Source organism: Mobula hypostoma, chromosome 10 (genome assembly GCF_963921235.1).
Source record: "Mobula hypostoma chromosome 10, sMobHyp1.1, whole genome shotgun sequence".
Classification (NCBI taxonomy): Eukaryota; Metazoa; Chordata; class Chondrichthyes; order Myliobatiformes; family Myliobatidae; genus Mobula; species Mobula hypostoma.
The window spans coordinates 59,835,007-59,979,185 of NC_086106.1; the positions used below are offsets into that span (position 1 = coordinate 59,835,007).

At 42.7% G+C, this 144,179-nt stretch overlaps 1 protein-coding gene and 1 non-coding gene across 4 annotated transcripts; one reads left to right on the top strand and one right to left on the bottom strand.

Annotated features, from left to right (window-relative positions):
• Positions 1–12,482: 12,482 nt before the first annotated feature.
• On the top strand, positions 12,483–88,198 carry LOC134352935 (cysteinyl leukotriene receptor 1-like). 3 transcript variants are annotated; one of them, XM_063060583.1, is made up of 4 exons: positions 12,483–12,645; positions 46,575–46,680; positions 72,370–72,430; positions 84,322–88,198. In XM_063060583.1, exon 4 carries the CDS (start codon positions 84,349–84,351, stop codon positions 85,429–85,431), a length of 1,083 nt encoding a protein of 360 aa, XP_062916653.1. In that variant the 5' UTR covers positions 12,483–12,645; positions 46,575–46,680; positions 72,370–72,430; positions 84,322–84,348; the 3' UTR covers positions 85,432–88,198. The 3 variants fall into 3 exon arrangements, with proteins under 3 accessions (XP_062916653.1, XP_062916652.1, XP_062916651.1); XM_063060582.1 differs by lacking the exon at positions 72,370–72,430; XM_063060581.1 differs by lacking the exons at positions 46,575–46,680; positions 72,370–72,430.
• Positions 74,449–74,554, bottom strand: LOC134353440 (U6 spliceosomal RNA). Its single transcript, XR_010019630.1, has one exon. It is a non-coding gene; the product is annotated as a U6 spliceosomal RNA (small nuclear RNA).
• Positions 88,199–144,179: the final 55,981 nt, after the last annotated feature.

The window sequence follows — 144,179 nt, forward strand, 5'->3', positions numbered from 1 at the left end:
AGAGGGATTGGCCAAAATTGATCGGAAAAGAACGCTGGTGGGAATGATGGCAGAGCAGCAATAGCTGGAATTTCCAGAAGCAATTCGGAAGGTACAGGATATATACATCACAAAGAGGAAGAAGTTTTCTGAAGGCAAACTGTGGCTAACAGGAAAAGTCAAAGCCAACATAAAAGCCAAAGAGAGAGCATATAATAGAGCAGAAATTAGTAAGAAGTTAGAGGATTGGGAAAATTTCAATTACCAATGGAAGGCAGCTAAAAAAGTCATTAAGAAGGTACAGATGGAATACAAAAGTAAGCTAGCCAATAATATTAAAGAGAATACCAAAAGTTTTTTCAGAGACATAAAGTGTAAAAGAAAAGTGAGAGAGGATATCAGACTGCTAGAAAATGATGCTAGAGAGGTAGTAGTGGGGGACAAGGAACAGTAGATGAACTGAATAATTATTTTGCTTCAGTCTTCACTGTGGAAGACACTAGCAGTATGGTGGAAGTTCCAAGTATCAGAGGTGTGCTTGAGGTTGCCATTATAGGGAGACTGTTCTTGGGAAACTGAAAGATCCAAAGGAAGATAGGTTACCCAGATGAGTTAGTGTGCACCCCAGGGTTCTGAAAGAGTTGGCTGAAGTGTTTGCGGAAGCGTTAGTCATGATCTTCCAAGAATCACTAGATTCTGGAATGATTCAGGAAGACTGGAAAATTTCAAATGTCACTCTACTCTTCAAGAATGGAAAGAGGCAGAAGAAAGGAAATTATAGGACAGTTAGTCTGAGCTCAGTGGTTGGAAAAATGTTGGAGTCAATTGTTAAGAAAGTGGTTTCGAGTTACTTGGAGGCACATGATAAAATAGGTCATGGTTAGTATGGTTTCCTCAAGGAAAAATCTCACCTGACAAATCTGTTGGAATACTTTGAAGAAATAACAAGCAGGATAGACAAATGAGAATTGGTTGATATTGTGTATTTAGATTTTCAAAAGGCCTTTTGACAAGGTGCCACACATGAGGCTGCTTAACAAGCTATGAGCCCATGGAATGACAAGAAAGATTCTAACATGGATAAAGCAGTGACTGTTTGGCAGGAGACAAAGAGTGGGAATAATAGGAGCATTTTCTGGTCAGTTGTCAGTGACTACCAGTATTCCACAGGGACAGGTGTTGGGACCGAGTTTTTTACATTATATGTTAATGAAGGAATTGATGCATGGCTTTGTTGCAAAGTTTACATACGATATGAAGATAATTGGAAGGGCAGGTAGCTTTGAGGAAGTAGAGAGGCTGAAGAAGGACCCAGACAAATTAAGAGAATGGGCAAAGAAGTGGCAGTTGGAATACAGTGTTGGGAAGTGTATGGTCATGCACTTTGGTTGAAGAAATGAAAGGGTTGACTATTTCTTAAATGGAGAGAAAATACAAAAACAATGAGATGCAAAGGAATTTAGGAGTGCTTCTGTAGGATTCCCTAAATTTTAATTTGCAAGTTGAGGCTATGGTGAGGAAGGCAAATGCAATAGTAGCATTCATTTCAAGAGTACCAGAATATAAAAGCAAGGATGTGATGTTGAGACTGTACAAAGAATGAGTAAGGCCTCACTTGGAGTATTGCGAGCAGTTTTGGGCTGCTTGTCTTAGGATGGATGTGCTGAAACTGGAGGGAGTTCAAAGGAATTTCCTGAAAATGATTCCAGGTTTGAACAGCTTATCATATGGAGAGCATTTGATGGCTCAGGGCCTGTATTCACTGGAATTAGAATGAGGCGTGATAGAGTGGATGTGGAGAGGATGTTTCCTCTGGTGAAAGAGTTTAGGAACAGAGGATACAGCCTCAGAACAGAGGGGCATCCATTTATAATTAAGAGGAATTTCTTCAGCCAGAGAGTAGAGAATCTGTGAAATTTGTTGCACAGGCAGCTGTGGAGGCCAAGTCATTGGGTATATTTAAGACAGTGGATGACAGATTCTTGATTGTTCAGGGCATGAAAGGATATGGGGAGAAGGCAGGAGATTGGGGCTGAGAGGAAAAATGGATCAGCCATTATGAAATGGTGGAGCAAACTCAATGGGCCAAATGGTCTAATTCTGCTTCTGTGGCCCATGGTATTAAAAGTGTGAAGTGATACAATTTTGACAGTTGGCAGGATTTCTTAGCAGTGTGGAGGAACAGAGGGATCTTGGGATCCATGTCTACGGACCCCTCAAGGTTGCCAAATGGATGGCATGTTGGCCTTGACTTCAAGAGCTGCAAGATAGTTTTGTAGCTCAATAAAACTCTGGTCAGGACATTCTTGGAGTATTCTGCTGATTTTTGTTCACCTCAATATTGGAAGGATGTGGAAGCTTTAGAGAGGATGCAGAGCGAGGATTTATCAGGAAGCTGCCTATTGGCGACTTGAACACACGGCTCAGTTTTTATTGTTTTTTAGTGATTTTTTGGGGTTTGTGTGGATAGTTTTGGGAGTCAGAGGTGAGCTTAGGGTTTAGGGATTTGGGGGAGTTAGAGGAGTTAGATTCTGGAGTTTTAATTCTGCACTGTACTTTCAAAGGGCAGTGACATGGACGTGAGAGATCCATGGACCAGGCCGAATGTTCAGCTGATAAGGCTGGTGGCTCCCCCAGGGTCATAGTGTTGTTGGAGGATTCTGGAGCTGGACTTTTGTGCAGGCATGAGGAATGAGGTCTGATGCCCCCTTGGGTTCACGAATTGTTGAGACCGTAGTTCAGGGCCTAGTTTTCAGCGTCACATCATCGGCGAGTACGGAATTTGACGCCTGGTGTTCAGTGATCGGTCAGTCCTGTAGTCAGTGCCAAAGATCGAGGCCTGAGGGCTGAATTGAAAGTCCAGAAGCTGAGGCTCGCTGACCCAAGCACTGAGTGTACAAATTTCTGGGAGGTAGTCCAAAACTCGAAGTCTGCGTGACTGCATCCGAATGTGAGTCATGATCCGGCTCCACTGGAGGCTGAAGAATATGAACTGTCTTGAGTTCAGGGGACCATATATGCGCGTGGGTGTTTTGCTGTTGTGTTGCTATTTGTTGTGCTGTGTGTTGTGCTTTGTGTTTTTCAGATGAGCGTTGTGGGCAGGCTATGTTGGCACTGGAAAGCATGTGCAACTTTGTGGGCTGCCCCCAGCACAACCTCCAGTGTGTTGGTTGTTAATGCAAACAAGACACTTCACTGTCTGCTTTGATATACGCATGATAAATAAACTTGAATTTTGAATCTTGGAGAGCTTGTCTTAGGAAGAAAGGGTGAGTGAGCTGGAACTTTTCACTTTGAAATGAAGGATGAGAGGTTACTTGATAGAGCTGTATAAGATCATAAGAGGCATTGATGGAGTGGATATCTTGCGTCTTTATCCCCGAGTGGCAACGGCTAATATAAGTGGACATAATTTAAAGATGATTGGAGGGAAGTATAGGGGAAAAGGTCAGAGGTAGTATTTCTCACAGAGTGAAGGGAACGCACTGCCTTGGGGGCAAATACATCGGGGACACTTAAGAGACTCCATGGATGAATGAAACATGGTGAACTATAGGTAAAGGGAGTGGTAGGTTGGCATTGGAGTAGGTTAAAACGTCACAACATGAGCTGAGGGACCTTTACCTTCTGTATTTGTCACAACTGCTGTGGAGCCTGGGAGCTCTCGCGGCGGGCAGCTGAAGGATTGGCAATCACACACATGAGAGTGCACACGTTCCAGCCAATTCGGGTTTCTTTGTAAAGGTGTTTAACTCTCTTCCTTTTGCTTCAGCATTGTCAAGTCTTGATTGGAACATAGTGATGACAACACTCCCTGCTTACCTTAGTCCACACTCCAGGACAGATTAGTGATTTAGATAGATGCTTTTAAAGAGGAGTATTAATTTAGTTCTAGGCTACTGCTTTCAAGCCATGGTGGTGGTGTTACTTTTTTGTTAAGTTGACAGCTTTAAGTTGGCAGTCCATTTGGTCTGGCCTTTACTATTTTCCTTTCTTCTGAACAGTTCTTATTAAATCTCAGTGAACTGATCATTCTGTGTCTGTGTCTCTCCCTCTGCACTCAGGCCATCACTGAACTACTGTCAGTACTATACAATGTTCTGTAGTCTACTTGAACTTGTGTATCCAGGGTGTTGAGTCAGCAGAAGACAAAAACTTGGAGAGAGAGTAAACTGGGAGGAGATAGTAACAAAGCTCCAGGTGATATGGTTTGGCTTCAGGAACAGGCAGATGGATGACAGAGGAAAATGAATGGTGTAGAGTGTTACATTTTGGTAGAAGATTTAAAATTTTATATGCTAAAGAAGGGGTCATTCCCATTGGTCCAATTATTCTCAAGTCTACAAAGAACTATTTACCCACCTCATTCTCTCTGAAGTGCAAATTAATTGGAGTGTAACTGTTTTTTCATAGTTGGAGTAAACACCTGCAGCAACCACACCAGCCATACATACAGCTCATTCTGGTGATGTGAAAATTGCTGACATTCTAAACAACTTTGCATTGGAGTCATGGCCGGTCAGCTAAATTCACAGCTTTGATTCATCATCACATTAAGAAGGATCACTGATTCTTCTACTCAAAATAGACGGTACGCATCACAAAAGGTCAAGGTTAGATTGCATTTGGGTGAAATACTAAACAACCCCTGAGATTCTAGGTTCTATAAAAACTGCAAAGAGGAACATCCCAGATTAATTGAGATTTCTCATAGTCAATATTATATTGTCAAGATCTTGGATGACTCACTTAGCCTGTCTAAGGAAGTCACATGTCTGAGTGTAAATGAGAAAATGTAGAACAGGAGTGGTTGCCTCAGTACATCCTGGGCTTCTCACATTCTTTCATCTGAGAAACTAAGTTCTGAAGCCTTGGGTAATGAAATAGACCCATCAGTACAGAAAAAACAGGACGTTACATAATTTAGTTTCTAAGAATATTTTTTTTCAGAGTGTGCGCTCTGTGTGTGTGTGTATGTGTGTGTGTGTGTGTGTGGGGGGGTGTATGAGTGTGTGTGGGGGGGTGTGTGAGTGTGTGTGGGGGTGTGAATGTGTGTACGTCTGTGTGCGCTGTGTCTGTGAGTCTGTGAGTGAGTGTATGTGCTGTGTGTGTGTGTGTGTGTGTGTGTGTTTAAGCTGAAGTGGCGAGTAGATGGATATGCATTGAAAAGGGTGCAGTGGAGATTCACCAGAATGTTACCCGGGACACAATATTTCAGTCATGAGAAGAGATTGGAGAGTCTGCGTTAGTTTTGCATAGAGGCTGACAAGAGTATGCCTTTGAGATCATGCCTAGTCTTTCCAAACCAGAAGGCCTGGATCAGTTAGGAAATTTGCAGTTTGCTGAGGGCTAGATCTGTGGCATTCAAGACCTGTAGTCCAGAACCCCACAAGAAGTCCATATATGGTCTACAGGAGCCCATTGTGAGAGTGAAAAAGCAATTTTGTATGGAGTTCGAGATACAATCAGATTCAGGGTTTGCTTGCCACTCTGTCCTATAGACAAAGCCATACATCAGCCGATGATTCACACACTGAAGAACTCAATTCCTTTTTTGCACACTTTGAAAGGAAAAAAATACTATGCCTTTGCAAAACTCCACAGCAACCGGCAACCTTGCAATCTTCATCTCAGAGACCAACGTTAGAAAATCCCTCAAAAGGGTAAGCCATTGCAGGGCACCAGGCTCAAACATTGTACCAGACAAGGTACTAAAAAACTGTGTTAACCAACTAGCTGCAGTGTTGCAGTACATCTTCAAACTTTTATTGCTGCAATCAGAGGTTCCTACCTGCTATAAAAGGGCATCAATCAGACATGTGCCCATGAGTAGCAGTGAGAAATGCCTCAATGACTATCATCTGTTAGCAGCCACATCTACTGCGATCAAATGCTTTGACTGGTTGGTCATACCTACCATTAACTTTTGCCCGAGCAAGACCTGGATATGCTGCAAGTTGTCTGCCACAACAACAGGTCTACAAATAGGTGCATTCTCACTGGCTGTCCAATCTTCCCTGGAGCACCTAGAAAACAGGAACAGAACATATGCCAGCCTGCTGTTTATCAATCACAACATAGCGTTCAACACTATTATCCACTCAGTAGTAATTTGGGCTTCTGTACCTTTTTCGGCTACCGGATCCTCATTTTCATTATTGGGAAACCACGGAGGGTGTGAATCAGTATAATATCTCCCTCTCTGACAATCAACACGAGAACCTCAAGGATGTGTGCTTAGCCCACTGCTTTACTCCCATGCACTCACAGCTGTGTAGCTAGGCGCAACTCAAACACCATCTGATGACACCACTGTTATCGCCAGAATCTCAGATTCTGAGAGGAGGAGGCGCAAAGGAGTGAGGTCGATCAGCTGGTTAAGTGATGTCACAACAGCTACCTCGTGCTCAGTGTCGGCAGGACTAAGCAATTGATTGTGGACTTCAGGAAGGTGAAGTCAGGGGCACAGCACCAGTCCTCATTGAGGGGTCAGTGGTGGAAAGGGTGAACAGTTTCACGTTGCTGGGTGTCAACATCTTGGTGGATCTATGTTGCGTCCATTGCTTTGGTGTGACCATGGAGAAGGCACACACCCACAGTTCTGCTTCTTTAGAAGTTAGTGGAGGATTCTTATGTCAACAAAGAGTCTTTCAAATTCCTACAGCTGTCAGTGGCTGGATCACAGCCAGATGGTATAATGTTCAGGATCAACATTATAGAATCATAAACTTGTTCCCGCACAGGAGACTATCAGTGTATCATGTCCACACCAGTTCTCTGCCAGAGCAACTCTCTACTTCCACCTATCAGCTTGTTCAATTCAATTCCAGTTTAATTGTCATTCAACCATACATGAATACAACTAACGAGACAGCGTTACTACGGCATCGAGGTGCTAAAGCGCATCACCAACAGTCTCACACACAGAACACATTCACAGAATAAAAAGGTCCTGAGCGACCCCTCCCCACCCCCGTGGCACCGCAGCTCGATGCCCAGTCCTCGCACAGAAACTCAACAAACCCATATAGAATAATAGTATTGAACTGAATTGAGTTGACTTTATTCCTTAAATCCTTCACATACGCGAGGAGTAAAAATCTTTATGTTATGTCTCTATTTGAATGTGCAATGTGCAAGTAATAGTAATTTGTAAAAAATAGTATGTACAGTAAGATGTACAACAGAACAGTCAATATAGCTTAGAAATACAATTGTATCAGCATGAATTAATCAGTCTGATAGCCTGGTGGAAGAAGCTGTCCTGGAGCCTGTTGGTCCTGGCTTTAATGCTGTGTTACCGTTTCCCAGATGGCAGTAGCTGGAATAGATTTTGGTTGGGATGGCTTGGGTTACCAATGATTAGTCAGAGTGTTAAAGTTTATGGGGAGTAAGGAGAAAATGTGGTTGACAGGGACAATAAATCGGCCATGATAGAATGGTGGATCAGACTTGATGGACTGAATGACCTATTTCTGCTCCTATGACTTATGGTGTTATGGTTATAGACTAACCAGCTTCATCTCAGTGGTGAAGAGTCAATAAACAGTTGGACAAGTATGGATTGACTTGAGAAAGCCAGACAGATTTGTTCAAGATTAATTGTATTTTACTAAATTTTTGTATGATGTAACAGACAGGGTCAGTGAGGGAAATATGTTTTGTGCTGTACCTATGGATTTCTGATTCACTTCGTGAAGAAGCTTGTCATTAACATTGTAATGTCATGGATAGTAAATCAACAAGTTACAGGAAACAGATTAGAAGTGAAAAGAGGTAATGTGCAGTGGATTTTCCCCAAGTGGACAATAGAACCTCCTTCTCCTTCAGCAGTGCATTAGGACTAAAGAGGAGTTAAAATTGAAATTGGAGTTGCATTTGGTTTTTTTGTTGACAAATGTACTGAGATACAATGAAAAGTTTGTCTTGCATACTGTTCATACAGATAATGTCATTACATAGGCGTTGAGATAGTGCAAAGTAATACAATAATGATTGAGGATAAGGTTAACGGCCACAAAGAAAGTGCAGTGAAGGTAAAGAATCATAATGAGAATTTGTTCCAGAGCTAATCACATCTCTAACAAGCTGTTTCGGTACCATTAGAACACTGACTACAGTTCGAACTTTAATATGTTCAAAATTGCACAGGTAAGTCCTGATCATGAAAACCTTTGACTGCGTTAATGAATTGTCACCAAAATTTAAATTTTAAAATTAGCTAAACCCTATGTAACATATTTTGGATTTTAAGTCCTGCAATTTTGCCTTTATAATTTTTTGGAATCACATCACCACTAGCAGACTTAGGGAGCTCTTTTAAAATACAGTGGATTCCAGTTAATTGCTCCATCAGTTAATTGAGGCAGCTGCTTATTTGGAGCAACTCTTAAGGAACAGATACTATGAGAGAAAATAACCAGGAATCCTGTTGCTTATTTGAGACATTATGCCACTTAATTGGGACAGGAGACTGTTTCTAACCAGCATCAGTAACGTGAACTTGTATAGCAGATAGACACTCTACCGTGCGTAGAGTGACCAGTTTTTAAATAGCATTATTTGCAAGTGTTTGTGTTCAAAGAGCAGTGAATTTTGTCACTGATAGTTGGTGAGAAATAAGCATTAAGATAATTTAGAATTGTTTTGTTCACTGTGGTTTCAAGCATTTAGGCTTGGAGATGACAGAAACCACCATGAGTGAAAATGAAACTATTTCACTACTTCAGCAAGTTAGGTACAATGAAGAATTTGATGATATCAACAATAATCTTGAATGTTACAATGAAAATGAAGATTTAGAGGACGCAATTGCCGAAAGCATTGTATGAAGGCAGTCCATTGGGCGTCTGCACTAGTTTTGTGGATTTACAGTCAATCAAAAATGCACGTTAGCACGTTGCTTGTTCATTGTATTCGATAATGATGGTGAAACCTGTGTGGGAGAGTTTTTAAAGTGGAAAAGCCATTGCACTGGGAAATTCCACTCTCACAACCTCAGAAGTCTGGGTCTGTTAAATCAGTCAAAACAGAGCCTAGCACATGGTAACCCTTGTCCATGTCTCTGATGGACCGAATTAATGTTGTCAAAATGAACATCCTTCCTAAATTCTTATACCTTTTTCAATCCACACCAACTTTCATTCCTAAAGGCTTCTTTGACTCGTTAGACTTAGTCATATCATCCTACTTATGGAAGGGCAAGCGTCCCCGCCTGAATAACGTCCATCTTCAAAAATCTAAAAGTGTTGGGGGCATGGCTTCGCCCAATTTCCGCTTATATTACTGGGCAGCTAATATATGCTGTCTCATCTTTTGGTATCATTGTTACAACTAATCTGACTGCCCAATATGGGTGGCAATGGAGCTAAACTCTATTAAGAATTTCTGCATCTCCGCACTTATTGGATCCGCACTCCCTTTTCTTACTCCTAAACCAACTGTTAATCCTGTTATCAGGCGCACCCTGAGAGTATGGGCTCAGTTCAGAAAGCATAGTGGTCTCCATGGTGTCTCTCTTTCAAGTCCTATTCTATATAATCATCTCTTCCTGCCTTCTATACATGATTCAACATTTCGAAACTGGTATAGAAAGGACATCAGACACTTTAAAGATCTTTTTATAGACAACTGCTTTGCATTATTTGAACAACTGTTTGCAAAGTTTAACCTATCCAACACACATTTCTTCAGATATTTGCAAATTAGACATTTTATCAGCCCTTTGATATACAACTTCCCTGAGACAACCCGACACAAATGTCATTGATATGTTTCTCTGCATGAATCCATTGCGCAAAGGTCTAATATCTACTATTTGCAACAAGCTGGCGGTCCTGAGGCGAGCCCTCCTTGACAAAATTAAAACTGCATGGGAGCAAGATTTAAATTTCTCACATCAGACAATGTATGGGATTCAGTTCTTAAGTTAGTTAACTCAACCTCTTTACGTGCCCGCCGCTGTTTATTACAGTTCAAGGTCGTAACCAGGGCCCATATGTCTAAAACTAAATTACCTCGCATTTACCCAGATGTTAATCCCTGTTTTAACAAATGCAAAAGGGGCGAGGCTTCCCTTATTCACATGTACTGGACATGCCCTAGCTTAGAAAAATACTGGAAAGATGTTTTCCAAATTCTATCTCAAATATTTAATTACAATTTGGAACCTAACCCTTTGATTGCTCTTTTCGGCACCTCCGGAGAGGGGGACACGCACCTAAGTCTGACCAAACGTTGCCACTGTCTTTTGCCTCTCTTTTGACCAGACGCGCAGTCTTGTTCAGGTGGAGGGATGCTGCCCCGCCCACCCACGCTCAGTGGCTCAGGGACATCATGTCCAGTCTAAACCTTGAGAAGGTCCATTATTCTGTTCTCAACTCAGACATAAAGTTCCAAAAGGTGTGGGGACCCTTTCTTGAATATTTTCAGAATTCCCAGCCAAACTAAAGGTCCATCCTTTCTTCCTTTCCTCAGTATATAAATCCCTGACTTCCAGCATTTCCCGGTAAAATTCTACGGACCCAGACTTGTAAACATACAACAGTCTATGTATTAGTAAAATACATCTTCTCTATACCAATGCAGTTCTGGGGGAACAAAGGCTCTGCTTAACCCTTTTTACTGATGCAAAGATGGCTTGGAGATGGGGATTGGGAGGAGTGGGTTGGGGCAAGGAGGTAACTAAAGCACAATTGTACTATGGGTGCATCTCTTTCATAGATATAAATTGTACATTTGATACAATTGTTATGAACTGCACAAGTCTTCTTTATACTATGTTCTCTTTATTTAAAAAAAACAATAAAAATATTGCAAAAAAAAAGAAGTCTGGGTGCAGTGGTAGAAGCAGTCATCACAAACTCGGGTCTTCTTGATTGCTATGACTTCCCCTTTGCCTTCCTTTGCCCTTTGCTCTCCATGAGGTGTTGCAGAACCGCCTTCTTGGCCATTGGTTCTCATAGTTATTCTCATCCACTAAGCTCGCCAACGTCACCAGGTAGGACAGGCTTGTCTCTATTTTGCCAGGGTATGAGGCCCACTGGTTACCCTCACCTGGTTTAGCCTGCCTATTGAAGTGGAGTGCCAGGGTGCGGCCGCTGTCACATGCAAACAGCTACTGTACCTCAAGCCACAGCTGAAAGCTGAGAGTCCAGTGGGTACAAATGTGAGTGAACTGCCCCAGACTGCACACAACAAGCCCATTCACCAGAGGTGCGGCCCCTGTCTGGACATCCTGTACACAGCAACGTGCACGGTCGATAAATATTATACACAGTTTCATAAACAAAAATTGAAAAAGATGTTTCAACGCCTGTGAACAATCAGTCAGACTAGAAAGGCTATCAGTCACAATGTGTCCTTTGTGGAATTCAGCAATAATTTTATGATTTACAAACTTTTTTGGATCAATTTCTGATTTTAGGGCAAGTAGTCAGCTGTAGATCATTGTTTGCGGAATCTAGATTGGAAGTTGAGATACAACAGCAGTAGATAAAGCTGAGGTATGGCTAGGATAAGTCATTCCATTTTGAATGGAAACAAGTGGGCTGAATACCTCTCTGAGTACGTGCTTTGGCTAAAAGACTCAGATCTGGACAACTACACTCTCATACTCAATTTAAATATGAAGGCTAAATAAATCAGTTTTACTAATACCCAGCTGCTTCCATAGCACAAAGCACTTCTACTTTAGCACCATATCTCTGAGAGCGGCCACAGGAAGTGGTATAAGGAACAATGTCACAACGTGTTTCTTGGTATGTAATTCAGGCTGAGGAAACTTCACCCTGAGGGAATATCTGACACTGATCATAATAACCAGCCAGAGGAATAGAGAGTAGGAGAGCTGGAATAGGCAAGAGAAGCATTGAGAGAGGGAGAGACAGAGTGGTGGATTGGAGAACTAAAAGAAAGACTGCTGGATTGGGAGGCACATACTCAAAGAAGGGGGTCAAAAGACCTCAGTGTGCATCAGTAAATAATGATATTGTCCTTTAACCTCATCTTGACCTGTCCTCTTCTACACTGTGAGACTGATATTTCAGTCAATATGTGAACATATTTTTGCTTTTCATATATTAACCTAAACACCCTAATCTAGATTCCTACAAAAACGGCCCCGAAAGTTCCGAGACTTTGACAATATTTCTGCGAATTTCATTTCCTAAATGCCGAAGTACGTTTGCTAAAGTGAAAGAAAGGAGTCGGAACTGTGTTTCTGTTCCGACTGGCTTAGAATGCTTGCAAGCCTTTAACAGATAGGCGGACACACGGAGAAAACTCGCCACAAATACTCCGAAACCCAGGTCCCGTTCCAGATCCGCACCCTTCCGTCAGGTTCCTATGATTGAAGGTTATGCGGGCCAATTAATTTCCGTAAGATGTCTGTTTGTCTTCCCTTCTGGTGCATCTGGAATCCCTGGCGTCGCGTCCTGAGGTTTTGCGTCCGTTTCTGGCATTTCACCAGTCTTATCTGTTATTGCATAAACCGGGGGGCGGCTCTCTGACACGGTGTAATGTCTCTTAAAATGCAGGAGGATTTCCTGCTCATTGTCCAGCTGTCGTTTCTTCACAAGCAGAAAGAGGAGCGATCGCGGATGAATGTATTTTGGCCAATTATAAATTGTGCGAAGAAAGTTGACGAACTGAGAAGTGGCTCGTAAGGTGAGGTTGGAAAATTGTGTTCATTCTGTATTTATACAGAAAGACATAGGTTCCGAGAATTCACCGCTGATAAGTCTAGTGAGTTAGCAGAGACTAATCGTTCTTGTGTGTAAACTTCAGGCGAATATCTTATCTTTTAAAGCAGGCGGTATTACACCGAGGATGTGTTTGAATTTGGGCTGATGTGCCCGCATCAGTAAATATTGTAACTAATGCAATCAAACAGCAATTGTAAAGAAATTAAATGCCGTCTTTTTAGAAGACTGAACGCATAAACTATAATCTATTCATGGTGAATCTAAAACTTTGGAATATAATTAGAAAATGCTGGAAATCCTTCTGGGAAGTCAGGCAGCATCTGTAAAAGGGGAAAAACGGAGTAAAGATTTCAGGTCGGCTTTTCATCCGGCTTCCCCGTTTCAGCGGTTTTTGCCTTTTAACCAAAGCGTTCATCAACGGTGTATAGAAATCAGCGCTGTTGCACTGATAATTATCTCGGGGTCTAAGAGAAGTATCAAGGGGAAAAAAAATTCTTAGAATGGAAATTTCTCCTCGAGCTAGAAGGGAAATCGGTGCCCTATGCTGCACTCACTAATCTTTCTAACGCACATCATTTGTTGAGAGTGTTCCGAAGGGAATTCTCCCGTTGGCAAGAGCAGCGCAGAAAGGGACGGTTCAGGACCTCGGCGGTGTGTAAGAACTACCCTCCGCCAGCGATAGCTCAGCGTTCGCCCCAACACCTGCTCTCTCATGTAACCAGTTCATCGCTAAACCTGCGCCAGTCCGTCAGTGCTGCCGATATAAAGTCAAGAAGTCCAGTTTATTGCCATAGACACATGTGGATATATATATATATATATATATATATATATACACACACACGCCCTGGTGCAATGAAAAAACTTGTTTGGAGCATCGCCACAGGCATACGGTACATAACGTGGCAATGGAAGCTTTTAGAATTAGTTCTCGTTCACAGGAATGCCGATTGAACAGTAACAGGTTGATCCAAGTCACAGGTAGTTTCACCGGACGGTGCCGGAGAGGCCAGACGGTAGAATAAGCTGGCACTTGAAGGGAAAGGATCTTAATGAGGGGAAGATGAATTTGAGGTCGATTTGCTATAATTGTCACTGTCTTTTTATCCACTTTACATTTTCATAGTTCATTCTTTCCCCCTTGGAATTTGTTTCTACATGTTTGCCTTCCTTTGGATTTAACGCTTACCAGATCTCCTACAGTCAGTTGGTACCGGAGTCTCCATATCCGAGTGAACCCTGGACCAACCAAACTTCCCGCTTTCACTACAATTCCCACCAGCTATTGAGACCAGGGATGCCAGTTATAGTAGGTCGCGTCCTCTGTTTTATACCGGTTGGGATTGGTGTAAACGTATATTCAGTCTTCTCTGATCAGGCACTTGGATATTTCCTGTTCCAGAAAGCTATTAACTTTTAATTTCAGGCTTAAACTTTAAAAAAAAATTATCTGATTCCACCTTGTCTTACTGATGTACAGTAGAACTCCAAAAAAACTGGTATTCTCCGACATTAGTGGTGCTAGACTGGCATATTTTCTGGTCTAATGAATTTACTTCCTGTTACTGCAACAGACTTTTAATTCATCTGTTTTGGTGTTACACAATACATTTTCCAGTAAACCAGGTGAGGTTAAACTGAATGAAGAAACAGGTCGCCCTGAGTTTAGAAGGAGCAAGAAACAAAGCCAGGTGCTGCAGAACTATTGCATTTTCTGCAGAAAAAAAAATCAGATTGAAGACTATGCAAATGTTTTGGTTTTTTTAAACTTTTTCGTATATATATATATATATATATATATATATATAAAATCTTTCTGTAGTCTCAACATTCTGTCTCTCACCTGCTCTTCAATCCACATTTGACCTCTTGGTCATCAGTCATTTTAATCCTTGCTCTTTAGCTGCAGGGACTGCAGCCTCTGGAATTTCCCCCCTAAATCCATTTGCTTTCGTGCCTCTCCAGCTCTATTTGAGGTGCAGTTTAGAATCCATGCTTCCTTTCTCGACATCTCCTGTAACTTTCTATAAGTTACACGTACATACCTGTTATATGTTGCTAGTTTTGTTTTACGGTGTTCTTGTCATGGACTATAAGCAACTGCTTTAGTTTCTCTCTGAGTTCATGTATTTCCGATAGCAATAACTATTTCATGTATTTACTTTCAGATATAGTTACCATTCTATTTAAGAATCAGAATAAGAATCAAATTTGTTATTACTGACAAATGTCATGAAATTTGTTTTCCATTAGCAGCACAGTGTAAGAAATAAAAATTACTATAAGTTGAATAAGTAAATAAATCAAAGAAGAATAACAAGGTAGGTTTTGTGGATTCATTGACCAATCAGAAATTTGATGGTGGAGTAAAAGAAGCTGTTGTAATTGTGGGTCTTCAGGCTCTGAAGGTAGTAATGAAACGAGGGTGTATCCCGAATGGTGAGAGTATTTAATGATAAATGCTGCCTTCTTGAGGCACTGACTGGTGGAGAAGGTTGTGCCTGTGATGGCGCTGGCTACAGCCACCTGCAGCCTCCTATGATCCAGGTCATTGGAGTTTCCATACCAGCTGTAATGCAGCCAGTCAGACTGCTGCTGTATGTCTGTAGAAATTCAAGAGTCTTTGTTGACATGCCAAATCTCCCTCAAACTCCTAATGAAGTAGAGCCACTAGCATGCCTTCTTCATGGTTGTGTCAATGTGTTGGACCAAGGATAGGCCCTCTGAGATTAAAGCTGCTCAATTTTTCTACCACAGACTCCTTACTGAGGACTGGTGGCTGTACAACTAACTTCCTTTCCTGAAGTCCACAATTAATTCCTTAGTCTTTCTGATGTAGCATGTGTGGTTGTTGTTGCAACCTCACTCAACTAGCTGATCTATCTCAGTCCCGTACCCCTCCCCACCATCTGAGATTCTGCCAGTAACAGTGGTGTCACCAGTGAATTGATAGTTGGCATTTAAGCTGTGCCTAGCCCCATAGCCTTGCATGTAGAAAGAATAGAACTGCTTTCCTTTTTGTTCTTTCACTGAATGTGGATGTTGTTTTTACTGCAATTTTATTGCATTTACTTCTGAATTTTCTGCTATCAAAATTTTGGATGTTAAGTTCTCTTACCATTCATCTTGAGTTCCTTTGCTTACTGGCAGAGCCATCTTTCTATAATTTATTGCCCTCATAATGTATAGATTTTCACAAGGCCACCAATCTGTGTTACCTTTATACTAAGGATTGATATTTAACAAGATTTTATTTTTAGCTATGTCTGACTTCTCCATTATTATCATTTGCCAAAATTGCATATTTTTGGATTTTATGAAACAATATGGTAAATACTCTTTGGTATCAGGCCAACAGAAATTTAGTGTTCAAAATCTGTTAATTACTGTCTATGTTTTTGCTGATAGTGTTCACTCCACCCTCACTGAGAATCCCAGGTCATATCATTGACTTATATATTCTATGACATATCCACAGACTAATGGTAGCAGTCTAAAAGTTGCTACTTTACAGTAAAATGCCTAATATATTGTAAATGTAATATTAAAAGATTTTTCATTGGACTTTTGTTTTTTTTTGTTAAAGCCTTTTGCATCTACAGTATAACATTTGCACATTTGTCAGCGTACAAATTTCAGAAGCTGCTAAATTAGAAATAGTTCAGGAAAAAGCCGCCAAATGATCATTCTGCATGTCTAGATTTTTGTAATTGAGTTACCCTAAATAACAGGTCCATTGGCTTGGCTCAAAGAAGAAAATACAATTACAAAGTGCCAGTCTCAATGAATGCTAATCTGTTAATACTTACATATAAGATGCAGAACACAGAAGCTAAATAACCCAGCATGTGACTTTGCATGTTTTACTTCCTTTAATTTAAAAATATTTAGACATATTTTGAATGCTAGCTGTTTTATTCTTTATTTCAATAAACAAGGGCAGAAATAAATGCATGGGAGAATCATATTCTCAGAATGTGCCAACATATTTTGTGGCCTGTGTATTATATTATTACTGTAAAGATAAACAAATTACCATTTGTCTCACAAGTGATTTAGCTATTAGTTGAATTGTTAGACTGAAGATGTTAGCCCATATATTTTTCTGCAGCTTAAAAGTTATCATGTGATTCTCTCTCTCTCTCTCTCTCTTCCCCGCCCACCCCCCTCCTTCATGAACTGAACCAGATAGAATCACAGACAATTTTGGCAGAGGGGAAAGCAGTGGACCCACTGTGTGCTTATTGGACCAAAGAGAATTGCACAGCATGAACATAAGTACAAGAGATTCTGCGGATGCTGGCAATCTTGAGCAGCACCACAAAATGATAAGATCTAATGAAGGGTCTCAGCCTGATTTGCTGAGTTCCTCTAGCATTTTGTATGTGCCATCCAGTATTCTGATAAATTGTAGTTCTCAGTCCACATGTTATGCTCATCTAAGTACTTTTGAAACATCTTGAGGTTTCATGCTATCCACGTTCTACCCCTACTTAGAACAGTGAGCTCCAGAACCTTGGCTCAATTTTGTGGTAATTCAATCAATTAAATTAAACCTAGGATTCCAGTTGGTAATCCATTGTGTGCAGTTCAGGTTTCCCAGCTGAATGAAAGGTGTCATTGAACTGCAAAGAATGTGAAAAAGGTTTGCAAAGATGGTATCAGGCTGGACAGCTTGAGTCATAGTGTCATATCTCACAGAAACAAGTTTTTCAGCCCGAATGGTTAACACCAACCAAGATTACCATGTAAGGTAGCCCAATCTGTTCATGTTTGGCTTATCCCTCTAAACCTTTCCTTCTCATGTACCTGTCCAAGTAACTTTGAAATGCTGTTATTGTACCTGCCTCAACATTTCCTCTGGCAGATTATTCCATAACCTGTCCTCCCTCTGGGTGAAAAAGTTACCCTTTCAGGTTCCAATTAATTCTCTTCTATCTCATCTTAAAAATTTCTGCTGTCCAGTTCTTGATTCCCCAACTCAGTGCAGGGTGGGAGAACTGTGTATACTGACCATACTTCTGCTCCTCCTGATTTTACACACCTCCATAACATCACCCTTTCTTCTCCCACAGAAGAAAAAACATCCTAACCAGCTCAATCTCTCTCCGTAACTCCATTACTCTCCAGGAATCTTCTGCACTTTTCCCAGCTTGATTACATATTTCCTGTTACAGAGTGATTAACACTAGAGCAATATTTCAGAAGTAGCTTCATCAATGTGTCATACAACTGCGACGTAACATCCCACCCTGTGTACCTGCAAAGGCACTTTCACTCAAACCTTTTTCTTATACTCCGAGGTCCCTCTGTTCTACCACATTTCCCAGGGCCCTGCAATACATTGAGAAAGTTCTACACTGATATATCATGCAAAACATTGCACCTATCCAAATTTAACTTCATTCGCTATTTCTTGGCTCATTTGCCCAGCTGATAACGATCCGTCTGTAAGCCTTGTAATCAGCTTCACTGTTCTTTGACACCTATTTTGGCCCCATATGCAAATTAACGAAACATGACCTTGTAGAGGAATATAAAATCAGTTGGGGCACAGACAAGATGAATGGTCAACCCCTTTTCCAAGGTATGTGGGTCCAAACCTAGAGTGCAAAGATTTGTGAGTGGGGAGAGATTTAAAGAGAACCTGAGGAGCAACTTTTTCAGATGGTGTGCATGTGAAATAAGCTTCTAGAGGAAGTGGAAGTGCTGGTACGTTCATCGTCATCATCATCAGGTGCCATGCCCAGACTGAGCTTTGACTGCCATGGCCCACACACTCCTGTTTCGGGTCAAGTGGATCAAATCATTGGTATTCATTCCCAGTTCTCTGGCTGCTGTCTCCATCATCATTTGTCTTTGTCTTCCTTTTGCTCTCTTCCATTCAATCTTTCCCATAATTACCGTGCATTCTAACTCTTCTTTCCTAATCACGTCATTTGAAGTTACGTTGCCTTTTCATGATCTCATACATTATTTCTCTTTTTGTGCTTGCTCTGTTCATGACATCCTCATTAGATATTTGTATTTGTCCATGATATTCTTTGCAAAAACCACATCTCAAAAACTTCAGAGATCTCAAAATCTCTGCTGCTTCAATTCGTTTCCTCATGTTACTAGATATTGTCCAACATTCTGATCCATATAACATAACTGGATAGACGTAACATTTCAGTACTCTGAGGCGGGTTGTCATGCCTAGTTTAGTATTGGTCAGTATACTTTTCATTCTCATAAAGGTGTCTTTCGCCATCCCAATTCTTCTTTTGATGTCCATGTCGCACCTGCCGTCTGATGTCACCCAGCTTCTTAAGTAGCAAAAGTTCTGTACTTGTTTTATGTCTTCCACGTTAATTTTCAGCCTGCGGATAGGATTCTCCTTCTTTTTGGACATCACCATACATTCTGTCTTTTGGCAATTGATGATACACCCATTTTTGCACTTTCTTCAACAACTATATCAATTAAGTTTTGTAGTTCTTCCTCCGTACTTGCAATTAACACAGTGTCATCCGCACATCTGAAATTATTGATGTCTTCACCACCAACTTTGATTCCCAGGATGCCTCTTATTTTTTGTAATATTGTTTCACTGTACAAATTAAACAAATCAGGAGCGAAAACACACCCTTGTCTAATGCCTCTCTTGATTTTCGTAAACTGACTCACTTCTCCATCTATTCTTACAGTGGCAGTTTGTTTCCAGTACAGATTTCTGATTATGCAAAGGTCTTTCAAATCTAGATCTAGAGTTTCCTGTAATATTTTAAATAACTTATTGTGCTTCAATTATTGCTGGTACATTACAATGCTTAAAATATATTTGGGCAGATGTGAATGTGGGAAAGATTTAGAGAGGTGTGGGACAAACAGAAGCAAATGGGATTAGCTCAGATAGACAACCAGGTCAGCACAGAATTGAACTAAAACGCTCGTTTCCATGCTGTGTAATTGTATGACTCTATAACATGCACTCCCAATAAAGCTAATTGCCCCATATTATCCACCTTAGCTTCTTATCATTTTATTTCCATAATAAGGATATATACATTTCTCTCTTTGGACAAGATAGCTAAAAGGTGATTTAATGCACAAAGCTTAATGGCTTTAGATTGACTAAATAGAGAGAAACTTTCCTTGTGTAGATGGGTCAAGAGTCAAAGGTCAATGTTCCAAAATGATTGGGGGACAGAAAAATGCCAGAAGGAAAATTGTTTACTGCAGTGAATGAAATAAAATAAGAACCTGTTGGAAACACCGAGATGGTTGGACAACATCTATGGAGAGAGAAATATTTAGTGTTTCAGGCCTGGAATCCCTCATTGGAGCCCGGAAAGAGAAAATACAAGTTGGTTTTAGGTAGCAAAGAAGATAGGTGACAGGGTTGCATGGAGAAAAGGAAATACTTATGGAAAAATGTGTTGTATATTGCAAGTAAGAGGGTAGATAATGAAAGAGTAGATCTCTTCCAGGACTATAGGTAATCCTTGTGTGGTTTCAAAAATATGAGCAAAATTCTGAATGAATACAGCTCAACTGTATTCACGAAGGAGAAGTTTTAGTGGCTAAATAGACAAGGGAGGTATATGCTTATATTCTGGAGTATATCTGTATTAGGAAGGAGAAGCATTAAAAATATTGGCATACATTCCAGTGGATAAGTTCCCAGCCTCTTACCTATCATGGAATGTCAAAGAAAGCTAACTAAGAAAATTGAGGGCAGAAAGATTGATGTGGTTTACATGGACTTGGATAAAGCTTTTGACAAAGTCCCACATGGTAGAGGTTGTTAGAGAAGGTTAAGGGACTTGGAATTTGACACATATTGGCATACTGGTTCCAAAATTGGTTTGGTGATAGGAGAAATTAGGTAGTGGTGAGTGTGTCTTTCTGATTGGAAATCTCTGTCAAGCAGTGAACCCAAGGGATTGACATTGGAAGCTTTGTTGCTCAAATGAAAATGTGAGTGGTCTCATTTGTAAGTTTGCAGATTGCTCAAAAAATGATGGAGTGGTAGATAGTGAAGAAGATTGTCTAAGGATACAGCAGGACTTAGATCAGATACGTAGAAAGTTAGCAGAGTAGGGGCAGATGGAATTTAATCCAGGAACACCTAACATAATGCACTTTGGGGAGTCAAATTCTGATGGGATATAGAACAAATGGCAATGACCTCAGGAGTGTTAATGTACAGAGGAAGCTTGGGGCACAAGCCACAAGCTCATGGAAAGTATTGACACATTTGATAAGGTGGTGAGGAAGGCATTTGGTATGCTTGTCTTTGTAAGCCAAGGTATTGGGTGTAAGTCCTGAGATGTAATGTTGCAATTGTCCAAAACATTGGTTAGATGATATTTAGAGCATTGTGCACAGTTCTTATTGCCACACTAAAGGAAGGATGTAGTGGCAATAGAGAGAGTGCAGAAGAATTTCTCAAGCATGTTGCGTGGAATGGACAGCTGTAGTTATAAGGAGAGACTAAATGGGATGGATTTATTCTCACTGATATGAAGGAAGCTAAGGGGTGACCTGACAGAAGTTTGTAATATTAAGCGGGACAGAGATAGAGTTTATTTTTCTTGGACAAGAGTGTCCAGAACTAGAAGGCACAGTCTTAAGATATGAGAGGAGAAATTTAAAAGAGATCTGGGGGTAAGATTTTCACACAGAGGGAGGTAGTTATCTGGAACGAGCTGCCAGAGGAAGCGTTGGAGGCAGGTACAATTAGAACATTTAAAAGGTATTTGGACAGGTATTTAGAAAGGAAAGACATGGAGGGATACGAGCCTAATGAGGACCTATGAGATTAGCATAGATAGGCATCACTGTTGGCGTGGCCAAGGTGGGGTGAAGAGTACTGTACAGGTCAAAGACTCTAAAATATGTTGCCAACAGGTAAAGCTGTGGAACATGCCCAACAAGTCAGACTACACAAAAAGATGATGAACCTTTTCAGACCTGAAACGTTAAATCCCTCTCTCCACAGCCGCTGCTGACCAGCTGAGTATTTACATTTTCTGTTTTTATTTCCAATTTCCAACATCGACAGTTTTTGATTTTTCATTTGCTGCAGTGAGTGGTTATGGTTATTCTCTTTAAAACTTCTCTCCAGCTTCCTTTTGTTCTGAAGAAAACAACCTCACTCTAACTAATCACTTCTCATAACCAGAATCGTCCCGTTATCGCAACGCGCTGGTTAACCTGTGTATTCACTCTGGAGGAATCATAAAAATTATGTAGGAGATTGTGCACATTTCAAGCCTTACTTGGAGTGAACTTCAAAGTTCAAAGTACATTTATCATCGAAGTATGTATACATTATACAGCCTTGAATCTCATAACAGGGCAGCCACAGAACAAGGAAAGCCAAAAGAACCCACAGAAAAAGAAGACAGCCAAACACCCAAATGTGCAGAAAAAAGAACAAATCATCCAACCATTAAGCACAATCAAATAGTGTTCTGACTCCACAGAGAGTCCGTCCACACACCCTTAGTTCAGCATGGAGCCGAGCGGCGAGCTGAACCAGTCCATCCCTCACGAAGAATTACTCTTCCCTGACTTATATTTAACAAATGTTCATACCTACATAATTACAGGAAATACAGGTTTTGTAATCTGGGGAAAATAAAGGCCCACAGTGGTATAGCTGATAAAACTGTGGCTTTACATTTCAGCTGGCCATTTCTATTCCGATCTCCAGTGTTGTCTTTATGGAGTTTTTATGTTCTCCCTCTTACCGTGTGTATTTCCTCTGGGTGCTCTAGTTTCCAAACACATCCTGAAGGGGCATGGGTTAGTAGTTTATTTGGCTATTGAAAATTATTTCTAGTGCGCAGTGGTAATTTGCCACTTGCACTTGTTTTACTTCAATATCTTTTGCCAGAGTTTGGGGAGTTTATGGGAATGTGAGGGAATAAACTAGAATTAATGGACACGATGGTCAGCATAGACTTGGTGGGCAGAATAGTCTGTTTCAAAGCTGACTGATTTTATGATGCTTGTCATATTCAGCTGGAATTGATGTATTAATGGCACATGTACTGAAAAACAGTGAAAAGATCATTCCGTACACAATTATTTTGAAGTAGTGAATAAGAACACAGAATGCAGAATGATATTAGATTAGATTATATTATGTGGACATGCAGTCCTCTTTTATTGTCATTTAATAATGCATGCATTAAGAAATGATACAATGTTTCTCCAGAATGATATCACAGAAACACATGACAAACTGACTGAAAAACTGACAAAAACCACATAATTATAACATATAGTTACAACAGTGCAAAGCAATACTGTAATTTGATAAAGAACAGACCATGGGCACGGTAAAAAGTCTCAAAGTCTCTCGAAAGTCCCATCATCTCACGCAGACGGTGAACCTCCAGCGCTGCAAACTTGCCGATGCAGCATCCTGGAAGCACCTGACCACAGTCCGACTCCGAATCCATCCGAAAACTCCAAGCCTCCGACCAGCTCTCCGACACCGAGCACCGAGCACCATCTCTGCTGAGTGCTTCGACCCCGGCCCCGGCAACAGGCAATAGGCAAAGCCAAGGATTTGGGGCCTTCCCCTCTGGAGATTCTCGATCGCACAGTAGCAGCAGCAGCGAAAAGGGCATTTCAGAAGTTTCTCCAGGTGTTCCTCCGTGCGTCTCACAGCTGTCTCCATCAAATCAGAATTGTGCACAGCCCCTAGTTAACACATACGATATCATTCAGAATGGCTGCGCACGCTGCATCGCGCCGCCATCTTCTCCTCCCTCCTCCTCCTCCAGATATGTGACTGTTACAGAGAAAAGACAGTGCAGGTAGACAAATAAGGTGTAAGGGCCTTCTGCCCTATGTTTGGGGAGGGAGAGAAAGAGGGCTCCTTGATTACTTTGTAAGCTTTCCTAAGGCAGCAGGAAGTGTAGACAGTCAATGGAGGGTTGGCTGGTTTTCTTGATAAATAGAGCTGCACTTAGAACTCTCTGCAATTTCTTGTGGCCTTCCACAGAGCAGTGGCCATACCATGCGGTGAAGGATTGGGATAGAAAGAATGCTTTCAATGTGCATGTTTAAAAAAAATTGGTGAGAGTCTTCAGGGATGTGGCACATTTTTTTGGCCTCTGAAGTAGCAGAGACTTTAGTGTGCGTACTTAGCTGTATTGTCCATGAGGCTAGATCAGGGCAAGTGGTTGGTGCTAATTAGACCCAGGTGCTTTAAGCTGCCAACCATTTCAACCTTGGTACCGTTGATACAAGCAGTGGCGTGTACTCTGCCCTACTTCCTGAAGTCAATGAGAAACTCTTTGGTTTTGCTGACATTGATCGAATGATTGTTATCATGAAGTGTACACATGAAGTGAAACACAAAACCTTTACTGAAGCATTTTTAACTTTTTTGTGGATTTTCAGCAACTTGGAAAATGTAACTTTTCAAGATCCAACTTTAAACTTTGATTTAATTTTTAGGCAAGTCTTACAACAGACATCACCCCATCCTACATTGAAGAAAATCCTCCAATTTAACTTGCCTTACGTCTTTGTCAAATTGAAATTTCTTTTGGCAGTATTTCCAGGCAATTGCATTTTGTTTGAGGTCATTTTTAGAAAGTGAAAATATCATCAATTGGCTATAATGGCATTGATTGTCAATGTTAAAATGACACAAACTTGGATGTCAAATATCAACAAAGAATGATTTGGTAACTAATCATAACATCCAGTTTACTTTAGACATATATATTCATTCTGTGCACTTTATTACTAGCTTGATATCATGTACTGTATATTTTCTATTTCCAACAATGAGATTCAATGCTTACTTCTGACAAAACTCATTAATATTAATCTTTGGTCATCTGACAAGGAAATGAACCCTTAAGCTCACAGAGTCTGTAATGACAAACAATACTCACTTTTACACCGATCCAACACTAATGTAATTTTTGTTCTGCACTCTCAGAGGTCAGAGTGGGACACGGGCAGGGTATTAAGTGAAAAGAAACCGGTGGCTCAGGGATAAATTGGCGATATTCTGCAAAGCGGGCAATCAATCTGTGCTTGGTATCTCCAATGCAAGAACCACAATGTGGGCACTAAATGTAGTAGACTTAAGTCAAAACAATGCAAGTGAATGTGGCTGTTTCAGTAGGAAGGACTTTGTCAACCCCTGGCTGGGTGGTGGAAAGTGAAGAGATAAAGGTTGACCGATCATGCTTTTATGGTCAGGGGGCCATGGAAGGAATGGTTCCCTCATAATGCTGTATGTGCAAAGAGTAAATATGTCTGGTGGTGGAATCCTCGTGGAGATGACAGAACAAAATTTCATTTAATAGACATCCCATTGAATGTTAGCTTGCTGGGATGGTGTTGAGAGAGCGAACGATACATACAAAAAAAATTTCAGGAAATGCCATTGAAGACCCTGATAATTATAGCAGAGAAAAGGCTATGTTTAAGCGGGAGAAAAACATCTTAATAGAGATCTCATTTTTCATCAGAGCAGATATGACTGAAATAGAGAAAGAGGGAGAGAGGAATGGCGTCCTTCCAGGAAGCAGGATGAGAGGAGGTATAGATGAGACAGCTGGAAGAATCACAGTATCGTCAGCATAGACCAGCCTCCGGACCACTGGGTCTACGCTGACCATCATGCCTGTCTATACTAGTCAGAATCAGGTTTAATATCACTGGCATATGTCATGAAATTCATTAGTCCCATTTTCCTGCATTGATTCCATTTCCTTCTGTGTCCTGATTATTTTAGTACCTGTCCATATACCTCTTAAGTATTGTTACTGTTCCTGTCTGCACCACCTCCTCTGGCAGCTCATTCCAGGTACCAACTACTTGGAAAAAAATTACCTATCATATCCCCTTGAAACTTCCTACCTCTATCCTTAAAGCTGCTCCTTCTAGTTTTAGACATGGAAAACAGTTTACAGTTATCTACACTATCTACACTTCTCATAATTGTATATACCTCTACCATGTCACCTCTCAGCCTCCTCGGCTCAAGGAAAAAACAGACCTAACCTATCCAATCTCTCTGATAACTCTAGTCCTCCAATCCAGGCAACATTATTGTGAATCTTTTCTGCACCCTCTTTGGCTTAACAATGCACTTCCTGAATTTTAGTGGCCAGAGCTGAGTATAATGTTCCAAATGCAACCTAACTGACGTATTGTACAACTGTAACAAGACGTGTGAATTCTTATACTTGATACCTTGGCTAATGAAGGCAAGCATGTCCCGTGCCTTCCTCACAAATGTGTCAGCCTGTGTTCCCACTTTTGGGTAACTGTCTTCTTGTACGGCCATGTCTCTTTATTCAACAACAAACCCAAGTCCTGCTATTCACTATGTCTATTCTGCTCTGGTTTGACTTCCCAAAATGCATCATCCCACGTTGCACTGTTGGAATTAAACTCCACCTGCCATTCCCTTGCCCACTCTCCCAATTGATCCCAGTCCCTGCTGAGCTGATATAATGAATATTTGTAGCTTATCCGGTCCTTTGAGATGGCAACTAAGATGTCAAGGAAAGGAAAAGACATATATTGTATACATGTGAAAGTGGGAGCAAGTTGGACATTGACAGTAAAGATAATAAAATTATCAATAAACATGAGAAACTCTGCAGATGCTGGAAATCCAAAGCAACACACAGAAAATGTTCCAGGGGATAAACAGCCCCAGCCTGTTCAGTCTCACCTTAGAAATGTAGCTCTCAGTGTGAATGGCAAATATGACAAGATGAGGGAATCTTTCTTCCCTCTCCCCCCACCCCCCCAGCATTGATAATTACTGAGAACTTGCTGCTTGCATTCAAATAGAACTTAACAATTTCATGCACCACACACAAAATTCTGGAGGAAATCAGCAGGCCAGGCAGCATCTATGGAAAAGGGTAGACAGTCAACATTTTGGGCTGAGACCCTTCATCGGGACTGGAGAGGAAGAGGAGAAGTCAGAATAAGAAGCTGGGGGGCATGTGGAAGAAGTACAAAGTGACAGATGATAGGTGAAGCCAGGAGAGGGTGGGGGGACTGCTGGGAAGTTGGTGAAAGAGATAAAGAGCTGGAGAAGGGAGCCTGAAGGGAGAGGACTCCCTTGTCCACTTGTCCTTCCCCACTGATCTCCTTCCTGACACAATCCTTGCAAGCGGAACAAGTGCCACACCTATCCCTACACCTCCTCCCTCACTACCATTCAGGGTCCCAAACAGTCCTTCCAGGTGAGATGACACTTGACTTTTAAGTCCATTGGGGTCATATACCGTATCTGGTGCTCCTGGTGTGGCCTGTATATAGGTGAGACCAGATGTAGATTGGCAGACTACTTTGTCAAGCATCTTCACTCCGTCCAGCACAAAAAGCGGGATTTCCAAATGGCCACCTGTTTCAATTCTACCTCTCTTTCTTATGGCCTCCTCTACTGCCTATATGAAACCACACTCAGGTTGGGGGAACACCACCTTATACTCTGTCTGGGTAGCCTCCAACCTGATGGTATGAACATTGATTTCTCAAACTTCTGGTAATTGCGCCCCCTTCTCCATTCCCCATTCCCATTTCCCTCTCATACTTTCTCTTCTTATCTGCCCATCACTTCCCTCTGGTGCTCCTCCCCCTTCCCTTTCTTCCATGGTCTCCTGTCCTCTCTTATTAGATTCCCCATTCGTCAGCCCTTTATCTCTTTCACCAATCAACTTCCCAACTCTTTACCTCACCCCTCCCCGCTCCTAGTTTCACCTTATCACCCATCACCTTGTACCTATTCCTCCCGCCACCCCACCTTCTTATCTTGACTTCTCCCCTTCCTTTCCAGTCCTGGTGAAGGGTCTTGGACTGAAACGTCAACTGCTTACTCCTTTCCATAGATGCTGCCTGACGTGCTGAGTTCCTCCAGCATTTTGTGTGCGTTGCATAAAATTATCAAGTTCTATTTGAATGCAAGAAGCAATAATTATCAATGAATGGAGTTGGGGGGGGGGCGGTTAGCAATGAGGTTTCCTAATCTTGTCATATTTGCCATTCACACTTAGAACTGGATTTCTAAGGATAGACTGAGTAGGCTGAGGCTTTTTCTTCCGAATAGGAGGCAGAAGGGGTGACCTTATAGAGATATATAAAATTATAAGGGGCAGAGATTAGATTTAGATTAGATTATGAGGACACACAGTCCTCTTTTATTGTCATTTAGTAATGCATGCATTAAGAAGTGATACAATGTTCCTCCAGTGTGATATCACAGAAACAGAAGACAGACCAAGACTGAAAAACTGACAAAAACCACATAATTATAACATATAGTTACAACAGTGCAACAATACCATAACTTGATGAAGAACAGTCCATGGCACAGTAAAAAAGTTCAAAGTCTCTCGAAAGTCCCACATCTCACGCAGACGGGAGAAGGAAGAAAACTCTCCCTGCCATGCCAGACCACGGTCCGACTCTGAGTCGTCCGAAAACTTCGAGCTCTGATCAGCCCTCCGACACCGAGTACCGAGCACCATCTGTATCCAAACGCTTCGACCTCAGCCTCGGTCGCCAGCAGCAGGCGAAGCCGGGGATTTTGGGGCCTACCTTCCGGAGATTCTCGATCGGACAGTAGCAGCGGCAGTGAACCGGCATTTCAGAAATTTCTCCAGATGTTCCTCTGTGCCTTCTCACATCTGTCTCCATCAAATCAGAATTGTCCACGGCCCTATTTAACAAATACGATATCATTTCACCGGAGAGCTGCGTTACGCCGCTATCTTCTCCTTCTACTTAGATAATGTGAGTGGTCAATACAGGGGAGTCTAAAAATTGGGGGCATAGGTGAGAAGAAAAAGACTTGAAAAGTCTAGTGGGGCAAAATATGGGGTACAGGTGAGAAGAAAAAGATTTGGAGGGGGCACATCTTACATAGAGAGTGTTGGGTATATGGAAAAAGATGGCAGAGGAAGTATATAGTTAGGTACAATTATAATGATTAAAGACAGATAGGTATATGGAAAGGAAAGATTGAGAGGGATATGGGCCAAATGCAGGCAAAGAGACTAGCTCAGGTTGACAACTTGGCTGGCATAGCCAGAGGGCCTGTCTCTATGCTGAACAGCTCTGTGACCTTCTGACTGCCTTATACAAAGCTTTCCTCTTCCTTCCTTATGGAATTCACTTCTCACTTGTAGAAAGGGAACCATTTCAACTGGTGGATTGTTCTTTACTGGTGTACAAATGTGTGACAGTAAAAAAGCAGAATGAGTATTCTGAAATGTTCAAAACACATGAAACCACACAATGCTGACATAGTCTGGACTGCCCAAATATCTAGCTCTCTAGCAAAAAAAAAGTGAAGTAGGACAAGTGGAAATGGAAAATTAGCACTTGTTTTTTGTTCATTGGTTCACCCTTTCAGGAAACATGTGAAGTGGAAAAATAAACAATCCTGGAAATAATGGAAATCTAAAATTACCAAAAGGGAAATGCTGTAAACACTCTGGAGATTGGTTAGAACCAGGATCAGGTGTAACTTCACCAGTATATGTCATGAAACTTCTTGTCTTTGTGGCAGCAGTACATTGCAAAGCATAATAATACAATATAAACTGTGAATTACAGTGGGAAGTTTTATATATACATAAAAGTTAAATTAAGCAAGTAGTGGAAAAAAATAGTGAGGTAGTGTTCATCGTTTCAATGTCCATGCAGAAATCTGATGGCAGAGAAGAAGAAGCTGTTCCTGAATCGACGAGTGTGTGTCTTCAGGCTTCTGTACCTCCTTTCTGATGGTAGCAATGAGAAAAGGGCATGTCCTGGGTTATGGGGGTCCTTAATGATGGATGCTGTCATTTTGAGGCTTTGCTCCTTGAAAATGTCCTGGATGCTGGGAAGACTAGTACTGTGATGGAGCTGACTGACTTCACAACTCTCTGTAGCTTATTTCGATCCTATGCAAAGTGCCCCTCCCCAATACCAGACACTGATGCAGCTAATTATAATGTTCTCCACAGTACATCTGTAGAAATTTGCGAGTGTCTTTGGTGACATATCAAATCTCCACAAACTTCAAATGAAATATAACACTGTCTTGCCTTTTCTGTAACTGCATTGATATGTTGGTCCCAGGATGTATCCTCAGAGATGTTGACATCTCTGTTAAATTTGGCGATATAGGGGACAGCAGAGCTTCACTTCCAGATGAGCTCAATGTCTTCTACGCTCACTTTGATCACCAGGACAGGGAGGAACATTTGCGCATCCACATGTCTACCTGATGATCCTTTGCTCTCAGTATCTGAAGATGACATCTGGACTGCCTTCAAGAGAGTGAATCCAAGGAAAACATCGGGTCCGTCTTGAGAACCTGTCAAAGTGATAAAGACCTGTGCTGATCAACTGGCTGGTGTTTTCACAGATATCTTCAACCTCTCACTCCAGCAGTGTGTGGTATCCACTGCTTCAAGCAGGCTTCAATTGTACCAGTTCCCAAGAAGAGCATGGTAATCTGTCTAAATATCAAATGCCCAGTGGCACTTACATCCACAGTGATGAAGTGCTTTGAGAGGCTGGTCTTGAAGCATGTCAGCTTCTGTCTGAATGGCAACTTGGATCCACTTCAATTCACCTACAGAAGCAACAGGTCTACAGTAGATGCCATCTCGTTGGCTCTTCATGCAATCCTGGAACATTTGGACAGCAAAGATGCACACATCAGGATGCTCTTTATCGATTGCAGCTCAGCATTTAATGCTACCGTCCCCTCAAAGCTAATCAGTAACCTCCAATACCTGGGCCTCAGTACCCACTTGTGCAATTGGATCCCGGATTTCCTCGCTTGTAGACCCCAATCAGTTTGGATGGACAAAAACATGTCCTCCACAATTTCCATCAGCACAGGAGCACCGCAGGGATGTGTACTTTAGCCCCCTGCTCTGCTTGCTTTACACTTATGACTGTGTGGCTCAGTAAAACACCAACACTATATACAAGTTTGCTGATGACATCAGTGTTGTGGGTTGTATCAAAGGTGATGATGAATCAGCATCCAGGAGGGAGATTGAAAATTTGGCTGAGTGGTGTAATAACAACAACCTCTCACTCAATATCAATAAGAGCAAGGAAATGATTGTAGACTTCAGGAGAGGGAAACCATGAGCCAGTCCTCATCGGAGGATCTGAAGTGGAGAGGGTCAGTAACTTTAAATTCCAGGGTGTCACTATCTTAGAGGACCAGTCCTGGACCCATCAGATAAATATAATTGTGAAGAAAGCAAACCGCATCTCTGCTTCCTCAGGATCCCGTGGAAAATCAGCATGCCATCAAAAACCTTGGCAAACTTCTTTTGATGTGTGGTGGAAAGTGTGCTGCTGGCTACATTATGGACTGGTATGGTAACACCAACACCTCTGAGTGGATTCAGCCCTGTACATCACAGGTAAAACCCTCCCAACTACTGAGCCCATCGACATGAAACGTTACTGTAGAAAAGCAGCATCCATCATCAAAGATCCTCACTCCCCAGACCATGCTCTTTTCTCATTGCTTCCAACTGGTAGAAGGTACAGATGCCTCAGGACTTGCACCACCAGGTTCAAGAACAGTTACTACCCCTTAACCATCAGGCTCTTGAACAAAATAGGATAACTACACTCATTCTATTTCTGGTGTTCCCACAACCGATGCTCTCACTTTAAGGACTCTTTAATCTTCTTATTTCATGCCCTTTATTTGTTGCTTTTTATTTATATCTGCATTTGCACAGCTTGATCCTGTTTACAGTTATTATTCTCTAGATTTGCTAAGTATGCCCGCAGAAAAAAGAATCTCAGGGTTGTATGTGGTGGCATGTATGTACTCAGGTAATAAATTTTACTTTGAACTTTGACATCCAGGAGCCTGAAATTGCTCACTCTTTATGCTCCTGATCCCTGTGAGGACTGGCGTGTCTGTGGTAAAGATTATGTCTTAACTGGGAATAAGAATGTTTAAATTGCAGCAGAGAGCTAGTGTGGTTTTTAACTGAACTTACTGACCTCTCAGACAATGTCTTTGTGGTGTGGTTTGTGTTTATTGAAACTCACAAAGCAACACACTGAGCGGGGCTACCAAGGCAGACATATGGACCTTTCCAGAAGCTGCCTATAATCAGTGTTCTAAACTGTGAAGTTGGAATGAAACTACATGGGCTAAGTCAGAGCCAGCAGCATTTACCAAGAAAAGAGTTATGGCCATGAAAGTTAATTCTGATAAATAGCTTTCCAAATCTAAGAACGGACTGAAACCAATGAAGGTGAGAAGGGCAGCTTTGGAGACCCAGTTGGAAAATGGTGGGGAGGATCCAGCAAGGCTTGTTTCAAGCTGTGATTCCTGGAAGAAGAGTGACATGGATGTTGGAAAGCTGCAAAAAATGAGAAAATGGTGGAGGTATAGGGCAGATTAGGAAGCTTAGAATGAAAACATGACATCTGGATTCAAGTCTGAGATCTGTGTAGGAGTTGCTGGGTGGGGGTTGTGATTAAGAGATCAGGGCAAGATGGATTCTTTAAGGATTTGTGTCTATTGGGAGAACTAAGAAGATCAATTGATTGGAGGAGGATAGTAAAAGGATGAAACAATTAACATGGAATCTGGGGAACACCCTGTGCTCTGCTGCAGTGTGGAGGTCCAATATTTCCAAGGCAGCTGCTTTCAGGAGAAGCTGATCTAATTTCTTTGGCAATGATCCATATTACACAGGAAGTTTTATAATTGGATGTGTGTGTGGAAGCATAACAAAATATGCTGTCGTAATTTCCAGTCATGCTGACTTTGTAGAAGATTTCTAAGATGTTTTTCACTTTTCATTCTTGTTTTGTGATCTGGGCACTGTTAGTAAGCCCACAGTTTTTGCCCTGAGGGGTAGAATGATTCACTACCTTGAACAGCAGCAATCCTTTTGGATTACCCATATTGCTGTTGGGTAGGGAATTCCAGGATTCAGATGCAATAATGGTGAAGGACCTGTGATATATTTACAAATCAGAATAGTGTGCAACTTGATTATGTGCCTGATGCTCTTATTTAGCAGTAGTGATTGGGGTTTGAAAAGGGTTCAGAGCCATTTGGGCCAAACACCGACAAATAGGACTAGATTGGTGGGCACCAGAGTTGGCATGAGGAAGATTGACTTAAGAACCTGTTTCTATTGCTGTTTTATTCAGAGTCTATGGCAGCTAAACCAGGTTCATCAATCTCTTCTGGCATAGCAAGTCCACCATCCCTGGAACTAGTCTAGTGATTTTTCTCTGCTGCACTCCCTCTATGGCAAGTATTTCTTTTCTTAAGTATGGAGATCAAATCATTACACTAAATCCCAAGTGAGTTACACCAAGATTTTATTAAGACTTCCTTACTCCTATTATCCAATCAGAATGAAGCTTAACATTCTGTTTGCTTTTGCAATCACTTGTTCCACCTGTGTGTTGGCTTTCAGTCCCTTTGAAGATTAGCAGTGCCGAATTTCTCATCATTGAACAAATACTATGCACTAAACCTCTACTGGGAACTCAGTAAAGAGCCACCCTGAGAGAAAGGAATGAGTTGGCTGACTTTGGAAGTACTTACAGCCTTATAACACTTCAAACAGAAACAAGCAATAAAAAATAGATAAAAAACAGAAGCTCACGAGTTTATTTGTCCAGTATTATTAGGAAGTATATTCAACTGAATAAGGCAGATGTCTATTGTGCCTCATATTTATTGCTGTATTTCACTGTTATGTAAAGGACTAAAGTTATTAAATCACACCATTAGTTTCTGTTTTAAGTTAGAGCTGAAGGATGTCTAACATTTACATGCTTAAGATTCTATTTACATGGCTTATACTGATGTGTGAAACAGAACATGCATGTGAAGATAAATAAAACTACTCACAAACCATCAGAAAAAATACTATATTATTTACTATTGTGAACAATTTTACGGCTAGGCCCAATGACTGATGAAACTTTGAACTTCGGTGAGGAAAGGTCATTATAATGAGCTATGGGGAGCTGGCTGGAAAAAAATAGAAATGTATGCATAAAAGGTATGCTTACCATAGTGTAACTTAATATGCAATAGATTTATACCTGAGTTTGCTCAATCTTTCATGTTGGATAATTGTGTAAAGCTTTGATTACTCGGATGTGGAATCTATTCTCCCATTTATTTTTGTTAGTATTGACTTAGGCACGTCAGTGGATTTTCCTGACTTCAACAAGAACTATACTTTTTTTTCTGTTCTCAGATACTGCAAGGCAGGTCCCATTTTCAACATTATTTACAGGGTGGTATTTTTCCCAGTTCGTACAGAAATGTCACTTTTGATATCTTATCATCAGTGATATGCTTAATTCCTGACTCAATACTTGCATATGTGAGCCCCGCCACACAATAATTATACAGTGATAATCTCTATACTCCAAAAACAATTTGTTGGCTATGAGGTGCTCTGTTATGCTCTAAGCATATGTAACCAGTTAATAAACTTTCATTATTTAGCTGAGTATTTACATGGGACTTTTGAAATAACCGTTGATTTGAGCAAATGATTGGCAATTTCTTTCTGCTTGTAGGACATACTTTTGCAGAAGATTATGCATCACTGGCACTAACTTCAGAAGTATTAGTCAGTATCTACAGTTCAAGGAGAAAAGTACTTGTGTTACATTTTAAATTTATGTACAACTGGTTAAGCTAATTCTTCAGAGATCATATGATAAATATGTTTCACCTCTTAGATCATTGAACTCTGACCTTTATTTTGAGAAATGTATTCTAAGCATTTCACTTAAAGTCAATTAATCGCTTTGAAGTAATAACATCATTCACTCATGTCTGTCTCATTTAGTTGTCAGTGAAAAATTATTTCGGCTTGTGTTCTCAAAAATTTCAAATTGACTTATCTACAAATATTACAGGCTACACATTTTAATCAATGAAATTCACTAGAAAACAGATAAAGATGTAAAAATATATTTCTCAGATTTAACCTTATGTACTGTAGGTATGGGCATATTGAAATTTGTGCGAGTTGGACAGCAGTACTCTCTATTCTCTTTTTGTGCATATGCCTGTGGGAAATTCTACCCCATTGTTAATTGTGTTGCAATTTTGTTTAAAATTTGAAAGGGCATTATCTTTATTTTAAATGAAATACCAAAAATACTAGACTTTGTTATTTGAAGACAAATAAATGAGTAATGTTCTTGATGATAATATCACACAATTTGCTCTTTTTATAGATATCAGAATTCTCTGTACAGAATTCATAAAAAATGAGTAAAACAGTTTGTTGTCCTAAAGTAGTTTTAAAATTATCTATCAACATTATTTTCTGTCAGTCTTAGTTAGATAAAATCCAGTGCGGGAAAATCTCCTGACAAAAACTGCACAAATATTCTGAGTCCCTTCTCCTGCATCCATCTTGAAATCTCATTCTGGTGTGATGCCCTCAAGCTCAAATTGACTTTCAATTGGCACTGCTACCATATTTACGTACTTAACCTCATCATCCTTACTGGAGCATAGGCCACCAACAGTTCTTCGTGAGAGTCCTGTCCTGGGCCAGTCTTTCACGTTGCCTCCAGGTATAGCCCAACCTCTTGGTGTATCCTTCCTCTTCCTGGGATGAGGTCTTTGGAGCTTCTGCTGGCGTTTCAGTAGGTCTGTGTTTTTACATGCCTAACCTTCCTCCTTTTGCTAACGGGCTTGGAACCATCCGTGGTGAAGTTTCACTGCTATCCACTAAAGATTTTCTCTTTGCCTTTTCATAGCCTTGACAGCTGTTGCAATGAAGTATTTTCTACAAACACTACAGCTAGCTTTCCCTTATCTGCCTTTTAGAATGAAAATTAAATATCATGTGTCAGCAAAAAGCAGCAATGGATGGGTCTGCAACTTCACTGATTCTAAAAACGGAAGCATGGCGGTTAGCACGACACTGTTAAGCTTGGGGCGTCTAAGTTCAGAGTTCAACTCCAACACCATCTGTAAGGAGTTTGTACGTCCCTACTCGTGACGGCGTGGGTTTACTCCCACGTTCCCCCAATGATGTACCGATTGGTAGGTTAATTGGTCATTGTAAATTGTCCAGTGATTCACCGACAGCGGCGGCAGCATCCATACATCTCGAGAGACGATGGTCTGACACTCTTTCTGATGGTTCTTGGGGTTGTAGATTTGGGGCTATTTGAACTTTCTGGAGTGGCTGTACAGCTCCAATCTTGAGTGACAGTCTCTTTCACTGCGGCTGCAGGTGAAGGAGGAAGGTGCTCCGGCTTTTCTTCTGGCTCTCTTGTTGATGAGCATGGTGGTCCCTGCTATCCCAGCACATTGTACAACGCTTTTGACTGCAGCCCTCCATGCTGTTTCCTCCCATTTGTGAGGTCGTTGCCTGCCGGCTTCATGTCCATGTTTGCAGACATCCCTGGAGCGGGGGCGTGGTCTTCCTCGTGGGCAGCAACCCTCACTCAGCATGTCCTTGGGAATGCATCCCTGGTCCATCCATTTGATGTGGGGGAACCATCTGTGGCTGAGTCTGTAGATGCTGGAGGTGTCAGCCCGCTGTAGAACCTCTGTGTCAGTGATTCTGTCCTGCCAGGAGATGGGCAATATGCGCCTGAAGCAGCATAGGTGGAACGAGTTTACCCTCTTCACTTGGCTGACGTCCTGTGATTAGGCTTGGGTTAAATAGGTGGGTCGCTGGGCAGCGCAGCTTTTGCGCTGGAACGGCCTATTCCACACTGTAATGCGAAGTACCTAAGTAAATAAGTAACCATCTCAAGTATGGAAAGGAACATCAAATCAGGAAATACGGCGCTTTTACTTTATACTTTATTGTCACCATACAATTGATACTAGAGCGTACAATCGTCACAGAGATATTTGATTCTGCTCTTCTTGCCTTTGAAGGCCTTGCTGAGAAGATAAATTAGAGGGTTCAGCGGATTTCCAAGCCAATTTCATGAAGTAATCTATTCCAGCTCAGGAAATTACTTGATTGTTTTACTGTAGATAAAATATGAGATTAAAGACCAACCAGATTTTGTAGTTTGAGCAGAGCACAGCAGTGAGGAGTAACAAGTTCATGCCTGTTCTTGGGGGCAGGGAATTTCTTAGTAATGTCTTTACAAATGGATTGAGACAAGACCTCTTTGTGTTTACATGCGCAATAATTTATTTCCAAAGTAGCCCACTTAATACACCAACTGGCTGACTAGGTGTGACATTGGTACATTCCTGGAAATTAGGTCTCGGCAACCAAGATCAAATATCTATGCTTAAAGATGCACATGAGGCGGTGTGAGATTTTGGATTTTGTGACTGGTTTGCAAATATCATATCTCAGATTTAATATGCTAGTGTTTGCTTTCCCCCAAAAATTGGAACACCACATTTAATTACCTGCATTTGCTTCTTTAGGAAGATCGTGGCATGCTCTGTACACATTGGTGCTCAGAGTCTGTAACAACGACATTCGCTCCCATGTGGCCCCGCCTATGTAATTTATACACAGTTTGGGCCATACACAAGAAAAATTTTCACCAGCAGAACTATTCTCTGTTACTTAATTCACTAATATAACAATGTTGGGAAATCAAGTGTATCTTAGCTGATCATTTCAAGTGCCTCGCTTTCACAAGTAGTTGAGGAATCCAGGGTACGTAGTGATTATTAGCTCTATATAGCACAACCAAGACACAAGAGGGTCTAAAAGGAACCTAGTAGTGCCAGAGGACCTACGAGAAGGAAGGAAAGGACTGTGACGAAGAAGGATGTTGGCCTTTTATTCATTCCTATAAATGCTGCCTGACCTGCTGAGTTCCTCCATCATTTTGAGTGTGTTGCTCCAATTAGCTGTACTCCCTCTTTGCCCACTGTTACCCTTTTATTACTGCAGCAGTTCCCTCTGAATTTCGTATGGAGAGAGAGCTACCTGTAATGGGCAGTAATTAGGCCAGGAGAGCAAGGTGCAGGTTTCCTCCAAATCAAAGCTGCATGGCAGCTCTGCTCTAGTGGATTTGGAGGAGGATGTTCCCTGTGCAACTGGATCCTCTATTTTATCCCTAGCAGACCCCAGTTAATATGGATTGGAATCAACATCTCCACACTTACATTGGCTTAGATGCACCACAGGGCTGTGTGCGTAGCCCCCTTCTCTACTCACTTTATAATTATAACTGCATGGGTAAGATGGCGGTGCGACGCAGCTGATGGCGGCCACTCCAGTGGTGATGTCTGTTATCTGTCAAGTAGGGTGCCATGCACATTCCTGATTTGATGGAGACAGACGTGAGAGCACGGAGGAACATCTGTGAAACTTCTGAAATGCCTGCTTCGCTGCTGCTGTTACTGAGTGATCCAGAATCTCTGGAGGGGAAGGCTTTGCTTGTTGCTTGGTGGCCGGGGTGGGGTCGAAGCGCTCGGCAGTGGATGGTGCTTGATGCTCGGTGTCGGAGGGCTAGTCGGAGGCTCGAAGTTTTCGGATGGACTCTGAGTCGGTTGCAGTCGGGTGCTTCCAATGTATAGGCAAGTTTGCGGCACTTGGAGGTTCATGGCAAGGAGAGTTTCTCCCTTCTACCATCTGCACGAGATGATGAGGCTATCGGAACTTTGAGACCTTTTTTTTACCGTGCCCATGCTCGTGCCCGCGCCCGTGCTCTTTATCAAATTATAGTATTGCCTTGCACTGTTGTAACAACATGTTATAATTGTGTGGTTTTGTCAGTTTTAGTCTTGGTTTGTCCTGTGTTTTTTGTGATATCATTCTGGAGGAACATTGTATCATGTTTTAATGCATGCATTTCTAAATGACAATAAAGGAGGACTGAGTGTCCTCATAATCTAAAAAAAAGTACAGCTCCAATGAAATATTTATATTTGCTGATGACACCACTGTTATTGGCCAACCAAAGGTGGTGACTAATTGGCTTATAGGAGGGAGGTTGAAAGTCTGGTTGAGTGGTGTCACAACAACAGCCTCACTCAACATCAGCAAAGCCACAGAGATGATTATACAGTACAGGAGGAACAATCTGGAGGTCCAAGAGCCTCATTATGGGTTTGGAGGTGAAGAGAATCAGTAGCTTTAAATTCCTTGCTGTTAACATACGCAGAGGTCTGTCCTGGGACCAGCATGTTCGTACCATCAAAAAGAAAGCACAGTAGCATCTATACTTTATGAAAAGCTTGTGTAGATTCTGCATGTCACCAAAATCTTTGACAAACTTCTATAGTTGCACAATGGAGAGTATCCTAACTGGTTGCATTAGAAGCTGATATGGAAACACCGATGCCCAGAAACAGAAAAGTCTACAGAAGGGGTAAATAATCCTATCCATCGCAGATGAAACACTCCCCACAAATGAATACATTTACATGGAGCACTGCCACAAGAAAGCAGTATCCATTGTCAAAGAACACCACCATCGAGGCAAGGCCCTATTCTCATTACTACCATCGGACAGGACGTAAAGGAGCCTTGTATCTTACACCAGCAGGTTCAGGAACAGTTATTACCTTACAACCATCAGGCTCCTGAACCGGTGTGAATAACTTCATTCACCACTACTCTGAATGGATCCTACAACATACAGACTCACTTTCCAGGACTCTTTACAACTCACGTTCTCACTATTATTTGTATTTGCACAGATTGTTTTCTTTTGCACATTGGTTCTTTGTCATTTTTGTCTGTTTATGTATAGATCTTTGTAAAATTCCATTGTATTTCTTTTTTCCCTGAAAATGCCTTCAAGGAAATGAAGATATATGTACTTTAATAATAAATTTCCTTTGAACTTTATACTATGATGAGGTAATCTATAGGAGGCTCTGCATATAGATGCGTCTGAAGGGCCTATCTGTCAGAGTACATGGCAAGTCACACTCCCACTATCAGTTTTCCTAGGATTGAAGCATCAGGAGATCTGTCACCTTTAACAGACAAAACTGCCATGTAGTAAGCAAAGTTTTCCAAACGATTGGAGCAGGATAGTCCAGTACTCCACTTCTCCACTTTTGGATTTTTGGCAGACCAGATAACATGCCAGTGTTCTCCAGATGCATCAGGAACAGACTTTCCTATTGATCATCCACAACAAAACTAGCATTGACCTTGACCTTGGTGGAAATTGGTACCCTTTGTTCCCCTGACCAAATGGCACGTGTCTCTCCTCCAAAGGGACCATCTGCCGGTCTGAATTTTTTTTAAAAAGCATAACAGCAAGTGGGGAGGGGAGAGGATACGAGTAATTGAGGTGCTCATGTGACTTGTTAATGAATAGGAGCAGAAGATACAGCAAGATTATACAATATGCTAAGGAAGTTTTGTACATACTGTGATTTGCAATAATGTTGGCCCCTAACCTAGCTTCACGGTACAAAGGCAATGATTAACAGCACTAGGTTCTCAAAAGAACTGTGTCACTGAGACTAAACGGTGGAACTTCCAGTTTACAATTGAGCAATCTTCTCTTGCAGAATGTGAAAGTGTGTTTATGTATGTAATATGTCAGCAATGGTATGGCAGCCTGAAAGGTGGTGTCAATGGTATATTCAGATGGGATTTATGGCAAACATATTTACCTAGAATAAATGAATGAAGTCTTTCACACTTGTATCAGGGCCACTGTGCCTCACACCTGACTTTTTTTGCCCCTAAAATTAGACTTTATTCTCGATAAGAAAGAAAGAGTGCTAGAAAAAGCTTTGTATTGTCAGTATATTGCATTGGGTATAACTTTAAAGAGAGGGAAAGAAAAACACTACCAAAACTTAACACCATTACCATCACTTAGTTCCCTGAGGTGGAACCCTTTCCATTGGTCGAGCAGCTCCTCGCAACTGATGTTGATTTATTTTTCCATGTTCTCCCATTAACACATCATCTCAGAGTGCAGGAAGGATTCTGAAGCCCTTGGCTTGCCAACTACAAGGTCAGGATGCAAGGTGCCTGGAACGATAGTAATGTTTGAATAAGTTGCCATGTGCACTTTGCAGTTGAACCCTGAACACCCCTGCTGAGTTTCACCTTCACTAATTCTGCTAAAATGGCACAGGGATATACCAGTGAGGAAAGCAATGCATTGTGGGTCTTCTGTCAGGCAGTGTGGCCGTGGTTGAAAATTGCACTTCAGTGCCAAAACTTTTCAGCAGCTGTTTTTAAGGGAAAGAGAAATTCATATCTTAGTTCCTTTCTAAAAATCTTATATACCATACATAGCCAATTACTGTTGCTAGGCTGCATCACATTTACTGGCAGATAGCATCTATAAAACTACTTAGTTGAAGCTGTAGGTAAAAACGCCTATGAGGACTGGTGTGTGTTCCCTCATCTTACCCTTTCTGAAGTCCACAATCAGTCCTTTGGTCTTATTAACGTTGAGTGCAAGGTTGCTGGTGCAACACCACTCAACTAGCTGATGTATCTCTTTCTCATCACCATCTGAAAGTCTGCCAACACTAGTTCTATCAGCAGCAAATTTATAGAAGGCACTTGAGCTGTGCCTAGCCACACAGTCATAGCTGTAGAGAGAGTAGAGCAGTGGGCTAGGAAGTCAAGGTTCCATTTGCAGAGGGAGATACAGAAGACCAGGTTCTAAAACCTTTCATTCAGAACTGTAGGAATGATTGTGTTAAACGTTGAGCTGCAGTCAATAAATACCATACTGACATAGGTATTTGTATTATCCAGATGATCCAAGGCTGTGTAAAAAGCCAATGAGATCACATCCACCTTGTGGCGATAGGCAAATTGCAGTGGGTCCAGGTCCTTGCTGAGAGAATAGTCAGTTCTAGCCATAAAGAACCTCTCGTGCAAATCATCTCTGTAGCTGTGAGTGCGATTGGACAATAGTCATTAAGGCAGCACACTCTGCTCTCTTGGGCACTGGTATAATTGTTGCCTTTTTGAAGCAGGTTGGAACTTCTGACTGTAGAAATGAGAGATTGAAAAGTCTGTTTGAACACCCCCACCAGTTGGTTGGCACAGGCTTTCAGAGCCTTACCAGGTTTTCTATCAGGGCCTGCTGCCTTCCGAGGGTTCACCCTCTTGAAAGACAGCTGATGTTGGCCTCCGAGACAAAGATCACAGGGTGCTGCCAGGGTTCTCATGAGCTGTAGTTTTATCCTCCCTTTGAAAGTGTGCTTAAAAGGCATTGCGCTCATCTGGGAGTGAAGCATCGCTGCCATTCACGACGTTATGTTTCACCTTGTAGCACCTGCAAACCCTGCCAGAGTTGACGCGCGTACGATTTTGCCTTCAACCCATTCGTAAGTGTTCCTTAGCTCTTGAGGTAGCCCTCTGCAAGTTGTACATGGTTTTTCTTGTACATTCCTGGATCGTCAGACTTGAATGTCAGAGATCTAGCCCTCAGCAGGCTACGAAGCTCCTGGTTCATTCATATGGTGTGTACAGTATGTTCTCGTAGGCACACACTCATCCACACAGGTTTGAATGAAGTCAGTGACAGCTGTGGCATACTCATTCAGACATGAAGATGAATCCCTGAATATAGTTTAGTCCACTGATTTGAAGTGGTCCTGCAAGCGCTCCAGAGCCTCCCATGTGTGCTGCAGTCTCCAGTCTCTGCCTACACTCAAGGAGTAGACGTACAGCCGGTGATCAGACTTTCCAAAGTGTGGGCGTGGGATGGCACAGTAATCACTCTTGATGGGGTCACAGTGGTCCAATGTATTGGTTCCTCTAGTACGACAAGTGATTTGTTGGTAATAATTATTTAGAGACTATTTCAAGTTGGCCTTGTTAAAACACCCCAAAATGATAGGGTTCATTAGGATGCACTGTTTCATACCTGTTTATTACATCACGCAGTTTGCCTAGAGCTTGTTTGACACTGGCCTGAGGTTGGATGTGCACCATGACCAAAGTGATCACTGAAATCCCCCGCAGCAGATAAAACAGATGACACGTGATCACGCGGTGTCCCAGGTCAGAAGAGTAGGACTGGGATAGCACTGCAACATTTGTACATGGAATGTACGCCATTTCCTCTGCCTTTGAAACACTGAGCAGTCCTGTCTCAGTGGTGTCTATTGAACCCATCAAGCTGTATTGCTGTGTCAGGAATGGAGGGGGCCAACCAAAATTCCATGAAACAAAAAGCACAACTGGTCCTAAAGTCCCTCTGGTACAGAAATCCAGCTCTGAGATCTTCAATTTTATTTACCAGAGACTGTATGTTTGCCAGCAAGATGGTCGGTATTGGGAGTTGAAAGCCACACTTCCTTAGAGGAACTTTTAAATTAGAACAGCAACCTCTCCTCCGCTGTCTTAAAGGGGACTGTGCCAGCCACCAGAGTCCATTCGAGTTCTGTCGACTTTAAGTAGTAAGAGGTTTTTTAGTCACCTTAAAACAATGTTACTAACTGTCCAGACAGTTAGTGATAATATCTCCTCGCTGATGAGCAACACTGGTGCACCTCAACGGTGTGTGCTTAGCCCACTGCTCTACTCCCTTTATACCCATGACTGTGTAGCTAGGTATAGCTCAAATACTATCTTTAAATTCATTGATGATACAACCATTGTTGGTAGAATCTCAGGTGGAGGTGATAGGGCATTCAGGAGTGAGATATACCTGCTAGCTGAGTGATTTCACTGCAACAATCTTGCACTCAATGTCAGAAAGACAAAAGAGCTGATTGTGGACTTCAGGAAGAGTAAGATGAGGGAACACAAACCAATCCTCAAAGAGGGATTAGAAGTGGAGAGAGTGAGCATCTTCAAATTCCAGAGTGTCAAGATCTCTGTGGATCTAACCTGGTCCCAACATATCGAAGCATTTATATAGAGGGTAAGACAGTAGCTATTTTTCATTAGGAGTGTGAAGAGATTTGCTTTGTCAACTAAAACATTCAAAAACTTCTATAGATGTACTGTGGAGAGCATTCAGACAGGCTGCATCACAGTCTGGTATGGGGGGAGGGGTTAATTCAAAGGACCAAAAGAAGCTGCAGGAAGTTGTAACATTAGTCACCTCCACCTTGAGTACTAGCCTCCATAGTACCCAAGACATCTTCAGGGAGCAGTGTCTCAGAAAGGCGGTGTCCGATATTAAGGACACCCATCACCCAGGACATGCCCTCTTCTCACTGTTACCATCAGGAAAGAGGTACAGAACCCTGAACGTACACGCTCAGCCATTCCCCACTACCATACAAATCCTAAATGGACATTGAACCCATGAGCACTACCTCACTTTTTAAAAAGACATATTATTTCTGTTTTTGCATTACTTTTAATGCATTTAATATACATGTATGCTTACTGCAATTGATTTACTTACTTATTTATTTTTCTGTCCATGTTTTCATGTGTTGCATTAAGTTCAGAAATTTCACAACACAAGCTGGTGATAATAAACCTGAATCTGACCTTAGACATAGTTGTGGTTCTCAGCCGCAGCAGGCTGAAGTGAGAATATTCTATGGCTTCCATCAGAGCTGCTCGCACGAGTTGCCTTCTTGATGGCACCCCAGCAGCCATCTGCAACAAGCAACTGTACAAGGTTATCAAAGTTTTAGATGCCATGCCAGACCTTCGCAAATTCCTGAGGAAGTAGAGGCACTGCCATGTTTTCTTTGTGATTTCCAGGGATAGGTCCTCTGAAATGTTAACACTGACCCTCTCCATCTCTGATCCTCCGATGAGGACTGGCTCTGGACTTCTGGTTTCCTCCTCCTGAAGTCAATAATCAGTTCCTTGGTCTTGCTGACATTGAGTAAGAGTTTGTTATTATGACACCATTTAGACAGATTTTCAGTCTTCCTTGTATATGCTGATTCATCACCACTTCAATTTGGCTTGCGGCGGCGACATCATCAGCAAACTTAAATGTGCCATTGGACCTGTGCTTAGCCAAAGAGTGATAGTTGTAAAGTGAGTAGAGCAGGGGCCTAGTTTAGTATTGATCAGTATACTCTTCATTCTCGTAAAGGTGTCTTTTGCCATCCTTATTCTTCTTTTGATGTCAATGTCGCACCTGCCATCTGATGTCACCCAGCTTCCTAAGTAGCAAAAGTTCTGTACTTGTTTTATGTCTTTCCCGTTTATTCTCAGCCTGCAGATAGGATTCTCCTTCTTTTTGGATATCACCATACATTGTCTTTTTGCAGTTGATAGATAGACCCATTTTTGCACTTTCTTCAACAATTATATCAATTAAGTTTTGTAGTTCTTCCTCTGTACTTGCAATTAACACAGTGTCATCTGCATATCTGAAATTATTGATGTTTTCACCACCAACTTTGATTCCCAAGATGTCTCTTATTTTTTGTAATATTGTTTCACTGTACACACTAAATAAATCAGGGGAGAAAACACACCCTTGTCTATCGCCTCTCTTGAATCTCATAAACTGACTCACTCCTCCATCTATTCTTACAGCAGCAGTTTGTTCCCAGTACAGATTTCTGATTAGGCGGAGGTCTTTCGAACCTTGATCTAGTTTTCTGTAATATTTCAAATAACTTATTGTGCTTCACCTTATCAAATGCTTTTGTGTAGTCAATAAAACAAACAAACAAATCTTTCTACACTTGAATAGCTCGTTCTGATAGTATCTTTAACATCAGTATTGCGTTTCTTGTACCTTTGTCTTTCACAAAACCACATTGTTCTTTACTTATTTCAGCTTGTGACTTACTTTTAGCTCTTGTCATCAAAATACTTATAAGTATCTTGGTGATGAGACTCATTAAACTTATGGTCCTATGTAACTCACATTCCATTGCTCCAGGTTTCTTAACATGTACATAGTTTTCTGAAAATAGGACACAAGTAGATAGTGGTAAAGAATGTGCACAATTTACTTGCCTTCATCAGTTGGGTATTAAGAATAAAGGTCAGGAATTCATGCTCCTGTTTGGTTAGGCCAATTTATAATTTTTTGTTGAGTTCTGGTCAGCACATTACAGGAAGGATGTAGAGGTTTTTGAGGCTGTGGCAGAACCTTTACCAGGATGTTGACTGGATTCGAAAGTATTAGCCATAGGCTGAGGCTTGGCAAACTTGAATTGTTTTCTTGGGTGCAGCAGAGACTGAGAGATAACCTCACAGATGTATAAATAATTGAGAGGCATAGATAGAGTAGAATGGAAATTTTAAGTACTAGAGGGCAAAACTTTAACGTGACGGGGAGAAATTTAAAGGAGATGTGCAAGACAAGCATCTTTACACAGAGGAGTTGGTGTTAGGAATGCATAGCCAAGGGAAGTGGTAGGAGTTGGTACAGTAGCAATATTCTAGAGGCATTTACTCTACCCAAATTGTTCAGTAATATTTGACAATGAAATCACCCAAACTGCTTTGGATTTATTCTATACTGTCACTATTTTGCTGTATTGTGCAGTGGAGATGCTTTAAAATTCTTCTTGAGATCATTTTATGTTGAATTGCAATGGAAGCTACGGGAGTGTCAAAACAGCCCCTGGAGCAACTTGAACTGGGTCTGTTTATCCCTTGCATTAATTTGGAAAATTCATCAGGCAGCAGTCTGTTTGTGTTGGCATTTGTAAGTAGATGGGAAATCAAGTGATATATGTCAAGCAATTGTTTTATTTTGAACTCCTCTCTATTCAGTGTGCTTTGCCAGCTTTTACCTCTGCGTTGGAATGTCAAGCAGGCTTAGGATTCCAGCTTATTGTAAGCTTTCCTGGTTTTTTTAACAGGCGGTTTTATTTTTTAAAACACATTAATATACTAAAATACATTAAAGAGGACGTTCTTCCGTTCTTCCAGAAATGTCAGAATCACGGACTCAGCAGCACATCAGATTCTGCTATTGTGCTTGTGAATATGCATGTGTCAGCTAATTATTATTTCGTTATGGTGGTATTTAACTCCCTTCTTTTCATTGTAGCACTTGTCGAGACTTGAGCAAAGCACAGCAACATTACTCTGCCTACTTGCATTTGGCCTTGCCTGAGACGTGGACCATCGAGTTGAACTGACGCTGAAGACTAGTGGTATTCATTTTACGTTTAGATATTCCTTTCAGCTGCGATGTTGGCATTTAGTTTGTCCATTTGAGAGTTTTAGTTAATGGCCCTGATTGGCCTAGCATTTATTGCTTTCTTTCCCCTCTAACTCTGTTTGCATTAAAGTCTGTGAACCATCGACCTGCTTCAATGTCTCTTGCACCACACTTTGGCCATATCCGAATGAACTGACGGCAAGTCTTGACCACACAAAGATGGACCTAGCAGAGGGAGAGCAGCTGACCTTGGCCGTAAGATTCATTGGTCAGGTAGCAGACAGGTTACGGGCAATGGAGTCTGTTCTGAGTGACGTTACAAAGGTAATGAGGCAGATAATCTCGTGCTGACAAGCCCGGTCTCATCTGGAGGAACAGGTATCATCCCTAGCCGTAACGGTTGAACAGCTTACCGCAGACAATCGGACTCAGGTGTCTGAATTTCCGCTTTCACAGCTGCCGTCCACGAGCTCACTGTGGTCAGCCAGTGTCAGGTGACAGCCATTAAAGTTCTCGCCAACGCAATTCAGCAGCCTCTGGCCATGTCAGTCCTATTCCCAGCATCTTGCAGGTTCTCCTTTCCTGAATCCCCGACAGTCTCTGTCACTAATTGTCCCACTCCTGCACCCAGACCAGAACAGACTTCCGCCTTCGGACCCCCAAGGACTCCTGTGACCATACAGGAACCGAGTATTCCACCACCTGGCAGATATTCTGGTGATCCCGATGCTCCAGCAATTTTATTTCCCAATGTGAGCTGACATTTCAAGCCCAGCTTGATCATTTTGGTGATGATGCATGAAAAATGGTGTACATGATCAATCTCTGAGATGGACTTTCACTCAGTCTGTTCAACACCTTAAAGGAGCAAGGATACCCTACAGCCCAGTCATTCCGACACTTTGTGGCAGAGTTAAGGAGGGTTTTTGAGCTTCCAGTATGGGGTTAGGAGGCTGCCCGCCGACTCTTGGACCTGCACCAAGGCAGAGGGACGGTGAAAGCCTATGCAGTCAATTTCCCCACACTTGCAGTAGAGGTGGCATGGAATGAGAGATCTCTCTTCATCGCTTTCCAGCGTGGACTGAACGCAGGGGTCCAGCACAAGATTGTTGTCCATGACAAGCAGGATATTCTGAATGACCTGATTAATCTGGCTATCCGAGTTGATGACTGAACTGAGTGGCGCAGGGAAAGAACGTTTCAAGCTTCCTACGCACCATCTGATCACTGTCTTTCCTCCCTCTCCCTCATCACCCATCACTCAGTCCACAAAGGGCCTTTTGCAAGTGGGGCACATATGCCTATCTCAGGAGGAACGAGATTGGCACAGGAGAATAGTTTCCTGCCTCTATTATGGCGATCCAGGACATTTCCAGGCCGCATGACCAATTGTCCAGTAAAAGAGGACACTGCCCAACAAGAAGTGGAGTTCTGATGGTTCAGGTCTCTCTGTAATCAGCTTCTCCTAATTGTGTGATGCTCCCAGCTTCCTTGTCTCAGACCCATGAACTTAAGGCATTTATCGACTCTGGTACAGCCGGGAATCTCATGGACATCTCTCTGGCTCAACTCCAGGGAGTTCTGACTCAGGAATTAAGAGAAAAGACCAATGTCAAGGAGACCTCAGGCCACCAGCCAGATTCACCTTTCCACCCAACCCCTCCAACTGGTGCTCGAAGGCAACCATCATGAAGAACTCTCTATCTGGTTGATTTGCCTGAACTGCCACCGGGGCTTGGTCTCCCCGGTTGTTCTGAGATAACCCATGGATTGATTGGTCTCTTAAAGCACTCCTAGACTGGGGACTTGGATGTCTGTCTATCTGTGTGGCTCCAGCTCAGGGTGCAGTCTATGAATCCCCTCCTGTGTCAGCTAAGAATGTGGACCTGTCTGGGATTCCGGCTGAATATGTTGATCTTCTTGAGGTCTTCAGTAAAATGAAGGCCACCCACACTGGCCATACGACTGTTCATAGACCTTCTACCTTGCACTAAATCTTCCCAGGGCATCTGTGTTTGAACATCTCCAGGGAGCAACCATATTTTCCAAAATTGATCTGCGCAATGCTTACAGTCTTGTTCATATGAGAGAAGGGGATGAGTGGAAGACAGCTTTCAACACCTCTAATGGCCACTATAGGTACCTTGCGATGCCTTTTTGTCTGGCCAATGCTCTCGTTGCTTTCCAGGCCTTACTTAACGATGTGCTCAGGGACATGTTGAAGCAGTTGGTTTTTGTGTATTTAGATGACATCCTTATCTGTTCCTGCTCTCATCCGGAACATGTCCAGCATGTCCGGAGGGTTCTCAGATGGCTGCTCAAAAACAGCCTGTATACCAAGCCCAAGAAATGTGAATTCCATAAAGACCAGGTGTCGTTTTTGGGCTCTACACTTGCCCCATCCAGTGTTCAAATGGACCCGAGTAAGGTTCAGGCAGTTGCAGAGTGGCCCAAACCAGCTTCAGTTAAACAGATACGGTGCTTCATGGGAATTTCAAACCTTTATTGCTGCGTCAACTGGAATTTTGGCTCTGTTGCAGCTCCCATAAATGCACCCACCAGAAAGACTTCAGCAGGAATCCATTGGACAGGCAGTGCCAGCCAAGCATGTTCAGAACTAAAGCGACATTTCACCACTGGCCTGGTGCTGCAACACCCAGACCCATCGCAGCTACTCATAGTCAAGTTGGATGCATTGGATGTCAGCATTGGAGCTGTTCTCTCTCAGCACTATTCTGCGGATAGCCGGCTGCACCCTTGTGCTTTTCTTTCCCGTCACTGGACTCCAGCCGGGAGGAGTTACAATGTCGGGAACCAGAAACTTCTAGCAGTCAAGGAGGCCCTGGAGGAATGGCGACACTGGCTGGAGAGGGCAGAGCATCCATTCTTGGGCTGTACAGATCACAAGAACCTCTCCTGTATTCAGGATGCAAAGACACTGCATCAAGCCCAGTGGGCTCTCTTCTTCACACAGTTCAATTTCATCCTCACCTATCGTCCCGGCAGCAAGAATACAAAGGCCGACGCTCTCTCCGGGCAGTTCGATGGATCTGAGGACAATGCCAATCCAGAGCCCATTCTTCCTCACTTGTGTATCGCTGCTCCGGTGATCTGGCGAATAGAGGCAGAGGTGAGGACTGCCCAACAGTTAGACGCAGGCCGGGTGGGTACCTCCCAACCAGCTGTTTGTCCCTGCTGCAGTTCACTCTGAAGTCTTGATCACTCCTCCTGTCTGGCTGGACATCTAGGAATTCAACAGACCCAGGAAATCATAAAGAGACAATTTTGGTGACCATCTACGTCCCAGAATGTCCACGACTTCGTATTTGTCTGTCCCACCTGCACTCAGAACAAGACATCACACCAGCGTCCTGCCGGTTTGTTATGTCCACTGCCTGTGCCCCATCACCCCTGGTCCCTCCTGTCAGTGGATTTCATCTCTGGGCTTCCCCTGTTTAGTAGAAATATGACTATTTTGGTCGTTGCGGATCAATTTTCCAAGGCTGCCCACTTCATTGGCTTCCCTAAGCTTCTGTCAGCTCGTGAGACTGCCACGCTCGTGGTTCAACATGTGTTCAGGCTCCCCGGTTTTCCTCAAGACAGTGTCTGATCGTGCACCACAGTTCACTTCCTGCATTTGGAAGGCTTTCTGCTCTCTTGTAGGAGCCACAGCCAGCCTCTCATCTCGTTTCCACACCCAATCTAATGGCCAGACTGAGAGAGTGAACCAGGAGCTGGAGACAACCCTTCACTGCCTTCCCTCTTCCAACCCCACGTCCTGGATTTCCCAACTGGTCTGGGCAGAGATAACACACAATAACCTCCAGTCATCCTCCATAGGTATATCTCCCTTTGAATGTAAGAAAGAAGGGATTCCAGTGCCTGCTCTTCCCTGATCGGGAGGTTGATGTAGGAGTTCCTGCTGCTGAACAGCTGATCCAGTGCTACAAGGACACCTGAAGACAAGCCAGGGCTTCTCTGCTGCGCACCCAGAAACAACATGCCCAGCAGGCTGATTGGCTCCATAACAGGTAAAAGCCATTCAAACCAGGAGAGGGGGTCTGGTTGGCATCAAGGGATCTTCCCCTGAAAGTCAAGAGCCACAAAATGAAAAAGGTCCACCCAGTATTCCATGCTTCCCAGCTCAAGCCAGTTACTACCTTTCCCCTAGCTCCAGACATCCCACCGCCCCCTCCTCCAGGGCATCAAAGGGTATGGGGTGAAAGCAAGTGAGTGGAGCTGACTGGAAGAATTGGATCAGCCCATGATTGAATGGCAGAGCAGACTTGATGGGCCAAATGGCCTACTTCTGCTCCCATATCTTATGGTCTTATGGTCATATGGTAAATGGTTCCCTGGTCTATACTGTGCAGAACCTCCTGGCATCTCACTGGGTACATGGTAAGATCCAGTACCTTGAGGACTGGGAAAGGAATGGTCCTGAAGAACGTTTTTAGATCCCAGCGAAGGACATCTTGGACAAGCCACTCATCTGGGACTTCCAGCGGGTACATGTCTATTATGCCTTGGGAGCTGTACTTGTCACAACCACAGTCTCGGCAGCGCAGCAGATTTGGGAATTGCGTTCCTGAATATGTACGTGTCAGCTAATTATTATTTCATTACGGTGGTATTTAACTCCATCCTTTTTGTTGTAGCACTTGTCAAGACTTGAGCAAAGTACAGCAACATTACGCTACCTGCTTGCATTTGGCCTTGCCTGAGAAATTGGAATTGGACTGTCGAGTTGAATGATGCTGAAGACTAGCAGTATTCATTTTATATTTAGATATTCCTTTCAGCTGCAGTGTTGGCATCTCGTTTTCCATTTGAGAGGTTTAATTAACAGCCCTCTTTGGTCTAGTATTTATTGTTTTCCTTTCCCTTAAAACCCTGTTTGCATTAAAGTCTGAACTATTGACCCACTTCAGTGTCTCTCTCCCTCCACATTTGGACCATATCGAAATGAACTGACAACACATGGCATTTACACATTTCCTCAAAAATAGGAAACTTATGGCTCTGATCTCTGTTATCTTAAACTTTCACTAACTTCAGGAAAGTACTTTTTAAGTTACAGTTTGCTGTTAAACATGATCTTAATCAGTTATAACCACATACAGTACCATTTGATACAGCCAGAACTTGTATATTTTGTAATAGTAGATTGCTATCAAGGGTGAGAGTTGATTTTTAAGTATAATGGATTAGTTTTAGCTGTAAAGAGTTATTTAAAAGATCTACAGTTGGAAAATCAGGGATTAATCAAAGATGGTGAGCATGGTTTATAGGGGAATATCCTGATGAACCATTTGCTGGAGAAACTCAGAAGGTTGAGAAGCATCTATAAGAGAAAAAGAGTTTTTAACATTTTGGCCCGAAGCAGTCTCTCATGTCTCATAGCCCACAGAACACAGAATATTATAACACAGCACAGGCCATTTGCCCACGACATTAAGCTGACCTTTTAACCTACTCCAAGATCAATCTAACCCTTTCCTCTGACATAGTCCTCCATTTTCTATCATCCATGTGCCTATCTAAGAGTTTCTTAAATTCCCCTAATGTATATGTCCCTAATGCCACCTAAGGCAGGGCAATCCACACACTTACCGTTCTGTGCTTATATATAGAAAAAAACTTGCCCCTGACATTCCCCTGCACTTTCCTCTCATCACCTTAAAACCATGGCCTCTCACACTGGCCATTTCTGCCCTGGGAAAAAGTGACCTCTCATCCTCCTTCACTCCAGAGGAAAGTCCTAGCTTCCTCAACTTTTCCTAAGAAGACATGCCCTCTAATCCAGGCAGCACCCTGGTAAATCTCCTCTGCAACCTGACTAATGCTTCTACATCTTTCATATAAAGGAGGTGACCAGAACTGAACACAATATTCCAAGTGTAGTCTAACCAGGGTTTTATAGAGCTGCAACATGACCTCGCTCCTCTTGAGTTAATTCTCTTGACTATTGAAAGTCAGCACACCATACACTTTTGTAAAAACACTAATTTTTTTTTTTTGCTGTGACTTTGAGGGATCTATAGGAGTGGACCCAATTGTCACTCTGTTCCTCCACACTGCTGAGAATTCTTCCATTAACCCTCCATTCTACCTTGAGATTCGACCTTCCAAAGTAAATCACTTCACACCTTTCTGGGTTGAACTCCATCTGCCACTTCTTAGTCCAGCACTGCATCTTGTCAATGTCCCATTGTAACCTATGACAACCTTCTAAATTATCCATAACTCCACCGACTTTTATGTCATCTGCCAAGTCAATGGATAAAAATCACGAAGAGCAAGGTTCCCTGTGGAACACCACTGGTCACTGACCTTCAGGCAGAATATGCTCCATCTGCAACCTCCCTCTGCCTTCTATGTATCCAAATAGCCAGATTTCCCTGAATCCCATATCTCTTGACTTTCTGAATCAGTGTCTCAATCCCGAGTAACCAAATAGAAAGGTAACAAGATGCATTGCCATCAGCAGTGTGGTTGATGTAGTCTTTAACATTGAAAAACAGGTCCTAAAGTTTAGAATCAATACAAAAACCAAAATGAGTTGGCAAATTGAATCCAAAATTACATGTAATGGGAGATAGAGAATAATAGGGAGGGTTGCTTTTGTGATTGGAAGCCTGTGACCAGTGATGTACTAGGTGCTGGGGCTATGGTTGTATAATAATTTCAACAGGAATGTAGAAGGTGTGGTTAATAAGGGTAAAATGACACATTATTATTTAGACACTGAATGATGGTGACCCTAGTATAGAAGTTAAAGATCTCTGAAAGTGAGAGTACATAAGGTGATCAAAAAGGCATAAAAGATACTTGCCTTCATTGGGCAGGGCATAAAATTAGGAGCAGAAAGGTTATGGTTCACATTGAGAAAACATTGGTTGGGCTACACCAGGGAATTAGGTATTGTTTTGGATGCCGCACAATTGGATGGTCATGATTGCACTGGAGAAGGTGCACAGGAGTTTCACCGGCTTCTGGGGTGGACAGTTTCAGATATGAAACAAGACTGGATAGGTTGGATTTGTTTTCCCTAAAGCAGAAGAGACTGAAGTGGTGCCTGATGGCAAAGGATTAAAGGTGTGATAAATAGTAGGAAATCTATGTCCTTGGCAATGGTATCCTGCTTTCAAATTTTAGATAGGGGGTAAGAGGCTTAGAGGAAATGTAAGGGACATTTTCACCCAAGGGTGGTTGGAATCGTGTTGCCTAAGAGTGAGGCAGAACTTTCACAACATTTATGTCTTTAGATAAGCACCAACAGCAAAGGCATGCATCAAATCGAAATGATATTGATGGGAATGTGATGGCCAGCATAAAGGTCCATGCTATCCATGCTGGCCCTGATGGGCTGAAGGACTTGCTTCTGTGCTCTGTGGCTCTGTCTCTATGACGCACATGACAGGATGAAAGTTGATGAAAACTTTGATCAATGGTGGCAGCCACATCCTCAGAAAACATCTGTAGCTCAAAACTTTGGTTTCACTACTTCCATGGTCAGATTGCTGAAGGGATTGGGAGTCTGAGGCCACGGCTAGCCACAAACTATAAAAGAGCTCTCGGAGGGAGCCCAGCGAAGCAACCACTGGTTATGGATGAAGAGGAGTGACAGCAGCTGGGCCCTAAAATAACCCATGATGTGAAGGGGGGTGCACCTGGGACGCTGGGTCGCACTGTTCAGCCCTCTGGAGACGTAGTGGGCATAAATGACCCAATATCTAAGAAGGGGGGTGCCCACCTGATGACCCCTGGGAAGCATCTGCCCTCTACCAAGCCCCACCTCAAGATCTCTATGCTATGACCCGAGTTAGGGTCTGCTTATCAAAGGGATTGAAACATCTAGTCCTATGAGCTCAAACTATGGTCAATGAGCTGGAGTCTAGAAAAATTGATTGCTGTGCTGGATTAGGGAGTGAAAAAATATCTAGACACCATCCAAAGATGTAGTCCTACCTCTTAAAATGAGTACTGCAGAAATGGTTAGTTAAGAAGGACAATAACGTACGAGTAGTGAGCCGGGAAAAAAGAGTGATCCAGAAGGTGATGTTAGAGGTGCATTACCCCTTGCATTTGTCCTACAGGTACGATCAACCTGGATTCAGTATGGAATGCAACTCTTTCTGCTCCCTCCTCCCCACTACATGCAAATCAATATTAACTCACAAGTTGTCATACTTTGTACAACACTTACAAACCATTCACACTTGGAATCAGGTCAAAAAAATTCCTTGCTCTTAAGAGTTAAACAGTTGACCACACAGCTTGAAATACAATTAAGGAGTCTTTTAAACATTAAGACTTCAAAACAAAATAATACAGGAAGTTATTGGTAATGGAGAAGCACACATTCAAACATTCTCACAGCACCAAAGCTGAAACAACTTTCATGTTTTGTTACAATCCAACCTCTGATCCGTAGAGGGACCCGAATAGTAAGACTGTTTGTCCTACAGTCCGAAGCAATATGTCTCTCTTTACAAAATTAAAATATCTCCCTCCTCAGCAATCCTGAATTTCAATTCCTTGCTTCCAATCATGTCTGGAAGACGTGTAGATCTTACTTGTTTTCTCCCTACTGACTCTCAATGGCAGATGTACCTATTGCAGCAATTTTGTGGCCATTCCTCCTTCTTGGGCCCATGGTATTATTGTTCAGGCAGTGGGTAACACTGCTATACCCAGGGCCAGACCAGAATCTCCTGGCAGGTTGAGCTCAGGCTTTCCTTGAGCATATGCAGAAAGAGAGATTCATCCTAATCTAGACTGTCCTGCTTACCTGTAAGTCTGACATTTCTACTCCCCAAAATCCATGCTGATCTCATTGGCCTTTTGCAAAGTAAATCTATTATCAAAGCTCATATGTGTTACCATATATTACCTTGAGGTTCGTTTTGTTGCGGGAACTTGCAGGAAAACAAGAGCAGAGGAATTTATGAAAAGTTATACATAAACAGTGAAGACTGACAAACAACCAGGAGTCTTTGAAAGTGAGTTTGTAGGTTGTAGGAACAGTTCAGACTAGCGGTGATTGAAGTTTTCCATGCCAGTTCAGGAACCTTATGGTTGCAGGATAATAACTATTCCTGAAGCTGGTGGTGTGGGATCTAAGGCTTTTGTATCTCCTGCTGATGGTAGTAGTGAAAAGAAGGCATGGCCTGAGTCTTTGATGATGGATGCTGCTTTCTTGTGGCAGCGCTCCATGTGAATGTACTCAATGGTGGGGAGGGTCTTGCCTGTGATAGACATGGGTGTAGCTACCACTTTCTCTAACGTCTTCCATTCCTGGGCACTGGTTTTCCCATACCAGGCTGTGACGCGACTTTAAGGCATAGGAGTAGAATTAAGCCATTCAGCCTATCAAGTCTGTTCTGCCATTCCATCCTGGCTGATCTATTATCCCTCTCAACCCCATTTTCCTGCCTTCGCCCCGTGACCTTTGACTCCCCCCTACTAATCAAGAACCTATCAACCTTCGCTTTAAATATACTCAATGGGTTGACCTCCACAGCCATCTGTGACAATGAATTCCACAGATTCACTATCTTCTGGTGAAAGAATCTCCTCCTCATGGTGAAGGTTGTCCCTCTGAAGGCTGTGCCCTTCAGTCCTAGACTTACCCACTCTTAGGAAACATCCTTTCCACATCCTCTTTAACTATGTGTTTCAATATTCAATATGTTTCTTCACTTAGTCAGGATACTCTCCACTTTGCATCTATAGAAGTTTGTCAAAGTTTTTGGTGACATGCCAAATCTACACAAGCGTCTGATAAAGTAGAATGTTTGATGAAAATGCTACCATTCTGCTGGGTGTAAACCAATTCTTCAACTTTGCCCACTTCATTGTTCTCCCTAAGCTCCCTTTGGCTCATGAGACCACCACCCTCGTGATTCAGCATGTGTTCATTCTACATGGTCTCCGTCAGGACATAGCGTCTGATCAAGGACCACAGTTCACATCCCACTTTTGAAAGGCTCTCTGTTCTTTTGCAGGAGCCCCAGCCAGCCTCTCATCTAGCTTCCACCCCCAATCTAACGGCCAGACTGAGAGAGTGAATCAGCAGCTGGAGACAACTCTGTATTGCCTTGTCTCTTCCAATCCCACGTCCTGGAGTGCCCGATTTGATTGGGCAGAGATTTCTTCCTATATTGTGCAGTCATCTTCCACCAGCATGTCCCCGTTTGAATGCCAAAAGGGATTCCTGTCACTGACCAAAAGATTAACATGGGATTTCCTGCTGCTGAATAGTTTGTCCAATGCTACAGGGCTTCTTTGCTACGCACTCAGAAACAACATGCCCAGCAGGTTGACCAGCACCACCCACAGCTGAGACCTCTCAACCCAGGGGAGAAAGTCTGGTTGAAGTCTAGCGATCTTCCCTTGAAAGTCAAGAGCCGCAAATTGTCCCCATATGGGACTATTTATAGTGGAGGAGGTTATCAATAAGGTCTCATATAGGTTGCACCTACAATCAACAATGATTGTAGCTCAAGCCAGTCACGACTTCTGCCCTTGCTCCAGTCACCCCAGCTCCCTGCTTGGTGGATGGGTCTGTGATTTATTCTGTGCGACATGTTCTGGTTCTTCGCCAGTTGCAGGTCACAGGTCAGTATCTCATGGATTGGGAAGGGTTCCGGTCCATGATATGCTGTACAGGTATCTCATCTAGGACTTCCAGCAGACACAGGTCTGTCGTCTTGGGAGTTGCGCCTACAAAGGGGGGGCCCTGTCACCACCGCAGACTCTCAGACGGGCTGCGGAACAGGTTCAGCAGTCGTGCTCATGAGCATGCACGTACCAGACAATTAGTGCTTCATTCTGGAGGTATTTTGCTCCCTTCCTCTCCTTTCAGTCTTGTCAAGACTTGACCAAAACAGAGCAAAGTCGGTGCTCCCTGTTGACCATTGTCCTGAACCTGGGAAAGAAGACTATCATTTAGATTGATGCTGTTAAGGAGCAGTAATTATTTAATGCATTTTTACTGCTGAGCCACTATATCAGCGCTAGCTTTAGTTTGACAGTTCTAGTTCACAGCCCTGGTGATGTAAGTTTTATTGTTGTTCTTCCCTTTATTTCTGCACAGTTCCTATTAAAAGTCAGTGAACTGTTGATCCATTTCAGTGTTTCTCTTTTGGTACTTGGGCCATAACCACATATCCCTCTCAATCCCATTTACCTCTTAGTTACCCTGATCTCTGGTTAATTTCTTGTATTGTTTAAATTGTTCTGAATTTTTCTTGCCCATCTCTTTGTCTCACTCTTTGTTAGTGCTATAGCTGTTCTTTCTGTTTCCTGTGTTAATTCTACTTCACTTGCACATTTCCTCACTCTTCTCTCTACTAGTCCATTTTCATCTCTAGTTCTGCTGTCTGGTGTCACGTGTTGTCTGTTGTGATCATCAACTTGTTCTCTCCTCTCCTGCAGTTCTGTTTCTGTTTAATTTCCAATAACAAACAACAGATAACGAATGAAAGGAAATAAAAGGAGCACATCCATCATTTGTAGTGGTGCACACACCAACCTTTACAAGTAAATACCACATAATGTACAGTTCCTGAACAAAATATGTAGTATCTTTCTGAGTGGCATTTCCCACACAGTCAAACATCCTGATTAACACAGAGAGTCTTTGGGTGCCCAATGAGAATACATTCAGTGGCTACTTTCTTAGGCACAAGAGTGGAACCTGGTGTTATATTCAGCTGCTGTAGACTATCTGCTCCAATGTTCAACATGTTGGGCATTCAGAGATGCCCTTCTGCACACCACTATTATAACACATGATTATCTGAGTTAATATCGCCTTGTTGTCAACTTCAACCAGCCTGGCCATTCTCCTTTGACCCCTGTCTTTAACAAAGCACTTTCACCCACAGAACTGCTGCTCGCTGGATATTTTGTTTTTGCTTTTCATACCATTCTCTGTAAATTCTAGAGACTATTGTGCATGAAAATCCCAGGAGATCAGTAGTTTCTGAGATACACCACGGCTGGTACCTACAATGATTTCATGGTCAAAGTCACTTAGATCACAATTCTTTCCCACTCTGATATTTGTTCTGAACAGCAGCTGAACTTCTTGACCATGTCTGCGTGCTTTGTTATGCACTGAATTGCTGCCACCATGATTGGCTGATTAGATATTTGCGTTTACAAGCTGGTGAACCTAATAAAGTGGCTATTGAATGTATTCTGTATTTCAATCATACTTTTTTAAAGAAAAACTTTAATATCTGTGATTCGTAGTCCTCAAACTTTTTACCAAAGGAAACAGTCCCTCACTATCCCAATTTGTATATATTTTATTCAATTTGATCAAATCTGTCCTTAGTCGTCTCTCTGAAGAAAAACGTTATGGCTTCTCTGACCTATTCTTGTAATTGTGGTGCCTCATCCATTGGAGCTATTTTTGTAGATTCTTTCCAGACTTTCTGTACTGCCTTCCATTCTTGCTTTAATAAGATGGCTAGATTTAAAGATAATACCTCAGTATTATGAAATCCAATAAAAGGTACTGGATTTTGCCCAGTACATCTTGGTAAAACCTTCTCAACCATTGAGCACATCCACATGAAACGCTATCATAGGAAAGCAGCATCCATCATCAGAGATCCTCACCACCCAGGCCATGTTCTTTTCTTGCTGCTGCCATCAGGTAGAAGGTACAGGAGCCTCAGGACTCGCACCACCTGGTTCAAGAACAGATACTACACCACAACCATCAGGCTCTTGAACAAAAGAGGATAACTAAAGTTCTGCCAAAGGGTCTCGGCCCAAAACGTCAACTGTACTCTCTTCCATAGATGCTGCCTGGCCTGCTGAGTTCTTCCAACATTTTATGTGTGTTGCATGGATTTCCAGCATCGGCAGATCACCAACTTGCCCATCCATTGAGATGCCCCACAACCAATGATCTCACCTTATCGATTCTTTATCTTGTTATCGCATGTTCTCGTTACTTACTGCTCTCTACTTCTATATGCATTTGCACAGTTTGCTGTCTTCTGCACTTGAATTGATCTTTCATTGATCCTGTTATAGTAACTATTCTATAGATTCGCCGAGAAGTTCCACAGGAAAATTAATCTCAGGATTGAATATGTTGACATATACTCTATGTACTTTGATAATAAAATTTACTTTGAACTTTGAACTTTTAGGCTAACCTTAATGTGTAAGTGTTCAGCGTAACTTCCCAGCACTCTATTGATAGGCATAGGCATAGCTAAGCAGTTGATGGGCCTCTTTCTCTGCCGATTCACACTATAAGTCTGCGCTGTGCTCTAATGAGAAGTGTTACTCAGTGGATGTGCAAGTCAAGCACCTTCACAGCCAAACTTTCACTTGAATTCCTGTTCATTAAAACTTCCCATTAGAAGCATGAAGCCACCAAACAAATCCTCCAGCGGTGGCAAAACATATGAGCGTTAGTGGTTGGCAGCATGTAGGAATGTGATGCAGGTCTAGTCTCCAGTTCCACTGCATTCCTACAGATACAATAGTAAACAGTGAACTCAAGTCAAGATTAGCCACCTTCCTTTAGTAAGCTTGTGAAATGGAGATACATCTTTTTCCCTTGTTAGCAAGAGACAGAACCTGTGGTATGTTGAACTACTGGGTGAACGAGTAGTCTTTGGGGTACTGCAAGTCTGTGTCTTTATTGATGCTTTGCTGCATGCTTGAGTGCTAGGTGGCGGGGGGGGGTGCCGATGCTTTTTTTGCTGCTGGGGGAGGGGGATTGTTGCTTTGCTGCTGCTTATGCGTGGCGGGGGGGAGGGAGTTGGGGGGGCCGACGTCAGAGTTCTAACATTTAACTGTCATTCATTCTTTGGGGCACTCTGTTTTCGTGGATGTTTGCAAAGAAAAAGAATTTCAGAATGTATATTGCATATATTTCTCTGACATTAAATGTACCTTTGAAACCTTTGAAGGATATCTTCCACATTACTCTCAGATGATTAGCAACCTAAATCACCATTGGCAATTCACTCAAAGGAGTTGCTCATGGACGATTGAACGGCTGTAACAATATGCAAGAGAGAATGGTTGGGAAACAGATAAATGAGCATTAAAGAAGAAGGGACATTATTCTGGTTTAAAATTATTCTAAGTTTAAAATATTAATGAAGTGAATTCACTTTTGTAATATGCAAACTTGGCGATTAACAGAACATGTTCCAGAAAGACAATGGGCAGTTCATCAATTTTGTTGAGAGGAAGTCTTGACCGGGACACTGGGAACTGAAGTGTGCCTCTAAGTGTTTCCGTGGGATTATGTCCACCTGAAAAGTTAGCTGGAGGGTTTCTTTTGATGGTTTGTTTAAATTAAGGATCCCTTGGCAGTGCAGCATACTTTCAGTACTCCACTGACAAAGAGGGGCTTCAAAGGGAATCCCACTGGCTGTCAAACATTCTGATATTTCTTGAAAAGACACAGAGGGAAGAAAAGCAAGAATCCTGGAAATTAAGAGCTAAATGGAAAGAATGAAACTTGATGGGTCATGGTTTGGAATTACTACTCAGGTTGTAAGCTTTTTAAAATAGGGAGAAGGAAATTGAATGAAGAACTAGAATGGTGTGAGTGTGAAGGATTTCCCTCGTTGGAAATTTATTTCAGCAATCATTCTTCAGGAATATGAGGTGTTCTTTCTGTAGCTTGCACTGGGCTTCATCCTGGCAATGGAGAAGGCTGGGGATAGACAGATTAGTGTGGGGATGGGAAGGGGAATTGAAATGGCATGCAATCGGAAGTTCAGAATAGCCATTCCAGACAGAGTCGCCTTGTAGTATGTATAGGCACACCTGTGCCTAGCGTCAATTTATGGACAATGAATCTATGTATACAAGCTATCTTATGTATTTATGTTGATTGTGTTTTATGATTATTGTGTTCCTCATTTTATAGTGTTGTTTTTTTGTGCTGCATCGGATCCAGAGAAACAATTATTTCATTCTCCTTTACACTTGCGTACTGGAAATGACACTAAAAAATCTTGAAACTGTGACTTGGTCACTAGTTTGTGCTTGGACTTAGACTATCTCTGTCCTGTATGCAGAAGGGTGGGGTGAGAGCAGAAGTACAAGAAACAGAGGAAATGTGAGAGAGGGCTCTATCAACCACAATAGAAGGGAAGTTGCATTTTCTGAGAAAGGAGGACTTTTCAGATGTCCTGGAACTGCAGGCTTCATCTCAAGACCCAATGCTGAAAATGGGCTGGCACCCTTACAAGAGATAGGATGGGAAGAGGTATCTCCTGGAGTCAGTGGGTTTGTAGGAAATATCAGTTGGTAGTTTGTCTTCGAAGAGAGAGACTGATCTGGAAAAGGAAAGGAAGTGTCAGAAATGACCATTGATCCGTTACACCCAGAGATGCTGCTCAGCCTGCTCAGTGCATCCAGCTGATGGTCTTGTGGCCGTCTCCAGCATCTGCAGCATTGTATCTGCAGTATGAGTGAGTTGGGGCTTTTGGTAGGCTAAATATACCAACTGTTAGTAACACCCACTCTGGTGTTTCTCTTGGAGCAATCAAGAAAAAGGACAAGACATGGCAAAACCTTAGAGTAGAGATAGAGCATTGAGATTAGATGATGAAGGACGATAGTTTGAAAAACAGTAAGGTTTCACAAGATGGTAAGGATAATCCTCACTGGATGAGTTCAGAACAAGGAAAGGTTGCTGGTAAGTACTTTTTGTTTTTAAAAACTGTTTATTTTTGCTTAAAAAAAAAGCTTACCTTTGAATAGAGGCATGTCAGGGTAACAGCTTGCAGAACGAGTATCTTGTGCCATGTGGAAAATATCTAGGATATTCCATATCTCAGAAACTGCAGGTGCCAGAAGTATTAACGGTCAAAGGATATCAAGGTTTAGCTTAATGTCATTGCACACTATTGACAAGACTCTGTGTGTTGTAGAAAGCATGCTTCACAAGGTGGTCATCTTACAGCTGAGAGTATAGGCAGAGAGAGACCAAGCAATGGGTGAACAGACAGAAAAAGGGAAGTATATGGTCTGGAAAGCTTCTGAGGGCATCTTGCTCTCTTCTTAGAACTTGGTTCTGAATACTGACGTGGCAGTGAATTCTCATGGGGAATAGAAGAAATAGACCCACAGAAAGGTTAAGGCAGAGAAGGCCTTGTCAGTGCTAATAAAAATAGATCTATCTATCCTATTTCCCTATAGAACTAGTTCCATAGCCATTCATTAACAACTCTTTATGTTCTTATCTACATAGCTAAAATGTGATAAACATTTATTCATCCGTTCAGTCACTGAGTTCCAAATTCCTATCACCCTTTACGAGAGAGATTTTGTTTCCTCATCTCCTTGTAATCCTCCCAGTCATTGACTATCCATGTGCTCAGATTGGCATATCTTTTTCTCATTCTCTATTCAGCCCCCTCATAATCTCATACACTTCAATTAAGTGAGAAATGTAACATTAGGAACACAAGAGATTCTGCAGATGCTGGAAATCCAGAGTAACAACAGACAAAATGCTGGAGGAACTCAGCAGTCCAGGCAGTACCTACGTTTTGGGCCGAGACCCTTCTTCAGGAGTGGACAGGAAGCGGGAACATGCCAGAATAAAATAAAGTGGGAGGACAGAAAGGAGAACTAGCTGAAAGGTGATAGGTGAAGCCAGCTCGATAAGAAATGTAAAAGGCTGGAGAAGAAGGAATCTGATAGGAGAGGAAAGTGGACCATGGAAGAATAAGAAGAAGGACGGGCACCAGGAGGAGGAGGAGGTAAGCAAGTAAGAAGCCAAATTGGGGAATAGAAGAAGAGGGAAGAGGAAATAAAAGTAATTTTTACTGGAAGGAGGAATTGATGCTATCAGGTTGGAGGCTACCCAAACAGAATATGTGGTGTTGCTCCTCACCCTGAGTGTGGCCTCATTGTGGTAAAAGAGGAGGCCATGGGCCAACGTGTGGGAATGGGAATGGAGATAGAATTAAAATGGTTGGCCACCAGGGAATTCCACTTTTGGCAGATGGAGCGGAGGTACCAATTAACATTAGTGTTTACCAGTGTAGAAGAGGCTGTATCAAGAGCACTGGATACGACAGACAACCCCAACAGATTCACGGGTGATGCGTTGCTTCACATGGATGGACTGTTTGTGATCCTGAATGGAGGTGAGGGAGGAAGTGAGTGGGCAGTGTAGCATTTCTGTTGCCTGTTGCTGATATGTACCAGGAGGGGGATCAGTAGGGAGGGAGCAAATGGACATGTGAATCACAAAGGGAGTAATGCCAGCAGAGAGTATGGGGGACAGTAAAGATGTGTTAGGTGGTAAGAACCCTGTGGAGATGGCAGAGGTTGCAGACAATGATGTGTTGGATGCGGAGGCTCATGGGTGCTAGGTGAGGGCAAAAGCAACTCCATCCCTGTTAAGGCAGCAGGAAGATGGGGTGAGCACGAATGTCTTGGAAATGGTGAGAGCAACATCAATGATGGAGGAAAGGGAACCTCATTCTTCAAAGAAGGAGGACATCTCGGATGCCCTGGAAAGAAAAGCCTCATGTTGGAAACAGATGTGATGGAGATGAAGGAACTGAGACAGGGAAATAGCATTCTTTTACAGCAAGCAGGGTGGGAAGAAATATGATCAAGATAGCCACGGGTATTGGTAGATTTATAAAAGATATCAGTAGGCCATTTGTCTCCAGCATTGGAGACAGAAAAATCAAGAAAGGAGAGGGGTGTGTCAGAAATGGAGCAAGTGAATTTAAGGGCAGGGTAGATGTTGGAGGCAAAATTGATGAAATTGACAAGTTCAGCATGGGTGCATGAAGTTGCACCAATGCAGATGCCAATGTAGTGTAGGAAGAGTTGGGGAGCATTACCAGGGAAGTCTTGGAACATGGAATGTTCCAGTTCCATGTAGCAATGAAAAGGCAGACATAACTGAGACCCATGCGGAGACCCATGAGACCCATGGCTTCCTGTTGAGTTTGGAGAAAGTGGGAAGAGCCAAAAGAATAATTGTTGAAGGCAAGGAGTAGTTCTAACAGAGGAGGGTGGTAATGGAGGTGAGCATGTTGTATCTTCTGTTGAGAAAAAAAGTGGAGAGCTTTAAGGCCTTCTTTATGGGGGATAGAATTGTATAGGGACTGGGCATTTATGGTGAAAATGATGTGGGCAGGGCCAGGGAATTGAAAGTTGTTGAGCAGATCATGAGAATGTGAAGTGTCATGGATGTAGATTGGAATGGACTGAGCCAAGGGGATAGAATTGATTCAAGTAAGCCTTTCCATTGATGCTGCCTGACCTGCTGAGTTCCTCCAGTATTTTATGTGTGTAAAATTAGAACAGCTTTCTTAATTCTTACCAAACAATCAAGCTCATCTGGTTATTCCTTGTAGCTACTAATTTCCAGTCGTGGTATATTTTCTCTACGTGTTCTCCAGTTCTCATATAATTGTACAATATTGAAAACAGATACTTCAATGAAACTCATCCATCCCTACCAGAGCAAGTCACATGGACTGCATTTGTCTCATTTCCCTCCAAATCATTCCAAGCATATAGCTGTCCCAATATCTTTCAGACGTAATTGAACACACCTCTTGCAGCTTCCTCTAACATGTTGTTCCAGATACTCACCACATCCTTCCTGTTCAGAGTGGTGACCAGAACTGTATACATTTCCCAAGTTATGTCTTACCAAGTATTGTATACAGTTCTGGCATAACCTTTTTGTTATTATATTCTGTGCCTCAAATAATAAAGTGGCATTTCCTTATATCTTTCAACTAAACTGTTCTTCTATTTTTAAGCATTTATGAGCATAATCTGAAAGGCCCATTTGTTCCTGATTGCATTCAGTATCTTTCTAATGGTTTAGTATTCCATTATTTCATTGCATTTTACCTCACATCTCTCTGCATTAAATTGCATTTGCTCTTTTTCCTGCACATCTTTATCTTGCAGTCTGAACAGTTTGTGCCCATATCAATCACATGGTCAATTTTTGTATTGTTATGAACTATGGTAGTCCCGATGAAAGAGCCTTTACTTCCAGAGTGGAAATATCAGATTCCAGAGAGTGAAGACCATGCACAGACAGAGAATAGAGGGTTATGGACCATGTACATACAGAGAGTAGAGGGTTATAGACTGTGTACAGACAGAGAACAGCGAGTTATAGACCGTGTATGGACAGGGAACGGAGAGTTATAGACCATGTACAGACAGAGAACGGAGAGATATAGACCATGTATGGACAGAGAAAGGAGAATTGTAGACAGTGTACCGACAGAGAACAGAGAGTTACAGACCGTGTACTGACAGAGAACGGACAGTTACAGACCGTGTACGGACAGGGAACGGAGAGTTACAGTCCGCGTACTGACAGGGAATGGAGGGTTAGACACCGCGTACGGACAGGGAACGGAGGGTTAAAGACCGCGTACGCCCAGGGAACGGAGGGTTACAGACCGCGTACGGACAGGGAACGGAGGGTTACAGTCCACATACAGCCAGAGAACGGAGAGTTACAGACTGCATACTTACAGGGAACAGAGGGTTACAGAATGTATACGGCCAAAGAACGGAGAGTTACAGACCACGTACGGACAAGGAACAGAGGGTTACAGACCGTGTACGGACAGGGAACGGAGGGTTACAGACCGTGTACGGACAGGGAACGGAGGGTTACAGACCGCGTAGGGACAGAGAACGGAGAGTTACAGACCGCATACCGACAGGGAAGGGAGAGTTACAGACCGCGAACGGACAGAGAACAGAGAGTTACAGACCGCGTACCGACAGGGAACGGAGTGTTACAGACCATGTATGGACAGAGAATTGTGAGTTATACACCGCATACGGACAGAGAATGGAGAGTTACAGACCGCGTACCGACAGGGAACGGAGTGTTACAGACCATGTATGGACAGAGAATTGTGAGTTATACACCACATACGGACAGAGAATGGAGAGTTACAGACCGCGTACAGACAGGGAACGGAGAGTTACAGACCGCATACGGACAGAGAATGGAGAGTTACAGACCACGTACTCACAGAGAACGGAGAGTTACAGACCATGTACGGACAGAGAACGGAGAGTTAGAGACCGCATACAGACAGAGAACGGAGAGTTACGGACCGCGTACAGACAGGGAACGGAGAGTTACAGACCGGGTACCGACAGGGAACGGAGAGTTACAGACCGTGTATGGACGGGAACGGAGAGTTGCAGACCGGGTACAGACAGAGAACGGAGAGTTATAGACCGCGTACCGACAGAGAGCGGAGAGTTACGGACGGAGAACGGAGAGTTACAGACCGCGTACGGACAGGGAACGAAGTGTTACAGACCGTGTACCGACAGGGAACGGAGAGTTACAGACCGTGTACTGACAGGGAACGGAGAGTTGCAGACCGGGTACGGACAGAGAACGGAGAGTTATAGACTGCGTACGGGCAGAGAACGGAGAGTTATAGACCGTGTACGGACAGGGAACGGAGGGTTACGGACAGAGAACAGAGAGTTACAGACCGCGTACGGACAGGGAACGGAGGGTTACAGACCGCGTAGGGACAGAGAACGGAGAGTTACAGACCGCATACCGACAGGGAAGGGAGAGTTACAGACCGCGAACGGACAGAGAACAGAGAGTTACAGACCGTGTACCGACAGGGAACGGAGTGTTACAGACCATGTATGGACAGAGAATTGTGAGTTATACACCGCATAAGGACAGAGAATGGAGAGTTACAGACCGCGTACCGACAGGGAACGGAGTGTTACAGACCATGTATGGACAGAGAATTGTGAGTTATACACCACATATGGACAGAGAATGGAGAGTTACAGACCGCGTACAGACAGGGAACGGAGAGTTACAGACCGCATACGGACAGAGAATGGAGAGTTACAGACCACGTACTCACAGAGAACGGAGAGTTACAGACCATGTACGGACAGAGAACGGAGAGTTAGAGACCGCATACGGACAGAGAACGGAGAGTTACAGACCATGTATGGACGGGAACGGAGAGTTGCAGACCGGGTACAGACAGAGAACGGAGAGTTATAGACCGCGTACCGACAGAGAGCGGAGAGTTACGGACGGAGAACGGAGAGTTACAGACTGCGTACGGACAGGGAACGAAGTGTTACAGACCGTGTACCGACAGGGAACGGAGAGTTACAGACCGTGTACTGACAGGGAACGGAGAGTTGCAGACCGGGTACGGACAGAGAACGGAGAGTTATAGACTGCGTACGGGCAGAGAACGGAGAGTTATAGACCGTGTACGGACAGGGAACGGAGGGTTACGGACAGAGAACAGAGAGTTACAGACCGCGTACGGACAGAGAACGGAGAGTTTCAGACCGCGTACGGGCAGAGAACGGTGGGTTACAGACTGCGTACGGACAGGGATCAGAGGGTTACAGATCATGTACAGACAGGGAACGGAGAGTTATAGACTGTGTACAGAGAAAGAATGGAGCTTTGCTGACTGTGCATGGACAGGGAATGGAAACTATAGACAAAAGTACAGTTTAAATTAGCATCATAGCTGGCACAGGTCTCATGGGCCAAAGGGCCTGTTCTTGTGCTCTATGTTGTAATTCATCCATACACAGAGCAATAAACAAAACAAATATTGAATACTAAACTGTGTGGAACCCCAGTGCTTCCAGCCTTCCATTCAGATAAACAGTTTTTCTGTGTTTACACCTTGCTTCCAGACTTGGCTCCATTTTGTTTCTCTCTCTTAAATTTCTGTTTTTTGATCATCATGCCATGTGAGTCATTATCAAAAGCTGTATAAATAGCATCAATGTTAACTCCTCAAAGATTCTGTCTCTGAATTAGTCTGTCCCTGATTTTTCTACTTCCTTAGGATTTAATGATCTATTGAATTTATGCTATCTTATATAAGAGTTACACCCCACCCCCAACCAAATAATTTTGCCTGGAAACTTGTTTCCCCAGTCACAAAAATCTCCTTCACTGAGTTTTAAAGTGAGAGAGGAAAGAGTTAAAGAGTGTTGGAGAGGTAATTTTGTTTTTCACACAGAGCATGGTGGATATAAGCAATGACTGTCAGAGAAGTAGTAGAGAGAGGAATATTTACAACATTTAACTGACACTTATACAGATACACGGATAGAAGAAAAACAGCAGGATATGGGTCTAACATAGGCAAGTGGGACTGCCTCAAGTTAGGCATCTTGATCAGCAACAATGAAGAATCATTATTGTACTGTATTGCCTACAGTGTAATAAGGGACTACTTTATGTTTTAGTAACACGTCGTTGAATGCGCTATTAGGTGCATATTGAACATGCGCTATTAGGCGTGTATTGATCTGTACGTGTGTGCCGAGTTCGGTTTCTGCCAGTAAAGAACCATGAACCTTAGCTCCCGTCTCCAGCGTTTTTATTAATAGCATTGCTGTGTAACCAGGCCACATACGCAGCAAATTGGCAACGAGGTTAATGAACCAACATCATATCGGAACACTGTGTTTTAATTGATAACGACACTCGGAAGAAGAGCTCAAGGAACGAGCCAAGGAGTAGCAGAAGGAGGCAGAGCAAGGCCGTGAATCTGAAAGGAAGCAGGAGCACAGTCGGGGTCGGGAACGTCAGGAGACCAAGAGACACCGTCAGAGCCGCAGCACGTCCAGCCAAGAACACAGCCGGCGCTGACCCCAAGGGACTAAGGGTCTGACTGCCCCAGAAGGGAGATAAAAATGAGCCACACACACACACACACACACACACACACACACACATCTAGACAGAGTGCGCTCGTGGCGGGTGCAAAAAGGACACGAGTCAAAAAGGAAAATAAGGGAAAAACGGAGCTTAATTAACATAACAAAGATTGCCGATGATTGGAACCATTATGGCATTTGATAGTGGCATTGTGGACTGGGCAACTTACATTGAAAGAGTGGAGTTATGTTGTGAGGCTAATGGTGTTAAGGATGAAAAGAAAGCTAGCGTCTTACTCAGTATTATAGGAACAAAAACATACGGCCTGCTACGGAGCTTATTAACCCCTGAAAAGCCAGCTGACAGAACGTTCAAACGAATAGTAGACACTCTCCAGCAGCATTTAACCCCCAAACCACTGGTTACTGGTAAAAGATTTAAATTTCACAATCGGAATCAGAGCAAAAATGAAAGCATTTCTGAATATTGTGCTGAATTGCGCAAATTATTAGAACATTGTCAACTTGGAGCTGGTCTATCGGACGCATTGAGGGACAGGTTAGGGTGTGGCATGCACTGTGAAACCACACAGAAGAAGCTCCTGGGCGAAAGAGACCTTACATTCGAGAAAGTGCTAAACATCTCAATATCATTAGAAACAGCCGCACGAGGTGCTTCAGAGATACAACAAAAATCTCTGGAATATGCTACGAATAGAATGTCACTGCACAGAAATGAAGGAAAGAAATGTTACCGTTGTGGGAATAGGTCACATGACCCTGATGGTTGTTGGTTTAAAGATAAAGAACGCCGAAACTGTGGCAAACAGGGCCACACTGGCAGAGTCTGCAAAGCTAGTAAACAGCAGGAAAAGGGCAAAATACAGAGAAACAAGAAACCCTGGAAAGGAAAATACAACAATGTGTACAAAATGAAAGAAAGCAGTTCTGATGAAAACGACTCAGACAAAAGTGAATTGTCTTGTCGGCAACTTCACAGCGTGAAAGAGACAGATGATCGAAGAGTAATAAGGATCACTCCACAATTGGCAGGCGTGAGACTGAAAATGGAGTTGGGCACAGGCTCAGCTTTAACAGTGATCTCTGTACACGACTACAAATGACTGTTTTCACACACACCTCTGAAACGAACTAAACTACTGCTAAAGGCTTACACAGGACAGAATGTGCGTCCCAAAGGTAAAATTAAAGTGACAGTGACTTGCGGAGACAAAACACAGCAGCTGAACCTCTATGTACTGAAAAATGGAGGATCACTGTTGCCGGGACGTGAGTGGCTCAGGAAAATTCAGTTGGATTGGCACACCATCAAGGCACTACGTGTGTCAACAAAGGAGGACAGCTTGGCGGGGAAGATGTCCACAGATCTCCTCTCACCCATTGTTGACTATTACGACGACGAGGAGGAGCCAGACAGCGTCAACGACGAGGACAAATGCAGTATCCATGGCCATGACTCGGATGAAGACACAGTGGATGCAAGGGAGACAGATATTGCCAATAAGTAGAATGATGAAGACTACCTGGAAGTAAAAGAGCAGATGTACCAGGAGAAATTGACATCTCTCAAGAGACAGCTAAGCAGTTACAGGAAGGCACTTTGCAGGAGTATCAGAAAAGGATGAAGAAACTAGATCAACAATACAGGGAAAGAATACGAAGTGCAGAGCTTTTTCTGTAACTGCAGACAGAACAAGTGGAAAGGAATTATATTAAAGAGAAGAAAGCAGCAGTGAAGTAATTTGAAGATAAAAAGATTGAGTTAGCAGAAAAGAAAAAGATGATTGAGAATGAGAGGCTAACAATGGAACTCAGAGGAGATTCTATGGAGGTAAGGTCAATAACGATTAGGAAGCTAAGGAGGAGACCTAATGACCCTGTTCCAATTACCGACAAAAGACGAAAACCTGCACCTGCGCAGTTAAATTACTTGTTAACAGTTGAACAGATAATGGAAGATCTGCTAACTCTCAATAAGCTTAAATCTCTGAAAAGACCAGCATCCCCATTCAAACAGAACAGCTTTCACACAAGGTAAATCTTGAACCAATCATTTCCTCCATTGAGAATCATACACTTAATCCTTTGCAGGAAAGTTTCTTTTACACGTACATATTTTGAATCCTCAGCCAATGTGTCTTGTTTTGTACAAAGAAGTTGGGAAACAGCATCAAAACAGAGGCGAATTCTGGCAACAAACTGTAAGGTTTCTATTGTTGTATCTTCACGCTTGTGCTGAATGTGCACCTGAAGGAATTCTCCCTCTTGAGCCAGACAGATAGCACTGCAGGTGCTTAATAACAACTTAAGAACAATGGAACGAACAACAGGATTTTGATCAACTGCTTCATAAAATGATGAACGATTACTGGTAAAGTAATGATCTTTCTGTGAGTCATTGGATTGCCCTGACTTTTGAATAACTAGCAGAGACAGCAGATCATCAACCACTTCTTTTGTTGGTGGCAAGTCATCTTTGAAGCAGACCATGGAAACCGAAGCTACGAAAAATGCATCACACCTCTTGCGAAATATGACTAATTTTGCTACAGCTTCACTCTTTTCTTCTGTTACCGCTGGTACATAATCACCATCTCATGAAGTACGGCACAGTGGGCAGAGTCGTTGTTCTGATTCAAGCCACCGCTTTATACATTTTAAACAATAAAAATGATCGCATGGAAGCAGGATGGGATCGTGAGTTCTCCTAAGCAAATTGTACATTCTTTCAGATCATACCTGAAGAACAGCCATCCTGCACTACTTTTACAGTCCCTGAGGACCTGAATCATAGCCCGAAAGAGCCCTCGGGATCTCATATCAGAGTTACTGTTCAAACTCTTTGCAAGTTGACCCGTGTAGAATGCAGTCTTGTTCTCTAATTTATCATGTATTTCTTTAACTCCCAAAGTGATGTGTTCCACAAAAAGTGACAGCATCTCTGTCTTCTCCTGACCAGCACAAAGATATGAAGTACAAAGAGAAGATGAGAAGTTATATGTAATGCAACTTAACTAGAGGTACCTGTACGTACTTAGCTTAGTTTGAACCTGTATTTGTCCTACAGTATTTACATTCTACTTTTATTCCAATAAGTCATTTACCATAAGTCTGATTCGGTTTGTTTGAAGCTGTATATTTTTATGTTTTATTAAATGTTTTTGTTGGAAATAAAATGTACGAGTGTATTTATGGTCTATAATTATCCCACTATTTCATTTATCAGTATATTACTCTATAAATAAACTGTAATAGTATTTGTAAAAGAGCGTGAATCGGGAAAACCTGGAAGTTCTCTCACCAGCACTCATTGTTTGAGCATGTACAGACTTTTTTTCTTGTCATTATTCCCTAAACAATACAGTATAACAACTAATTACATAGCATTTACATTGTATTAGGTATTATAAGTAATCTAGAGATGATTTGAAATTTACGAAAGGATATGTGTAGGTCTGGAGCTCCCCCGGGTCCTAAAGTCCATCGCACTGAACCAGATTAATTATCAATATAATTATCAATTTTCTGAATTCCAAAATGCAACTGGCCCCAAGGATTTCGGATAAGGGATTGTGGACCTGTACTACGATAAGAGATGGTATCATAAAGGGTAGGCTATCTATTTTGAATCTAAGGAGAATACGAAGATTGGCTGTGTAATTAGCTCAGTTGGAACAAATGAGATATGGGTAAGGAAGATAAGTGATAGCACAAAGATGCATATATGTCTAGGACAGCTGCACAGAGGAGTCTTCATTATATGGAGATGATCTGCCTAGAACTCTCAGCAAGTTGAGGCGCACATCTTCTTAACTCCCTATGCTCAGAGGTCAACTTTTCATAACTTTTATATGGAATTCTGTATTAAAACAAAAACGTTTATTGACAGCAACACACATAAAAGTTGCTGGTGAACACAGCAGGCCAGGCAGCATCTATAGGAGGAGGTACAGGCGATGTTTTGGGCCGAGACCCTTCGTCAGGACTAACTGAAAGAAGAGCTAGTAAGAGTTTTGAAAGTGGGAGGGGGACGGTGAGATCCAAAATGATAGAAGACAGGAGGGGGAGGGATGGACAGGTGATAGGCAAAAGGGATATGAGAGGATCATGGGACAGGAGGCCTAGGGAGAAAGAAAGGGGGAGGATCCAGAGGATGGGCAAGGAGTATAGTGAGAGGGACAGAGGGAGAAAAAGGAGAGAGAAAAAGGAGAGAGAAAAAGAATATATATACACACACAAATAACGGATGGGGTATGAGGGGGAGGTGGGGCATAAACGGGCATAAACAAGTTTATTGACAGACGTTTCCCTGAGAGGCAGAAAAGACTCCCCCAGAGACTTGAGTTATAAATGGGTCCTAGACCAAAAGTAAAAAAAAAGGCTTGTTATAATTCGATATTATTACATTACTTTGTTATAATTTGACATTATCAAGTTACTAAGTAAACAAATGGTAGGCATTTGTATGTTAAGGGTAAACATATTTGTTTAGCATAGTGTTACAGTACACACCTCTAACATGTCACAATCTCACTTTTTCTTTTGCTCCAAGGCAAACAATTCCAACCTGTACAATTTTTCTTATATCTCAAGCCCTCCAGTTCAGGCAACATCCTTGTGAATCTTTTTTGTTCCTTCTCTAGCTCAGTTATATTCTTCCTATAGACTGGCAACATTACATGCATTTACATTCTACTCTATTCCAAATCATTAATATGCAAGACAAGCAACACTGGATCCAACATCGATGCCTATGAGATACCACTGTGCACAGGTCTCCAATTTGAGCTCACAATGGAATCATGTGTTTCAGCCTTCTGGATCAGACTATCATGTGGGGCCTTGTTAAAGGTCTGGTAAAGATCCACCTAGTCAACATAAACCTCCCAGTCCTCTTCATTGTCCTGGGTCCATCAGCATCATTATGCGCCATGTCAAATGACGTAGACAATCATGTCCTATGACCATTAAAAACGCAAACACAAGGAATTCTGCAGATGCCGGAAATTCAAGCAACACACATCAAAGTTGCTGGTGAACGAATATGGAACGCTTCACGAATTTGCGTGTTATCTTGCGCAGGGGCCATGCTAATCTTCTCTGTATCGTTCCAATTTTAGTATATGTGCTGCTGAAGCGAGCAGACCCAACGCAGACCGGGAGATCATTTTGCTGAACACCTACGCTCTGTCCGCCAGAGAAAGCAGGATCTCCCAGTAGCCACACATTTTAATTCCACATCCCATTCCCATTCTGGCGTGTCTATCCACGGCCTCCTCTACTGTAAAAATGAAGCCACACTCAGGTTGGAGGAACAACACCTTACATTCCGTCTGGGTAGCCTCCAACCTGATGGCATGAACATTGACTTCTCTAACTTCTGCTAATGCCCCACCTCCCCCTCGTACCCCATCCATTATTTATTTATATACACACATTCTTTCTCTCACTATCCTTTTTCTCCCTCTGTCCTTCTGACTATACCCTTTGCCCATCTGAGTTTCCCCCCCCTCCCCCTTTTCTTTCTCCCTGGGCCTCCTGTCCCATGATCCTCTCATATCCCCTTTGCCAATCACCTGTCCAGCTCCTGGCTCCATCCCTCTCCCTCCTGTCTTCTCCTATCATTTTGGATCTCCCCCTCCCCCTCCCACTTTCAAATCTCTTACTAGCTGTTCCTTCAGTTAGTCCTGACGAAGGGTCTCGGCCTGAAACGTCGACTGTACCTCTTGCTAGAGATGCTGCCTGGCCTGCTGCGTTCACCAGCAACTTTGATGTGTGTTCCTATGACCATGATTGTTCTTAGCACATTTTTCTACAGCAGTGGTTTGCCATTGCCGCCTTCTGGGCAGTGACTTTACAAGGCGGGTGACCCCAGCCATTATCAATACTCTTCAGTGATTGTCTGCCTGGTGTCAGTGGTCGCACAATCTGGACTTTGTGATATGCTCTAGCTGCTCATGGCTTCACGTGACATTGTCTGGGGAGGTTAAGCAGGTGCTACACCTTGCCCAAGGGTGACCTGCGGGCTAGCAGAGGGAAGGAGTGCCTTACACCTTCTCTGATAGAGACGTACCTCTATCCCACAACCCGACTTATCATATATGATAAATTCTATCTGCTACTCCTTTTACCAACTTTTCCAGCTGTCTTAGATGCTGTTGTAACCCTTAGACAACCTTCATCAGTTCTCCACCACACCACCAGTTCTGATATCATCTGCAAACTTCCTGACTGCCAATTGCCTGCAGTTATGAAGGTTAATGATTACCCTTTGGTTCTTGTTTTTCTTGGATTACTGTAATGGGATCTTTTACATTCACCTGAGAGATATACACACCATTAATTTGTTAACTTATGTAATAGATTGTATGTCTGACTGTGGAGGCCGGCCTTAGAATGACACACTTCCTTCATCATTATCATCATCACTATGTGCCATGCCTTATGATGTAGACAATCATGGTCTTCAACCGTGATTCTTCTTGGCAAATGTTTCTGCAGAAGTTGTTTGCCATTGCCTTCTTCTGGACAGTGACCTTACAAGACCGGTCACCCCAGCCATTGTCAATACTCTTTGGAGATTGTCTGCCTGTTAGTTGTGGTCGCATAGCCAGGACGTGATATGCACTGGCTGCTCATACAACCATCCACCACCTGCTTCCATGGCTTCATGTGACCCTGACCAGGGGCTAAGCAGGGGCTACAGCTTGCCCAAGGGTGATCTGCAGGCTAGCAGGGGGCAGGAGAGCCTTACACCCCCTTTGGTAGAGACGTCTCTCCACTCCATCACCCCTCTTGGTTACTCCTTCAAAACAACTCCATCAAATTCCTGAGACAAGATTTTCCATGCATAAAGCTGACAATTGCTAATCAGTACTTGCCTTTCCTATTGAAAATAAAATGTAAGCAGGAAGGGAAAGAGGAATAATGAACTGGTACTGGTAGGCATGATTAAAGTAAATTTCAAAGCATTTTATCAGTACATTAAAGGCACAAGGGTAACAAGGGAAAGATTAAGGTCCAGGTGGCAATCTATGCAAAGATTCTAACTGAGCTCTAAAAAGAATGCTTTGCATTTGTATTTACAGTCATGGATACTATGGTTTGAGTATTCTTGATTTTGAATTTTGCAATGAGTTAAACAGGAGTGTAGATGAAGATAGTGCTCTTAATGCAGTCCACGTGCTGACAAGGACCTATGTGGGAAATTGACAATTTAGTCGATTGGACGTAAAATGAATGTTAATAGAGGAGGTGTGAATCTTAAATTCACAGTTGATACGAAAATTGATGGCGGTGTTGATGGTAAAAAAAAAAGCAGTTTTGGCTGCAGAACAATACTGATGAGTTGGCCGCAACAAATGGAATTTAACCCAGAAAATTTAGGGTCTTACATTTTGGAAGGGCTAATAATACTGGGATATAAAGAATCCAATGATGTTTTGAAGAATAGAAAATTCCCTAAGGCAGCAGCATCACTGGTTAAAAGGACAAATGGAATGCTTGCCTTCGTTAGCCAGGGTGTACAATATAAGAGCAGAGAGGTTATGTACAACTATGTAAAACACGGGTTAGGTGAAAGCCAGCCAGAGGGTGTAGCTCCAGTCACCACACTATACGAAGGATAAGACTGCACTGTAAGTGATGCAGAGGCAATTCACCAGTGCAGAAGTTCAAGTATAAAGTACATTTATTATCCAAGTACGCATACATTATACAATCTTGAGATTCATCATTTTACAGGCCGCCACAAAACAAAGAAACCTTAAAAAACAGACCATCAAACACTCAATGCACAGAGAGATTTTAAAAAAACAGATCATGCAAACAATAAACGTAAGCAAATAGCTTCAGAACTGAATTTCTACGAAAGACACGAAGCCAGGCATCACTACAGCTGGAGCAGGCCACAGCTCAGTTCAGTACAGATTGAATACATGTCGCAGGACTAGAGACATCAGGCCAGGCATCATCACAGGCAACATCCTCAGTTCAGTGCAGAGCTGAGTATGCATCATGGAGCAGGAGGCAAAACCAGCCTCGCCTCGCCTCTGGACTCAACACCCTGACCTTTTCAGTCTGGGTCAGTGTTTAACTCATCAAAACATCGTGTTGTTCTTGCCCTCGGCCAGCTCTGGGGCCTGGACCCCGCTGCCAGGGTTTGGCCTGTACCCAGCCTTTTCAATCCAGCCTGGCACATAAATTGATCAGACATCAGGATCTCCCCACTCTAAAGGACGTCATGATTCTGCCTTTACTCTGTCTAGACCCCACCTTCGCTTACCTCAGCCATGCTTACAATGGCCTCCGCCTTCACCTTCCTCAGCCATTTCTCACCTGCACCACTGGCTTCTCCATTGTTAGGGTTGATCATTATTAACAAAGTGTTATTAATAAGGTATTTAGTGGTTGTATCTGTTTTGTTTCTTGCTGCTGGTAAGTAGTCACTGGGCATCTCTAGCGCCATCTTAAACCGGAAGTACTGTGTGCAAATGAGCAGAAAGAGAGGCTGGGTTGTGTGAGTTTGCTTATTTTGGAGCAGAGAAGATTGAGAATAAGCAAACTTATGAAAGGCATGCATAACAAATACAGTAAAAAGCAGAGATATCTATAATCAGAGGCTAAAATTTTAAGGGAAGAAATTTAGAGGGTCTTGGAGAAAGAATTCTTCTTACCCAGATAGCAGTTAAAATCTGAAACTTTATGCCTGAGGGAGTGCTGAAGGACCGCGTCACTTAACAGTTAATAAGTACTTAGATGAACATTTGAAACGGCAAGGCAGGGAAGGCTTTGTGCCAAGTACTGGAAAATGGGATTAGTAATGATAATTACTTTGATGGCTTGAGCAGGCACAGCAGACTGAACGTAGAACATAGAACAGTATAGCACAGAAACACACTCCTTGCCCTACAATGTCTGTGCTGGCTTTGATTTCAAGCCAAGCTAACCCTATCTGCCTGCATGTAATCTATGTCACCTCATTCCCTTTCTGCTCACGTGGCCTGGTTGAGTGCCCTTTAATGTAGGTTGTAACCTTCTTCATAAATTTCTCTGACAGCACGTTCCAGGGACCTTCCACTGTCTGGCACGGAGGTAAAAAAATATTTGCCTCACACATCTCCTGTAAACTTTCTCCCACACTTTAAAGCTATGACAAATCCACCCTAGAAAAATGACTCTGGCTATCTAGTATCCATGCCTCCCGTAATTCTATATACCCTGTCTGACCACCCATGCTCCAGAGAAAACAATCAAGGTCCTACTCCCCAAATCTTACATGTGCTTCTTTTTCCTTTCCAACTATATTTGCAACATCGTACCATTAAACCATTTTTTCTTCCTCAGAACATGTTGGTCCTGACTTCAGACCAGTTGTTATTGGGTGGGCCAGATAGACGACACCCCACGGTTCTGAAAGTGGAAGCTGAAAAGATTGAGGAAACATCAGTGGTGAGCTTTCAAGAATCACCATAGTTTGGAATGGTTCCAGAGGACTAGAAAATTGCAGGTGTGACTCCACTCCTTAAAAAGGGACGGAGGCAAAAAACATCAGTGGGAAGATGTTGGAGCATTATTAAGGATGAGGTTTCAGAGATTTGGAGGCACATAATAAAATAGGCCCAAGTCAGCATGCATGGTTTCCTTAAGGAGAAATCTGGCCTGACAAATCTGTTGGAATTCTTTGAGGAAATAACAGACAGAATAGACAAAGGAGAATTGATGGATACACATAAAAGTTGTTGGTGAACGCAGCAGGCCAGGCAACATCTCTAGGAAGAGGTACGGTTGACGTTTCGGGCCAAGATCCTTCGTCAGGGCAGTTAGTCTTGGCCCTAAACGTCGACTGTACCTCTTCCTAGAGATGCTGCCTGGCCTGCTGCATTCACCAGCAACTTTTATGTGTGTTGCTTGAAATTCCAGCATCTGCAGATTTCCTTGTGTTTGAGAATTGATGGATGTTGTTGACTTGGATTTTCAGTAAGTCATTAACAAGGTGTCACATAAGAGGCTGGTAAACAAGACAAGAGCCCATGGTATGACAGGAAATACATGAGCATGGAGACTGGCAGACTGGCGAGGAGGCAAACGGGGAAAAATGAGGGCCTTTTCTGGTTGGCTGCTGGTGACTTTTAGTGTTCTACAGGGGTCTGTGTTGCGACCACCTCTTTTTATATAAAATATCAATGATTTTAACGACAGTGTTAATGGCTTTGTGGCCATGTTTGTGGGTGAAAAGAAGGCAGATGGAGGGGCAGGTAGTGTTGAGGAAGCAGAGAGTCTGCAGAAGGACTTGGAGGGTTTAGGAGAATGGGCTCGAAATGGCAAATGGAATAAAGTGTAAGGAAGTGTATGGTCATGCACTTTGATAGAAGGAATAAAGACATAGACTATTTTCTAAGCAGGGAGAATATTCAAAATTGGAGGTGCAAAGGGACTTGGGAGTCCTCGTGCATGATTCCCTAAAGATTGGCATTGCAGGCTGAGTAGGTGATAAGGAAGGCAAAAGTATATTTGTTACTGAAGTATGCATTCTACAGTACATACAACCTTAAGATGTATCTTCTTACAGGCAGTCACAACACAAAGACACAAAAGAACCCATTAAATAAAAAGTCCGTCAAACATTCAATGCGCAGAAAGTGAAAAGAAATAAACCATGCAGACAATAAACATAAGCAAATAGCTTCAGAACTGAAGTTTTATGAAAGACGTGAAATTGGGCATCACTGCAGCGAGGGCAGTGGACCTGAGGCCACACACCGTAGACACAAAGCCAGGCATCACTGCATTTCAGAGCAGAGCTGAGTAAACGTCATGGGTCAGCCAGCAGAACCAGCTCCCCCCCCCCCCCACCGCCTCTGGTCCTGACAGCCTGACCTTTACAGTCTGGCCCAGCACTTAAATCATCCAAGACATCGTGTTATTCCTCGCTCTCGGGCCGCTCTGGGTCCAGGACCCCCCCCCCCCACCACGATTCAGCCCGTACCCGAAATTTCCATTTCAGCCCAGCACTTAAATCAATCAGACACCGGGACTTCTCTCCCTCTTGGAGACACCACGACTCTGCTTCAACCCTGACTCTACCTGCTGTGACCAGGTTTTCCCTGTGCCAATGCTACCACTTGCCCTGGCCATGCCACGCCAGCGCCTCCACCTCCGCTTGCCTCAACCACCCTTCGCTCGCCTTTTGTTAGGATTGTTAATAGAAACATAGAAACATAGAAAATAGGTGCAGGAGTAGGCCATTTGGCCCTTCGAGCCTGCACCACCATTTATTATGATCATGGCTGATCATCCAACTCAGAACCCCGCCCCAGCCTTCCCTCCATACCCCCTGACCCCTGTAGCCACAAGGGCCATATCTAACTCCCTCTTAAATATAGCCAATGAACTGGCCTCAACTGTTTCCTGTGGCAGAGAATTCCACAGATTCACCACTCTCTGTGTGAAGAAGTTTTTCCTAATCTCGGTCCTAAAAGGTTTCCCCTCTATCCTCAAACTGTGGCCCCTCGTTCTGGACTTCCCCAACATCGGGAACAATCTTCCTGCATCTAGCCTGTCCAATCCCTTTAGGATCTTATACGTTTCAATCATATCCCCCCTCAATCTTCTAAATTCCAACGAGTACAAGCCCAGTTCATCCAGTCTTTCTTCATATAAAAGTCCTGCCATCCCAGAAATCAATCTGGTGAACCTTCTTTGTATTCCCTCTATGGCAAAGATGTCTTTCCTCAGATTAGGGGACCAAAACTGCACACAATACTCCAGGTGTGGTCTCACCAAGGCCTTGTATAACTGCAGTAGTACCTCCCTGCTCCTGTACTCAAATCCTCTCGCTATAAATGCCAGCATACCATTCGCCTTTTTCACCGCCTGCTGTACCTGCATGCACACTTTCAATGACTGGTGTATAATGACACCCAGGTCTCGTTGCACCTCCCCTTTTCCTAATCGGCCACCATTCAGATAATAATCTGTTTTCCTATTTTTGCCACCAAAGTGGATAACTTCACATTTATTCACATTAAATTGCATCTGCCATGAATTTGCCCACTCACCCAACCTATCCAAGTCACCCTGCATCCTCTTAGCATCCTCCTCACTGCTAACACTGCCACCCAGCTTCGTGTCATCCGCAAACTTGGAGATGCTGCATTTAATTCCCTCATCCAAGTCATTAATATATATTGTAAACAACTGGGGTCCCAGCATTGAGCCTTGCGGTACCCCACTAGTCACCGCCTGCCATTCTGAAAAGGTCCCGTTTATTCCCACTCTTTGCTTCCTGTCTGCTAACCAATTCTCCACCCACACCAATACCTTACCCCCAATACCGTGTGCTTTAAGTTTGCACACTAATCTCCTGTGTGGGACCTTGTCAAAAGCCTTTTGAAAATCCAAATATACCACATCGACTGGTTCTCCCTTATCCACTCTACTAGTTACATCCTCAAAAAATTCTATGAGATTCGTCAGACATGATTTTCCTTTCACAAGTCCCTGCTGACTTTGTCCGATCATTTCTCCGCTTTCCAAATGTACTGTTATCACATCCTTGATAACTGACTCCAGCAGTTTCCCCACCACCGACGTTAGGCTAACCGGTCTATAATTCCCCGGTTTCTCTCTCCCTCCTTTTTTAAAAAGTGGGGTTACATTAGCCACCCTCCAATCCTCAGGAACTAGTCCAGAATCTAACGAGTTTTGAAAAATTATCACTAATGCATCCACTATTTCTTGGGCTACTTCCTTAAGCACTCTAGGATGCAGACCATCTGGCCCTGGGGATTTATCTGCCTTCAATCCCTTCAATTTACCTAACACCACTTCCCTACTAACATGTATTTTGCTCAGTTCCTCCATCTCACTGGACCCTCTGTCCCTTACTATTTCTGGAAGATTATTTATGTCCTCCTTAGTGAAGACAGAACCAAAGTAATTATTCAATTGGTCTGCCATGTCCTTGCTCCCCATAATCAATTCACCTGTTTCTGTCTGCAGGGGACCTACATTTGTCTTTACCAGTCTTTTCCTTTTTACATATCTATAAAAGCTTTTACAGTCCGTTTTTATGTTCCCTGCCAGTTTTCTCTCATAATCTTTTTTCCCCTTCCTAATTAAGCCCTTTGTCCTCCTCTGCTGAACTCTTCCCAGTCCTCAGATGAGCCACTTTCTCTGGCTAATTTGTATGCTCCTTCTTTGGAATTGATACTATCCCTAATTTCTCTTGTCAGCCACGGGTGCACTACCTTCCTTGATTTATTCTTTTGCCAAACTGGGATGAACAATTGTTGTAGTTCATCCATGCAACCTTTAAATGCTTGCCATTGCATATCCACCGTTGATCATTATTAATAAGCTGTACAGTAGTTTCCTTCGTTTCGTTTTTTTGCCACCTGTAAGTAGTCACTGTCTTAAACCAGTGGCATCTTAAGAGAGAACCTTGCAATGTTAGCATGCATTTGGAGAGGACTAGAATATAAAAGTGAGGTGGGACGGAGATACTTCTCTACCAGAGGACATGGGACGTGTGAGACACTCCTTTCCTCTGCTAACCTGCTGGTTACCCTTGGGCAAGGTGTAGCATCTGCTTAGCCCCTTCTCCCCGATCGGGGTCCCGTAAAGCCATGGGAGCAGGCGGTGGATGGCCGTATGAACAACTGGCGCATATCACAAGTCCTGATTATGCGACAACTGACACCAGGCGTACAATCTCTGAAGAGTATTAATCCTGGCAAACCACTTTTGTAGATAAATTTGCCAAGAACAATCCTGATTATCGAGAGACCATGATCGCCTACATCATATGATAAGGGACATAACAAGCAAACAAGAATATGGAAGCAAGGATGTAATGCTGAGGCTTTATAAGGCAGTGGTCAGACTGCACTTGGAGTATTGTGAACAGTTTTGGGCCCCTTATCTAAGGAAAGATATGCTGACATTGGAGAGAGTCCAGAGGGTTCTGGGCCTGTGCTCACTGTAGTTTGGAAGAAAGGGGAATTTGAAAGATGTACTGTTGATTGAGTGCATAAGGAGAGGATGTTTCCCATTGTCAGGGAGTCTAGGACATCACTCTAGAACTGAGATCAGGAGGAATTTCTTTAGCTAGAGGGTGGTGAATCAGTGGAATTCATTGCCACAGACGGCTGTGAAGGCCAAGTAATTGGGTATACTTAAAGTGGAGGTTGATAGTTTCTTGGTTGTTAGGACATCAATGGTTATGGGCAGAAGGCAGGAGAATGGGGTTGAGAGGAATAATAAATCAGCCATGATGAAATAGTAGAGCAGACTCGGTGAGCAGAATGGCCTGATTCTGCTCCTGTATCAATGGACTTCTAGTCCTATGACATAAGACTTACCCAACAATGGTCATTCCCGATCTACTCTCCCCAGCTCCTGCCAAATACTATTGCAATTATTTTTACCAAATTTAGCACTTTCCCCCAATATCCAGTCCTTAACTTTAACTACCCGAAAACTTACCAAATTATGAGAAGCACACACAAAGCACTGGAGGAACATGGGTTGGAATAAACTGTTGATGTTTTGGCCAAGAAACTTCATCAGGCTGTCTCATTGAAAGTGCTGACGGTTTACTCCCCTCCATAGATGCTGCCTGACTTGCTGAGTTGCACCAGCATTTTGTGTGTTGTCCAAGACTTTCAGCATCCACGGTATCTCTTGTGTTTACCAAGTTATACTCACTATTTCCAAGATGTTCTCCCACTGAAAGAGGAATGAGCTGTTAGATTGTTTGGATCTGTGGTTGAGCCATAAACATTAGCCTTGTTAGTTCACATTTATCCTATTATTGAATAAAAATATATACATTTGAAAAGTGTAGGTATTGGGTTGTTGTATGCCAAATTTCACTGCATTGATTGCTTCTCTGTGTTTTACCTTTTAGAACCTGAAGACATATCAAAAGGCTAAAATGAATCTGGAGGTGGCCCCAACTAACAAATCAGGGGTCAGTCAGCTTGACTGCCCGATGATCGATGATTTTCGTAATCAAGTCTATTCCACGGTATACTCCCTAGTTTTTGTGGTGGGCTTAGCAGGAAATTCTTTTGCTGTCTATGTGCTGGTGAAGACTTTTAAACAAAGAACGGCTTTCAACATCTACATGCTGAACCTGGCAGTGTCAGATTTGCTGTGTGTGTGCACCTTGCCCTTGAGAGTGTTATACTACTCTTACAAAGGAAGGTGGATCTTTGGGGACATAATGTGCAGAGTCACCTCTTACTCTCTCTATGTTAACCTGTACTGCAGCATTTACTTCATGACTGCCATGAGTTTCACTCGATTCCTGGCCATTGTGTTCCCCGTTAAAAATATGAAAATAGTGAATATTAAGAAGGCTAAGATTGTCTGTGCAGTCATATGGAGTTTTGTGACATTGACAAGCGTTCCATTCCTGATGTCCGGCTCTCACAAAGCAGGAAACAAAACAAAGTGTTTTGAACCTCCAGCTTTTCGAGATAAAAAGGGCCTGAAAAACCTATTGATCATGAACTACGTATCTCTGGTCTTGGGCTTCATCCTACCCTTCCTCATCATCCTTATATGTTACACCTTTATCGTAAGGACTTTAATGAAAAGCACAGCAGCTATTCATAAGAAAAAAGCATCACGTCGAAGAGCAGTGCATCTAATCATAATTGTGCTTGCTGCCTTCCTGATCAGCTTCATGCCGTATCACGTACAACGTACAGTGCACTTGCACTTCCTGAACCGAGAGGTGAAGAGCTGTGAAGACATCATTTATATGCAAAAGTCAGTCGTGATCACGCTCTGTCTGGCTGCTGCCAACACCTGCTTTGACCCACTATTATACTTCTTCTCAGGTGAAAACTTCAGACGAAGGCTCACAATTTCTTTCAGCAGAAAATCGTCACTGTCAGGCCACCAAATATCTAACAAAAGGAAACGCTCGTTGATGCTTCAGGAAAATGAAAAGTCTGATGGAAATGCTTACACTCCTGCAGGGACGAGTGGAAGCAACAGCATCAACTAAATTCAATGTTGTACAGCTTTGGAACGACCTTTCAATTTGTGAAATAACTTTCGTTACTATCATGTTTCCATTATGCAAAACAAATACAAACCAAATTTCACTGTTAGGCCCTTAGATTCAATCAGAGGAGCAGTCAAAGAGTATCTCCTCATTTACAACAAAGACATCCCAGAATCCATGATTCTTTAAAAAGGCATTGCTTCCCCAAAAACATTTTGCTTATTTACAAGTGCTGGTGCTGAAGGTATCGGAAATGTAAATGCTGGAATAGATTCACCTTTCCTAGGCTGCTGATTGGGAGTTTTATGTGCCTTCTACATGCTGATTAATATTGGTTTAATGGCGACTGCTTCAAAAACACTGATGGTGAAGTTTCTGGGACTTTCACAGACTCCACAGCATCACAAAGCTTTCCTACATTGGATCGTGTCTATTTTCAATTTCTGTTCAATTCAACAAACTCTGAAAGGGGATATGATCTAATCTGAATGAATAGCCTCAAGTGTAGATTTTACCAGATTGTTGGGGCAGAATGTTGAGCTGGGGCTAGGGAGCACAAGTTTAAGATGAACCTGCATCAAAAAAAGGACGAAAAGGATTGTTTCCTTAAGAAGAATGGGCTATTAGACTGTCTGAAAAATCTGTGGAATTCTTTGATTGATAGCAAGGCTGAAGGGGAACTGTAAAATACCCTCACTTATTGAGGAGAGACAGTGGAATTGAAGACTGTCACCATATTGCACTATTGAGTTCAGCATCACAGCCAAGCCAGTATCCAATTATTATCGAATCACTTTATCTACTTGCTCATCAACGTGCACTGGAAGTGTTTATGACTCTGGTCTCATTGAGCCTTGTCTGTTAATTTACCTCACACTCAAAATGTCTGCTGATATCTATACTTCCCACATGTCCTTCTGTGTGAGAGTGGGTGAACAAGTGATGCCCATCTTTGCCAGTGAAGGCAAGGAAATAAAAACAGCTATTTGGCTCCAGTAAACAAGAAGAAAGTAGTTGATCACATTAATTCTGGTAGAAACAGCTTTTTATCCTTTAACAACTGCCTACTTTTGTTTATATTTAAATATGTACATAAATCTGTTTAAGACAAATGTTCCTAAGCACAAAAATAATAGTTGATCCACGTGGTCTAATTGCAAAACTAAAGGGTGTTCTGGAAAAATTCCACCGTCCTTTCACGCGCAGTATTTTATTGAAATTAAAGCTTTGCAGAGCAATGAAGCAAAATTGTCCAAAACAAAAACCTTTAAGTGAAGAAAAGGATTTGGGATGTCATACAAAATTATGTAAGCAGTTCAGGTATGGAGCGCAAACACGAGGAAATCTGCAGATGCTGGAATTTCAAGCAACACACATAAAAGTTGCTGGTGAACGCAGCAGGCCAGGCAGCATCTCTAGGAAGAGGTACAGTCGACGTTTCAGGCTGAGACCCTACGTCAGGCCTTGTGTGTTGCTCAGGTATGGAGTTAATGTTTCCTCTGGCAGAGGAACAACTGTGTGCAGAGTCTCAAAAGGAATTGGCATGCTGAGTAGAGATGGGGAAAAATACTTCCATCTTGCGAATAGTGAAGTTTTAAAACTCATATGTCCAGAGGATTATGGAGACTCAGTTGCTGAGTAGGTTCAAGGTAGAGATTTTTGTATATAGTACTACAATAAGAAATTGGCACTGAGTTAAACTGTTGGCTATAATCTTACTGAATAACAGAACTGGCACACGGACCAAATGGTCTACTATTCCTTACGTAGAGGCAGATGGTGATGACTGCTAGGTTAAGTGTTTAAAACAGTTACCATAGTTTGTTGCTAAAGTATCCAGATTACGTCTCTGCAATCCACCTCAAGCTAGTTTATGAAATTCTGTGTACTTTACAAATCAATTAAGACTTTACTCAGGTTGATTATATAAAGCTGGAAATTTTAATATAGTTATTCCTATTGATGTAACATCCTTGAAGACTAAATGATAAATAAAACACCAAGAGCTAGTGATAAGATCATCTTGACATTAGAGCAAATTAACTTAGAGTTGATTCAGACTTTGAAGATGGTGCCTGAGGGTCCATGAAATTCTCTCTCAAAATGTTTTGGACAACCTTGCTTCAGTGTAATGCACTCAATATCAATATGTATTGAAGTTCGAAGAATATTTATGATGAAAATGCACTGACTTCTAAATGTATAGCAGATTAGCATGTTGCACTTAGATATTGGCAAGCCTACTGTGTTCATAATTCTACAAATCACATCATGAGTAATTTCAGAGAATTCACAGCAGCAAAGAAATAACTGGAAAACATTATGCCTTTATACTCTGTCTAATAGGATTCTAACATCCTATTAAATACAGTTAAAATTAACCCAGTTATTTCTGGAAAATGATAGTTGGCCAGAACTGCAGATTCACAATGGGTTAAATGTCATAATTAATGAACTTTGGTTGTTTATTACAAGGAATTGACCTGTGTCCCACACAGTGATACTTCTGCAAGGAGACAGATAAATAAAAACGTGGGTAAAGGAATGTCAGGTCAATTTGACTAAGAGAGAAAAACACAGAAATAATAACCCAGTTTTTTAAAATTAATTTTACATACAATTTTGTATATTTTAATTTCTGAAAACCTCTGTTTTTAAACGTTGTAAAATTTCACTAAGGATGTGACCTATGTCTGAATTATTGTTGTAACTAGAATTTATAAATCTTTTTCTGGAGTGTATGATGTGGCCAGAAATAAATGCACAAAATGAAGGAAATATACAAAATGGAGGTCACACCATATCTGTCAATTAGCTAGAACTGCTCAAGAGAGATTTAACTAGTCTGGCAGAGGGTGTGACCCAAAGTACTGGTGTGGCAAATGAGAAAGCCAAGGCATATGTAAAAGTTAAAGCAGGAAAGTTGGGATGGGATAGGCAGAGGAATGATGAAGCAGAGAGTGACAAATTCCTTGTAAGTTAAATACCATTCATTTAATTCAAGAATGCAGGTAAGTCAGATGACCTCAGGTCAAGTATGTGCCCATGGAACTAGATATTATAGCCTTGACGGAAACATGGTTGAGGGATGGGCAGGACTGGCAGCTCAGTGTCATAAGGTATAGATACTCAGACATAATAGAGGTGGAGTTAAGAGAACATTATGGCAGTACTTAGGAAGGAAATACAGTGCTTGAGGGATCGCCCAGTGAGGCTAGATAGGGGGAATTTAGAAATATGAAGGGGCTGATCACTTTGATGAATATGCACTTTAAGTCAGCAGGAATTAGAAAATATCACAGATAGTTGTAGGACTGTTGTAATAGACGAATTTAGTTTTTAAAGTATTGATTGAAACTGCCATAGTACTAAGGGTTTGTATGGCATAAAATTTAAGTATATCCAGAAAAGTTTTTCCAGTGAATATGTAGATAATCCTACTAAAATAAGCAGTGGGGGCGTACTCGATCTATTAATGGGAAATGAGGCTGGGGAAGTAGATGGTGGTTGGTGGGAAAGTAATTTGGGACCAGTAATCATAATTCTATTCGTCTGAAAATAGTTCTTGATAAAGATAGGACTGATCCACATGTTAAAGTCCTAAATTCAGAAAGAAGAGTTTGCAAGGGAAGAAATTACAGGAGCCCTGCAAGGATTTTTGTATCTTCCTTAACCACAAGACATCAAGGCGACATTAATTGGGAGAGGCTTTGAGCAAGAAAAGGAATGTCTGGCAAGTGGGAGACTTCTAAAAGTGAGATAGGGAAAAGTTCAAGGCCAACATTTTTCTTAGAGTGAAGGGCAAGTCTGGCAGGATTAGGGAAGCCTGGTTGCCAAAGGGTATTGGGAGTCTGATCAGAGAAAGCAAAGAGGTATTTGTCGGATATGGGCAGCTGGGCTCAAGCAAGAGAAGTGGAAGGGATATAGAAGTGCACTTAAAGAAATAAGGAAGGCAAAAAGGAGTAATCCTAAACATATGTATAAGGTATATTAAGAGCAAAAGTGTAACTAGAGAGAAAATTGGTCCCTTTAAAGATCGATGTGGTTGTCCACATTTAGAGCCATTGGAGATGGGTGAGGACAAATCAATATGTGTGTTGGTATTGTTACGTACCCCGTAACTGGGTTGCCAAACCAGCAGAAATGGATCACTCAGTTGGAGTCTGGAGTACTAGAACTAAGAAAGTTTTATTAAAGAAACAAGCAACACAGTAATCGAAAGGATAATAAATGCAACAATTCAACAATGATAACCACACATGTGCACAGAATTAAGATAACAGCATCAATCAAGCTCTATCGTTGTCTAGGGGTAAATGACCAATTTCAAAATGACTCAAAGTTCAGTCCAGTTTGTAGTTCAGTTCGCAGTAATCATTGCCATGGCGATGGACAAGGTGGGGGAAGAGAGACAGAATAGGAACAACTGATCATTCAGAACACTGCTTCACTCACAGACCAGCGGGATGGCTCACAAACAGCTTTCGGGCGGGTCCTTGGTGATGTCACCTGAGGTCACCGACTGTGACCCCTCCTCCAGATGCGGTCGATCCTCTGCAGTGAACCCGGCACCCAGGCAAGGGCGGACACACACCGGGTTCCCGCTGATCGTACCTTTCCACCCTTGTCGTTGTCTGGTACTTCTCACCCACTCGTGAGAAGCGCACCGCTTCCAGGGTCTCGTTACCTCGGGTGGCGTGTGTGTCTGTCTTAGCGAACCTGTCCCTTTTTATCCCCCTGCTGGGGTATCGCCTGTCCATCACTTCAAACAGTTCAGGGTTCAAAGGGGGGAGCCGCTCCAGACAGCTCTTCCTCCCACATCCCTTCATTACACATCTCCAGACGCTGCTCCATTGTTCCTTACCTCTCCTTCCCCTGAGGGCAGGTGGCAGACCAACTGCTGATGCCACTGATGCTAGCCCAGGCCAGCAAACATCTTAATTTTATGTGTATTCTCGTAACAGTATTTACTATGAAGAAGGTCAGAGAAGGTAGGAAATTTGGGAAAGACAGCAGTGATGTCCTGAAACATACTAACATTTTGAAAGAATTGCTGAGGCATATAAAAGTGATTAAACCCCATGGCTAAGTAGCTGTCTCCTAGGACATTGCAGGAAACAAGGAAAGAAATTGTAGGATTTTTGTATCTTCCTTAAGCACTAGACATCAAGGCAGCTTCAGATTAACTTTAACATCAAGTAGTTCTGGCTAAATTGGAGTCAATGGGAATTAGTGGAAAATCCTCCACGGTTTGGAATCACACCTAATACAAAGGGAGATCATAATAGTGTTTGTGGTGGTTGGTGGTCAATCATCTCAGACACAGGAGTTCCTCAGTGTAATGCTGTAGCCCAACTATCCGGAGCTGCTCTGACAATGATCTTCCTTCTTTCATAAGTACACAGTTCAGCATTATTCACGAGTACTCAGATGATCAGGCAGCTCACAACTCAATGCAGCAAGTCCTGGGCAAAATCAGCAATTCAAGAAGGCAGCTCAGCACTACCTTCTCAAGGGTAACAACGGAAGAGCAATTCAATGCTGGCCCAGCCTGTGAAACCCACATCCCTGAAGTGGATGCAAAACAATTCTGTTGATCCATGAGGAAATTGGTGACCCTGAGAAGACTGAGAAGATTGGTAGAGATGGGCAGAATTGAACTCTTGGAAAGCTACTGGATGCCTCAGACTCCATAGGCACAGAGCAGCTTAGGTTACTATACATACCTTCCTTCTCCGCTTCAGCCAACGTTGAAAGAGAACGCTAGGATTTGTTTCACTGATGGATTCCCTGATTATGATTTGGGTAGGAACAGCTACTCAACCTGTGCTGTGTCCATTGCCATTGTAATTTCTAAACGCATATTCCAGAAAATCAATTCAAAAAGATGTGTTGAATATTGATCGACATCACTGTTGCATATCTCATGGACTCTATGTTTAAATGCAACACATGTACATACAGTATTTCCCAGAGCTACAATTTTGACAAGATCCCCCCCAAATTGGCTTTCAATTCCAAAGCTACGCTCAAATAAATACACAGATTTTTTATGTCAATTAGTTATTGGAATAGAATCAGAATAAGTTTATTGTCACTGAGATACGTTATGAAATTTGTTGTTTTGTGGCAGCATTACAGTGTAATTAAAAAGAATTACTGTGAGCTACAATAAAAAATACACACTGCAAAAGAGGAATAGTCGGGTAGTATTCCTGGGTTCATAGACCATTCAGAAAGCTGATGGTAGAGGGGATGAAGCAGTTCCTAAAATGTTGAATGCGAGACTTACCTCTTCCTTGAGGGTAGTAATGAGAAGAGAGAAAATTGGAGGTGATGAATGTCCTTTACACCTTGCACAGGCCACCAGCTTTTGAAGGTATTCTCAATGGTGAATAGATAAACTCAATTCTCAAAGAGCTTTTACAAGTATATTAAGAGCAAAAGGATTGTAAGGGATAAAATTGGTCCTCTTGAAGATCAGAGTGGTCGGCCTTGTGCGGAACCAAAGGAAATGGGGGAGATCTTAAATAGGTTTTTTGCGTCTGTATTTACTAAGGAAGCTGGCGTGAAATCTATGGAATTGAGGGAATCAAGTAGTGAGACCATGGCAACTGTACAGATTGAAAAGGAGGAGGTGCTTGCTGTCTTGAGGAAAATTAAAGAGGATAAATCCCGGGGACCTGACAGGGTGTTCCCTCGGACCTTGAAGGAGACTAGTGTTGAAATTGCGGGGGCCCTGGCAGAAATATTTAAAATGTCGCTGTCTATGGGTGAAGTGCCGGAGGATTGGAGAGTGGCTCATGTTGTTCCGTTGTTTAAAAAAGGATCAAAAAGTAATCCGGGAAATTATAGGCCGGTGAGTTTAACGTCAGTAGTAAGTAAGTTATTGGAGGGAATACTAAGAGACAGAATCTACAAGCATTTGGATAGACAGGGGCTTATTAGGGAGAGTCAACATGGCTTTGTGCGTGGTAGGTCATGTTTGACCAATCTATTAGAGTTTTTCGAGGAGGTTACCAGGAAAGTGGATGAAGGGAAGGCAGTGGATATTGTCTACATGGACTTCAGTAAGGCCTTTGACAAGGTCCCGCATGGGAGGTTAGTTAGGAAAATTCAGCTGCTAGATATACATGGAGAGGTGGTAAATTGGATTGGACATTGGCTCGATGGAAGAAGCCAGAGAGTGGTGGTAGAGAATTGCTTCTCTGAGTGGAGGCCTGTGACTAGTAGTGTGCCACAGGGATCAGTGCTGGGTCCATTGTTATTTGTCATCTATATCAATGATCTGGATGATAATGTGGTAAATTTGATCAGCAAGTTTGCTGATGATACAAAGATTGGAGGTGTAGTGGACAGTGAGGAAGGTTTTCAGAGCCTGCAGAGGGACTTGGACCAGCTGGAAAAATGGGCTGAAAAATGGCAGATGGAGTTTAATACTGACAAGTGTGAGGTATTGCACGTTGGAAGGACAAACCAACGTAGAACATACAGGGTTAATGGTAAGGCACTGAGGAGTGCAGTGGAACAGAGGGATCTGGGAATACAGATACAAAATTCCCTAAAAGTGTCGTCACAGGTAGATAGGGTCGTAAAGAGAGCTTTTGGTACTTTGGCCTTTATTAATCGTAGTATTGAGTATAAGAGCTGGATTGTTATGATGAGGTTGTATAAGGCATTGGTGAGGCCGAATCTGGAGTATTGTGTTCAGTTTTGGTCACCAAATTACAGGAAGGATATAAATAAGGTTGAAAGAGTGCAGAGAAGGTTTACAAGGATGTTGCCGGGACTTGAGAAACTCAGTTACAGAGAAAGGTTGAATAGGTTAGGACTTTATTCCCTGAAGCGTAGAAGAATGAGGGGAGATTTGATAGAGGTATATAAAATTATGATGGGTATAGATAGAGTGAATGCAAGCAGGCTTTTTCCACTGAGGCAAGGGGAGAAAAAAACCAGAGGACATGGGTTAAGGGTGAAGGGGGAAAAGTTTAAAGGGAACATTAGGGGGGGCTTCTTCACACAGAGAGTGGTGGGAGTATGGAATGAGCTGCCAGACGAGGTGGTAAATGCGGGTTCTTTTTTAACATTTAAGAATAAATTGGACAGATACATGGATGGGAGGTGTATGGAGGGATATGGTCCGTGTACAGGTCAGTGGGACTAGGCAGAAAATGGTTCGGCACAGCCAAGAAGGGCCAAAGGGCCTGTTTCTGTGCTGTAGTTTCTATGGTTCTATGGTTCTATGGTTTCTATGGTGGGAGGGCTTGTACCTGTGATGAAGCTGGCTGACTCTACAAACCTCTGCAGCCTCTTTCGATCCTGCAAATTGCAGCCTCCATACCAAACGGTGATGCACCCACTCAGAATGTTCTCCACGGTACATCTAAGAAGTTTGCTAGAGTATTTGGTGACATACCAAATCTGCTCAAACTCCAAATGAGGTACACCCACTAGTGTGCCTACTTCATGATCTTCAGATGTGTTGGGCCCGGGATAGATCTCTTGAGATGTTGACCCCCAAGAACTTGAAGCTGCTCACCCTTTGCAGTGCTGGCCCCTCGATGAAGACTGGTGTGTGTTGTCCTGACTTCTTCACAATCATTTCCCTGGTCTTGCTGATGTTGAGTGTAAGGTTGTTGTGACACCATTTAAACAGCCAATCTACCTCCTGTACACCTCCTCATCGCCATCTAAGAACCTGTCAACAGCAGTGGTGTCATTGGCAAGTTTATAGATGGCACTTGAGCTGTGCCTAGCCACACAGTCATGAGTGTCAAAAGAGTAGAGCAGTGGACAGGTGTGAATCCCTGAGGTGTACCTGTGTTGATTGTTACACCAAAAGAATGAGATGTGACTCATACATATCTGATGACCTTCTGTGGTGTCAGTAGATATCTAGCATGGAAAGCAATGCAGCAATTAGTCCTGACGAAGGGTCTCGGCCTGAAACGTCGACTGCACCTCTTCTTAGAGATGCTGCCTGGCCTGCTGCGTTCACCAGCAACTTTGATGTGTGTTGCTTGAATTTCCAGCACCTGCAGAATTCCTGTTGTCAGCAATTGTAAAGCAGGGAGAAAGCAATCCATCAAATGTGTTTGAACAAACTGGATCAGCCAACGTCACCTGACAGAACTAGCAGTTTTTAAAAAAATAAAAATAATAAAATGCAATCAAAAGCAGTTGAATTCCTTTCAGAAGATTTTGCAAAAGTTGGTTTCAGGCTCTGTAAGCCTACTAGTGACTTCTGTATAATTATTCATGTAGCAAAAATTTGGAGAAATCTGTAAGAAGATTGCCTGTGGCATTGCTCTGGCTAAAACCTACTAAGTGATTATCATCCTGAAACTGTCAGAGCACTACACAGGTCAGAAACAGTTCCTTTGGCCCAGCTTGTCTGTGCTGACCAGATTGTATTCCTGAGCTATCCTATTTTCCTGTTAACTATGATTAGACCATTAAGACCATAAGACATAGGAGCAGAATTAGGCCATTCAGCCCATCAAGTGTGCTCTGCCATTCAATCATGGCTGATGCCAGATCCCACTCAAACCCATACACCTTCTCACCATATCCCTTGATGCCTGGACCATTCAGGAAACTTATCGATTATCACTTTAAGTATACCCACAGGCTTGGCTTCCACAGCTGTCTGTGACAGAGCATTCCACAGATTCACTGCTCACTGGCTAAAATAAAATTCCTCCTTACGTCTGTTCTAAAAGGTCACCTCTCAATTTTGAGGCTGTGCCCTCCAGTTCTGGATACCCCCACCATAAGAAACATCCTCTCCACATCCACTTTATCTAGTCATTTCAACATTCACTAGGTTTCAATGAGATCCCCCCTGCATTCTTCTAAGTTCCAGTGAGTACAGATCCAAAATTGCCAAACACTCCTCATATGTTAACCCCTTCATTCACGGAATCATCCTCATCAACTTCCTCTGGACTCTCTTCAATGACAACACATCCTTTCTGAGATATGTGGCCTAAAACTATTGACCATACTCCAAGTACAGCCTGACCAGTGGCTTATAAAGCCTCAGCGTTATCTCTTTGCTTTTATATTCTATTCCCCTTGGAATAAATGCCAGCATTGCATATGCCTTCTTTACTATAGACTCAGCCTGTAAAGTAACCTTCTGGGAGTCTGGCATGAGGCTGCTAAGTCCCTCTGCACCTCTGATGTTTGAATTTTCTCCCCATTTAAATAATAGTCTGCATCTTTGTTCCTTTTACCAAAATGCATTATCATACATTTCCCAACACTGTATTCCATCTGCCACATTTTTGCCTATTCTTCCAATTTGTCTAAGTCCTTCTGCAATCACATTACTTCCTCAGCGCTATCTACCTCTCCATCTATCTTTGTATCATCTACAAACTTTACCACAAAGCCATCAATTCCATTATCCAAATCATTGACAAACAATGTGAAAATTAGTGGTCCCAATGCTGATCCCTGAGGAACACCACTAGTCACTGGCAGCCAACTAGAAAAGGGCCCCTTTATTCCCATTCACTATCTTCTGCCTGTCAGCCATTCCTCTATCCATGCCAGTATCTTTCCTATAATGCCATGGGATTTTAACTTTGTTAAGCAGCCTCATGTGTGGCACCTTATCAAATGCCTTCTGAAAATCCAAGTAAATGACACCTTTTGTCCACTCTGCTTCTTTCTTCCTTGAAGAACTCTATCAGAATTGTCAGTCAAGATTTTCCTTTACAGAAACTATGCTGACTTTGATTTATTTTATCATTGGTTTCCAAATACCCTGAAACCTCATCCTTAATAATGGATTCCACCATTTTCCCTACCACTGATGTTAGACAACTGGCCTATAATTTCCTTTCTTTTGCCATCCTCCCCTCTTAAAGAGTGGAATAACCTTTGCAATTTTCCAGTCCTCCAGAACTATGCCAGAATCAAGTGATTCTTGAAAGAACATGATCAATGCATCTGCTATCTCTTCAGCAACCTCTCTCAGGACTCTGGGCTGTAGTCCATCTGGTCTAGATGACTTATCCACCTTAAGACCTTTCAGCTTGCCTAGAACATTTTCCTTTGTAATAGCAATGGCACTCACTGCTTCTCTTTGACACTCACGGACCTCTGGCACACTGTTAGTGTCTTCCACAGTGAAGGCAGATGCAAAATAATCATTAAGTCCATCTGCTATTTCTTTGTCCCCCATTACGACCTCACCAGCATCATTTTCCAGTGGTCCAATATAAACTCCCACTTCCCTTTTATGCTTTATATAACTGAGAAAACTTTTAGTGTCCTGCTTTATATTAATGGTTAGTTTGCCCTCATATTTAATCTTTTCCCTTCTTATTGCTTTTTTAGTTGCCTTTTGTGAGATTTTAAGAATTTTCCAGTCATCCAAATTCCCATTATATGCCCTTTCCTTGACTTTTATGCAGTCCTTAACTTTCTTTGTCAACCACAATTGTCTAGCCCTGCCATTTGAGACCTTCTTCTTCTGTGGGATATATCTATCCTGCACCTTGTGAACTATTCCCAGAAACCAACCACCTTTACTCTGCCATCATCCCTGCCAGAATCCTCCTACAATCCACCTATGCAAGCTCCTCTTTCATGCCTCTGTAATTCCCTTTATTCTGTTGCAATACTGATACATGTGACTTATGCTTCTCCTTTTCAAATTGCAGTATAAATTCAATCATATTATGATCAATGCATCCTAAGTGTTCTTTTACATTAAGCTCCCTAATAAAATTTGGATTATTAAAAAACATCAAATCTAAAATAGCCTTTCCCCATATAGGCGCAAGCACAAGCTGCTCTAAAAAGCCATCTCATAGCCATTCAACAAATTCCCTTTCTTGCAATCTGACACCAACCTGATTTTCCCAGTACCCTTGCTTATTGAAGTCCTCAATTATAATTTTGACATTACCCTTACTACATGCCCTTTCCACGTCCCTTTGTAATCTCAACCGCACATCTTGGCTACTATTTGGAAGCCTATATATGATTCCCATAATATTTTTTTCTGTTCGTGCAGTTTCTTAACTCCACCCACAAAGATTCAACATTCTCTGACCCTATGTCACCTCTATGTCAAAATGTGATTCCACCTCTTACCAACAGAGACACACCACCGCCTATGCCTTCCTGCCAGTCCTTTTGATACAAAATATATCCTTTGGCACTAAGCTCCCAACCATGACCTTCTTTCATCCACGACACAGTGATGCTCACAACGACATGCTGACCAATCTCTAGTTGCGCCATGATTTCATCCACCTTATTCCAAATTCAAAGCACATTAAAATACAACATCTTCATCCTTTGGAATTTTGTCTCTGTGATACAATATAACTCTTTGCACTGTCTGCATTGGTACCCAATCATTGGCTTGTCCTTCCTTACATTGATATTACTTCCATCATCTACTGGTAAACCTGCTGGCTCATGCTCAGCTCCATCACACTGGTTCCCATCCGCCTGCCATTTTAGTTTAAACCACTCCCAACAGCTCCATTAAATTTGCCCACAAAGATATTGCTCCTCCTTGGATTCAAGCGCAGCCTGTCCCTTTTGTACAGGTCACTTCAACACCAGATTGTTACACCTTTTTTCCCTAGGTGGGAGAACCTAAAACGAGAGGGCATAGGCTTAAGGTGAGAGGGCAAAGATTTAAAGCTCCACACATTGATTGCCCACTTTCCCCAAAGCAACCTACTCTTTCACTGGCTTCCTTTTTGCTCCTCCTAAACTTACAGAATGTCTTGATATTCTTCTTAATTTTATTTGTCAAGAATGTTTTCAAGGCACATTTTTGTCCTCCTATTGAAATCAGTTTTCTTCCAATTCAAGATCTTAACTTGGGACCAATCTTCTTCCTTCCCATAAGCACCTTAAAACATATAGAATTGTGGTCACTGTTCATAAAGTGTTCCATCACAACACTTCCATCATGTTCCCAGTTTCATTTTCCAAGACAAGGTCAAATCCTTCCCCATGTCTCTAGTAGGACTATTTACAGATTGTCTCAATATATTTTATTGGATGTGCAAAGTGAAGTTTGTCCTGTCTACGCCCATTGCACTAAGACAATCCCAATGAGTACAGTTAAACTCCCCCACTACTATAATCCTAATACACCATTTCGCAATGTGTTTATATATCTGTTCTTCTTGTTGGCTATTGGGAGACCTATGTTTTAACGATTGCCTTCCTCTTTTTCCTGAATTTTACCCACATGGTCTCATTGAATGGTCCTTCCAAGATCTTATTTCCATGTGCCTTTGTCTTGTTTTCTCTAATCAATGGTATGACCCCACCTCAATTGTATTCATCTCTGTCACTTTTGAAAGTTTAGGACCTGGAAAGTTAAGCTGCCAGTCCTGCATTTCCCTCACATTCCCTTGCAATAACATCATAATTTCAAATGGTGATCCAAACTCTAAACTCGCCTAACAAGCTTACCTGTGATGCTCCTTTTATTAACATAAGCACAGTTGAGTCCATCAGCCCTACCATGCTCCTTAGTCTACCTGTGTTTGCATTGCCCAGTGACATTTTATTTATCCTCCACATTTTCTTCTCCACCATCTGCAATTCTTTCTACCTACCCGCAGCACCCCTCCAACCCCTGTAAAATTAGCTTAACACCCACCCCACTGCACCCAATCTGTAGCATGAGCAAATCTCCCTCCAAGCATTCTGGTCTACTTACAATTCAGTTTACGTGCAACCTGTCCTTCCGCTACCAGCCCTACCTACTCCAGAAATGATCCCAAATGATCTAAGCACCTAATACAAACCCTCCTGCACCACATTTTTAGACAAGTATACATCTGTTCCACCCCCCTATTTTCATCCTCACCACCACGGAGCATCGCGAGTAATCCTGAGATTAAAACCCTAGAGGTCCTGCTTTTAAACTTCTGCCTAATTCCTTGAACTCACATTGCAGAATCGCTTCAGTTTTTCTATCTATGTCTTTAGTACCAATCTAAACTTTGACCTCTGGCTTTTTTCCCTCTCCCTATAGAATTTTCTATATCTGATCCAAGATTTCCCTGACTTTTGCAGCAGCAAGGCAAAATCCCACTTTAGAATTTCACTCCTGTTGGATTCAGAAATACCTGTCCATTCCCCTCTAATAATTCTGTAAGCATTAATGCTCCAAAGAACTCTTCCCTGCTGCTTGCCCCCAGGAAAACATCCCCTGACACTGTCTAGAATAACAGATCTGTTTGAGTGGTCATCCATCTTCTCTCTTTCTGTGCCCGTGTCATAACCATTGCCATTTTCTGCATGCTCATAGCAAGTTTAACCATAGCTCCTCATAGAGGGATCAGAAGTGGAGAGAGAGAGCAGTTTCAAGTTTCTGGGTGTTAAGATCTCTGAGGACCAACCTAACTTGGTCCCAACGTATTGATGCAGTTATAAAGAAGCCAAGACAGCAACTTCATTAGGAGTTTGAAGAGATTTGTTATGTCAACAAATACACTCAAAACCTTCTATAGAAGTACCATGGAGAGCATTCTGACAGGCTGTTATGGTGGGGGGGGGGTGCTACTGCACAGGACCAAAAGAAGCTGCAGAGGGTTGTAAATTTAGTCGGCTCCAACTTGGGTACCAAGTACCCAGCACATCTTCAAGGAGCGGTGTCTCAGAAAGGCAGCGTCCATTATTAAGGACCTCCAGCACCCAGGGCATGCCCTTTTCTCACTGTTACCATCAGGCAGGAGGTACAGAAGCCTGAAGGCACACACTCAGCGATTCAGGAACAGCTTCTTCCCCTCTGCCATCCGATTCCTAAATGGACATTGAACCCTTGAACACTACCTCACTTTTTAAACATAGATTTTTTTCTGTTTTTGCATCATTTTTAATCTATTCAATATATGTATACTGTAATCGGTTTACTTATTTTTTTCTATATTATGTATTGCACTGAACTGCTGCTGCTAAGTTAACAAATTTCACAACATATGCCAGCACTAATAAACCCAATTCTGATTCTGATCCTGAAAGCTGTAACTGCTTTATGCACGCTGTCGGTCATAGGGTCAAACAGCACACAAGTGGGGTCTTCAGCCCACTTGATCCATGCTGACCAAGATGGCCCATCCAAGCTAGTCCCATTTTCCAGTGTTTGGCCCATAACCTTCTAAATCTTTCCATGTAACTGCCCAACTGTCTTTTAACAGGAACTGCATTAATGCATTTCAATCATTTTCAGGGGAGGGGTTGAAGTTTCAGCATTCAGTGTTTGCGGAAGTCTTGAGACTGAAGGAGTTTAGCAGAAAAACTTTTATTTTTACCAACTAAATGCTTCTGAGAAGTTCTGCAAAACTTCTCTTTGGATCAATCACATTTGACCTTTTACATTGTGCTCAGCATTGCCTTGGAGTTATTTGCTAGGCTACAACGCTCATAGATTGTGATAGTTCACTGATATTTCTCAACCCAAAGGATCTCAGCAATTTATACTTTTCAGAATATATCGATGATTTGTTTTAAGCTGATTAATCATTGTGTCTCTGATTATACTGGACTGGGCTGGACTGGAGCCAATGTCCTAGGGGAAGTGTTTGCTACTGTTGTTCAGGAGGATTTAAACTAATGTGGCAGGGGGATGGGAACAAGTGCAGAGAGACAGAGGGGTGTAAAATGAGGGTAGAAGAAAAAGTAATAAGGTGAAAAATAAAAGTGGCAGGCTGGCAAATCCAGGGCAAAAATCAAAAAGGGCCACTTTTCAACATAATTGTATAAGGGCTAAGAGTGTTGTAAAAGCAAGCCTGAAGGCTTTGTGTGTCAATGCAAGGAGCATTCATAATAAGGTGGATGAATTAAAAGTGCAGATTGTTATTAATGAATATGATATAGTTGGGATCACAGAGACATGGCTCCAGGGTGACCAGGGATGGGAGCTCAACATTCAGGGATATTCAATATTCAGGAGGGATAGACATGAAAGAAAAGGAGGTGGGGTAGTGTTGCTGGTTAGAGAGGAGATTAACGCAATAGAAAGGAAGGACATTAGCCTGGAGGATGTGGAATCGATATAGGTAGAGCTGCATAACACTAAAGGGCAGAAAACGCTGGTGGGAGTTGTGTACAGGCCACCTAACAGTAGTAGTGAGGTTGGGGATGGCATTAAACAGGAAATTAGAAATGTGTGCAATAAAGGAACAGCAGTTATAATGGGTGACTTCACTTTACATATAGATTGGGTGAACCAAATTGGTTGGGGTGCTGAGGAAGAAGATTTCTTGGAATGTATGCGAGATGGTTTTCTGAACCAACATGCCGAGGGACCAACTGGAGAGCAGGCTATTCTAGACTGGGTATTGAGCAATGAGAAAGGGTTAGTTAGCAATCTTGTCGTGCGAGGCCCCTTGGGTAAGAGTGACCATAATATGGTGGAATTCTTCATTAAGATGGAGAGTGACATAGTTAGTTCAGAAACAAAGGTTCTGAACTTAAAGAAGGGTAACTTTGAAGGTATGTGACGTGAATTAGCTAAGATAGACTGGCAAATGATGGTTGACGGTGGATATGCAATGGCAAGCATTTAAAGATCGCATGGATGAACTACAACAATTGTTCATCCCAGTTTGGCAAAAGAATAAACCAGGGAAGGTAGTGCACCCATGGCTGACAAGGGAAATTAGAGATAATATCAACTCCAAAGAAGAAACATACAAATTAGTCAGAAAAAGTGGCTCACCTGAGGACTGGGAGAAATTCAGAGTCCAGCAGAGGAGGACAAAGGGCTTCATTAGGAAAGGGAAAAAAGATTATGAAAGAAAGCTGGCAGGGAACATAAAAACTGACTGTAAAAGCTTTTATAGATATGTGAAAAGAAAAAGATTGGTTAAGCCAAATGTAGGTCCCTTACAGTCAGAAACAGGTGAATTGATCATGGGGAACAAGGACATGGCAGACCAATTGAATAACTACTTTGGTTCTGTATTCACTAAGGAGGACATAAATAATCTTCCAGAAATAGTGGATGCATTGGTGATAATTTTTCAAAACTCTTTAGATTCTGGATTAGTTCCTGAGGATTGGAGGGTGGCTAATGTAACCCCGCTTTTTAAAAAAGGAGGGAGAGAGAAACCGGGGAAATATAGACCAGTAAGCCTGACATCGGTGGTGGGAAAAGTGCTGGAGTCAGTTATCAAGGATGTGATAACAGTACATTTGGAAAGCAGTAAAATCATCGGACAAATTCAGCATGGATTTGTGAAAGGAAAATCATGTCTGTCGAATGTCATAGAATTTTTTGAGGATGTAACTTTTAGCATGGGTAGGGGAGAACCAGTGAATGTGGTATATTTGGATTTTCAAAAGGCTTTTGACAAGGTCCCACACAGGAGATTAGTGTGCAAACTTAAAGCACATGGTATTCGGGGTATGGTATTGGTGTGGGTGGAGAATTGGTTGGCAGACAGGAAGCAAAGAGTGGGAATAAATGGGACCTTTTCAGAATGGCAGGCAGTGACTAGTGGGGTACCGCAAGGCTCAGTACTGGGACCCCAGTTGTTTACAATATGTATTAATGACTTAGAAGAGGGAATTAAATGCAGCATCTCCAAGCTTGCGGATGACACGAAGCTGGGCGGCAGTGTTAGCTGTGAGGAGGATGCTAAGAGGATGCAGGGTGACTTGGATAGGTTGGGTGAGTGGGCAAATTCATGGCAGATGCAATTTAATGTGGATAAATGTGAGGTTATCCACTTTGGTGGCAAAAATAGGAAAACAGATTATTATCTGAATGGTGGCCGATTAGGAAAAGGGTTAGTGCAACAAGACCTGGGTGTCATTGTACACCAGTCATTGAAAGTGGGCATGCAGGTACAGCAGGCGGTGAAAAAAGCATAAAATCGTATAAAATCGTGAAACGTATAAAATCCTAAAGGGATTGGACAGGCTGGACGCAGGAAGATTGTTCCCGTTGTTGGGGAAGTCCAGAACGAGGGGTCACGGTTTAAGGATAAAGGGGAAGCCTTTTAGGACCGAGATGAGAAAAAATTTCTTCACACAGAGAGTGGTGAATCTGTGGAATTCTCTGCCACAGGAAATAGTTGAGGCCAGTCCATTGGCTATATTTAAGAGGGAGATAGATATGGCCCTGGTGGCTAAAGGGATCACGGGGTATGGAGAGAAGGCAGGTACAGGGTTCTGAGTTGGATGATCAGCCATGATCATACTGAATGGCGGTAATCATATCAAAGGGCCGAATAACCTACTCCTGCACCTATTTTCTATGTTTCTATGTTTCTATACATAAAAAAGAACTGATTTTCATAATCAATTGGATTATGGAACTCCCTAGTGTTGGCTTCTTGAAATTGTGTGTCACAATCTGAGATTTCCAAAAGCTTAGTCCTCATTGCGACATCCAATTGATGGTAAAAGTGATTTCCTGTGCTTGCTTATGCTTTCTGATCAGAAACCTTGTTTCTCCTATTTTGGAAAATTACTCCATATCTCATTTTTGTAATCTGAATCTTATCCATCCCCCCTCCACCCCCGTTGCCGTTAAAGTTCTTCATTCATCTTCCTTTTCTTCTTTGTGTAATGTCCTGGTTCACATTTTTACTGTTATGCTTTATGTATTTCATTTTGGCAGATCTGTAAGAGCAGTCTATTCTGTTTTCATGCTTGTTTGGGTTACTCATGAAGGTAAGAGAGGGGAGAGATGTGCGCCATCCAATTAGGATGGTCAGATTAAGTGGAGGTTTCTCTGGTGAGGGATACTAAGTTTGGGTTTGGAGCTTTTGTTTGAGAGGAGGTGAAGAGAGAAGACACTGGGAAGAACCGGTCATTGCATACGATCTGGTGGGAGACCCGCCTGTTCGAGAAGGATTGCGAGCGATGTTTGGAAGGTGGTGTGTGCTTTCACGTTGACCGAGGGCCCAGCGTGTGAGTGTCAGAGAAGTTCAAGATGAGATCCAACTTGTGCACATTTGACTATTTAATTAGAATGGGCCCTTTTCTTTTTAAAATGCTTTGCTAAACCTTTAGTTAAGATTCATATATATAATTCCTTTAATTGTATGCAGTGTACTAGCTGTTATTTCATGGCATTAATTTGTAACAGGGTAGCAAATGACACAGTATCCACACACACCGGGGTTTGGGGTGGGATTGAGCGCGTCTCAATCTCAGAAGTTTGACGGGGCCAAAGTTTGTCTTTCCTAGCTAGACTCACGCAGCCAAGGAAACCAGGGTGTTTCATTTGTAAGCCTACAGATGTAGATCTGTCAAAAATGGATTTCAAAAGCCATCTCATCTGGTTAACAGTGCATCCTTTAACAACATTAAAGTTTGGTGTTTTTAAGGAAAATGAAGCATTGTAAACATATTATCAGCTTGAATAGAATTCTAATACTGCCATGATTTCCTTGGACTGTTTATGTTAAAATGCACAATAGGTCATATTCTCTTTGTCTGTCAGATCTTAGGATAAAATATAACCTCTGAAGGAACTCATTGAGTCAGGCAGCAACTGCGAACGCAGGGAAACGGCCAACATTTCAAGTGGAAATTCTGCAAGAAGACTGAGAGGTGGGGGATGGTCAGCATAAGGAGCTGAGGTGGAGGGGTGAGGCAGGAGCAGGCAGGTGACATGTAAGGAGGAGATGATGGGCACTTCGAGTCAGATGGGGAGAGGGGAGAGAATGGAGGTAGTTACAGAAGCTGGAAGGTGATAAGAAGGGACAACAAAAGGCTACTGGTTCTGGGATCTGTTAAGTAGAGAAGATAAATGGCACCAGGTAAGTGAGGGATGATAGGCAGATAGAACCATCTGGGGAGGAAAAGAGGGATCCAGTGGTTGACAGATTAGATTAGGTTGTTATCATATATACCACAGAGCAATAACATTTACTGTTCACATGAAGATCACAGCATAAGCAGTATACATGGTAGTCATAAAAACAATAGGCACAAAGTGGCAGAATGGTGCAAAGATTACTGTGCAGTTTTGAAGTTGTAGAATAGCCAAGAGGGGCAAAGTTAAGAAAAGGAGAAGGTGGCAGCACTGCCGGTAAGGGAGTGTGAAAATGGTGCGTGCTTCAGAGTCTGATAGCAGTGAGGAAACTGTTCTGAAGCCTTGACATCCAGGCCTTTCTCCCCTGGCCATTCACATAGGACTCTGCCTGCTCCTCACACAGGGACTTCCAGGCTTTTGGCCAGGAATTCCCACTAATTATTGGGGATATTACAGTTTTTCAAAGAGGCTTTAAGAACATCATTGGATCATTTTCACCAGGACCAAGTGAATTTCTACCTGGACTGGATCAGAGTCAAGATGAAGGCTGTCCAGTGTCCATTCCCCTCCACAGACACTGCCTGACCTACTGAGTTCCTCCAACACTATGTGTATTGCTTCAGATTCCATTATCTAGAGCCTCTCATGACTCAACCTGGAATAGAGTGTTCACTTTTGAAGTCTGGTGTCCGGGATACAGACAATATGGCATCAAAGATGACTGAGTGTAATTAGAGCCTCAGTCCTGAGGATGATGGCCTGGAAGGGAACACTGCTGTTGGTTTGTTTATCCCTTGCTGAGAGAGCATTCATGGTACCTCTCTCTCTTGCTTGGAGATGACTGCAGTAAACAACCATTCTTCAAATGGCCATAGGCTGTGTTGGCACTGGTGCATTTTAACAATGATATATGTCTTTATTGTGAGGTGACTTCCAGGATAGAGAAAGTGTTGGGAGAAGGGAGCTGGTGTGTTCCAGTGGGCCAGTTTGGTAGCAACACATATAAAGTGCTGAAGGAACTCTGCAGGCCAGGCAGCAACTATGGAAACAGCCTGAAACGCCAATTGTACTTTTTTCCATAGATGCTGCCTGTCCTGTTGAGTTCCTCCATCAGTTTGTGTGTGTTGCTCAGATTTCTAGCACCTGCAAATTTTCTCTTGTTTCTGTTTCCAGGATTTTTGCTTTGTAGAAGATGAAGGAAGGTCCCATTCTCCTAACATCCTTGCAAACACTTTCAACTTGGGTGAACCAGAGAAATGCACTTTCTTGTGAACAATCATTTCTATTCTCTGACCATTGGTGGCAAACCTTGGGTCCATGTGTCAAGAACCTGAAAACCTCAAGCCCTTGACTTAGGAGCAGACATAAATTTAACATTGGAGGGACCAAAACTCCTTATGTAAAAGTAAGACCAATACAAGGCAAATTTTCTTCTTTCGAAGGGTCATGGATTTTTGGAAATCGTCTCCCTGAAAGGCACTGGAAGTGGAGTCTTTGAGTATCTCTAAGGCAGAGGTAGATAGGTAACTATTTATTATGAGTAGAGAATGAGGCCATTCAGCCCATTGGGCCTGTGCAATTTTTCAGCACAGCAATTGCATCAGTCCTGTTCCCCTTCTCTTTTTCACGGTACTGCTTGCAACTTATTCTCTCTCACATACCCACCAACACTTTGGCATTTACAGCAGCCCTTCAATCAGCAAAGGAATGAATGGTTCTTGCAAGCCATGGTCAGAACCAGGTGTAATATCACTGGTATATGTCCTGAATTTATTTGTCTTTGAGGCAGCAGTACAATGCAATACATAATAATAGAGAAAAAGGCATAAATTACAGTAAATATACATATGAATAGTTAAATTAAATAAGTAGTGCAAAAATAAGAATTTAAAAAATTGTGAGCTGGTGTTCATGGGTTCAATGTCCATTCAGAAATCTAACGGCGGAGGGGAAAAAACTGTTCCTGAATCACTGAGTGTGCGCCTTCAGGCTCCTGTACCTCCTCCCTGATGGTAGCAGTGAGAACAGGGCAAGTCCTGGGTTATTGGGGTCCTTAATGACGGGTGCCACCTTTTTGAGGCATCACTCCTTGAAGGTGTCCTAGATACCACGGAGGCTAGTGCCATGATGGAAATGACTAAGTTTACGACTCTCTGCAGCTTATTTCAATCCTATGCGGTAGCCCCCGCCCCACCCCATACCAGAAGATGATGCAGCCTGTCAGAATGCTCTCCATGGTACATCTGTAAAAATTTGCAAGTGTCTTTGGTGACGTACCAAATCTCCTCAAACCCTTAGGGAAATATAGTTGCTGTTGTGCCCTCTGCTGGTTGACCAGAATGTGAATTTGGGCTAACAATCGGATCAGCCATGATCTTGTTAAATGGTGCAGGAGGCTTGAGGGGACAAACTTCTTTCCCTAGTTTATACATTCATATTCCACAGTCACTATATGGAATTACATTAAAAGAAGAGTAGCTACTTTAGTGTGGGGGAATAACTTTTGCCTAAAACTTGCGACTTGAATTGACTTTATATCATGATTAAATCTATCTATAACATTTAAACTGTGCCCTACTTTTTACTCTGTAGACTAATAACAGAACTACCAAGTCATTTCTCACTGGTACAGAAGTTACAGTTAACAATATGTGGTGAAATACTGACTGCTGATTTCTAAAGAATTTTCAGCAATGATTTTGTTCTCATCCTGAAAGGCTAATTATATTAGCTCCGTTCTGATACAGCATCAGACTTACCAGTCGTTCCATTCTCAAAGTACTTCCTCTTTTGTTCAATATTTTCTGCAACTCTATTTTCTTTAGGTTTGAAAGAGAAGAAGAGTTAGATTCGCCATTAAGCAGTACACACTCTGCGCACTAATTCCCTTGGGTATTTTGTGAGAAATATGTGGTACACAAAAAGTACTTTAAGTAGAGTAAATGACCTTTTCATTTTGCTGAATTAAAACGAAAGCATCATTATTCTTTAGATACGTTTCTACTCTGTGGTTAAGAAGGCATACAGTGCATTGGCCTTCATCAATCATGGGACTGAGTTTAAGAGCCAGGAGGTAATGTTGCAGCTATATAGGACCCTGGTCAGACCCTACTTGGAGTACTGTGCTCAATTCTGGTCGCCTCACTACAGAAAGGACGTGGAAACCATAGAAAGGGTGCAGAGGAGATTTACAAGGATGTTGACTGGATTTGGGAGCATGCTTTATGAGAATAGGTTGAGTGAACTTGGCCTTTTCTCCTTGGAGCAACGGAGGATGAGAGGTGATCTGATAGAGGTGTACAAGATGATGAGAGGCATTGACCGTGTGGATAGTCAGAGGCTTTTTCCCCAGGAATGAAATGGCTAGCAGGAGAGGGCATAGTTTTAAGGTGCTTGGAAGTAGATACAGAGGAGATGTCAAGGGTAAGTTTTTTACACAGAGAGTGGTGAGTGCTTGGAATGGGCTGCTGGTGGCGGCGGTGGAGGTAGAAATGATAGGGTCTTTTAAGAGACTCCTGGATGGATACATGGAGCTTAGAAAAATAGAGAGATAAGGGTAAACCCTAGGTAGTTCCAAGGTAAGAACATGTTTGGCACAGCTTTGTGGGCCGAAGGGCCCATATTGTGTTGTAGGTTTTCTATGTCCTATGTTCTACGTTCATTCTGCTATAAAGGTGAGTGATGTGAGGTCTGTGGAAAGGGGTGTCAGTGGAGTGACAGAGTAACAAGCTTTTATCAGTGCAATTCTGAATTTACTGCTAAAAGATGTCGAGAAGAGTCTAGACCAGATACAAGTAGATGGGGCTAGACAGAAGGCAAGCTTGGCACAGGTTAAATGGGCCAAATGGCTTGTTTCTGTTCTGTGACTATGACTCTATGATGGTGTGACCGCTTTCATTTTGGAAAGTGGTTTTCTTTGGCACCACACCCTTTTTTGTTAATTAACCAACACTATTGACTCAGCATGTATGAAACTAGTCAGAGGAAACCACATTCTAGCTTCCTGTGCCACGCTGAAATATTTGGACAGCATGTCACTTGTAGAACATATAATTTTATCTTGCATTAACAAAGGAACACATATTTTGTATATCAATGGCATGAGGCAGAAACTTCAGAAACTGATTGATAGAGGCTGCTGCAGGTGATAGGACATCTGACAAAAGGGGAGCTTTTAAAAGTGAGACAGGGAGTTCAGGGCCCACATGTTCCTGTAATAACGAAAGGAAAGAATGTCAAAATTTGGTTGATAAGCAATATTGAGCCTCTGGGTCAAGTAAAAAAAAAAGAGACGTATGGTATGTAGGCAAAAGGGGTTAAACTAATCTTTTGAAGAGTGCAAGGGAAGAAGGAGTACACAAGAAAAAAATTAGATGAGCAGAAAGATACCATGAGATATTCCTGGCAAATAAAATGAAGAGGATTTATGAGAGAAGGTCGCGAGATATTGTCCTCATGGATTTAAGCAAGGCCTTTATCAAGATACTGTACAGTGGACAGTGAAGAAGGTTGGCAAAAATTACACAAGATTATAGATCAATTGGGAAAGTGAGAAGCTGCCAGAGGAAGTACTAGAGATTGGTGCAATCACAATATTTCAGAGAATATGAATAGGAGAGGTTTAGTGGGATATGAGCCAAACATAGGCAAATGGAATTCTGTTAGAATGGCATTTGTTTAGCGTTGTCTTTAGGCTTGTGGATCATTCATATAAATACTGCTCTAAATTGGCTTCTTTAGTACTGGAACTTCTCAGAAATAATGAAAAAATTAATCAGGAGATGCATTATGGGTGTATTTGTAATATTTCTTTTGACATTTGCATGTTCTCTGACCTTGACTCAGCAGAGAATGAAGTAGTAGTTTATGAAAGAGCTTACCTGACATGCACCCAGACTGATCGGCTCTTGCAGCTGGGATTTAATAACTGTGAATAGCTACTTAGCGATAAATTTGTGCTGATATTCAGTTACCTCTCACAAGTCCAAAAAACTTCAGTTCAAGACTTGATGTTGAAAGATTCAGTCACCCATGAACCCAAAGTGTGTACCACTGAACTAACTTTGAAAAATCAAAGGATAATCTTTCACACATTCTGCTAGTGTACAAAGAAAATTAGGTAGGTTTGGAGTCAGAGTGAGAAATTAACATTTTGGGATTGGGGGTTTAGATCAAGGTTGGGTCCAATAGATGTTTATAAGAAACAGGTTTTTGGAGAGAGGGTGGTGGGGTAAAAAAATGGCATTCCACATATTAATCTTTTATTCCTTTAACATCTAAATATCTATTGATTTTGTCTTCAGGACACCACAACAGTCTTTTGTACAGAATTCCACAGGCTCACTCTACCATGGGTAAAGACGCTTACCTCAGGGCTGTCTATAGTTCCGTGGAAAGATACTTCTACAGTTGTACCGTGGAGAGCATTCTGACAGGCTGCATCACTGTCTGGTGTGGAGGGGCTACTGCACAGGACCAAAAGAAGCTGCAGAAGATTGTAAATCTAGTCAGCTCCATCTTGGGCACTAGCCTACAAAGTTCCCAGGACATCTTTAGGGAGCGGTGTCTGAGAAAGGCAGCGTCCATTATTAAGGACCTCCAGCACCCAGGGCATGCCCTTCTCTCACTGTTACCATCAGGTAGGAGTTACAGAAGCCTGAAGGCACACACTCAGCGATTCAGGAACAGCTTCTTCCCCTCTGCCATCCGATTCCTAAATGGACATTGAAGCTTTGGACACACCTCACTTTTTAATATACAGTATTTCTGTTTTTGCACATTCTTTTAAACCTATTCAATATACGTAATTGATTTAATTGTTTATTTATTATTAGTTTTATTTTATTTATTATTATTATTTGTTTCTCTCTCTGCTAGATTATGTATTGCATTGAACTGCTGCTGCTAAGTTAACAAGTTTCACATCACATGCTGGTGATAATAAACCTGATCCTGATTCTGATTCTTGAGTGATTGACCCTGCCCCCTTATATTGAGATTAATCCTTGGTTCAAGACACCCCCACTTGATGCGATCACAATTCCATAATAGACCCTATCATGCCACTTCCAGATTTTGTATGATTCAATAAAATCACCTCACAGTCTTCTAAGCTCCAGAGTATCAGCACAGTCTGCTTAATTTCTGACATACTGTATAACAAAACAATGCTCCAGGAATCAATCAAATGAATTGTTGCCGTACTTCAATTATTGCAAGCAGATAATTCCTTAAGTAGGGAGATTAGAGCCTTGGACAACATTGCAGCTGCTTTCTAAACAGGGTCCCATAAAATTTGAGCAAGATATCTCTGGTTCTGTACTCAAGTCATCTTACAAATATCATTTTTCTTCATAACTAGTCACTCAAGCCAAGTGTTAACGTTTAGTGATTTACCCAGGTCCCCCTGAACACCAACATTATTCAATTTCCCACTATTAGAAAATACTAAACATTTCTATCTTTTTCTAACAGTCTTACGCATTTACTTAACCTGCCTATATGCCCATGAATCTTTTTTTTCACAGTCCTGCCACCTAGAAAATCTTGATTTATTACATGCGATAGTCTTGGGTAGGACTTCCAGGTTTGGGGATTGGTAGTTGAAAGAGTGTAACTAATGGCATGGCTGTGGCTGATGAATTTTAGAATGGCCATCTGGTGGTAGAGGGTAATGGTGGTCACATGAAGGGAGAGAATCACTTTGGGCTGGGGTGCTAAAGGACGGGTAAGATCCTACCTTAAACGGAATCTATCTGAATTAGGTCAGGTCATGTAAAAGTAGGCTTCTCTGATTCTGTGAAACTCTGCTGCTGCATAAATAGCCTACGGCCAGTGCAACCCACTCATATGACATTGAAAACTACATAGGTCCCAAATGTTGCATGTTGTGGATGCAGTTGCATATGTTCTGAACGGTCATGCATGGAGGGCCCAAAATGAAACAAAGTTTCATTTTTCATTGAAATGAGTTGCAGAGTGCATGAGAATATGGTGCCACAAGACCCTTCTTCGAGGTTAGTAGATCTTATTGTTCAAGGCAAAGCAGTGTCTACATAAAGAACAAAACAGAAGTTCATGTGATGGGCTGGAACGGAGAAATATTAAAAAGGTAAAAGAACAATGCTGGCATGGGACTGGTAAAAGTATAAAAGATAGATGCATCTCATCTCCTCATGTCGAGTAAAATATAAGGGACTTGAGTCAAAGAAGCACAGTTTTGGCATGGGATGGGCAGTTATACAGCACAATAAGAACTCAAATAGAAGGAATTAGCCTCGAGTAAATTGGGAGAGATACCTAAATAGGAAATATCTAAATGGGATATCAATCAAATGAAGAAAAACGGTACTAAATTAGATGGGCACTATGGTTCTAAATACTAGATGAATATCCACTAGATCAATTAAATTAATCAGGCTACATTTGTTTTTTGGCGGGTTTGATGGCCTAACTCGTAAAATATTCATATTTTTAAAGGATATTTTAAATACAAACAGCAGCAGGGCTGGTAGAGTTACTGCCTTACTAGAAACCATAGAAAACATAGAAAAACTACAGCACAGAAACAGGCCCTTTGGCCCTTCTTGGCTGTGCCGAACCATTTTCTGCCTAGTTCCACTGACCTGTGCATGGACCATATCCCTCCATACACCTCCCATCCATGTATCTGTCCAATTTATTCTTAAATGTTAAAAAAGAACCTGCACTTACCACCTCGTCTGGAAGCTCATTCCACACTCCCACCGCTCTCTGTGTGAAGAAGCCCCCCCTAATGTTCCCTTTAAACTTTTCCTCCTTCACCCTTAACCCATGTCCTCTGGTTTTTTTTCTCCCCTTGCCTCAGTGGAAAAAGCCTGCTTGCGTTCACTCTATCTATACCCATCATAATTTTACATACCTCTATCAAATCTCCCCTCATTCTTCTACGCTTCAGGGAATAAAGTTCCAACCTATTCAAGCTTTCTCTGTAACTGAGTTTCTCAAGTCCTGGCAATATCCTTGTAAACCTCTCTGCACTTTTTCAACCGTATTAATATCCTTCCTGTAATTTGGTGACCAAAACTGAACATGATACTCCAGATTCGGCCTCACCAATGCCTTATACAACCTCATCATAACATTCCAGCTCTTATACTCAATACTTTGATTAATAAAGGCCAATGAACCAAAAGCTCTCTTTACGACCCTATCTATCTGTGACACCACTTTTAGGGAATTTTGTATCTGTATTCCCAGATCCCTCTGTTCTACCACACTCCTCAGTGCCTTACCATTTACCCTGTATGTTCTACCTTGGTTTGTCCTTCCAACGTGCAATACCTCACACTTGTCAGTATTAAACTCCATCTGCCATTTTTCAGCCCATTTTTCCAGCTGGTCCAAGTCCCTCTGCAGGCTCTGAAAACCTTCCTCACTGTCCACTACACCTCCAATCTTCGTATCATCAGCAAATTTGCTGATCCAACTTACCACATTATCATCCAGATCATTGATATAGATGACAAATAACAATGGACCCAGCACTGATCCTTTTGGTACACCACTAGTCACAGGCCTCCACTCTGAGAAGCAATCCTCTACTACCACTCTTTGGCTTCTTCCATTGAGCCAATGTCTAATCCAATTTACCACCTCTCCATGTATACCTAGCGACTGAATTTTCCTAACTAACCTCCCGTGTGGGACCTTGTCAAAGGCCTTACTGAAGTCCATGTAGACAACATCCACTGCCTTCCCTTCATCCACTTTCCTGGTAACCACCTCGAAAAGCTCCAATAGATTGGTCAAACATGACCTACCACGCACAAAACCATGTTGACTCTCCCTAATAAGTCTCTGTCTATCCAAATGCTTGTCGATTCTGTCTCTTAGTACTCCCTCCAATAACTTACCCACTACCGACGTCAAATTTACCAGCCTATAATTTCCCGGATTACTTTTCGGTCCTTTTTTAAACAACAGAACAACATGAGCTATTCTCCGATCCTCCAGCACCTCACCTCCGACATTTTAAATATATATAATTGCCAGGGCCCCTGCAATTTCAAACTAGTCTCCTTCAAGGTCCAAGGGAATACCCTGTCAGGTCCTGGGGATTTATCAACTTTAATTTGCTTCAAGATAGCAAGCACCTCCTCCTTTTCAATCTGTACAGTTTCCATGGTCTCACTACTTGTTTCCCCTAATTCCATAGACTTCATGCCAGTTTCCTTAGTAAATACAGACGCAAAAAAACCATTTAAGATCTCCCCCATTTCTTTTGGTTCCGCACATAGCCGACCACTCTGATCTTCAAAAGGACCAATTTTATCCCTTACAATCCTTTTACTCTTAATATACCTGTAAAAGCTCTTCGGCTTATCCTTCACTTTGACTGCCAAGGCAACCTCATGTCTTCTTTTAGCCCTCCTGATTTCCTTCTTAAGTATTTTCTTGCACTTTTTATACTCCTCAAGCACCTTATTTACTCCCTGTTTCCTATATATGTCATGCAACTCTCTATTCTTCTTTATCAGAGTTGCAATATCCTTTGAGAACCAAGGTTCCTTATTCCTATTCACTTTGCCTTTGTTACGAGAATACACATAAAATTAAGATGTTTGCTGGCCTGGGCTAGCATCAGTGGCATCAGCAGTTGGTCTGCCACCTGCCCTCAGGGGAAGGAGAGATAAGGAACAATGGAGCAGCGTCTGGAGATGTGTAATGAAGGGATGTGGGAGGAAGAGCTGTCTGGAGCGGCTCCCCCCTTTGAGCCCTGAACTGTTTGAAGTGATGGACAGGCGATACCCCAGCAGGGGGATAAAAAGGGACAGGTTCGCTAAGACAGACACACACGCCACCCGAGGTAACGAGACCCTGGAAGCGGTGCGCTTCTCACGAGTGGGTGAGAAGTCCCAGACAACGACAAGGGTGGAAAGGTACGATCAGCGGGAACCCGGTGTGTGTCCGCCCTTGCCTGGGTGCCGGGTTCACTGCAGAGGATCGACCGCATCTGGAGGAGGGGTCACAGTCGGTGACCTCAGGTGACATCACCAAGGACCTGCCCAAAAGCTGGTTGTGAGCCATCCCGCTGGTCTGTGAGTGAAGCTGTGCTGAATGATGAGTTGTTCTCTCTGTCTCTCTTCCCCCACCTTGTCCATCGCCATGGCAACGATTACTGCGAACTGAACTTTGAGTCATTTTGAAATTGGTCATTTACCCCTAGACAACGATAGAGCTTGATTGATGCTGTTATCTTAATTCTGTGCACATGTGTGGTTATCATTGTTGAATTGTTGCATTTATTATCCTTTCGATTACTGTGTTGCTTGTTTCTTTAATAAAACTTTCTTAGTTCTAGTACTCCAGACTCCAACTGAGTGATCCATTTCTGCTGGTTTGGCAACCCAGTTACGGGGTACGTAACATAAGTGGGGTTCTCGTCCGCGATTTTGAACGCTAAATTTGGGACGGAGTAAATTGATTGGGTTAAAATTCCCGAAAGAAAGAAAAGACAAACAGCAGAAATGGAGGTTGAGGAATTTATAAAGGCGCCGACCTTGGAGGCATTAGAGGATGCCAGGAAATCGGAATTGATAGCTGTGGCCAAACGGGTGAATCTTGCTAAGGTGAAGTCGACAATGAGGAGAGAGGAGATACACAGAGCTATTGTAGAGCACTATGTATCTAAAGGTGTGTTTCCCCAAGGTGAGCTGGGGGAGGTGTCTATTGAAAAACCTGCTGGAGACGCGGTACAGGTACAGCTTGAAAAACTGAGACTCGAGCACGAGTTCCGGGTACGGCAGTTAGAACACGAAGAGAAGCAGTTAGAAAGGCAGGAGAGAGAGTTAGAAAGGCGGGAGAAAGAGAGAGAGTTAGAAAGGCGGGAGAAAGAGAGAGAGTTAGAAAGGCAGGAGAAAGAGAGAGAGTTAGAAAGGCAGCAGAAAGAGAGAGAGTTAGAAAGGCGGGAGAGAGAGAAAGAGGTAGAAAGGCAAGAGAGAGAAAGACAGTTGGAGAGAGAGGAGAAACAGAGGGAAAGGGAATTTGAGCTGGAGAAGTTAAAGATAAGGGCCGAGCAGGGGCTCGTGCCGAACCAAGGTGGAGGGTTCCGGGCGACCCAGGAGGTTAGGCTGGTTCCCCCATTTGACGATACCGATGTGGATCGGTACTTTCTCCACTTCGAAAAAGTAGCTATAAGTCAGGACTGGCCGAGGGATAAGTGGGTTGTTTTACTTCAGAGTGTACTGAAAGGGAAAGCCCAACAAGCTTACTCCGCTTTATCCCCGGAAGATGCCCAGAAGTATGAGGTGGTGAAGGAGGCCATCCTCAGGATTTATGAGTTGGTCCCGGAGGCATACCGGCAGAGGTTCCGGAATGCGAGGAAGCGGTGGGACCGCACGTATTTGGAGTTTGCTCGTGAGATGCAAACATATTGTGAGCGTTGGTGCGCCTCGAAAGGGGTAGAGGGGGATTATGACAGACTGCTGCAACTGGTTCTGATTGAGCAGTTTAAAGGTTGTGTCCCTGAGGGTATGAGACCCTACCTCGATGAGAAAGAGGCAGCCACGTTAGCCGCAACTGCTAAGTTAGCGGATGAGTATGCGTTGACGCATAAAATGAAGGTTGCCCCGAGTAAAGGCTACCAGAAGGGTAGTCAGGACGGCGGGGAGAGTCCGCCGGAAAAGTCAGAAAGTAAGCCGGGGACTAGTGAAAAGGATAAGGTAGACCGGGAGCAGTCTGGTAGGAAGTCTCCTGGAGTCGTCTGTTATAATTGTGGGAAAGTCGGACACTTTGCGTCCAGGTGCTTTGCCCCAAGGAAGGAGACGGGGAAAGGAAAAGCGGAAATTTTGAATGGCTGTATTGAGCTGTTAAGCGAACCGCTAGGGAAGGACAGGTCTGAAAAAGTCCAGGAAGGGCGCGAGAGGTTTATCTCGGCCGGACTGGTGTCAGTGAAGGAGAGGTTAAAACCAGTTCCAGTGCGGATCTGGAGAGACACGGGAGCGTGTCAGTCACTAATACTGAAGAGTGTATTAGAGTTTAGCTCAGAGACCCAGATTGGGGAAGGGACAGAGTCAGTCCCTTTGCACCAGATACATTTACAGAGCAACCTGGTCTCTGGACTAGTCACGATCGGGGTGAGGTCCGAATTACCGATGCAAGACGTGGAAGTCTTGCTCGGTAATGACATCGCCGGAGGAATCGTGTTCCCAGTCGTGAGATTGACGGGTCAGCCTGCCAGCATGGAGGCCCCGCCCGCGATGGTGAATTTGGCTGAAACATTTCTGCCAACCTTGTATGAGACAGGGTGTAGTGAGATAAGAGGTAGTGAGGGAGCTGGGACGGACGTAGCAGTAGCCAGGAAAGAATTTGTGCAGACGCAGGAGCGAGACGAGGGGCTGATGGTTTTGGCCGAGACAGCTCTCTCTGACACAGCCTTGACAAGGGAACTAGTAGGCTATTGTGCGGATGAGGAAGTGCTAAGGAAGAAAGGGAAATCAAGTACAGCATCCGCAGATGAGGAGTGGGGGGTGGTGCAAAAGAGTTATGGGGATGAGGTTTTTAACATGGCCCACGAGGTACCCCCCGGTGGACATTTTGCGGTGCTGGAGGAAACAGTTGGTGGAATCATGAAAGAGAGTTACCGGCTGCCCAGGGGGAAAAATGTTATTGATCATGACCGACGCGAACTGAGACGGTCACCGGCTTTTGATATGCTAACAAACCTAGTCGGTGTTAGCGTGGAAATCAATGAAGCTAGGGGCCCCCTGTTAAGAGAAAAGAACCATTTTGAAAAGATTAGGATGGGATCGGTCAGATGGGAGAAGGCTATTGTTTTGGCCAGGTCTACTGATAAGGTCTCTCCCTTAATCCCCGAAGGAGTAATTAAACGACTCGCACCCATGTGTTTGATTGTCCCGAGGAAATGCAAAGAACTGGGACGTTGGGTTATGTCTGTTACAATAGGGCAGCCAAGCAAACAACACCCATATTTTTTGAGTAATTCAGTGACTAAAGGGCTGATGAACACAGAGGTGTGTATTGGCAATTTAACACGGCTGTCTGAAGCCAGCGTGATAGTGAGCCTTGGAAAAAATGAATTCGGCCACACGAATGTCACTTACCTGGGAATTGTGGTGACACAGGGGCAGCTGGCAGTGATGCAAGCTACAGTGCAGGCTATCGCTGACCTCCCAACCCCGACAGACAAGAGGGCCCTCAGAAGGCTTTTGGAGATGGTGGGGTACTGCAGGAAGTTTTGCAATAACTCTGCGGTCAATACCCGTCCCCCTCCTACTAAGCCCTTGCGAGAGAAAACTGAGTCGGAATGGGACGACCCTTGTTATTGTGGTCCGGGACAAAACCAAATGAGAGGTTACATTGGTCGCAATTCATCAGTGTTTTTGGCCACTATGAAGTTTGCTGAGTTGGAGCCTGGTCTAAGGAGTTATTAATAACACGTGTAAAAGGAACAGAAAATGTGATGACTGTCTGTCAAGGTGTTGACAGCTTCAAATTCTCTGTATTAGCTAAATAACTGTTAAAGATGTATATTGTGTATGTATCAGATAATGTAGTCATGTTTGTAATTTTTACCTCCCGGTAAAAATCCTTAAAGGGGGGAAGTGTTACGAGAATACACATAAAATTAAGATGTTTGCTGGCCTGGGCTAGCATCAGTGGCATCAGCAGTTGGTCTGCCACCTGCCCTCAGGGGAAGGAGAGAAAAGGAACAATGGAGCAGCGTCTGGAGATGTGTAATGAAGGGATGTGGGAGGAAGAGCTGTCTGGAGCGGCTCCCCCCTTTGAGCCCTGAACTGTTTGAAGTGATGGACAGGCGATACCCCAGCAGGGGGATAAAAAGGGACAGGTTCGCTAAGACAGACACACACGCCACCCGAGGTAACGAGACCCTGGAAGCGGTGCGCTTCTCACGAGTGGGTGAGAAGTCCCAGACAACGACAAGGGTGGAAAGGTACGATCAGCGGGAACCCGGTGTGTGTCCGCCCTTGCCTGGGTGCCGGGTTCACTGCAGAGGATCGACCGCATCTGGAGGAGGGGTCACAGTCGGTGACCTCAGGTGACATCACCAAGGACCTGCCCAAAAGCTGGTTGTGAGCCATCCCGCTGGTCTGTGAGTGAAGCTGTGCTGAATGATGAGTTGTTCTCTCTGTCTCTCTTCCCCCACCTTGTCCATCGCCATGGCAACGATTACTGCGAACTGAACTTTGAGTCATTTTGAAATTGGTCATTTACCCCTAGACAACGATAGAGCTTGATTGATGCTGTTATCTTAATTCTGTGCACATGTGTGGTTATCATTGTTGAATTGTTGCATTTATTATCCTTTCGATTACTGTGTTGCTTGTTTCTTTAATAAAACTTTCTTAGTTCTAGTACTCCAGACTCCAACTGAGTGATCCATTTCTGCTGGTTTGGCAACCCAGTTACGGGGTACGTAACACCTTTAATCCTGATAGGAACATACAAACACTGCACTCTCAAAATTTCTCCTTTGAAGACTTCCCACTTATTGATCACATCCTTGCCAGAGAACAACCTGCCCCAATCCACGCTTTTTAGATCCTTTCTCATTTCTTCAAATTTGGCCCTCTTCCAGTTTAGAACCTCAACTCTAGGACCAGATCTATCTTTATCCATGATCAAGTTGAAACTAATGGTGTTATGATCACTGGAACCGAAGTGCTCCCCTACACACACTTGCGTCACGTCCTAACTCATTTCCTAATAGGAGATCTAATATTGCATCCCCTCTAGTTGGTACCTCTATATATTGATTTAGAAAACTTTCCTGAACACATTTTACAAACTCTAACCCATCTAGATCCCTAACAGTATGGGAGTCCCAATCAATATATGGAAAATTAAAATCCCCTACCACCACGACTTTATGTTTCCTGCAGTTGCCTGCTATCTCTCTGCAGATTTGCTCCTCCAATTCTCGCAGACTATTGGGTGGTCAATAATACAACCGCACTAATGTGGCCATACCTTTCCTGTTTCTCAGCTCCACCCATAAGGACTCAGTAGACAAGCCCTCTAATCTGTCCTGCCTGAGCACTGCTGTAACATTTACCCTGACAAGCAATGCTACCCCCCCATCTTTCAGTCCTCTGCCTCGATCACATCTGAAATATCGGAACCCTGGAATATTAAGCTGCCAGTCCTGCCCCTCCTGTAGCCAAGTTTCACTAATTGCTATAACATCATAATTCCATGTGTCAATCCACGCCCTCAACTCGTCTGCCTTCCCCGCAATACTCCTAGCATTGAAATATATACACCTCAGAAGATTTTTACCACCACTCACAATCTTTCTATTTGCGGCTTTGCTTGAACTTATAACATCATTTATTTTCACCCCAGCCACACTGTCAGCTCTGGCACTCTGGTTTCCATCCCCCTGCAAATCTAGTTTAAAGCCTCCCCAATAACACTAATAAACCTCCCTGAAAGGATATTGGTCCCCTTGTAGTTCAGGTGTAACCCGTCTCTCTTGTACAAGTCCCACCTGCCCCAGAAGAGGTCCCAATGATCCTGAAATCTGAAACCCTGCCCCCTACACCAGTTCCCCGGCCACTTGTTCATCCTCCAGAGCATCCTATTCTTACCCTCACTGGCACGTAGCACAGATAGCAATCCTGAGATTACCACCCTCGAGGTCCTGCTTTTCAACTAGATGGCTAACCTCGGGCCCTGCCTAAATGGAGTTTGCACATTCTCCCTGAGTGGATCCCTCTAGACTCTCAGATTTCCTCCAACATTTCGAAGAACTGCAGGTTTGTAGGTTAATTGGCCACTGTAAATTGTCCCCAGTGTGTAGGTGAGTACAGAATCTGGCAGTTTATGAGAATGTGGTGTGAGAAGGAAAGTGAAAATGGAAAAAAAGTCAAAGAACAGTTGTACATTCATTGGCCATCAACTTGATTTGCCTTTTCAGTAACTTCCTCAGTTGGAGACTTAATGAGCAGGGAATGGGTGCTTAAATTACAACTGCTACAATGCCATATTCTGGCCCGTTTACCTACTTCACTATCTATGAGATGGGAACTCTGTTAAAGATACTTAAAGCAGATCCTGCTACTAACTTTTCCAGAATCTGTTGCAAACTTGTAGTTCAGGTTTCCCATTAGAAAGATGACCATCGTTCTAATGTAGATGTCAACTGAAGTTCAGCAGTGATGTAACTCTGTGTTATGACATAGTCTTTAAACAATGGCATCTGCACTCCTAGTTACATTGTTTGGAACTAGATAATTTGGTCCAAAAAAGTTCACTGGATGATCAGTTCCTCCTCAGCAGAGAAGAGCTTGTCCCCAAGCCATACCTTCCTTTCAAACGTGGGTTTACAATTGCATTTATTGCAATTTGCTGGCCATCAGTCACATTATAAATATTTTGCATAGAAACCCAAAACCTAAAGAAAGAATAGCAAAGTGACCCCTCTATCCCAGATTTTCCTGTCAACTTAAGCAGAAAGCCATAACTTCATGCATTCTACAAATAAGGACATGAAAGATTGTAAATAAAAACAATATCTATGTCATTTTCCTTACTGTCCAGATGAGCACAGACCAGTATTATCTTATATTTGACCTTTACTATTAAAAGAACTGATCCCACTATAATTTTTTTTTATTTAATGGCTAGCTTGGGACAAAATAAACAGACAAGACTGCTCCTTACTAGCGATGGCCCTTATTAGAAAGAGTATGCTTCCCAGTGTCACAAGGGAAGAGTAACACGCTCAGCTTCAACACTCATCAGAAAGAGAGACTGAGATCAACTTCACAGACCTTTGTAAAGGGTTCTGCAAACTATAACAACTGTATTCTGTCTGATTCATAGTAGCAAAGAAGAAGTCCAAATGAGTTTATGCAAATTGGGTATGAATGATAAGTATTGATTTAAGGTTGTCACACCTTTAAGAATTGTGTTTTATGACTAACCTCTCTCTATACTACAAATAAGTTTTGAGAATGCTCCAGAGGTAATATTCGAATGGAAGAAGGACCCCACCTTGGCTGACAAGTGAAGTCAGAGCCAAAGTAAAAGCGAAAGAGAGGATATACAAGGAAGCCAGAGCTAGTGGGAAGATAGAGGATTGGGGAGCTTTTACAGACTTGCAGATGGAAACTAAGAAGGTCATTAGAAAGGAAAAGATGAATTATGAAAGGAACTTGGCGACTAATATCAAAGATACTAAAAGCTTTTTTAAGTATATAAAGGGCAAAAGAGAGTTGAGGGTAGATATAGGGCCAATAGAAAATGTCGATGGAGATATTGTAATGAGAGATGCAGAGATGGCAGAGGAACTGAATGCGTATTTTGCATCAGTCTTCACAGTGGAAGACACCTGTAGTATACCGGACATTCAAAAGTGTCAGGGAAGTGAAGTATGTGCAGTGAAAATTACAAGTGAGAAGGTGCTCAGGAAGCTTAATGGTCTGAGGATGGATAAATCTCCTGGACCTGATGGAATGCACCCTTGGGTACTGAAGGAAGTAGCTGGAGAGATTACGGAGGTACTAACAATGATCTTTCAAGAATCGATAGATTCTGGCATTGTACTGTATGACTGGAAAATTGCAAATGTTACTCCGTTATTTAAGAAAGGTGGGTGGCAGCAGAACAGAAACCATAGACCTGTTAGCCTGACATCAGTGGTTGGGAAGTTGTTGGAATCAATTGTTAGAGATGAGGTCACGGAGTACCTGGAGGCACATGACAAGATAGGCCAAAGCCAGCATGGTTTCCTGAAAGGAAAATCCTGCCACAAAAACCTACCGGATGGGCAAGGGTAGTCCCATGATCCTCTCATATCCCTTTTGCCAATCACTTGTCCAGCTCTTGGCTCCATCCCTCCCCCTCCTGTCTTCTCCTATCATTTCGGATCTCCCCTTCCCCCTCCCACTTACAAATCTCTTACTAACTCTTCCTTCAGTTAGCCCTGACAAAGGGTCTCGGCCCGAAACATCGACTATACTTCTTCCTAGAGATGCTGCCTGGCCTGTTGCATTCACCAGCAACTTTGATGTGTGTTGCTTGAATTTCCAGCATCTGCAGAATTCCTTGTGTTTGAAAAACCTACTGCCATTTTTTGAGGAAATTGCAAACAAAGGAGGTGTAGTGGATGTGGTGTACTTGGATTTTCAGAAGGCTTTTGACAAGGTGCCGCACATGCAGCTGCTTAGCAGGATAAGAGCCCATAGAATTACAGTGAAGTTACTCGCATGGGTGGAGCATTGGCTGGTCAGCAGAAAACAAGAGAGTGGGAATAAAGGTATTCTGGCTGGCTGCTGGTTACCAGTGGAGTTCCACAGGGGTCGGTGATGGGACCACTGCTTTTTACAATGTATGTATGTAATTTGGACTATCAGATTAATGGAATTGTTGCTAAATTTGCCGATGATACAAAGATAGGTGGAGGAGTGGGTAGTGTTGAGGAAACAGAGAGCCTGCAGAGAGACTTAGATTAAGAGGACATGACTTCAGGATTGAAGGGCTGTTCATTTAGAACAGAGATGCAGCGAAATTATTTTAGTCAGTGTTGGTTAATCTGTGGAATTTGTTGCCATGAGCAGCTGTGGAGGCCAAGTCATTGGGTGCATTTAAGGTAGAGATAGATAGGTTCTTGATTAGCCAGGCATCAAAGGGTATGGGGAGAAGGCAGAGGAGTAGGGATGACTGAAGAATTGGATCAGCCCATGATTGAATGGCGGAGCAGACTCGATGGGCTGAATGGCCTACTTCCACTCCTATATCTTATGGTCTTATGGTAATACACGAAGATTCTTGGAGTAAGCTGTATATTTTTTTTGAGGCCTTGGCGTCTCATGTATATGCCTTTGGTTATTTACCAGGTTAATTTATAGGGTAAATTTATCACCATAAGTATTCCAAGCAATTATGGATAAGATCCTCCAGAGAACTCAGCACCATTTGTGCAAAAGGATATCAAGTCGAGTTCAAAAAGGTTCAAAGGTTCATTTATTATCGAAGTATACAACTCTGAAATTCTTCTTCTCCTGTTACCTAAGAAACCAAGAATGAAGTGAATGGCAGCAAGATCATCAACCCCCAAATGCCCCTCCCCGGCATACAAAAATAGTGAGAAAGATCTGGCAAAAATACAATATGTAAAAAAACAATATTTAAGACTGAAAAAGTAGTTGGTAATCCAAGTCCATATGCAAAATACAGAGAATCTGTGTTTCATTTTCCATGGCCAGCGGCAGTCTCTGATAGCAGAACGATCCCCCAGCGATCAGAAGTTCAAATCAAATCCAAGTTCACTGTCTTGGCCGTACATACATGGGGTATAAATGCCATGAAAATTTGTTTTGACAGAAACAGCGCACATTATAAACATAAGCTAACATTCAGTAAATTATACTTGATTGGCAGTAATATTGCTATGTTTATTTTATTATTTAAATTGAGCAAGATAAAAGAAATATATTCAGAGGTAGCATTAGGGTTTTTCATGTCAGTTGAAGAACCTGATAGCAGTGGAGGAGAAGCTGTTGCTGAAATCTGAGCTGTGGATCTGCAGCTTCCTTTCCCTCCTGTTCAATGGCAGCAATGAATAGAGGAATGACCCATATGGGGTGCTTAATAATGGATATTGCTTTCTTGAGACATCATTTCATGTAGATGCCCTGGAAGGTAGGGAGAACTGTACCTATGTTGGAAATGGCTGAGTCAACTTCCATTCTTGTTTATTGGAGATTCTTGAATTCTTGTGAATTGAAGATTCCGTACCATACCGTGAAGGCATTCTGACTGGTTGCCTCATGGAATGATATGGAAATTCTTGTTCGAGTGTTCAATGACATGCTGGATCTTCTTAAACTTCTAAGAAAATAGATATGTTGGTGCACTTTCTCCATGGTTGCATCTCTGAGCTGGGACGAGGATAGATGCTCTGAGATGTTGACACTCAGGAAATTGAAGCTGCTCACCTTGACTCCACAGACCCTTCAATGAGGACTGGTGCATGTTCACCTCACTTACCCTTCCTAAAGTCCACAATCTGGTTGTTATAATGACGCCAGTCATTTACTCCTGTACACCACCTCATTACTATCCAATGGTGTAATCAGCAAACCTGTAAATAGCATCCTAATTACCATAGCTGCAAAAGCAAAAAAAAACCTTTAGATATTTGAGGAACTGTTCTGAAGACTTCTTCAACTTCTACCAATTGACACCAAAAACAATTAAGCCCTGATAATCAAAATAAACTTAGTGACAGATTAAAAGGAATGGTGTAAAACTTTACTAAATCAAGAGGAGCATAGTTAAGGTGAATGGTCACAGTCACTCCCAGAGCAGGAGACTCTAAAACCAGAGGTGAGAGGGGAAACGTTTAAAGGAAACCTAAGGAGCAACCTTTTCAGAAAGAGGGTGGTAGTGGGTATGTGGAATGAGGAACAAGAAGAAATGGTAGAGATGGGCATAATTATAATGATTAAAAGATATTTGAACAGATACATAGATAGCAAAGGCTGAGAGGGTATGAGCCAAATTACAGGTAAATGGTAGACAACTAGGTCAGTGTGGACAAGTTTAGGCACAAGACCTGTTTAGGTGCTATATACGAGGGGTGATTGATAAGTTTGTGACCTAAGGTAGAAGGAGTCAATTTTAGAAAACCTAGCAAATTTATTTTTCAACGTAGTCCCCTCCTACATGTACACACTTAGTCCAGCAGTCGTGGAGCATACGGATCCCTTCTTTGTAGAAGTGGTCCACAGCAGGGGTGAATGATAAGTTCGTGGCCAATGAAGAAGGAGATAAGTTATACAGCTCTCATTATATGCACGTGCAGTTCAACTCTTTGAGTAAAAATGCAGAAAGTTTGAAGTTAGTAACTCATCTCCTTCTACTTTAGGCCACGAAGGAGATGAGTTATTAACTTCAAACTTTCTGCATTATCACTCAAAGAGATGAACTGCACATGCATGTAATGAGAGCATCTTGGATTTCCAGGTGGTCCACAGCAGGGGTGATTGATAAGTTTGTGGCCTCGGTTAGAAGGAGATAAGTTATACAGCTCTCGTTATATGCACGTGCAGTTCAACTCTTGACTGAAACTGCAGAAAGCTTGAAGTTTCTCCTCATCTTCTTCTACTTTAGGCCACAAACTTATCAATCACCCCTGCTGTGGACCACTTCTGGAGGTCCAAGACGCCGACTTCTACAAAGAGGGGATCCGTATGCTCCACGACTACTGAACTAAGTGTGTAAATGTAGGAAAAGTAAATGTGCTAGGTTTTCTAAAATTGACTCCTTCTACCTTAGGCCACAAACTTCTCAATCATCCCTCGTAACATGATTTGCACAGACATGGAGGGCTGCAGGGCCAGTTGCTATGTTTTTCTGTTCTATCATTGGCAAAATAAACATGAATTTATTAACGATAAATCTGACAGATACGCTAGAAGTTTTTGAGTTGTATCTGGCAGACTAAAAAAGGGAAACAAGATGATGTAGTGTTTCAAAAGGTCTTGTATAAAATACCACACAAAGTTGGAACACATGGGAGTAATACATTGAAAAGGATTAAGCATTCATTAATATTTGTTAATAGGCAGAGAGTTAGAATGGAAGAGTCATATTCAGGATCAGGAGACTGTGATTTCTGGAGAATCAGTGTTATACAGTATTTCAGCTACAGCATTTCCTTAGTTTTAATAAGCTTTTAAAAAGAGCATTGGGTTGTATTACTCTGTGGGTCTTAATGAGGTTTACCTCACCTGCGTGGGTTCAAGCTGCAGTCTGGGAATAGGGAAATGAAAACACTCAGCAAGACACTCAGCTTCGTTCCAGGAATACTGAATGCTTCTAATATTCTCTGCTGTTAATATCTGAACATGGGTAGAAAGGAGAACTATCTACACCTAGAACTACGCAGAACTTTATGAATCCTCCTCAGAAGCGACTGTACAAGCTCAGATGCTGAATAGGGTCATAAAGTCATAGAAAAGAACAGCACAGAAACAGGCCCTTCAGCCCATTTAGTCCATGTTGAACCATTTAAACTGCCTACTCCCTTCCACCTGCACAAGCATCATAGTCCTACCATCCATACAGCTATCCAAACTTCTGTTAATCATTAAAATCGTGCTCGCATATACATTCAAGATAGTTTTGTTAGTCTGAGAGCATGGCAAGATGGTGACAATGATTGTAGGAGCCAAGTATCTGCTTTCTATTTGCATCGTACTTCGTGTTGCATCTTAATTATGTTTGTCTTTAGTTCAGTTGAGCTAAGGGCGTGAGCTAAGGGTGATATCTTTCTTTGTTGACCACTTAATTACATTTAAATCACCTAAAAACGCAAATACAAGCAAATCTGCAGAATCTGGAAATTCAAGCAACACACATAAAAAATGCTGGTGAATGCAGCAGGCCAGGCAGCATCTCTAGGAAGAGGTACAGTCGACGTTTCAGGCCGAGACCCTTCGTCAGGACTAACTGAAAGAAGAGATTTGAAAGTGGGGAGGGGGAGGGGGAGATCCGAAATGATAGGAGAAGACAGGAGGGGGAGGGATGGAGCCAAGAGCTGGACAGGTGATTGGCAAAAGGGATACGATGCTGGAGAAGGGAGAGGATCATGGGACGGGAGGCCTAGGGAGAAAGAAAGGGGAGGGGAGCCCAGAGGATGGGCAAAAAGTTATAGTGAGAGGGATATAGGGAGAAAAAAAGAGAGAATGAATGAATGAATAAATAAATAAATAAATAAACAAACAAACAAACAAATAAATAAGTGATGGGGTACGAAGGGGAGGTGGGGCACTAACAGAAGTTAGAGAAGTCAAAGTTCATGTCATCAGGTTAGAGGCTACCAAGATGGAATATAAGGTGTTGTTCCTCCAACTTGAGTATGGCTTCAACTTGACAGTAGAGGAGGCCGTGGATAGATATATCAGAATGGGAATGGGACATGGAATTAAAATGTGTGGCCACTGGGAGATCCTGCTTTCTCTGGCGGGCAGAGCATTGGTGTTCAGCGAAACGATCTCCCAGTCTGTGTCGGGTCTCGCCAATATATAAAAGGCCACATCGGGAGCACCGGACGCAGTATATCACCCCAGCCGACTCACAGGTGAAGTATCGCCTCACCTGGAAGGACTGTCTGGGGTCCTGAATGGTGCTGAGGGAGGAAGTGTAAGGGCATGTGTAGCACTTGTTCCACGTACAAGGATAAGTGCTGGAAGGGAGATCAGTGAGAAGGGATGGAGGGGGGTATGAATGGACCATGAAGTCGCGTAGGGAGCCATCCCTGCGGAAAGCAGAAGGTGGGGGGGAGGGAAAAGTGTGCTAAGTGGTGGGATCCCATTGGAGGTGGTGGAAGTTACAGAGAATTATATGTTGGACCCGAAGGCTGGTGAGGTGGTAGGTGAGGACAAGGGGAACCCTAACCCTAGTGGGGTGGCAGGAGGATGGGGTGAGAGCAGATGTGCATGAAATGGGAGAGATGCGTTTGAGAGCAGAGTTGATGGTGGAGGAAGGAAAGCCCTTTCTTTAAAAAAGGAAGACATCTCCCTCGTCCTGGAATAAAAAAAGCCTCATCCTGAGAGCAGATGTGGCAGAGACGGAGGAATTGCGAGAAGGGGATGGCATTTTTGCAGGAGATAGGGTGGGAAAAGGAATAGTCCAGGTAGCTGTGAGAGTCCTTAGGCTTAAAGTAGACATCAGTAGATAAGCTGTCTCCAGAGATAGAGACAGAAAGATCAAGAAAGGGGAGGAAGGTGTCAGAAACGGACCAGGTAAACGCGAGGGCAGGGTGAAAGTTAGAGGCAAAGTTAATGAAGTCAACGAGCTCAGCATGCGTGCAGGAAGCAGCACCAATGCAGTCGTCGATATAGCAAAGGGAAAGTGGGGGACAGATACCAGCATAGGCACGGAACATAGATTGTTCCACAAAGCCAACAAAAAGGCAGGCAGAGCTAGGACCCATACAGGTGCCCATAGCTACACCTTAGGTTTGGAGGAAGTGGGAGGAGCCAAAGGAGAAATTATTAAGAGTGAGGACTAATCCCACTAGACGGAGCAGAGTGGTGGTAGAGGGGAATTGATTAGGTCTGGAATCCAAAAGGAAGCGGAGAGCTTTGAGACCTTCCTGGTGGGGGATGGAAGTATATAAGGACTGGACATCCATGGTGAAAATAAAGCAGTGGGGGCCAGGGAACTTAAAATCATTGAAAAAATTCAGAGCGTGAGAAGTGTCATGAACATAGTTAGGAAGGGATTGAACAAGGGGGGATAAAACAGTGTCGAGGTATGCAGAAACGAGTTTGGTGGGGCAGGAGCAAGCTAAGACAATAGGTCGGCCAGGACAGGAAGGCTTGTGGATCTTGGGTAGGAGTTAGAAACGGGAAGTGCGGGGTGTGGGAACTATAAGGTTGGTAGCAGTGATTGGGAGATCCCCAGAGCTGATAAAGTTGGTGATGCTGTGGGAGACAATGGCCTGGTGCTCTTTAGTCAGGTCATGATCGAGGGGTAAATAAGAGGAGGTATCTGCGAGTTGTTGCTGTGCCTCAGCAAGGTAGAAGTCAGTACGCCAGACTACAACAGCACCCCCCTTATTGGCGGGTTTAATAGTAAGGTTAGGATTTGTGCGGAGGGAGTGGAGAGCAGAGCGTTCGGTAGGAGTGAGGTTGGAATGGGAACAAGGAGTGGTGAAGTCGAGACGATTGATGTCCTGATGGCAGTTAGCAATAAAGAGATCCAGAGCAGGCAGAAAGCCAGAGCGGGGTGTCCATGAAGAGGAGGAGGGTTGAAGACGGGAGAAGGGGTCATCGGTGGGGGTGAGAGAGTCCTTGCCGAAGAAATAGGCTCAAAGATGGAGCGGGCGGAAGAAGAGTTGAGTGTCATGGCACACATGGAACTCGCTGAGGTGCAGATGAAGGGGGACAAAGGTAAGGCCCTTACTGAAGACAAAGCACTCTGCCTCAGAGAGTTGAAGGTCAGAGGGGATGGTAAAGACCCGGCATGGATGAGAAGTGGGATCAGAGGGGGGAGGGGGAGGGAGGGTTGGGGTGAGAGGAAGATGGAGCCTCCGAGGGCCCAGGAGCTGTCGGTGGGATGTGAGGGAGACGGGGTTGCAGAGTGGTGGTGAGGGAAGGGGAGACTGGAGTCACAATAGCAGCACGTGAAGACCCGGCCTGGAGTTCAAGGCTGGAGTCGCAGTTGGTGGTTGCGCAATCGCTTTGAAGGTGTCCATGGTTGTTGGAACCTGCATTGATGGTATTGATTCAAAACCCGGACTCCAGCACCATCAACGCAGGTTCCAACGACCATGGACACCTTCACAGCGATTGCGCAACCACCAACTGTGACTCCAGCCCTGAACTCCTGGCCGGGTCTTCACGTGCTGCTATTGTGACTCCCGTCTCCCCTTCCCCCACCACCACTCTGCAACCCCGTCTCCCTCACATCCCACCGACAGCTCCTGGGCCCTCGGAGGCTCCATTTTCCTCTCACCCCAACCCCCCCCTCTCCACTGACACCACCAGCCTCCCAGCCCCTTCCCCCTCTGATCCCACTTCTCATCCGTGCCGGGTCTTTACCATCCCCTATGACCTTCAACTCACTGAGGCAGAATGCTCTGTCCTCAGTAAGGGCCTCACCTTTGTCCCCCTTCGCCCACATCTCAGCGAGTTCTGCGTTCGCCATGACGCTGAACTTTTCTTCCGTTAGCTCCGTCTTCAGGCCTACTTCTTCGGCAAGGACTCTCCCACCCCCGCCGATGACCCCTTCTCCCATCTCCAACCCTCCTCTTCTTCATGGACACCCCGCTCTGGTCTTCTGCCTGCTCTGGATCTCTTTATTGCTAACTGCCGACGGGACATCAACTGTCTCGACTTCAACACACCTTGTTCCCATTCCAACCTCACTCCTTCCGAAAACTCTGCTCTGTACTCCCTCCGCACTAATACTAACATATAAAACCCACCGATAAGGGGGGTGCTGTTGTAGTCTGGCGTACTGATCTCTACCTTGCTGAGGCACAGCGACAACTCACGGATACCTCCTCTTATTCACCCCTCGTTCATGACCCTACTAAGAAGCACCAAGCCATTGTCTCCCACACCATCACCAACTTTATCAGCTCAGGGGATCTCCCAACCTCGTTGTTCCCACACCCTGCACTTCCCGTTTCCACCTCCTACCCAAGAGCCATAAACCTGCCTCTCCAAGTAGACCCATGGTCTCAGCTTGCTCCTGGCACACTGAACTCATTTTCTGCATACCTCGACATTTTATCCCCACTTATTCAATCCCTTCCCACCTATGTTCATGACACTTCTCACGCTCTGAATTTTTTCAATGATTTTAAGTTCCCTGGCCCCCACCGCTTTATTTTCACCATGTATGTCCAATCCTTATATACCTCCATCTCCCATCAGGAAGGTCTCAAAGCTCGCCGCTTCTTTTTGGATTCGAGACCTAACCAGTTCCCCTCTACCATCACTCTCCTCCATCTAGCGGAATCAGTCCATACTCTTAATAATTTCTCCTTTGGTTCCTCCCACTTCCTCCAAACTAAAGGTATAGCCATGGGCATCCATATGGGTCCCAGCTACGCCTGCCTTTTTGTTGGCTTTGTGGAACAATCCATGTTCCAAGCCTATACTGGTATCTGTCCCCCACTTTTCCTTCGCTACATTGACGACTGCATTGGCGCTGCTTCCCGCACGCATACTGAGCTCGTTGACTTCATTAACTTTGCCTCCAACTTTCACCCTGCCCTCAAGTTTACCTGGTCCATTTCCGACACCTCCCTCCACTTTCTTGATCTTTCTGTCTCTATCTCTGGAGACAGCTTATCTACTGATATCTACTACAAGCTTACAGACTCTCACAGCTACCTGGACTATTCTTCTTCCCACCCTGCCTCTTGCAAAAATGCCATCCCCTTCTCGTAATTCCTCTGTCTCTGCCACATCTGCTCTCAGGATGAGGATTTTCATTCCAGGACGAAGGAGATGTCCTCCTTTTTTAAAGAAAGGGCTTTCCTTCCTCCACCATCAACTCTGCTCTCAAACACACCTCTCCCATTTCACGCACATCTGCTCTCACCCCATCCTCCCGCCACCCCACTAGGAATAGGGTTCCCCTTGTCCTCACCTACCACCCACCAGCCTCCAGGTCCAACATATAATTCTCCGTAGCTTCCGCCACATCCAACGGGATCCCACCACTAAGCACATCTTTCCCTTCCCCCTCCTTTCTGCTTTCCACAGGGATCGTTCCCTACGCGTTCATTCGTTTCCTCCCATCCCTTCCCACCGATCTCCCTCCCGGCACTTATCCTTGTACGCAGAATAAGTGCTACACATGCCCTTTAACTTCCTCCCTCACCACCATTCAGGGCCCCAGACAGTCCTTCCAGGTGAGGCGACATTTCACCTGTGAGTCGGCTGGGGTGATATACTGCGTCCGGTGCTCCCGATGTGGCCTTCTATATATTGGCAAGACACAATGCAGGCTGGGAGATCATTTCGCTGAACACCTATGCTCTGTCCGCTAGAGAAAGCAGGATCTCCCAGTGGCCACACATTTTAATTCCACATCCCATTCCCATTCTGACATGTCTATCCACGACCTCCTCTACTGTCAAGATGAAGCCACAGTCAGGTTGGAGGAACAACACCTTACATTCTGTCTGGGTAGCCTCCAACCTGATGGCATGAACATTGACTTCTCTAACTTCCCTTATTGCCCCACCTCCCCCTCGTACCCCATCCGTTATTTATTTGTTTGTTTGTTTATTTATTTATTTATTTATCTCTCCCTTTTTTTTCCTCCCTCTGTCTCTCTCACTATATCTCCTTACCCATCCTCTGGGCTCCCCTCCCCTTTCTTTCTCCCTGGGCCTCCTGTCCCATGATCCTCTCATATCCCCTTTGCCAATCACCTGTCCAGCTCTTGGCTCCATCCCTCCCCCTCCTGTCTTCTCCTATCATTTCGGATCACCCCTTCCCCCTCCCACTTTCAAATCTTTTTAAATCACCTAAGTTAGCTTAAGTTACCTTAATTATGATTAATTACATTGAAGAAAGCTTAAGTACATTTACTATGCTAAGACTATTTATCATATTATATCTACTTTTAGTTTAATTAGTTTAGATCACTTCATGATGGGTTTGCTTGTTTCATAATAAAAACATGAATGCATTCTTAACTTTGCAAACTCTGCTGAATCAGGATTTGAGAGTAAGTAATACAGATGTCACCGCACCCCTCCCCCCAAACCTTGCTTATGCTCTAAGCAGTGTTTGTTTGTTTGTTTGTTTGTTTGTTTGAGTAGGCGCTACACTTGATCAACAAAAAAGGATTGACAGTTATAACACACGAACATCCACATTCAGACTTGGCAGTGAAATTGGAATTGCAGCATTGATAAGCCGGAAGCAACTTGTGGCAAGCAATGACCTTTTGTTGTCTCATGCTGTGTATTGGGGTTGGGAACACAGTTTTGAATAGTCATTGCTCAATAGTTTGGTATTTGCCTAAGGGTTCATCACTTAGTTCTACTGAAATGCCGAAATATTTCAACTGCTGACATTTGAATCAAACAGTGTTTGTTTGGCCTGGTTCACACAGGTGTAAAAGCAATATGAGTCAAGCTGATGGCAGTGATCTTGAAGTCAGGACGAAAAGGAAATAAAACTTACTGAGAAAGCTCCAGTGAATATAAATGAAAGTTTTCAAAAGGAATATAAGAAAATTGTGATCAACATTGAAAATTTAATATCATTAATTGGAAGTCTTATGCTAGAAAAAGAAAATCTCTCAAGAGTGCTGCCTCATTTTAACGGCCTCGTGAAATTGTTGCTAAGCAACATAACATGGTGTTGTCTTTAATTCCTATCTCAGAGGAAAGTAAGTATATTCCAAGCTTTGAAAATATTGAGATTCTTATTCATACAGTCATAGCAGAAGCTGAACAATGACAAACAAATATGCGGTGATGAAGGACATGTTCCTGAAACAAATGAAAATGTTTCTCCAATTCCAGAGCATGCTTTGACTATGTATACGACTAAGAATTTATAGGGTGATGTACACCCATGACAGTAGATCAAATGCACATGCTCCAAGTTTTATTCCTGGCAGAGTGTTCCATGTGTCTGGTACCTCCTTGGCACATGCTAGAGGGGAGGTTGATTTAGCTGAGTTATTTGCACAACAAAAAACTTTGAAGGATAAACATGTGTTAGAAGAATAAGCAGAGCAGATATGAAGAAAGTTGGGGCAGCTTAAGTTGCAGGAGGTAATTGCAGCCAAGTTGGCCAAAGCTGAAGCGCTAAAGGCTTCAAGTGCTGTGTGTGCTACGTGCTCCAGCAAGACAGTTCTATAGTGTGAGGTCCTATGTCGACATGGCACAGAGAAAATCCAACTTAATGTCAATGTGAATCCATTTGTTTTGCAAACATCTCATGAGCCAGGAGTTAGGACAGCAAGATGTAGTTGAGGGTGTTCATTCTCTGCCTGCACTAAGGAAACACTCTGAACCTATGTCATATTCAACAGCTCAAGGGGCTTCTAGGGACATTAACACAGTATGGAAACACTCATTGTTACCAGGTTCAGACTGGCCCAAGTGCGGAGTAAGAGACACTGAAGCAGGTCAATAGTTCACAATCTTTATTGTGAACAGTGTTTAAGGGAAAATAAACAATAAACGCTAGACAAAATAGGGCTGTTAACTAAAGCTCTCAAATGGGAATCAAAGCCTATACTGCGGCTGAAAAGAAAATTTAAACATTAAACAAATACTGCTAGTCTTTGAAGTCAGTTGACTCAGAAGTCCAGTTTCTCGGGGAAAAGACTGAAAGCAAAAGAGACAGTGAAGCATTGCTGTTCTCTGTTCAATTCTCGACAAGCACTACGACGACAGGTTAAATATTATCACGATTAAATGATTAACTGACAAGCGCAATTGCCGTATCTACCTCACTGCCGAATCCATGGCTGTGACACTCATGTGATATCCAAAGAGTGCACTGAAGGCCATAAAGAGTGCAAAGAGTGCACTGAAGGCCATAAAGAGTGCACTGAAGTGCAAAGAGTGCACTGAAGGCCATAAAGAGTGCACTGAAGTGCAAAGAGTGCACTGAAGGCCATAAAGAGTGCACTGAAGTGCAAAGAGTGCACTGAAGGCCATAAAGAGTGCACTGAAGTGCAAAGAGTGCACTGAAGGCCATAAAGAGTGCACTGAAGTGCAAAGAGTGCAAAGAGTGCACTGAAGGCCATAAGAACGCAAAATGAAATAGCAGCCTTATTGGTACAACAACAGCGCATTGCATTTCTGCCTAAGAGAGAGATTCAAAGGTTCAATGGCAATCTATTGCAATAGCATATATTCATGAGGGCTTTTAGGAGTAGTGTTAAAGGCGAGACTGACAATTAGGGTGACCACCTTTATTTCCTTGAACAGTTCACTGGAGGTCACTCTAGGGAGCTTGTCAAAAGTTGACAGTAGGTTAACCTGGAGGAAGGATATCTAAAGCCCAAAGCTTTACTGCAGGAACATTTTGTTGATGAGCAGAAAATTGCATTGTTCTACATGCAAAAGGCCCTTACTTGTCCACCTTTCAAACCTGAAGATGAGAGAGTTCTTCAAGACTACGGTCATTTTCTTAGAGGTTGTTGTAATGCAATGGGAGATGTTCAGCATCTGTAAGAGCTGGACATGCCTATTAATATATCCACTGCTTTGCAGAAGTTGCCTTATATTCTTATGGATAAATGGAGATGTGTAGCCTGTAAACTACAAGATAAGTACAACCATGAGGCTACTTTCACCAACCTTGTTGAGTTTATCAAAAAAACTAATAAGGATTTCTGCACACTTTGTGTATGGAAATATACAGTATACTACATCTCCTGCAGTAAGCAAAGGAATGAAAAAACTACGTCACAAATTTGTTCCAAGGCTAAAGGAAGCAGCTTTGCCACTACTGTGGCCACTGTGAAAGTAAGACTAGATCTAATGAAAGGAAAATGGTTCTGTCAGCCAAAAGGGATTGTCTGTTCTGTGATGGTGGACGTATATTGGATTCATGCTCCCAGCAGAAGAAAAAGATTCAAAAAAAGAAAATGGTGTCTGCTTTGGCTGTTCGAGTGCAGGATTGCAGGAAGCATCTTTCATGCAAGGTATACAGTGGCAAACATCCTAGCATACTTCATATTCACTTTGAAGATTTTAAACAGACTGTGAATGAATCTAACACAGCAGTGAGTACTGCCCTGGTTTCTAATGGATTTACAGGGGCTGGCGATCAGGATTGTAAACTTCCTATAATTCCAGTTCAGGTGAAGTCTAAGAAGGGTAACAAATGAGTGTTTACGTATGCTTTCCGAGATGAAGGAAGTACAGCAGTGTTCTGCGTAGACGCAACATGGGTCAAGAGAAGGTTATAAGTAGCCACATTATTTCAGGATTGGAAGTAGCAGGCTTAGACTTCTGTGAACTACCTAACATCTATACGCAGGGAAGTATGCCTGTCCACAAAGGGGATATCCTTCATCAGAGGGATCTTGAGGAATGGTCTCACCTGAAATATTTTCATTTGCCAGAAATTGAGTTAAAATTTAAGTTGCTGATAAGGATGCATGTGCCTAAAGCACTGGAGCCATTGCAAGTGATTTGCAGTGCTAATGATGGACCCTATGCAAATAGAACAATGTTGGGTTGGACTGTGAATGGGCTACTGAAAGGAGACCATTGTGATGAAAGAGACTGTGCACAGCCAGAGCTGACAGTTAACAGGATTTCAACTTTGATCTTGGATGGACTTTGGCAGCAGCAATTCAAGACAGGTTTCCCTGAATGCAGTTAAGATGAACAATCTGGTTTGTCAAAGGAGGATCACAGTTTCATGGAGGTGGTGGCAATTCTGCAAAACTGGTGCATGGTCACTACCAGATTAGTTTATCTTTGGGAAAGAAGGAGGCTAACATGCCTAATAATAGGAAGATTGCTGAGAAATATGCTTTGAATCTAAGGAAGAGTTTCAAGAAGGACATATCATTTCACATTGACTACACAGCTTTCATGAAGGATGACATTACCAAAGCTTATGCCAAGAGAGTTCCAGAAAAGGATCTAGAATGCAGTGATGGGCAAGTCTGGTATATTGCACATCATGGTGTTTATCATCTCAGAAAAAAGGAAACTTCCTGTTGTGTTTGACTTTTCAGGAATGTAATTTAATGCTCAGTTATTACAGGGACCAGATCTTACTGGTACATTGATTGGAGTCATAACAAGACCCAGAAAAGAACCTGTGGCAATTATGGTGAATATTGAATCAATATTCCATCAGGTTAAAGTATCATTAGAAGAGACCTATTCAGGTTTCCTTGATGGCCTGATGATGACCTCAACCAAGATATGGTAGACTTTAAAATGGTGATACATCTCTTGGGAGCAACTTCATCACCAAGTTGTGCCAATTTCACTCTTAGGAAATGTGCAGAAGACAATGAAGAACAGTTCAGCTGGAGACGCTGGATAAGGTTTTGAATTGCTTCTATGTTGATGACTGCCTTGTGTCAGTATCTCCTGAGGAAGAAGCAGTGACTCCTTATCAGCATCTTGTATCCATTTGTGCTAAGGCCAGTTTTTGGCTCACAAAGTGGATAAGCATAAGACATTGTGTGCTATCTGTAATACCAGAAAAGCAAAGAGTGAAAGACATGAAGGATTTGGATTTAATCAAGATATTCCTTTAGTTGAGAGAATACTAGGTGTGCAATTGTGTATTCAGTCTGATACTTTCAAGTTTAAGATCACAATCCAAGACAGACCACTTACCAGAAGGGGGAATCCTCTCCATGCTTAGCTCCACGTATGATCTCTTAGGAATTTTGAGTCTGGTGGTGTTATCTGCTAAGAAGATTTTACAAGACCTATGTAAGAAAGGGCTTGGCTGGGATGACGCTCTACCAACATCAGATCGTCATGAGTGGACAAGCTGACTGGAAGAAACTTGCCAATTGGAAGACTTCAGGACTGCTAGGTGCTTGAAACCCTTGGATTTTGGAAAAGTTGCGACTGCACGGTTACAAGTGAAGATGCAGTGACTATCTATTGTTGCGTGACTCATGTTCGCAAGTGCACAGTGCTTTTATCAAGAGAAGATCTAGGGTAGCTCCTTTGAACTCAGTTCCCATCTCTCACGTAGAGCTCATTGCTGCTACGATGGCAAGCTATGTGGACACATTGTGGAGGAAGGAGTTGTACGTGCAGTTTCAGGACTTAGTTTTTTGACTAATAGCACTTCTGAAACCTCCAGGTTCTGAATCGTAGTTGCCAACAGTGTTTCAGATATCCTTAATGTCTCACAGACATCTCAATAGAGGTCTGTAAATACTTCAAACAACCCAACACATGTGGTCTCTAGAGGGCTGAAGGTGAAGGCTTTTCTGAAGAATAAGGCTTGGGTGCCAGGGCCTCGGTATCTTCTTCAGCCTGAAAGCGAAAGGCCTGTGAATTTGGATTGCTCTGGAGAACTTGTGCTAGATGATCCAGAAGTCAAGGGGATTGTTATGATGAATGCCCAGAAGACTGAAGAGGAGTTGGACGTGGTAACATGTATAATCCATCACTTCCCGTCTTGGTCCCAGTTGAGGAAGACAGTGGGCTGCATTCTTAGGTTTAAGACTTGCTGATATTTCTTAGTAGGAAGAGGAAACGATTGAATATTGTTTAGTCCCAAAATTACTTGGATGAAGAACATGAAGGGCATTTGGGGAGAGAGATGGAGAAGGCCAAACGTCAGATTGACCAAGATTCTCTCTTAGTGGAGGAGCTCAGAAAGGCTGAAATGGAGATAACTGGTTCTTTGTTAAAGAAAGAGGTTTCCAGATGAATTCTCGAGTTTGTAAAGGGGAGAAAGTGTGAAAAGCAATGGTCATATTTTCATGCTCAATCCAGTTCTTGAAGATGATGCCTTGAGAGTTGGTGGATGGCTTAGTAGGGTGGCCATGCCTGAAGAGTCTAAACATCCTGTTATGCCGGCAAAGGATCTGCATATCTCAGACATCATTCTGAGGCATGTAGATCAAGAAGTGGAACATGGTTGTAACCTCATTTTATCCAGGTTGCACCAACATTAATGAGATTCTTGGTGCTACTACGGTTGTAAGAAGAATCCTGTCTAAAGGTGTTGTTTGCCGATGGTTGAACGCAACTGCAGGATGTTAGCGCATGGTAGATCTATCTCTATGCAGGGTCTCCCAAGATGAACCTCCATTCATATGTGTAGGAATGGGCTACTTCAGACCTTTGGAGGTGAAAATCAGAAGGAGTACAGTGAAGAACTAAGTGAACTATTCATACTGAAATGGCATTTTCTTTGTATACAGATTCCTTTGTTAATGCACTTCAACACTTTATAGCAATACGAGGACAGGTTCATGAACTGTACAATGATGGAGTCATAGAGTCATAGAAAAATACAGCACAGAAACTGGCCCTGCAGCCCATCTAGTACATGCCGAACCACTGAAACCACCTATTCCCATCGACTAGCACTGGGACCACAACCCTCTATACCCCCACCATCCATGTACCTATCCAAACTTCTCTTAAACATTGAAATTGAGCTTACATGCACCACTTGCACTGGCAGCTTGTTCCACACTCTCATGACCCTCTGAGTGAAGAAGTCTCCCCTCATGTTTCCCTTAAACTTTTCAACTTTCACCCTTAACCCATGACCTCTAGTTGTAGTTCCACTCAACCCAAGTGGAAAAAGCCTGCTTGCATTAATCCTATCTATACCACCCATAATTTTGTATACTCTGTCAAATCTCATCTGAATTGTCTTTTTTAAGCAATAAAATCCAAACCTTTCTGATCTTTCCTTGTAACTCAGGCCCTCCAGTCCCAGCAACATCCCTGTAAATCTTCTGTGCACACTTCCAACCTTATTTACATCTTTCCTGTAGATGGATGACTAAAACTGCACACAATACTCCATATTAGGCCTTACCAATAGTGGGACAAACTTTACTGGAACTGAGCATGAGTTGGGAGAAGCCATTGTGAAGTGGAATCATTCTCAGGTCAATGGTGTACTTCTCCAGAAAGAAATTAAGTGAATTTTTAAACCCCAGGCTGGTTCACATCATGGAGGAGCATGGGAGAGATTGATCATCTCGATAGTAAATGTTCTTAACTTTACCATGAAGGTGCAGAATCTTGATGAAGAGGGTCTTCACACATAATAGAAGCTATTATTGATGATCATCTGATTACAAAAGCATTATTTGATCCCAATGACACACAACAATCTGTTGCTTCTGAAGACCTCACCATCATCACCACCAGGAGAGTTCCAAAAAGAAGATGCTTATGTTCATCGTTAATGGAAGCAAGTCCAATACATGTCAACCTTGTTTTGGGAACAGTTGGTCAACGAGTATTTACCCCAGCTATTGGAACATCAGAAATGGTCAAGTATAGGACATGATTTCTCCCAGAAAATATTGTGCTTATAGTCAAAAATACAGTACCACAAGACTCATGGGTCATGGGAAGAATCATTCAAGCTTTTCCAGATAGAAAAGGATTTGTGCAACAGATACCCCCATCAAGACCCAGATCAATTGTTAGGGTTGGCCTTTTAACCAAGATCTGTCTTCTACAGGAAGAAGAGGTTTGAGCAGCTACAGCTCGAGAAGCTTCATGATTCGGTCTTGTCAAAGAGTGGTGATAACGATCACTCTGTACTTGTCTAAGTGCTGGTAAACTCTGGCCTAGATGATGTTGCATGACTTGTCTGGAAGAAGAAAGATGAAATATAATATTTGCATGAATGTTAATGATTTCATGTCTCCTGTTTTTAGTAGTATGTAGTTGTAATCGAGATGTATGGGGTGGTTGGGTCCTGACTAAATATCAGGAAATGCCAGTAATGATTATATAGCTTCTACCACCCGAGACAACTCCACCTTCACGTAGGACTTAGGTCCGGGTGCACCATGTCTTGCTGAAGGCGAGTGTTTGGTGCCAGAAAAATAACCAGACCAATGGTGGTGGTGTCACCTAAAATCACTGAAGTTTTTGGCAGCAGGGAGATGGATTCCCAGCTTTGGTGGAGGATTGTCTTTGTACAACAACAGCAAAGGTTGGGCGACGTCTAGTGTATGATTCCCAATTAAGAATATCAGTAGAAGTCAAATGCTCTAGTTAGTTGAGCACTGCGGCAACAGAAAGCAATGACAAACCACAGTTGTAATTTCTGCCTAGTCAATCATGGAAAGAAACAAAAGACAGAAACCAGACAACAGCGTGAATGGAGTTGATTCTAATCAACAGAACAACACCTTGCTTGGTAGGGGTAGTCATGTGCTGCAGGTGACACCAGACCGTCATCCAGAGACTGTAAGCAATAGGGAAAGGCTAAGGGTAGCAACATCGAACATCCATACACTTTACCAGAAAGGAAAGTTGGACAACACATTAAAAGAAATGAAAAGGTTGGAAGTTGATATCTTAAGCCTGTCAGAACTTAGATGGACTGACAGTGACAAATTCACTAAGAATAGTTCTCTGATAATGTATTCTGCAGGTCAACAGCATATGTACTGAGTTGGAATTATTTTAAATAATCAAGTATCAGAATGTCTTATGGGATATTGGGCAATATCCGACTAGCTGCTTTTAGTTAAGGGATAACCCTTTTAACATTAGCATAATCCAAGCCTATGCACCAACAAATAATGTGGATGAAGATGATATCGACAAGTTTTATGAAGATCTCGATAGTGCTTATGAGCAATGTAAATCTCAGGATATAAAACTAATCATGGGAGATTTTAACTCCAAAGTTGGACAGGAAAGGGCTGATAACATCATAGGACCTTTTGGATTAGGGGAGAAAAATGAAAATGGAGAAAGGTTTACTGATTGGTGTGTCAGAAACAACCAAGTGGTCACCAATACTTGGTATAAAAACCATCCACGTAGATTGTGTACTTGGATTAGCCCTGGAGATAGAACAAGGAATCAAATAGATTTCATTACCATCAATGAACACTTTAGAAATAATATCACAAATTCTAAAGCCTACCCCGGAGCAGAATGTGGTTCAGATCACCATCCAGTAATAGCTACCATCAAAACAAAATTAAAGAAACTGAAACGTGGAAAAAAGACAGAGAAGTATATATTGGGAGAACTTAAAAATGATAGCATACTTAAGTAACAATTTAAAACAGCTGTGGAAGAACACCTCAACGAAAACGAAACAACATCTATTTAGGACAGATTTAAATATGCTATACAGCAATCAGCAGAAGAGATAATCCCAATACAAGAAATCCAACACACCAACAAGGGGTGGATAACCCAAGAAATTCTAGATCTGATGGAACAAAGAAGGTTAGTGAAGAATAATGAAGTGCAATACAGACAGCTAGACAGACGATCAGACAATTGTGCAATATTGCAAAGGAAGAATGGCTGAATCAAAAATGCAATGAAGTAGAAGGCCATTATTAACAACAGCAAAGAAATGCTCAAGAAAATTAAGGAAATTACTGGAATTAAGAAAACCTCCTCTACAGGATGCATAAGATCAGCAGACGGATCCATACTAACAGATCCAGATAAAGTATGTGAGAGGTGGATTCAGTATATAGAGCAGCTTTTTGAAGATAATAGAGGGGAACCCCCAGATATTAAACATCTTAAGTCTGGCCCACCTATTACCAAAGAAGAAATAACTAAAGCAATGAAAAGCATGAAACATGGTAAAACCACTGGACCTGATGAAATTTCAGTGTAAATGATACAAGCCCTAGAGTATCTGGGCATAGATATTCTTTTTGAACTGATTAATGACATATATGAGTCTGGTGTACTGCCTGACAATCTCTTGAAATCAGTATTTATAACTCTGCCATAAATTTCTGGAACTATTGACTGTGAAAATTATAGAACAATCAGTCTCATGAGTCACATAAAAAAGATTTTGTTGAGAATTGTTCTGAGTCAAATTAAAAACAAGTTAAGGCCAGAAACTTCTAAACTGCAATATGCTCTTTTCAAAAGCACGGTTCATAGGGGTAATTCAGGATCCTGTCACACCCCCTTTCTTCAGAAAAAAAATTTCAATGAAGGCGAAATTTTTAGTCTAAATATAAATTACAGAGTTTGAAACAATACATGTATGATCATCAGATAACAGAGCAAAAATGTGTACAATTTCCAACAATATCTGGATAAGCAATCAGCTATAATATTGTCAGTACCTTTGACATGTTTGATTGTCAGATCAAATTCTTGCAATATCAGACTCCAATTTAACAACCTTCCATTCTTATCCTTCATCTTAGTTAGAAGTTAGAAACACTAACAGATTATAGTACATGTAAACCACAAGTGGTCTCGGGGCAACAGAGAGATCTTGAGGTCTCTGAACACAGACCTCAAAATGTTGTAAAGCCAGAATAAGTGCTACCAATTCCTTTTCAACAGTTGAATAATTTTTCTGGTGCACATCAAATTTCTTTGAGAAATAAGCTACTGGATGCTCAATGTCATCCACACCCTCCTGTAACAGAATGGCCCCAGCAGCTTCATCACTAGCATTGGCTGCTATAGAAAATGGCTTTCAAAAATCAGGTGCTTTGAGCACAGGATGGTTTTCAGACATTCAAATGCCTCCTGGCAAAGGTCATTCCATACAAATCTTTCACTCTTCCTTAGGAGTTTTGTTAGGGGGAGCGCGATGTCAGCAAAGTTCTTACAAAACTTATGATAAGACCCAAACATTCCTAAAAATCTTCTCAAAGCTTTCTTGCCGGTCAGAACAGGAACTTCAGCAATAGCTTGAAACTTGGCCTCTACAGGAGCCAGTTGGCCCTGGCCTACCACATAGCCAAGATAAATAACAGTAGCATGGCCAAACTCAGTCTTATCAAGGTTCACAGTAAGATTGGCCTTGGA

Bases quoted from the DNA above. Each gene is read 5' to 3' on its own strand.
- LOC134352935 (XM_063060583.1), top strand. From the start codon at position 84,349: ATGAATCTGGAGGTGGCCCCAACTAACAAATCAGGGGTCAGTCAGCTT.